This window comes from Nyctereutes procyonoides, unplaced genomic scaffold (genome assembly GCF_905146905.1).
Source record: "Nyctereutes procyonoides isolate TBG_1078 unplaced genomic scaffold, NYPRO_anot_genome, whole genome shotgun sequence".
NCBI classification, from domain to species: domain Eukaryota; kingdom Metazoa; phylum Chordata; class Mammalia; order Carnivora; family Canidae; genus Nyctereutes; species Nyctereutes procyonoides.
This window is the reverse complement of record NW_026575048.1, coordinates 20,001,783-20,140,252: the sequence shown is the minus strand read 5'-3', so window position 1 is coordinate 20,140,252 and position 138,470 is coordinate 20,001,783. Positions and strand designations below refer to the sequence as shown.

At 39.9% G+C, this 138,470-nt stretch overlaps 1 protein-coding gene and 1 long non-coding RNA gene across 2 annotated transcripts; one reads left to right on the top strand and one right to left on the bottom strand.

Annotated features, from left to right (window-relative positions):
• Window positions 1-17,059: 17,059 nt before the first annotated feature.
• RAB10 (RAB10, member RAS oncogene family) lies at window positions 17,060-103,045 on the bottom strand. Its single transcript, XM_055327180.1, has 6 exons — window positions 102,392-103,045; window positions 47,910-47,970; window positions 30,197-30,335; window positions 24,786-24,875; window positions 24,182-24,283; window positions 17,060-19,562 (listed from the first exon to the last, which is right to left on the bottom strand). Exons 1-6 carry the CDS (start codon window positions 102,516-102,518, stop codon window positions 19,479-19,481), a joined length of 603 nt encoding a protein of 200 aa, XP_055183155.1. The 5' UTR covers window positions 102,519-103,045; the 3' UTR covers window positions 17,060-19,478.
• Window positions 103,046-103,172: 127 nt separating this feature from the next.
• Window positions 103,173-104,329, top strand: LOC129510888 (uncharacterized). Its single transcript, XR_008664711.1, has 2 exons — window positions 103,173-103,712; window positions 104,076-104,329. It is a non-coding gene; the product is annotated as an uncharacterized LOC129510888 (long non-coding RNA).
• Window positions 104,330-138,470: the final 34,141 nt, after the last annotated feature.

Here is a 138,470-nt window from a genome sequence, read left to right as displayed (position 1 = left end):
CAGGCTGCCCATAAATAAAATCTTAAAAAAAAAAAAAAAAGTCATACATATAATAATGAAATTAAGATGAAAATAACAGACATTTACATTTACTCACTGATGGTCTTTATTCCTCTCTGAGGATCTAAGTTTCCAACTTTTTTTTTTAAAGATTTTATTTATTTACTCATGAGAGACACAGAGAGAGAGAGAGAGAGAGAGAGAGAGGCAGAGACACAGCCAGAGGGAGAAGCAGGCTCCACGCAGGGAGCCCAACATGGGACTCGATCCTGGGACTCTAGGATCAAGCCCTGGGCTGAAGGCAGGCACCAAACCACTGAGCCACCCAGGGATCCCCTAAGTTTCCATCTGATATTATATCCCATTAGCCTGTAGGACTTTTCTTTAGCAATTATTGTAGTGAGAACCTGCTGGTGGTGAATTTTCTCTTATCTGAGAATGTCTATTTTACTTTTATTCTTGAAGGATGTTTTCATTGGATGTAGAATTCTGAGTTGACACTTTTTTCTTTTCCAGCCTTTAAAATATCCTTTGACTTTTTTTAATTTTTATTTATTTATGATAGTCACAGAGAGAGAGAGAGAGGCAGAGACACAGGCAGAGGGAGAAGCAGGCTCCATGCACCGGGAGCCCGACGTGGGATTCGATCCCGGGTCTCCAGGATCGCGCCCTGGGCCAAAGGCAGGCGCCAAACCGCTGCGCCACCCAGGGATCCCCTCCTTTGACTTTTATTAGCATTTATAGTCCACTCTCTAGGGGCTTCATTTAGCTGTTTTTATGTGTGTGTGTTAAATCCAGAGTTTATCTTTTTTTTTCTCTGTGTAAAGTTGCTCTGGCAGGATCTTACTCAACCATTACCAGATGTGGATGTGTCCCAACTTTATTTTACAATTAGGTTTTTTATTTCAAAAAAAGTTAGACCTATAGGAAAATTGCAAGAATATTATAATAAAGTCCTGGGATCCCTGGTGGCTCAATGGTTGAGCTCCTGCCTTTGGCCCAGGGTGTGATCCTGGAGACCAGGCATTGAGTCCCACAGCAGGCTCCCTGCATGGAGCCTGCTTCTCCCTCTGCCTGTGTCTCTGCCTCTTTCTATGTGTCTCTCATGAGTAAATAAATAAAAATCTTAAAAAAAAATAAAGTCCTATACATCCCTTACCTATATATCTTTTAAAGATTTTATTTAAGATTTTCCTTATTATTTCTGGATTATGGTATTACTTAGAACACAGCAAGACATAAAAGAACCAGAATTTGATTGGCATTGCATTTTACTGAATGTAGCTTGTTATTGTAAAATAAACTGGGAAGGGGCACCTGACTTGCTCAGTTGGTAGAGCATGTGATTCTTGATTCCGGGGTCATGAGTTCAAGCCCCACATTGGACACAGAGTTCATAAAAAAATTAAAAAAGAAAGAAAAAGAGAAAAATGTGGAAAGGAGCCTATTCAAGGGAATTTCTTGGCATGTTTCTATTTTATCATAAAAAAGAAAGTACTGTAAGGATTTATAGATTGTTCCTGAAATGCTCCTTCCTAAAAATAAATAACTCATTAAATATTTACTTCAGGAAGCTAGAATTTTAAGTTTTGGTCAATAGTGATAAACACAGTAAATCAAACTATACCTCTTATAAACTGTGTATTTTTAAATGAATATGTTTTATTTTTAACTAAATAATACATGTTTATCCCAAACAAAACATTTTGACTTTAAATAGTATTTTAAGCTTAAGAAAGTAAAAAATGTTCATGTTTTATTATTTTCCTTATTCCCAATTTTTAATTGTGTAAAATTTCTTCTAATTGGGCTTCACCCTAAGACTTTTTTTTTTTTTTTTTTAAAGTAAGCTCTACACCCAGTATGGGGCTTGATCTCATGACCCTGAGTCCGGAGTCTGTACTCCACCAACTGGGCCAGCCAAACACCCCCCCCCCAATAAGATGTTCTTAAATCTGAAGCTTCATTATCCTTTTCATCTCTTGCTTTTTAATGTTTTTACTTTCACAACGTGACAAGTTTCAGAATCCTTTAAAAACGACTTTATTCAAATTGTTTACTAAAAGAGAGATTTTGTGTTCTTTGTCTTTCATACCATCTAGAACCACATTTGCCTGAATAGACATTTCAGATGGACTCGGTGTCATCTGGGCCCAAGTGACAGCAAATGATGAAGCAAAACTGTAGAATTTGTCCAACATCTTTTGTGTGAATCAAGTCGATGATTTGCTGAGGATCTAACAGCTTTGCCTTTGTCTGCTGAGACAGATTGTCCAATAATTCCACTGAAATTCCCATCTGAGCAATAAGACAACTAGATCGATGGAAGAGAATAGAGAGCCAGAAATAGACATATACAAATAGAGTCAGCTGATCTTTGACAAAAGAGCAAAGGCAATTCAATGGCGAAAGAAAGAATACTCTTTTCAACAAATGGTGCTGGAACAAACAGGACACCCACATGCAAAAAGAAAGAAAGGAAGAAAAATAAAAAACAAAAAATGGAATCCAGGGGGCACCTGGCTGGCTTATTTGGTGGAGGATGTGAATCTTGATCTCAAGGTTGTAGATTCAAGTCGTACATTGGGTATAGAGATTACTTTAAAAAAATAAGAATCAAGACATGAACTTTATACCCTTCCCAAAAAATTAATTCAAAATGCATTATAGATACAAAACTAGAATTTATAGAAATTAACAGAGGAGAAAACATAAGTGACCTCGGGTTGGGTAATGACTTTTAAGATGCAACATCAAAAGCACCATTTATGAAAGAAAAAAATTATGAAAAAAAATTCATGAAAGAAAAATAGGACTTCAATAAAATTACAAACGTTTGTTCTACCAATCTGAGCAGCAGATGGAGCCCGGACAATATTCATAGCTACCAAAGAGTGTCAGCTTCCTTCTCCAGATTTAAATCTGACATTTTGAAGAAGACAACAAATTCCAGGAGCTAACATACTGGCATATATCTGAATCAGGACAGGAAAAGGAGAGCATCCCCATTTCTGTAGGAAATGAAATTATTCTCATCACAAAAAAAAAAAAAAAAAAAGCACAACATGGCTGATACTTTCATAACCAGGAGAGTCAACCACAAATCTACACTTACCACTGCTTTGCCGCTGGTTGCACCCGGCTTCCGGCCGCCTGGCAGCAGGGATGGAAGGCAGCAACTGAGAGTCCTGGGCTTACTGATCAAGTCAAGCCAAGAAGTTTCTAGAACCTGTGGGAGAGCTCCCACCTGGTCACCTACATAGTGGCTGAACAGCCCTCTTAGTAAGTTGAATTGATCTTTAAGGTCATAATCCTGGCCTCACAAGTAGATTCAATGCAGAAACTCAAAACTCACTGTGAAACCAGTGGCTACTGGCTGTTACATGGAACATAAAAATTTCAAAGTTTTCAGCAAATATGTAATCCTACAAATTACATATTTCAACTTATTTGTAGGATTTCTACTGAGGGAAGCATTTAATTTAATTTACTACTGAACCATTGATAAATAGGATATAATGTTATTGTTAAAAAACTGTGGTAACAAAAATTGTAACAGCTAACAAAAAATGTACAATTTTAAAGAATTTTACCATTTTGTTTTGGGCTCAGTGGCTCAGTCCGTTAAGTATCTGCCTTCGGCTCAGGTTAGGATCCCAGGGTCCTGCGATCGAGCCCCGCATCCGGCTCCCTGCCCCGAGAGGAGCCTGCTTCTTTCTCTCCCTCTGCTGCTCCCCTTGCTTGTGCTCTCTATCAAGTAAATAAATAAAATCTTTAAAGAAAAAATTGTATACCCATACGTCTGTGTGATGCCAAGGCCCATTTTGACAATATCAGAGTGCATATACTTCTTGTATTATTTCCTAAAGGACTACTTTATTTTTACTACAAATATCAGGGAGTGGATATAGCCCTTCATTAGGGCGTGGACTCCAGAGGAAGGTAAACACCCAGGTCTGAGAGTCAGACCCACCTGGGATTGAACCAAAGCTTTTCTCCCCGCCGTGTGATCGTGGCAAGATCCATAACTTTGCCGAGCTTGTATTTATTCATGTGCCAAGTGGGGACAAGAACACATCACTCAAAGAGTACGTCTCCTAAGTCAGGATTAGTTGAAGTCAGATAATAAAAAGTGGGTGGTGGAGCAGGGAATTCTGCTGCATTTGGTCTAGCCCTTTCCCTTTGTGGGGGCAGGCAGGTTTCTTTGAGGACACTAGGAATCCCTGCATGGCCCTGAGAAAATGCCTCAAGAATATCTGGTTTTATAAGAAGCAACGCAGAGGATCATAGGGGAAGGGAGGGTAAAATGGAATGGGAAGAAATCAGAGAGGGAGACAAACCATGAAAGGCTCTTAATTGTGGGAAAGAAACTGAACGTTGCTGGAGGGGAGGAGGAGGATGGACTGACTGGGCATTAAGGAGGGCACGTGAGGTGATGAGCACAGGGTGCTACATGCAACTTCTGAATTACTGAACTCTACATCTGAAACTAATGATGTTCTATATGTTGGCTAATTGAATTTAATTTTTTTTAAGTCTGCTTTGCTTTTTCCCTTTCCTCCCTGAGAATTGCCCAGCAGGAAGTAGGGGTAAGAGATCAGTCATTCATTCAACACATACTGAGCGCCTTCTGTGTGCCAAGTGCTCTTCTAGGTACTGGAGCCACAGCAGTCAATAAGACAGACAGAGCCCCTGTCCATATGGACCTTCTGTCCCCGAGGGGAGACAGGCAATAAACTGCTGAACACATAGATTTTAACATGGCAGATGGTGGGAAGAACTGGACGAAAAAAGAAAGCAAGGGGAAAGGATAGGGAATCCAAGGCTGGGGCAGTAATGCTGCTATCCTATGTGGAGTGGCTACAGAAAGCCTGGCTGATGAGGGGACATTTGGGCAGAGACCAGAAGAAGGTGACAGTGTGAGTGGTTCTGATATATGGAGGATGCGTGTTCCAACAGGGGGAGCAGCCGATGCAAAAGTCCTGAGGCAGAGAGTGTGGTTTGTGAGGGGTGAGAATGGGGATGGGGGCAATGGGTGACGTTTAAAGGACTTCTGAGTGAGTGGGAAGCCTTTGAAGTGTTTTTGGAAGAACTGTGATCCATCGACATGATCCCCGAGGTCGTTCTGTGTGCTGTGTTGAGAGGAGACTGTGGGCAAGGGAGGAAGCGGCCGTTAGGGCTTCCCCGTTCTCACTTGCTGGAAATGACGCACGCTGGGCTACAGAGCTACAGAGCTACGGTGCTGAGGTGCGGTGGGGTCTGCGGACATTCTGGAGGTAAAACCGATGGGATTTACTGACCGACTGCTGTGAGGTAGGGGAGTGCTTTATTTCTGCTAAGTATTAGAGATTCTCCGGCATGTTTCAAGTTGTGGTGTCCCTACGCTTAAGAGTGAAGCACTGTGCCCGCAGGAGAGGTCTCCCCTCTTCTACATGGTTTGGAGCCACTTCTCTAGAAAACATTCTCTTTCTGAGTTTGTCAGTTTTGTCAACATTGAAAATTTGCCCGGAGTAACAGTTTCATCTTTAATTATGGCAGCCAGTTTGCAAAGGCAAATTCCAGGGGCTGCGAATTTTGCGCAGCTGCTTTCTGCATCTTACCGAGGGTGAGGGTTAATCACAGGCCTGACGTCAAGGTTCAAGGTCACCGCACGCCTGCACTTCATTCTGCTAGTTCTCAAGTAAGAGCAGAGGGACAAAGCGGAAATGGCCCTGGGTGGGGGGAGACCTGCCCCCCCAGCTCAGTGACCGTCAGCTGTGTGACCACCCCCCCCAGCATGTCCTGCGGCATCTCTGAGTTAAAGCACTGCAACCAGAACCCTAAGTGACCCATTTGTCCCTCAGACTGCCATTGCTTTCTTGAGAATTTGGCTGTGCGTTTCCAATGATTTATGCTCTATTTCTAGGTGTCTGCCTGGCTAAAAGCAGGGCCAAGTCACTCTCAGGCATTCACTCACCTGCTCGTGTCACGGCATTTACTGGGCACCTACCCTGTGCCAGACACAGGCAGGCCCTGGAGCCCCAGGGGTACACCAGGCACACTGAGTCCCTGCCCTCGGAGAACCTACTGCCCAGCTACTTCCACGTGGTCCTTCAGCTGTGGATCCGCATCCTCAGGGTCTCCTGGAGGTTGCCTGCTTCTGGGGCCACCACACAGCCTTCCAGGGCCGGTTTCCTGGGACTCAGGGCTCCCTCTTTCCCGGGCTACCTTTTCATTTTGCTCGAGAATATCCTCTCAGATTCCTGAGAAGGTGAGCAAGGGAAGAAAAAACTTACCTCCTTGCATATCGGAAGACATCATTTCCTATTTGACAGTAAGCCGAGCTGGTAGAGGACTCTACATAGAGCATCCCTTCCGTTCAGAACTTGGACGCTATTACCCCATTGATCCCTAAGTCTCTGCATTACTTTAGGGAAATGTGTATCATTCAGGTTCTCAGTTCTTTGCAGGTGACCTATTCCCCACCCCACCCCCGATGCTTTTTTCTTTTTTTCTCTTAAGCTTTTCTGTTATCCTCGGAGTTCTGAAATGCCATGATGACAGTCCTCGGTGCAGTTAATTTTTGTTCTTTTGGGCCAGGTTGTTTCGATCTAGAAACTAATACCCCTCAGTTCTGGGCAGCTTTCTTGTCTTCTCTCCCTCTCTTTTGTTTTCCTCTTTCCTTTTCTGGATCTCCAGTTAATCAGATTCTGGCCTTTGGGTTGGCCCTCTGAAGGGTCTCCTTTTCCAAGTCCCTCTCTCTCCATCCCTTCCTCTCTCTTGCATGTCTTACTTTCTGGGACCTTTCCCTCACTTTCACCTTCTAATTCTTCTCTTGAATCTTTTATTTCGTTGATCATTTTTATTTTAGTAAATTCTATCTCATTGTGTGTGTCTTTTAACTAGCATCCTTTTTTATTTTAAGATTTTATTTATTCACGAGAGACACAGAGAAAGAGGCAGAGACAGAGACAGAGGGAGAAGCAGGCTCCCCGTGAGGAACCTGGTGCAGGACTCGATCCCAGGACCCTGGGATCACAACATGAGCCAAAAGCAAATGCTCAACCACTGAGCCACCCAGATGCCCGGTATCTCATTTTTTAATTTTTATTTTTGTAAGTAACCTCTACACCCAATGTAAGATCAAACTTATAACCCAGAGGGATCCCTGGGTGGCGCAGCGGTTTAGCGCCTGCCTTTTTGGCCCAGGGCGCGATCCTGGAGACCCGGGATCGAATCCCACGTCGGGCTCCCGGTGCATGGAGCCTGCTTCTCCCTCTGCCTGTGTCTCTGCCTCTCCCTCTCTCTCTGTGACTATCATAAATAAATAAAAATTAAAAAAAAAACTTATAACCCAGAGATCAAGAGTCACACAGTCTATACCCACTGAGCCAGTCAGGGGCCCCAGCATTGTATTCTTGCTTTATGGGTTCAATATCATGTCGTATCCAATAATATTCATTAAAGTGTGTTTTTGGGGTTTTCCTTTGGTTTTTGCAGTTTTTTAAATTTCCTTTTTGTTGTTAGTTGTTTTAGTCTTTTATGTCACTGTGAAGAGTATCTGATTGCAAATATCTGTTAGGTCTGGGTATCAGGTATGTGGATTTTTATTAATTTTTCTATGCTTTTCATATGTTTGAATGATTTTACATAGGTTTTAGGTAGACTGGACACTTGTATGTTCGTCCGACTTGGTGACAGGAAATCTTCAACACAGCATAATCTGCAGAGAGCTGGCCTTTTAGTTGGTGTGCCTCTAAGTGACAGTATTTGTCAGTCTTTTCTCTTGGGCCAGGTTTTCCAGAGACCCTCCTAATCTTCTGCCTGGGTACCTACGTCTGGCTGCCATAACTCTAGGGGAAGGGCAGGGAGAAGGAAGGAAAAGAATCCGAGGAGCCCATCATTCAAGATGCAGCTGTGCACTGAACTCGCTGCTTTTGATCCTGTGCCTCCTCCCCACCTTTCCCTCCGCGTGCCCGGTGCCCTTGAGTCTGGAGACTCTGTTGTTCCGTTTCTGCAGATCATAAACCTTCAGGAGGGTGGAAGCAACTCCTGGCTGCAGGGGATGATCAGGGACATTATTTCTTATAGACTTCCCACCCATCCCATGTTCCTCTGTTGCTACGTGCCTGACATCTCAAAGGTACCCAGAGCTCCTGGAACTCTTAGGTTCAGGGCAAATCTGCTCACTTTTTATCGGCATTCTTCTCTGAAAACAGTGATGTTGTAACTTCTGCTCTAGGACATTTTGCTCTATCTGTTCCTCATCTCCATTTTTAGGAGACTTAGTACAATATTTGCATAAGTAAACCTTTTCATTTTCACAGATGTCGCCTGCCTTTTAACATTATTTTAAAATCTGAGTATAGTTGGCACAAAATGTTACATTAGTTTCAGGCGACCAACATGAGGATTTGATAAGTCTCTACCATATGCCGTGCTCACCACAGCTGTGTAGCTACCGTCTGTCTTCTTGCAACACGATTACAACATCATTGGTTATATTCCCTATGCTGTGCCTTTTATTTTCATGACTAACTTATTCCATAACTGGAAGCCTGTATCTCCCACTTAATTTTGTGTGGCCACATTTACCATAAATTCTACAGGATGGGATCTCAGACTGACAGGCTCTAGAGGTTTCCTGTGACACCATGAAGAAATGCAGTTCTCAGAAATGGTCACAAGGTGGCTCAGTGACTCTACATTTAATTTAGGTGTTCTCCCTACTACCCAGCCAAAAGTGTTGAATCTTGGTTAATCCGGCCCAGGGGAACCAGCATCATAGGATATTTATGCTGGACTGAGGCTTGGAGTGCTTTGTAGGCCACTTGCTTCTAGAGACAAGGGAATGTAGAACTACATCTGGAGGTGGTTGGTTGGCGGAAGAGACCCTAGAGTTAAATTTTAAAATTCTTTGACAGTCATATTCAAAGTTGCCTTCAAAGGGCACCTGGGTGGCTCAAAGCATCTGCCTTTGGCTCAGGGAGTGATCCGGGAGTCCTGGGATTGAGTCCCTTATAGGGCTCCCTGTGGGGAGCCTGCTTCTCTCTCCCTCTGCCTGTGTCTCTGCCTCTCTCTTTCTCTCATGAATAATTAAGTAAAATCTTTAAGAAAAAAATCATAAAGTTGCCTTCAAATCGTAACACATATGTGAGTGCATGAAGGTGGCAGTAGGAGGGTGCCAGTGCAGCCCCTGCTAAGTGAGGTGGAGTGGAAGAAAGAGAAGAAAAGCCACGGGTTCACTTACCACATGTCCTGAGCTCTCATCACGTGGGCAGCAGTGCACTAGGTGCCGTAAACATGCAAAGGGAACAAGACAGGGTCCCTGCCCTCCAGAGTTTACAATCTGGTAAGGACATGAAGACACTTAACTACAACCAAGGAAGTCTGCAATAAATGCCCAGTGGAACCGTAGGTCGTAAGTGTTCTTCTAAGCACAGAGAAGTGGGAATCAATTCCCTGCTCAGGAGTGGAATGTTCTTGCTGGTGGGATTGGGGCTGCCCTTGGAAGAACAGCCTATGTCAATGGTTCTCAAGTTGGAATATGTGCAATAAGCATTGCCTAGGGCTCTTGCTTAAAGGGAGATTCTGATTCAGGTGTGCTGAGAGTCTGCATTTCTAACAAGCTCCCAGGTGATTCCAGTGTGGCTTTCGAAAAGAGTAGCAAGGGTGCAGGCACTAGTTCATTATCAAAAAAGCACTAACACTCCAGTCTCATCTGGGAGATGCAGTGTTCACTGGGCTGGGTGCAACCTTGGCATTGGAATTTTTAAAAGCACTTCCCAGGTGATTCTCATGCATGGTAAAGTTCGAACATCACTGAGATAGGGAACATTTGTCACTCTTTCCACCCAGCACCCGAACCCCCCACCTAGAGTCAGAGCCTACCCCACACTATGGATGCTGCACACAAGAGAGGCTCTCCCCTACTTCCTAGCATCTGGGACACAAGTATGCACTTTGGCTTCATCAACCAACTTACCCACCTCAGACTTCACAGCAAATGCTATGGGAAGAACCAGAGGCTGCACGAGGATTTTGGCACGGGTGGCAGCTATATTGTTCTCAGTGGCAGTGATGACCATTCCTGGGGCACAATGTCCAGCACCAGGAACTGTTAGGCCTCAGCACACCAATTCTGCTAAGCCTGATTTTGAGCAGTGGTCTTGGCTGCACAGCCTTTGAAACTGGTTCTATAGTCCCAGAGTTTGAGCTACCCAGGATAATATTAAACGCACACCCACACAGAGTTCTTCTTTTTTTTTTAAGATTTATTTATTTATTTATTCATGAGAGACACAGAGAGAGAGAGGCCGGGACATAGGCAGAGGGAGAAGCAGGCTCCTCGCAGGCAGCATGATATGGGACTCGATCCTGGATCCCGGGATCATGCCCTGAGCTGAAGGCAAACACCCAACTGCTGAGCCACCCAGGCGTCCCACACACAGAGTTCTTTTTTTTTTTTTTAAGATTTATAAATTTATTCATGAGAGACACACACACGCAGAGAGTGAAAGAGAGAGAGAGAGAGGCAGAGACACAGGCAGAGGGAGAAGCAGGCTCCATGCAGGGAGCCGGATGTGGGACTCGATCCGGGTCTGCAGGATCAGGCCCTGGGCTGAAGACGGCGCTAAACCGCTGAGCCACCAGGGCCTCCCCTCCCCACACAGAGTTCTTTAGGATTAGAATACACCTTTTAGAACCTCATAAAACAAATATGTAGGTTAATGAATTGTTACAAGGCAAACATCCTTGTAAACATCTGTGCCAGAAGATTTTGCTATCCCTGAAACCCTCCCTGTGCCCCCTACCATATTTTTAAGATTTATTTCAGAGAGAGAGTGCAAGCAAGAATGGGGGCGCAGAGCGAGAGGGGAGACAGAATCTTGAAGCCAACTGTGCGCTAAGCCCTCTGCGCTGAGCCCAGAGCCAGCCCGACACAGTGCTCGATCTCACAACCCTGAGATCATGACCCAAGCCCAAACCAAGAGTCGACCAAGAGTCAGACACTCAACTGAGCCAATCAGGTACCCCAATCTCCTATCCATAACTCTTCCCTCCCTCCCTCCTAAGAATATCCTTATCCTGACTTTCAGCGTAATCATTTCCTTAATTTTCTTCATATTGCTTCTGTAGTTCCCTAAATACACTACAGTTTATTTTTTATTTTATTTTATTTTTTAAGACTTTATTCATGAGAGACACAGGAGAGAGAGGCAGAGACACAGGCAGGGGGAGAAGCAGGCTCCATGAGGGGAGCCTGACGCGGGACTCGATCCCGGGAGCCTGGGATCATGACCTGAGCCAAAGGCAGATGCTAAACTGCTGAGCCACCCAGGCATCCCTAAATACATTAGTTTAGTTTTGCCTTTTTTTTTCTTTCAGTTTCTGATTCATTTATAATGTCTCGCTCTCTCCCTCCATTGATATTTAATTGTTGAAGAGACTGGATCAATTGTCCTGTAAAATTTACCAGTCTGGATTTTGTTGACTGATAAAGTTCATTATGTTCCTCTGTCCTCAGATTTCCCATAAATTGGTAGTTGGATAAAGACCAAACGTTTAATCTGATGTTTGAGATTTTTTTGGCATGGCCCCATCGTAACAAGTATTGTGTTAGTGGTCAGGGTACGTAAGTGTCTGGCTGTCTCTATTTTGTTGGATCTTCCTTTGTGGTGTTAGCCGTTGTCCATTCCTAGGCCCATTAATTCATCAGTTACAAAACAGTCAAATTCTATCATTTCTTCTTTCTTCCTGTGGTGGAATACTTCTCTACAAACTTCACCTTATTTACTATTTAGTGGGAAGAAAAACTTTATCTTCCTAGGTGCAAGGTTTGGAAGGTGTGATACATGTGTATCACATTGCAAATTAAACTGACAAAAGACAGATCAGGAAGAGAGAAGCAGATGTTTATTCACAGAAGAACCTGTCTCCCCTAATTTGGGGCTTATAGGGGGTAAGGAAGGGCAGAGAGGAATTTCTCAGGGGACAAATGACTTCTTATACAGAGAGAGGGAGAAGGGGCCCTTACATTACTTTTTTTGGAAGATAAATGGAACAGGAGATAAAATGGTCCTGTGACAATGTGCTTGGGTGTGGTACAATCTCTCCAAGAGCCTAGAGTTGCTCCTTAGTGACAGGTGAGTTATCGGACGCTACGCTTTTAAGCAGATAAGAGATTTCAGGAATTCAGAAACCTTCCGTTCAATATGATTTTTATGCCCCAGTGGCTTATTCTGGCCGCCTTCACTGTTCAGTCACCCAGTGGTTTGGTCTGTATAAGGAAGCCAAGATAACTTCTGGATTCTTTTATTTACCCGGGAGGGTGTGATGGGGAAGAGGTTTCCCAAGCAACTTCCAATAGTGACTAATGAGGGGTGTGTGGGCCTGTACGTGTGTATCACATCATTATGGACCCATAGACTTATAAACATTTGATGTGTTCAAAATGTCCTCTCTTGGGACGCCTGGGTGGTTCAGGGGTTGAGCGCCTGCCTTTGGCCCAGGACATGATCCTGGAGTCCCGGGATCGAGTCCCACATCGGGCTCCCTGCACGGAGCCTGCTTCTCTCCCTCTGCCTACGTCTCTGCCTCTCTCTGTGTCTCTCATGAATAAATAAATAAAATCTTGAAAAAAAAAAAAAAGTCCTCTGGCCAGAGTGGGCCTCTTCAAGTTGGCTCCCAAGCCCTACTGACACATCCTGAGATTTTCAGAACTTCTCTGTCTGATGTGACATTTCCAACTCATCTTAGACATTTCCTGCGACAAACATGGACTCTTGTCATTTCTTCACGAAGCTCTGGTTTTCTTTTCTTTTAGCGGGAAAAAGGAACTTCTTAGGGCCTGGACTGTTGAAGTCTTCAGCGTTTGTAGTAGCCCCGCTGTGCTCACTTGCCTTTGCAGCATGCGAATCCCTTTGAGTGTGAGCCGCTTCTCTAATACTGGTTTGTGGGGTTTTCAAGTACTTGCTATTTTGGAGCTTTTCAATCCACCAGATGCCGTTTCTTCCCTATGTTTGCTTCTTCACAGATGCTATTATGCAGCTCCTGTTTCTGTCAGAAGTTTGCCCTGACCTGTTTCTGTTTGGGAGTTTGCGGGGGCACCTTATCAACCGCTTTTGCTGTATTCACTGTTCATGGGTTTTACTACCCTACTTGCTTTTTTTTATGGAAGGATCTGTAGAAAATGAAAAATTAAGCCACTGCCACCACTTTCATATAAAAATGCAACTTTAGGAGAGCTTGGGTGGCTCAGTTGGTTAAAGCATCTGACTCTTGATTTTGGCTCAGGCCACGATCTCAGGATTGTGAGATGGAGCCCCATATTGGGCTCCACACTCAGCAAGGAGTCTGCTTGAGATTCTTCCTCTCCCTCTGCTCACCATCACCCCTGCTCACACATGCGCTCTCTCAAAATAAATGAATCTTTTAAAAGAATGTAACTTCAACATCTTTTTAATAAATGTCCCCCACTGTTTAAATAAAGCAAAGTTTTACCAAAACTGACACAGGGGGTGTTAAATAAGCAAAGAGATGGTAGAGGCAATGATCTGTTGCCTGACCTGTTTTGAGGCCTACAAGTAGCTAAGCACATTTGTGTAGAACTGAGTGACGGTTAAGGCTGTAACAATGGATTGGGGTGTGGAGAAGGCCCTCAACTGGTGGATCAGGTCAATTTACTCTTTTATTTCCCTGGTAGCATGGATGGTGACAGACTATATGATCAAAGCCTGACACATCCTTGCAGTAGGCAATGGGGTCACTGTAGATTCTTGAGGACTGTGGGGCCTCCAGAAGCTGAACCTTCTGATGTGTGCCAGAGGGATGAGGGGCATGTCAGGGGGAGAGCAACACTAGGTGGTGAGTTAGGAAAGTAACTCAGTGGCCCAGAACAATGGACCAAGTACCAAAATGAAAGTGGTGGGAATGTCAAGGGGAAGACATGAAATAATGGAGGAAAAGTGAACAGTACTAGGTGACGATGAGGGGAAGAGTCCTCAGCGGTTGAGGTCTCAAACCTGGGTGATTAGAAACTGAGACACAAGAATAGTAACGTCAACTCCCACATGAGTGATACATATTCTAGGAATTTCTTTACATAATTCTCTTCAAATATTGATTTCCAAGGTAATATGTAGGTGGCCTGTGTTGATTAAGAGGGATAGGGAGTGCCTCACCCACACTCGGGTGTTCTCTTGGCTGCAGGGATACGGGAGGGGCCATGGAGAAGGGCGCGACCTGGAGTGACTTCACACCCATCTGGCTCATCCCAGAGTGCTGGTCCCGGGGCAAGTTAGCGTCTTCTCCTCACAGCACCTCACTGCAGCATCTGCCTTCAAAACCTGCCAGACCTGTGGTTTCTGCAATTGCCGACATGACACTTGAGAGGCTTTGAAGAGTACTCCAAGCACGTCAGGAGAGGCACAGGTGAACGGCCTCTTCTGTGAGTCTGACCATTTTCACAGTGATACCCACTCTGCTACCTGCATGTCTGGTCTAAAAATGGACCTGTTCCACTTCCCACTGAGACCCTGTACCTCAGCACTCCCTGGACAGCTTATCTGGGACTGACTTCTCTCTAGCTCCAGTCAAAAGACGAGCTGTCATCATTTCAGAATTAAATAAGAATGTAATTACCCTTTTTTGAAGAAGCAAGTCTACGGTCTACAGCAAACCAAATCACCAGAAAGCTACAAAGCCTACACTTGATTACTTCGGCTCCCTGCAGAAATGCCACCATGGATTTTCAGTGTACTCTTCCATTTTACGGAAATTCACAAAAGTGACAGAGCAAAATGGCAAGCAAATTTATGCATTTAATGAACTTGCTTTGGAGACATTTTCACTTTGGAGGCCAATCAACTTTACTGATAGAAATTTCTGAATTTTGTGCTAGAGACTTTTTTTTTCTTTTTCTTTTTTTTTTTTTTTTTTTTTAGAGACTTTTTCTTAGCAACCATTCTAAGATGCACTAGGACTGCATCTCTATCTCAGTGCTGGAAACCTCAGACCTAAATTCAGTGTTCCAGAAAAGCCCGAAGCCCTCAATTCCCCTATAGGAGTCTTAATCTTATATCAAGTTACATACATATTGTACTAATCATTTATTACAAACTAGCTCAATTCCACCTAAGAATTTGGGATAAACTCTATCCAGCTGCCTTCTTTCCCTTCTCCTGTATTTTGAGTTTTTTCACCATTTCGTGGTAGTGATTAATAAACACCGGTCCCTCTCAAATTCTAGTCTTAGAAAGTCAATTAAGAGAAATGTGAAAAGCAACTACTTTCAGCCAAAAGATGGTTTGAAGAAGCTAAATTACCCCCATTACAATCATTATAACCAAACCTTAAGACCTTATCCTAGGAAACTGGTAAGGTGAAGGTAAAAACAATGGTTTACTTTCAAAATCCAACTCTAGCACCAATGGGATGTGTAACCTTAAGCAGAGTACTATATCTGAGACTGTTTATTTTGTAAATAAATGGTATTTTGGATACCATCTCACCAGGTCACTGGGGATAGAACTCAAAGAACAGAGAACAGTGTCACAAGTACCTAGTAGGCTATTAGGCAAGAAATATTTTTTTGAAAGATTTTATTTATTTATTCATGAAAGACACACAGAGAGAAGCAGAGACACAGAGTGAGAAGTAGGCTCCCCACAAGGAGCCTGATGTGGGACTTGATCCCAGGCCCTGGCATCATGCCCTGAGCCGAAGGCGGGTGCTTAACCACTGAGGCACCCAGTGCCTGGCAAGAAATAGTCTTTCCCTTTCACGTGTGTAAACTTAAACCCTGTACTGCCTTTTGTCATTTTAGCCTGGTCCTATTCAAATCTCAGTTAGCCTACTAACTTCCTATGTGATCAATCTCCAAAACCCTCCAGCTTCTTCTTTTTCCAATATACCTAGACTTGTTTTCCTCAAATACACACTGCTTTCACCACTCTTGAGGGCTTACCGGGATTCCCCATTGCCTATCTTTGTCCAGCTGGACTTCTGATTTCTCACATAAGCAAAGCCTGTTTCAGATTTACCTGTGGTCCCTTCTTAACCTTCCCATTAGTCTTATAGCCAATCAATCTACTTATCTAAGAACCAATTCACATCCCTCTTCCGTCAAAAAGCCACCCCAACTACTCTCAACTGAACTTGGTCTGAACAGCACTTAAAATCTCAATCACAAATAGTTGGCTTTCTTTCTTTCTAAGCTCTATACCCAATGCAGGGCTGAATCTCCCAACCCTGAGATCAAGAGTTGCATGTTCTATTGACTGGGCCAGCCAGGTGGCCCTCATTGGCTCTTATGTATGTTTAGCTAATGATTGTGTTTGCTTTCTAAACTAGATCTTGAATTTAGGGGCAGAGACCGTGTTCTATTTTCCTATACCAGTCAAAAGAAGAATCATGGGCCTCACCCTAGACACAAAACAGAAAAAGTTGGAGAATGAATAAGGAAGCGCTGGAAAAACACTCTAGGTGATTCCTATCAACACTGCAAAATGAGAAAACTTCTACACGTTATCCTTCTGGCAGAGATAATCTTGTCAAAAAATATTTCTCTCTATTGATTAATAGTGCCCTAATACGGGATTAAGCTTTTCTTTATATAAAACAAAGCTGTCACTTATGGCTCACAAAAAAAGTGGGAAATACTTTTATCATATAAGAGGATGGTCACCGCTGAAACAAGCATTCACCCTCCAAGATGAGAGCCGACCTTGGTGCCCCTGGGTAATCAGCTGTGGTCAGCTACAGTTGGCCTTTGGTACATTCTAGTGTTACTGGATGGGGAGTGATAGTCACTGACTCTTTTGACACCAGGATGATTCTTTTCAGTGTCCCAGAGATTTCCATTTTTTATGTAGTTTCTTACAAAGATAGTTCTTGAAACTTCCGGTTTTCCCTAGGCTGAGAAAGTTACTTCTCTTCTATCTGCCCCCCCCCAATATTGTTTGTTATTGTGCATTGTCTTCAGAAGTAATCCTCCATCTTCAACTCCATAAATAAATGAAAACCAAGCCACACAGTTGGAAATCAAGTTTTGTTTTTATATGAACAGAAGTAGACCATCTAGAAATATTTCAGTTTATTTAAATTGTTAAGTAGAATATGAAACCGAATTTGTAGCTAGTACCAGAGAATGGACTTAACTGTTTGGTGTTTAATGAGAACAGCTTCTACACAGGATCCCAAGAGACTTACAGAAAAAGGGGCAAAGCCCTAATATTAAGCAAATAAAACTCATGTTTCAAACAGGTTATACAAAAATTGATTTATACTCCATTTCCCTTTTTTTGATATTTAGAAAGTGCAGATTTAACAAAAGGTAGCCATATCCTTTCTATGTACAATGCCGATTATAATTATGCAAACAAAACTGTCAGTCTGTTACCCAAAAATCCCAGTGTTTAGCTCTCAAACCTTAAGTCACTGAATCAAATAAGGATTAAAGAGGGTTAAAAATAAAAAAGCTATTGCCACATTCCAGATGAAGGAAAGCAACACATACATTAAAATTAATCTAACAATAGTAGGTTTAACCTATAACTTTTCGAGAAGCTTAACATCATTTCATTATTATTTTTAGTGGAAAATTAGGGATTATTTGGCAATGCTGCTTTTACTAGTAAACAATGATAAAGTCAAGTGAAGGAAAAGCCTAACAACAACAACCAGTGAGGCATATAAAATTGTTTTTAGGGCACTATCTGAAAAATTCATGGATGTTTATAGCAGATACGTCCCTATGTTGTTGATGTGAGCCAAGAGAGCATTAAAATGCTATCCACGACACAGAAAGACTTTTCAATGGAAGCTGCTGTCCTAAACTCAGCCTCTGCTAGAAATGAATCATGCTATTCACAATTATTTCAACAAAGGTATCATCTTAGGATGCTAGCAGCATAGCAAACTTAACTTACCCTATCCTGATGATAAGCAATGAAGCAAAACTAGAAAAATGAAGTGAAAAAAGGACAGGGTTAGAGATAGCTGAAGATCTTATCTGTACATGAAAAGCCTTTTGTTGTCCTTTTCCCAAATCTATGGTAATACACGTTTTCCAAAGGGATGTGAAGACAGGACTTAAAAGTAATATTCTAAAGTATTTCTAATCTTAAGGTAAAGACAACTTAACACTGAAAAAGTGTTCTTCAAAGGCCAAATCTCAGTATATTTGGCAAACATGTTAATAAATTTCACTCCTCCTCCTTCCCACCATTTAAAAACAAACAAACAAACCTTTACTGGGCTACCAAACTGCTAGAGGAGTTGCCAAAATGGAGACTACTCAAATTTCGGTTAAGAGATTTATTCTAGGAAAGTGAATAGGCTATACACCTAATTAGAAAGACAAACCACAACACCCTCAACACTAGTGCATGCAATTAACTCTTCCATTTCATAAACTCGGTGGATAGAAAGGGAACAAAGAGGGAAGGAGAAGAGGAGCATGAAGTAAAAGAGTGAATGGAGGAATCCGGGGCAGAAGTTTTAGGGGAGAGAGAAAATGAGAGGAAGACATTTGAGAGTAGTAGGCAGTTAGAATTGATCTTTCAGTTTACTTATTAGCAAGTTAAATCAGTACTTTATGTTAAACTTGAAAAACCTACTAGTTTGCCCCTTTCATTTTTAAATAACTCATACCATTGGATGGTGGGGGAGGGAGGAGCAAATAAAGCAGCATGCAGGAAGACAGACACAACGAAAAAGTGGCCGAAGAGAAGAACTGGTGGCAGGAATAGCTTTAAATATCAAGGCCACTTAAAATAAGACTCAGCAAACCAAAGCTATCATTTCTGCATTACCCTTTGTCCTCAATTAACTACTTTGAAAATTACAGCCAAGCAAACCACAAACATTTCAATGGTTTATGTTTGAATGATATGTATGTCTCCTGCACATGCTTCCACCAAACAAACAAACAAACAAACAAACAAAATAAAGGGAAAACCAAAGAAGTTCCTTTCCACATAAGGCACAGGACAAAATTAATCCCATTTACACATTCAAGGCGAAAATGAGTGTTTTCCTGGCTTTTGTTTGTTTCTTTTGCTATCACATGTCTATAGATTATAGGGACTCAAGCACATTATCCATGACAGAAAATTCCACTGTTGTACAAAATAAAATTGTTAATTCTAACTTTTATTCTTATACAATTTGCAGAATAGAGTTGAAATGATTGCTATAGGTTTTAATGTCGATAAGAAGAACTGGACTATAATACAACTGAAATGCAGTGGTGAGCTGAGCAAGTACATTTAAAAATGAAGTCACAGACATGATTTTTCTATACATTTTCTTGTTTGAAGAAAATTATAAAGTCAGCAAGCAGTCACGGATGAAAGAACAAATAAAACAGGTGGATTGGAGAGTTAAGATGAGGAACAAAAATATCTGTTTAGAGTTAAAAATGGACAGAGTGGTTTATTTTGCAGCAAGAGGAAAAAACAGGGTGGTGGATGGCAACTGACGGAACAGGAGAACGCTCAGCAACATTTGCTCTTCCAGCCTGTCACGCCGCCTCCACTGCTGATATCTACATTTTCACTGTTGGGCTCTTTTACAGGGGTCTGGAACAAACACACAAGGAAAGCAACCCATGAAAAAACATTGCTACAGAGAAATCAAGATTTAACCACCAGAAATATTCTCATAAAGGTAACAAAATGTAACTAGTCACCTGAGATAGGTTTTCTCTCCCATGCAAAGTGAAGATTCGGCAGCTTTGTTTCTGCTGCCATTTCACCTGCTTACCCCAAGTTCTGAACTGTCTAGAGGCCTCTAGACACCCCTGTAATAAAGCTTTCAATATCTTTTCGGCTCTAATTTGCATAGAGGTTTGCTCTTAGCCCTGACCCCCTGAGTATCTAGAACTTAAAAAGCATTATCAAGCGGATGTATAAAACCTGATGTTGGGTCAAGTCTAACCTCAGAGAAGTAAAACAGCCCCTTCTGTCTGGTTACTTGCCTTTTGAGACTGAAGCTTGAAATACTCTATCATAGTTCTATTTATTTTTCTATCATAGTTTTATTTATTTATTTATTTATTTATTTATTTATTTATTTATTTTCTATCATAGTTTTAAAAAGGCAATGTCAACAACGATATGCTAACATTAAGTGGAGGAAAAAGAATAGGGCAGAATGCAAAGTTGTGTAATTCATGTTAAAAATGGATATAGAAAAAAAATCAAAAGGAAAGACACCAAATGTCAATAGGAGAAAACTCTCAGGTACTGGGTTTATGAGTGATTTTATTTTCTTCTATGAATAATCCTGTATTTCCCCAATAACCTAAATATTAGTTTTAAAATCAGAAGAATATACTATTTTTAATGGATAGCTTAGTCTTTACAGTATGCATGAAAAGAACATTTTAACAGCTTACATACAGTAAAGCATACAAATCTTAATTGTGCTTAGATTTTCAATATATAATATGAAGTTAGCAGCTCAAAATATAGAATGTAATACTCCCAGAAGGCTCCCCTGTGCCCCTTTCCAGTCAGTTACCACCCTCCTAAAGGTAACAGTACTCTCATTTCTGTCACCAGGGATTAGTGTTTTTTTTTTTTTTTTGTTCTTGACCTTCAAATATATGCAACCATGTTTTATGTATTCTTTTATGTATGATTCTCTTTACTCAGCATTAGTCTGTGAAATTTATCCAGGCTGTTTTATTGTGTTAACAGTAAGTTCATCATGAATGAAATTTTAAAAGTTAAGACATAACTAGAATGTATTCTCTCACGGCAATATAAGGGAAAATTAAAGTAACCCAGGGGGTAAAACTTAAAATATTATAAAAAGTCATGTAGCCCAAGAGAAGCCCTACTTAAACTCATAAGGAGGTGAAATTTTGACTTGCGCTTTGAGCTCACCTACCTACTCTTACTGCCCAATGGGATTCTTCTCATTGTATGTTAAAATTTCAAGTTTTGCATTAAAAAAATCTTTGTGAGTTTTCCTGAACAACCAACTTTACTCCTATTGCAGATCTTGAGAAAAATGTACGGAAGAAGATAAAGAGGCCAGTCAGCATATATCCCACAACAAAAGAATATGGTTACAAAGGAAATATTCTTTCTCTGGTAATTTTCACATGTGGGTCAGTTAAAAGTACATGGGTATTTAAAAAAAAAAAATACATGGGTGCTTGTAACCAGGGAGGTCACTATATTCATTCACTTAGCACCTCACTCACAGTCTATCCTTTTACAATTTAACTTAGATCCCTGAGAGAGACTCTCTGAAAAAAGGAATTATCCCATGCAGAGTAAAATATTTTAAAGCCAAAAGTATTAAATTTATTAAATACAACATTAAAACTGTTCCTGGCCAAAAATAAGGGCGAATAACCAGATTTAAAAAGTGAGCAAAGTTTACAGAAAAGGAAATACAAAAGTGATTCTTAAACCTATCTTTAAAAATGCTCCCCATACTCTTTAAGAGAGTACAAATTAAATATACATTTTTTAAAAATCTGCCAGGCTGGGAAAGATCTGTAAGTCTTACAATCCATTATGTGGCTAGTGTGAGTAAACAATCTCATCCATTGCCAGAAGGAGTGTAAATGGGTACAAGCCTCATACCAACATACGGCAGCATGTAACAGAATTATAAAAATGTACACATATGCTCTTTGGCCACTTCTAGGATTCTGTCCTTCATATACTTGCACATAATCATAGGCTTGCAAAATGATTTAAATTTAAGATTATTCACTGTCATACAATTTATGAGATCATAAGTCTGAAAATCACCTGAATGTCCCTCACTGAAAAACATGTTTAATTATGACATATCCACTCAAAGGAATAGCATTCAATTATTTTAAAAGTGGAATTATTTTACTTATTTTAAGTGCCAGAGTACATGTTGCCCTATCTGTTTAAAAAAAAAAAAAGGTGGGAATAAAATATATATTCAAATTTACTCATATATAAATAATTAAGTTAATTACATTGATTACCTGTGGGGGAAGAATGAGAAGTTGAGGGAAAGTGGAGGGAAACTTCCCTGTACTTTCACTCTCTTTAAATGTTTGAACCATGAGAGTGAATACCTATTCAAATAAGTTGAAAATTTTTTAAATCGCTTTCATTCTAAAATTAATTTTTCTTTTATCAACTCAGGAGAGAAATCATGACACAGAAAGCTGCTCGCCAGGAAGCACTCCTGTATTTCCCATACACTAATTTAAAGCATGTTTATGTTTGATGTTTTAACTCCTAACTTTACCATATTGAAAAGCATATGTATGTGTATGGGAAAAAAATGGGATCTCACATTGGGGCCTGCCTATATGAGGAAGACTCCAGACTGAGATCCTTATTGGTGTATCCATACTTTTAAACCTCTAATGTGATAACAAGGAAGATCTACCAACCACGGGGACACAGATTATAAGACTACATAAACTTTATTATTATTTTTTAATGTCAAGATTAATGAGAAGACCAAGGGATACACTATAGACAGAAAAAAAAATCAAAAACAATGGAGAAAACTAAAAAATCCAGAAAGAGAAAGAACACAAGAGACAAGAGTATTTCAATAAGTGTTATGGTAAATTCTGTGGGTATTAGAATAATTTTTCACTGTGACCTACCAAACTCTGAAATACAAAGTATTCCACAACTAAAAAGGTTATTTTTCTATTCCTGTTATTCTTTTCATTTAATTAAAAATATGAACATTTTCCCTTGTCCACCGATACTTGACTTCTTTATTTTTTTTCCCTCACAGGCATATTTTCAAATATAAAAATGTATTTCCACAAGGAATTCCAAGGGGTTTTAGCTTTATATACTTGTGAAAGAGTATTTTTTAAATTTTAAGTTTTTATAACTTTAAAAAGACACATTAAAATTTCTGAACAAAACTATATAAACATATGGGTCATTGAGTAATTGTGTTCTCTATCTCCTTCTCCTTACCACCATCACCCACTTGGAATACTTACTACTTAAGAGTTTGGTATAGATCCTTCCAGATCTTTGTTTTGCTAAATAAACCAAATGTGTGTGCACATGCATTTGCATGTGTGTTTGGTAGCATATATAATTTTAAAAAGATCATATTACACGTATTATATCCTAACTTGTTTTTTATTACTCAATATAATATAGATACCAGGATATCAGCAGATGTGGAAGGGCACAACTTTTGCTTTAGAGTTCCTGTGAAAAGCAGTAACTGGTGACTTTTTTCTGGTTTGAACACACAATTATAGTTAACAGGTAACTACATTTCACTATTAAAAAAAGTAAGTTGTTGATTTCTCTGAAATTTCACTAGATGTATATTTGAGATACCATCACTATTATGTTTTATGGATAGATTGGTTTTGGAAAAATACTGTTATTTCAATTATAAAAATAGGATGGTTACCAGAAGCAATTAAATTTTCTCCTATACACAATTAAATTTTTTCATATACAATGCCTGCTTCTCCTTTAGGAGCTATGTCAGATTTCTTTTCTGTTTTTATGTGCATTTAAATGTACCTTAGATTGAATAAATAACTCAGAATTTATAACCAAATCTGCGTATTAAATCTACTCATTTGAGGAAAAATATGAATTAGACTTCCCAATTTTGCTACAAGTTACTCATATTGGTAGATATGCGATTCACAAATTGAAGCTAAACTAACTGAAGTAAAATGAATTCCCTGGGATCACATTTCAGCAATTTTTAAAATATCGCAGATTGACATGATTGGCTAAATGAAATACAGGGATGGATTTACGGCACTTATTCAGTATATAATATATATATGCTCTTTACTGGCACATATGAAAAATGACTATATATAAGAAAGTGATTCTGTAGCAGTAACTATTATCTTAAATTCTAAGAAATTACGGCAATGCAAAGAATGTATAAGAGAAGTGAGTCCAAAAGTAAACAGAAGAGTCATAAGACCACGGACAAAAGTTGAAAAAAGGGGTATAAAACCAGAGAATTGAGAGTCAGTGTGGGAACTCTAAATGGTGTTACTACTGACCAGACTAATAGCTCACTGCTCCCCCGTTCTGTTTCTACTTCACTTTAGAGGGTTAGTTACTTGTGACAGGTAAACATGTAAGAACAATACCATCCAAATCTAATTCTGTATGTTAATCCACTACTTCAAAAAAGAATTGTGACCCTGGGCACCTTGGGAGTAAAAATTGGATCTTACCTTTCGAAGGATATCTTCAGCTAATGTGAGGAAAGCCTTTTCGATGTTTATATTTGCTTTTGCACTAGTCTCAAAAAATCTAATACCATGCTCCCTTGCAATCTAAAATAGAAGCAAAATGTCATGATAAAACTATCAAGCATAGAGTGCCAACTGATGGCTTTAGCATCCTGTATGAAACATTATTATCCTAAAGGCAGCAGTCCCTACTAGGTTATATAAAACAAAATACTTCAATGGGTCATGATTCAAACGGTCAAGTTCTTTCAAAAATAAGTAAACAAAAATAACAAAAGAACTTTATCCTTTCGGGAGTTTACTTCAGATACTTAAAGTCTTAAGCTAAAAAACTGAGAATCATTGATTAGTACTTTCCCTCCTTATAGTTCAAATACAGCTAAAAATACTACTACCACAGATTTGATTCTCCCACACTTGTTAGATATGCACTGGAAAAATTCACTCAAATGATAAACTGCTTCTCACAGCATTTATAAAACAATGGGAATAGCTCAGCACACTCCATTACCACTACCAACAATCAAATGCAGTACCATCTTCACAAAGAAAGGACAGCATATTAGTTTCATTCAGAGCTTTTTACCTGTTCTCCTTTTCCTTTAGGTACAACTCTTTTATCGTCCATATCACATTTGTTTCCTAGTAACATTCTTTCCACATCTTCATTGGCATGCTATAATGGAATGAAAATTTAATTTACACACTACCATGACTTACATCTTAATAGTCTCTTGTTTTTCTCAATTTTCAGTGTCACTTTTATAATCTGTAAATTTTAAAGCAATCACCCTGAAATCACCCCATGTTAAAAGCCTATACAAATGCGTAAATTACTTAGAAACACAATTCCTAAGACGTACTGCTATCAAATATTATTTTACCCTAACAGGAGGCTGTCTAGTTTCTAGATATATTCTCATCAAAAGAGAAGAATATAGGCAAAAGATCTGAAACTGGAATGAATCCCTTATGCATAAGCTAAACCCAAGGTGGACCATGATTTTAGATAATGAATATCACCCAGTAGAAGCCTTAATTAAAAATTCTACAGAGTTCTTAAAATCTCAAAAAACTACACTGCTAGAGCACAAGAGGATCCCATGCAGAAAAATCAGTTAAAAACAAATATTTGCTACACTGAAATCCTGACATCATTTGCACAAATAGAAAAATCCATCCCTAAAATTCATATGTAATCTCAAGGGACCCTGAAAAACAGGCAAAATGATGTTGAAAAAGAAGTACGAAGTTGGAAGATTCATACTTACTTCCTGATCTCAAAACTTACTACAAAGCTACAATAATCAAAACAGTGTGCTCTGGCATAATGATATATACATAAATAGACAGAATATAGAGCCAAGAAATAATCCCTTGCATGCATGATCAAATGATTTTCAACAAGAGTGTCAAGCCCACTCAATGTGGGAAAGAAAGAATAGTCTTTTTTAAAACTGGTGCTGGGCATACCAGATATCAATACGTGAAAGAATAAAGTTGGACCCTTAACTTACACAATATACAAAAATGAACTTGGGGCGCCTGGTGGCTCAGCTCATGATCCCAGGGTCCTGGGATGGAGTCCTGCATAGGGCTCCCTGCTCCACGGGAAGCCTGCTTCTCCCTCTCTCTCTGCCTGCCATTCCCCCTCCTTGTACTCCCTGTCAAATAAATAAATAAAATCTTAAAAAAAAAAAAATCAAAACAAAAATGAACTCAAAGTGGATCAAAGGCCTACATATAAGACCTAAAACTATAAAACTCATAAAAGAAAATATAGGAGAAATTGTTATGACATTTGATTTGGCAATGGTGTCTTGGATATGACACCAGAAGTATAGGCAACAAAAGAAAAAACAGGCAAGTTTTACTTCACTAAAATTAAGAACTTTTGTGTGTCAAAGGTCTATTAAGAGTGAAAAGACAACCAACCCCCAGAGTAAGAAAAATATTTGCAAATCATCTATCTTTGGTCCAATACTCCTTTCCCTGCATGTCTCTACAGCCAAGGTAGTTAGGTTCTCTAGATAACGAAAAGTAATTTGAGATTTGATTTGTCTTAAATTTGAATCCATCACATTCTTTCCACCAGCCCTATCCTTTTATGAGCAACTTTTACTTATTTCTTCAGATCTCGGCTTATGATATGAGGAATGTCATTCCTCATATCAAGATTGTTTGGCTATTTCAGGTCCCCTGGCCTGCACCTCCATATGAATTTTAAGATTAACTTGTCAATTTCTGCCAGCTCACCCACCCCACCCCCCAAATTCCCAAGAGAGTAGGTGGGATTTTGACAGGAATTACACTGAATCTGCAGATCACGTTGGCTAGTGCTGCCATCTTAACGATGTGAAATCTTCCAATTCATAAACATGGGGTGTCTTTCCAATTACTCAGATTTTTCATTTCCTTTTAACATTTTATGTTTTTCAGTATTTAAGTCTTGTATGTCTTTGGTTAAAATTTTCCTAATTTTTCTTCTTTTTGATGCTACTCTAAATGGACCTATATTCTTAACTTCATTTTTGGATTATTCACTGCTAGTATGTAGAAATTCAATTGATTTTTATATACTGATCTTGTTTTAGCAGTTTTATTTTTTGGTTTGTGCATTTTTTTTTAAGTTTTTATTTATTTGAGAGAGAGAAACAAAGCGGGAAAGCCCAAGAGCAGGGGAGCAGCAGAGGGAGAGAGAAACCAATGTGGGGCACAATCCCAGGACCCAGGGATCATGACCTGAGCCAAAGGTAGTTGCTCAACTGACTGAGCCACCCAGGTGCCCCTATGTGCATGGTTTCCTTAGGATTTTTTTTTTTTCTTTTTAAGATTTTATTTATTTGAGAAAGAAAGAGAGGAGGCATGCACACAAGCAGTGGGAGTGGTAGGTAGGTGAGAGAGAAGCAAGCTACTCACAGAGCAGGGAGCCCAATGCAGGACTGGATCCCAGGATCATGACCTGAGCCATAGGTAGATGCTTAACCAACTGAGCCACCCAGGCACCCCTCCATAAGATTTTCTAAATACAAAAATCTCATTACTTACATATATAGTTTTCCTTCCCAATCTGGGTTTCTCCCTTTTCTTTTTGCCTAATTGCCCTGGCTAGAACCTCTACTACAATTCTGAGCAAAAGTGGCATACTTCTCATTTTTGTGATTGTAAGGGCAGGTATGATGCTGACTGTGGGATTTTCACAGATGTCCTTTACTAGGCTAAGGACATTCTTTTCTATTTCTATTCTATGAGTGTTTTTATCATGAAAGGGTGTTGGATTTTGTCAAATTTCATTGAGTCTGTTGGAACGATTATATGGCTTTTTGTCTTTTATCACGATGGTGTACTACAGGGGTGCCTGGGTGGCTCAGTTATGCATCTGCCTTCAGCTCAGGTTGTGATCTCGGGGTCTTGGAATCAAGTTCCACGTCAGGCTCCCTTCTCAGCAAGGAGTCTCCTTCTCCCTCTCCCTCTGCCCCTTCCCCACTGCTCATTCTCTCTCAAATAAATAAATAAATAAATACATAAATAAATAAATAAAATCTTAAAAAAAAAAAGATGGGTGTATCACACACTGATTGGTTTCTTATATTGAACCACCCTTGCAATATATAATCCTTTTTAAAATGTTGCTGGATGGGAGACGTCTGAGTGGCTCAGTGGCTGAATATCTATTTTTGGCTCGAAGCGTGATCCCAGAGTCCTGGAGATGGAGTCCAGCATGGGGTTCCCAAAGGGAGCCTGCTTCTCCCTCTGCCTATGTCTCTGCCTCTCTCTGTATCTCTCATGAATAAATAAAATCTTAAAAAAATATATGTTGGATCAATTTAGCTTTTTTTCATTTAGTTAAAGCTTTAATTTCTATAACAAAGTGAAAATTAGGCAACACCAATCTCTTATATGTCAGATATGTTGGGAAACTGAAGCCATCAGGCCTATGAAGTTAAATATATAAGGCTCTAATATTTAGACATTAAAAACACATTTGGCCTTAGTCCTCTGGCACTTACTCCTAACTTCCCAAGTGACAGAGTATCTTTTGTTGTTTAGAATAGGGCCCTTGCTGCTTACCTACGTTTAGGCTAATGAAGAACTAGGGCAGAGGGCGGCTGATCTACAGAGCTTCACAAAGGAAGCTGGTCACCAGAGGAACCATTCGTGATTAAAGAATTAGAACTTTCAGGGATCCCTAGGTGGCGCAGCGGTTTGGCGCCTGCCTTTGGCCCAGGGCGCGATCCTGGAGACCCGGGATCGAATCCCACGTCGGGCTCCTGGTGCATGGAGCCTGCTTCTCCCTCTGCCTGTGTCTCTGCCTCTCTCTCTCTCTCTCTCTGTGTGTGACTATCATAAATAAATAAAAATTAAAAAAAAAAAAAGAATTAGAACTTTCAGCTGCCACTCCTCTACTTACCAGGAGGTGAACGGGACTAGAGATTAAGTTTAATCACCAGAGGCCAATGATTTATTAACTAACTATACCTATGCAGTAAAACTCGGATCAAATCTCTGCAACAATAAAGTTAGGGGACCTCTTCTAGGTTGGTGAACACATCAAAAATGCCCAGAGGGTGACATATCCAGAGATGGATGGCATGGAAGCTCTGTGTTCCCCAATTCCCATACGCTTCCTTTACATCTCTTCTATTTAGCTGTTCCTGCACTGTATCCTTTATAAAAAAATTATAGATGTAAATACAACACTTTCCTGAGTTCTAGGAGTCATGAAGTCATTCAGCCAACTATTGAACCCAAAGGTGGATCCTGGGAACCCCCAAACTTGCCAAGTCAGACGAAGTGTGGGTAGCTGGGGGGTCCAGGACTTAACATCTGAAAGAAGGGCAATTTTATGGGACAGAGTCCTTACACTTGGGGGTCTGACACTAAGGCTGGGTAGTTAGTGTCAGGATAGGACTGAACTGTAGAAAATCCAGTTCATGCCACAGAATTTGGAAAACTGGTTATTGTTGGAACACTGCACAGTGTCTTTATCAATTGCTCCTACTACACGTGCTAACTTGGCTGAATCATAAAATAAAGGCTGAGGAAATCCAAAATGGAGCCTTTTGTTTCAAAATCTGCTACGATCAACTGATAATAGTAACACACTTTCAAGATTTATTGCAGCAATGGAAAACTTATTAATGAACTGTCAGGATTGCTACCATTGAGATATCATTATCTTGTGTCTAATACTACCTTAAAACTAGGTCTTCTAGCCAAAACTGCTTTAAAGAGTTAGTCTTAAGGAAATTTAAAGCTTAGAAGACTGCAGTAGGACATGAAAAATTATTTCAACAAGAAGCTAGACCTATATTGCAGAACAGAAACAGATCTGCTTTGACATGTATTTTACTTTTTAAAACTGACATCTTCACATGCGATGATATGGCATTATTTTCTTGGGTTTTTACCACATCACTACTCTGTATCTTTCAAAATATCTAGAAGTGATACATTTCTGTTGTTTTAAATTACTACTAAAAATGTAATCTATTCATTTAATAAAAATCTACCAACAAAGAATTCATTTAAAAAGAGGTATGAGAGAAAAAAAAAAAGAGGTATGTGGGCAGCCTGGGTGGCTCAGCAGTTTAGCGCCGCCTTCAGCTCAAGGCGGGATCCTGGAGACCCGGGATAGAGTCCCACATCAGGCTCCCTGCATGGAGCCTGCCTCTCTGTCTCTCATGAAAAAATAAATAAAATATTTTTAAAAAATAAAAAGAGGTATGTAAAACGACTGGTAGCTTCTACATGGGGCCATCTTATAAGATGGCTGTATAGAATTTTGGAATAAGTAATTGCTTTGGATGGGGTTCTAGAAAGACCCAAAAATTTAAGAGAAAGGTAGGCAAAATATAACATTAACCTTTAAGAAGTAAAATAACTCAATAATAATGATAATACATGATATCCTAAACATAATTTAGAATTATTTATCCTTAACTAAACACAAAAATGTGTCTTTGTAAAAGGATTTATACAATTTCTAGGTCTTACCTCATCTATGTTTCTAAGCCATTTGCTGATGTTTTCAAAACTTTTACCATTGGTGATGTCATATACTAGCATGATACCCATTGCTCCTCTGTAGTAGGAGGTTGTGATGGTGTGAAATCGCTCCTGGCCTGCTGTATCCCTGAAAAAAAAAAAAAACACAGTAATAATTTGTATTAAGCATTCTGATATTATTACATTCTAGATATATTCATGACCTACCTACAGTGAACAAAAACCTGGAAGGGAAAAATCCTAGAAAAATGACATGTAAACTCTTGGAGTTTATTTTAAAATGAACACCAGGGGCACCTGGGTGGTTCAGTCGGTTAAGCATCTGCCTTCCACTAAGGTCATGATTCTTTCCTCAGGTCATAATCCCAGGGTCCTGGGATAGAGCCCCACATCGGGCTCTCTGCTCTAGCAGGGAGCCTGCTTCTCCCTCCCCCCTCCCTCTGCCTGCTGCCCCACCCCACCCCACTTGTGCTCTCTGTGAAATAAATAAAATCTTAAAAAAAAAAAATCAAACACCAGGAAGTGTGCTAAAAACTCTTGAAATTCCATTTTATTCAGTGATCTAGTTCTATAATATAACACCAAAACGTGAATGTTTAGAACATTAAAGGATTACAACAGTATAGCCACGTTTACCTTCAGGATCGTTTACAAAATATTGTAAAGTTAACCTCATTTTAAAGTAACAAAATGGAAATATGTAAATAGAATCTTTTCAATTCCTTCATGCCAGAGATCTAAGATATATACTTTGCTCCTGTAATTTTCCCCTCTTGTTCGCATCACCAATTTCTTCCTTTTATGAATCATTCTCATCAGCATACATACATGTTTACTATCTCCTACTTTTCGAAAAAAGCAAAATTGAAAAAACCCCACAGTACACACACACACGAGTGTAAAAAAAGTGAACTCTAAATAAGGTCTTTTGATTTTATCAATGTAAATTTTCTGGTTTTGCTTTCATATTGTGGTCTAAGATGTTACCAATGGGGAGAGCTGGGTGAAGGATACACAAGACTTTTTTGTACTATTTTTGTAACTTCCTGTGAGGCTATAATTATTTTAAAATAAAAGTTAAAAAACAAAGTCTGCTGGGGAGGGGAACAGAGAAATGTGATGTTAATTGGAGCGATGTAGGGTTGAGAGATGTATAGATTTGTGTGATCACCAACGCAAACAAGATAGAAAACTGTTGTAGCACCCCTCATCTCCTATAGTCCCTACACTCTGGCCAATAATCTGTTTTCCGTATCTATAATTCTGTCATTTCCAGAATGCTAAATAAATGGAATCATGCCATATACAACCTTTTGAAATGGTCATCTTTCCCTTTTTCACCATGAGCTCCTTGAGATCTATTCAAGTTGTTGCATGTAATACTAATCTATTCCATTTTATTGCTGAATAGTATTCCATTGTATGGACATATCATAATTTGTTTAATTACTCACCTGTGGAAGGACACTGGGTTGTTTCCAGTTTTTGGCCATTACAAGTAAAGTTGCTATGAATATTATATACAAGTTCCTGTGTGTATATCAGTTTTAATTTCTCTGGGATGAATACCCAGGAATGTTATGGCTGAGCCTTATGATAATACATACTGAAATTTATAAGAAACTGCCAAGCTTTTCTAGAGTGGCTGTACCACTTTACATTCCAACAAGCAATGTAACAGATCCAGTTTTTCTGCATCCATCAGCATTTGGTGTTGTTACTATTTTTTACTTTAATCTAATAAACAGGTGATGCTTCATGGTCATTTAAATTTGTATTTCTCTATGGCTAATGATAGTGAACATTTTTTCATGCAATTATTTGCCATCCATATATTCTCTCTGGTGAAATGGCTGTTCTTGTCTTCTGCCCATTTTCTAATCGGATTGCTTTTCTTTTTGAAACACTGCTGCATGTTGAGAATTGAGTCTTTTGAGAGTGAAAGTTTGAATACTGAAATCCAATTTACTTATTTTTAAAAAATCTTTGATGAATCATGGCTTTAGTGCTATATCTAAGAACTTTTTGCCTTAAGTTTTAGGTCCCAAAGATTTTGTTTTCTTCTAAAAGAATATGGTTTTACATTTCATATTTAAATTGATGATACACTTTCAAGTTAATTTTTGTACAGGGTGTAAATTTTAAGCAGAGGTTCATGTTTTTACTTATGGATATCCAACTACTCTAGCACCATTGTTGAAAATGTTGAGGAAAGAGCCTTTCTTTGAATTGCTTTTTGTACCTTTGACAAAAATCAATCAACCATGACCCAGTTCTATTTCTGGGTTTTTCTTTTTCTTCCAATGACCTATGTGTTTATGCCTCCCTCAATACCATACTGTCTTGATTACTGTAGCTAATTAAAGTCTTAAAACCAGATAGATTCCTCTCACTTATTTTTGTCAAGAGTTGTTTTGGCTAACCTAGCCTTTCCATATAAGTTGCTGTTTTTAGGTAGGCTCTATGCCCAGTATGGAGCCCAATTCAGCCCTTGAACTCACAGCCCTCAGATCAAGATCTGAGCTGAGATCAAGAGCCAGGTGCCTAACCAACTGAGCCACCCAGGTGACTCTCCATATACATTTTAAAACCAGCTTGTCGGGATCCCTGGGTGGCGCAGCGGTTTGGCGCCTGCCTTTGGCCCAGGGCGCGATCCTGGAGACCCAGGATCGAATCCCATGTCGGGCTCCGGGTGCATGGAGCCTGCTTCTCCCTCTGCCTGTGTCTCTGTCTCTCTCTCTCATTCTGTGTGACTATCATGAATAAAAAAAAAAAAAAAATTAAAAACCACTTGTCTATACCTACAAAAAATATCTCCCTAGCAAACCTCTTTAAAGAGTTCTTTAATTTCTGTCTTCCCAAATTCATTCCTCAACCAATTCTGACTACTGCTACTACTATTCTACAAGACTGTTCTTCTTCAAAAGGTCTCTGAAAACAACTTCTAATAGCTAAATCCAGGATTTAGTTCCTTTTTATATATTTTAATCATTCATTAGGATGCCATAAAATTGACCACTTTCCTTTCTTGAAACAGTTTATTATCGTGGCTTTTATGACAATACATGTTTCTGCTCTTAGTTCTATGGCACTGACTGCTCAGTCTCAGTGACTTTTACTGGCATTCTAACATTCAGAGATATAGTAGATGACACTATCTACATAGTAGCCAAAGCAATCTTCTTTAAATATATGTCTGATCACACCATTTTTTTTTGCTTAAAACTTCCAATAGCTTCAATAGGGTAAATTTTTCCACAAATGGTGCTAAAACAATGGTTATCTCCATGAGAAAGAATGAGCTGAACCCCTACACTTTAACCATATAAAAATTAATTCAAAACAAATCTAAGACCTGAATCTAAGAGCTGAAACTATAAAACTCTTAGAAGAAAATATAAGAAGGATGCTTAACATCATTAGTCATTAGGGAACTACAAATCAAAACCACTTCATACACTCTAGGATGGCTATAATCAAAAAAGCAAACAACAAAGGATGCAGAGAAATCGAAACCCTCATACACTGTTGGTGTAAATGTAAACTGATGCTGCCACTGTGGAAAATAGCCTGGCAGTTCCTCAAAATGTTAAACATTTAGATATGATCCAGCAATTCTATTTATTGGTATATAACCAAGGAAAATAAAAACATATGCCAACACAAAAACACATACATCAATATTCATAACAACATTATTCATAATAGCCAAGAAGTAGAAACAACCTGAGTGCCCATCAACTGATAAATGGATAAATAAAATGTGGTATAGTCATACAATGGAATACTATTCAGACATAAAAAAGAATGAAGTACTGATAACTCCTACAACATGTGTGAATCTTGATAACATTATGTTAAGTGAAAGAAATCAGACACAAAAGATCAGATAGTGATTCCATTTATATGAAATGTCCACAACAGGAAAATTCACATAAGTAGAAAGTGGCTGGATGGGGAATGGCTGCTAAAGAGTATAGAGTTTCAAAAAAAAAAAAAAAAAAAAAAAAAAGTATGGGCTTTCTTTTTGGGAATATACACAGGTTCTAATATTGTGGTGATGGTGTATACATACCTTGAAGATACACTAAAAAAACCAACTGTATACTTTAAATGGGTGAACTGTATGGTACATGAATTATGTCTCATCTCAATAAAGCTATCACAGAACAAAAAAGATTACTAGGCTTAAAAAAATAAACAAAAACAAAATATCCGATTTATTACGACTAGAACCAATTCCAAAATCGTTATCTTGAGGACTTGTTCTTTTCTCCAGCCCCCCCCCCATTTTTTAAAAAAGATTTTATTTATTTATTCATGAGAGACACAGAGAAGAGAGAGAGAGAGAGAGAGAGAGAGAGAGAGGCAGAGACACAGGCAGAGGGAGAAGCAGGCTCCCCTCAGGGAGCCCAACGTGGGACTCCCTGGATCTCCAGGGTCTCCAGGGTCTCCAGGATCATGCCCCGGGTTGAAGGCGGCACTAAACTGCTGAGCCATCGGGGCTGCCCAAGCCCCCCAAATTCTGAGGCATTCTTTTCTTTGACAGTTAGTGTCACGTTCTTTTTTTTTTTTAATGTCCCCAAATTCACAAGCTTGTTTTCACTTGACAGCCTCTGAACTAGCTGTTGCCACAGCCTGCCTGTACATGATTGGCTCATACTCACATTTTGACCATAACCTTAATAATGAACCCTTCTCTGACTACCCAATTTAAATAGTCATCCAGTCTTTCTCCATTCCGTCCCCCTACTTTACTTCTCTGTGTACACTTATTACAGATTTATTGTCTCCCATGTTTTCTAAAATTAAAGTTCCATCAGAGATCTGTCTTGTTCATTGCATGGTATCTGCAAGTTGAATAAGCATTCAAATGTTAATGAGTCAGTATTTTAGAAAATTACCTTGTCGATTTTGCATTTTTAAATATCAAAGCACTCCAATTCAGTTACATGACCCTTAAAAATATTTTAAAAATAATGCTTATATGCCCCAAAATATATATAGCCAGAAATATAATAGAACTACTAATACATCAATATTCCTTACATTCAATCCTGTTCACACATCTGCCCTCTATCCATCTATTAATTCAAACATGTACTGATCATCTACCTTGTGCTGGACATTATAACACACACAACATGGGTTTGAAGTCAGATCCACGTTTATCCTCAGACTCCAATCCTTCTGGGTAGGTGAACTTAAAAGTATATAAAAGTAAAAAAAAAAGGTATATAAAAGTCTCTGGATCTTTTTTTTTATTCACAGCTGGAAGAAATAACTAAAGTAAAATTCCATAATTTATTTATATTATAAATAAGCCCAAAGCAATCTGTAGTAGAAAAATATGCAAAGATACAATGTCATTTTGAGATCTAAAATTTATGATTTCAAGATGTCCTTAAGTCAAAATCATCTCTGTAGATGCTCTTTCAAGTTTGTATCTGTGTTGAAGCTGTACTCGAAGCTGCTTCACAAGGAAATCCCTGGCTTTGACTAAAGCCTATTTCTGAATAAAGGTAAGATAAAATGATTTTTTATTTAGCAAAGTTAAAGATGACCTGGCTGGACTTTTCAACTTTTGTAAGAGAATTTCAGTCCTGTCACTTGCCTAACTCACCTCAAAGTATATGGATTTGCCCTTTAATATAATAATGTAAAATCCTGGGTGCCTGAGTGGCTCAGTTAAGCATCTGCCTTCAGCTCAGGTTGCGATCTCAGGGTCCTGGGATCCAGCTCCACATTGGGCTCCTGGTTCAGCAACGAGTCTGCTTCTCCCTCTGCCTCTCCCCCTCCCTTGCTCCTGCTTACTCTCTCTCTCAAATAAATAAACTCTTTAAAATAAAAAACGTAAAATCCCATCTATTCATTCTGCAAGTATTTACTGAACAAATAGTACATGCGAGATACTATTCTAGACACCAGAGAGAAAGTTGTAAACAAAATAATTCCTGCCTTAACGAAGTTATTGTCTACTGGGGGTAGGCAACAACCAAATAAATCATTTTTTAAAATATTTTATTAATTTATTCATGAGAGACAGAGAGAGAGGGAGGGAGGGAGGGAGAAAGAGCGAGAGAGAGAGAGAGAGAGAGAGAGAGAGAGAGGCGCAGAGACACAGGCAGAGGGAGAAGCAGGCTCCATGCAGGGAGCCTGATGTGGGACTTCATCCCGGGTCTCCAGGATCAGGCCCTGGACTGAAGGCAGTGCTAAACTGCTGAGCCACTGGGCTCCCCCTAAATCATTATTTCTAAAACTATGTATCTTCAGAGAGTGAGAAGTACCAAGAATATAAAAATTAAAGAGACTAGGGGCTGATATTGGGGATGGTGCAAGCAAGTAAAATTTTAAACAGAATGGTGAGGGAACACCTCAGTGAGAAGGTAAAGGGAATAAGGAAGTATCTAGGGGTAACAATGTTCTAAAAAGAGGGAAGAACAAGTGCAAAGGTCCTGACCCATGGCTAAGGAATAATAAAGAGCACAATAGGACTTCAGCTTTTTCTCTGAGATAGGAAGTCTACTGAAGGCTTTAAAAAAAGAACTTAAAAAAAAAAAAAAAAAGAACTTAACCTGCATTTAAAGAGAATCATTCTAAGGGCACCTGGGTGGTCAGTTGGTTAAGTGTCTGCTTTTGGCTTGGGTCATGCCTGGGATGGAGTCCTGCACTGGGCTCCCTGCTCAGTGGGGAGCCTGCTTCTACTCCCTCTCCCTCTGCTGCTGCTCCCCCTGCTTGTGCACTCTCTCTCAAATAAATAAATAAATAAATAAATAAATAAATAAATAAATAAATAAATAAATAAATAAAATCTTTTAAAAAATAAAAATAAAGAAGAATCATTCTATTTACTGTGTTGAAAAACGGTGTGTGTGTGTAAAAGCAGAGTCAGAAGGTAATGCAATACATTGTAATTACAGATCAACGAGTGGAGGAGCCAGATCATCTTGATATAGCCAAGTTGGAAGAATGTATGACATTTGTAAATGAAAATGGGATAGAGAAAGCCTTTAAAAAAACTTAGGAAAGCATATAAAAAGAAGGAAGGTAGTTGGGTTTAAGAGATTTTGGAAGACGGAGGAGACTAAAAGAACAGATGGAGTAGAATGCCATGGATCAAAACAAACTTAACTCCGAATTTAAATAATGATTATCTTCTTTTCAGAGGGGCCATTAATATTTCAGTATCTTTTCTATTGACATTTCATATGTAACCAGTATTATAAAACCTCCTAAATGCTACTGATTTAGATTTAACTAAGTAATGTCTTTTGCAGTGTATTCTTTCTTGGTAGAGAATTTAGTCATAGATTTGACACTGAAATGGGTGTATAATTTGCTAATTTTGTAATGTGAATGAATGGGGAAGAAGAAAGCATATCATAGCTAGACGGTTTTGGGGGTGGTTGCTCATAGTGAGGTACTGTGGAAGATCTCTTTAAATTGACAAAAAATGAAGTAAAAGTTTTGTATGCCTCCTACACTATAGCCAGTAGGCACTTCTGGAGTCCCAGGTGCTACACACACACACACACACACACACACACACACACTCTCTCTCTCTCTCTCTCTCTCTCTCTCTCTCTCTCTTTTGTCTTCAGTAAGTATATTTTCAGCCTGGATTTTCTCTAGGAAACTTTAATCTTTCTCTAAGGATATAGAATTATTAATTGATTTATTCTTTTCTTTTTTTTCTTTTTTTAGGGCAGACATTATGTTTTATTTTTTTCCTTGTTCCCTCCCTCCATTTATACCTTTCTTTCAGAAAAGAACTAAACTGTTTCTTTCTTTTTTTTTATTTATGATAGTCATACAGAGAGAGAGAGAGAGGCAAAGACATAGGCAGAGGGAGAAGCAGGCTCCATGCACCGGGAGCCCGACGTGGGTCTTGATCCCGGGTGTCCAGGATCACGCCCTGGGCCAAAGGCAGGCGCCAAACCGCTCTGCCACCCAGGGATCCCCAACTAAACTGTTTCTACTGTGATAAGAAAAAAATTTTTCATGAAATCATAAATTACATGTGATCACAGGTACCTTGTGACTAAATAGATGAGATTAATTAAAGACAAAACAAGAATTTGGAGTTGAGGAAAATGGAAAATATAAATACACTATCTCTAAAGGACAATTTATTTGCTATGCTTATCTTATAAAACTAACCTAGAAATTTCTTGGGGGCCAAGGCAAAAAAAAAGGAAAAAGAGAAAGGACTAAGGAGGGATACCCACAGTAGATTATATTACTCTTTTCAGAAATAATGTAAAGAATGCGGGGGAAGGGCAACCCAGGTGGTTTAGCGGTTTAGCACCGCCTTCAGCCCAGGATGTGATCCCGGAGACGGGGATGGACTCCCACCTCAGGTTCCCGGTGTGGAGCCTGCTTCTCCCTCTGCCTGTGTCTCTCATGAATAAATTTAAAAAAAAAAAAATCTTAAAAAAAAAAAAAAAAAGAACGCGGGGTGGGGAGGGGTGGGGGAACCAGATCATTACAAATGCAGAATATGTTTTTGTAAACCTCCTTCTTGTTATTTTCAGTAAATTAACAAATTTAAAGGTAAGGATGATAAAAATTGTGGTCTAAGAATGTAAATAAACATACAGTTACAAATACATGTGTGTGCCTGTGTGTGTAGTCTTTATTGATCTAACTTAAGGATACAACCTGGAACAACTGATAGCATGTCTCTTAGATGGTTTTTCTTAAATGACCGAACACTCCTTGATCTCTATCCCTTTTCCTAAATCCTGCCTGGACACTCCTATCAGGCCCTACTAATTGTTAAGGCAATCAACCACTTATTTCCAACCAGAAACTTGAGTTCTTGCTCACTCTAAGCTAATTGATGACCCTTTGCCCAGGGCTAAAAACAGCTACAGCTGCTTATTCACTGCCCAAATTATTTTTAGGTTTGCATGAACACAAAGACACCAGGTGGACCCCAATAAGCAAAACCAGGTTTTAAATACCTGAAGAGCAATTTAATGTTGTATGTACTCACAATATTATTTGTTTACCAAAATACAAATTTTTTTTTTTAAGATTTTTTAATTTATTTATTCATGAGAGCCACAGAGAGAAAGGCAGAGAGAGGAGAAGCAGGCTCCATGCAGGGCGCCCGACGTGGGACTCGATCCCAGGACTGCAGGATCATGCCCTGAGCCAAAGGCAGATGCTCAACCACTGAGCCACCCAGGTGTCCTTAAAATACAGGTTTTTCAGTCTGTTTCAAAACCACTCAACTTGGTTTTCCTTTCTTCTGATTTTTTCTTCTTTTTTAAAATGTATTTTTATTTATTTATTTTTTATTGATTGATTGATTGATTGATTGATTCATGAGATACGAGAGAGGCAGAGACATAGGCAGAGGGAGAAGCAGGCTCCATGCAGGAATCCTGATGCGGGACTTGATCCTGGGATTCCAGGATCATGCCCTGAGTCAAAGGCACATGCTGAACCACTGAGCCACCCAGGCGTCCCTGATTTTTTTTTTCTTCTTATAACCTATGTTGGTTTCTGAAATTACAACCCAGTGGCAACAGGACTTTCCTTACATAAAATAATAGATACACAGCTAAGAGAATGTTGCAAAATCCTATTTTTTCCCCCACTGACATATTATAAAAGAAGTGATATGTTCCTAAGAACTAAAATAGCTTATTTTCTTGTTAGTCTCACATGCAGGGTCAAGGAAGCTGTGTACTCTAGATGCTATTATGACAGCTATTTTTAGTCTGGGCACTGATAGCACTAGAACAGAACAGACCCAACATCATTTGCTCTGCAAAGCAGAGACCCTAAATTTCCTAACTTTGTGTTTTCGGTAACATAATGAAGTTATTTCTTACTTTATAAATTAGGATATCAAATTTCGCACTGAGGCTTTTTTTCTTAAAATTTTATTTTTAAATAACCTCTACACCCAGCGTGGGGCTCAAACTTAAAACCCAGAGATCAAAAGTCACATACACCACCAAATGAGCCAGCTAGGGACCCCACAATGAGTTTTATTTTAAAAAGATCTGCATTTCCTTATAGATATGCAATTTCTCTACTTCAAAATATCATGAATTTTAACTACGTTTATCTTCATTAAAAAAAAAAAAAAAAGAAGAAGTCTGAAACCTGCTCTTGCAGTGCTTATATTCCGGTGAGGAAAGGAGCAAGCAAATAAATAAATATATAATGCCAAACTGTGATCAATGCTAACCATGTAAACAAGCTGGAGTGATGAAAACTGGGGTAAGGAGAAGGGAAGACATAATCTAGATAGAATGATCAGGGAGGTCCCTGATGTTTATGGTGAATGAGAAGTATGAATAGAATCAACCAAACAAGGTCATTTAGTCAACAAATATTTACTGAGCATCTGTATTTGTCAGGCTCTGTTCTAGGTGGTTGTTATAACTATGTATCAGACAGATAGGATCCCCATCCCAAAAGGAGGAATAACAGACATTTAAAAAAATATTTTATTAATTTATTCATAAGAGACACACAGAGAGAGGCAGAGAAATAGGCAGAGGGAAAAGCAGGCTCCCTGTGGGGAGCCCAATGAGGCACTCGATCCCAGGACCCCAGGATCACAACCTGAGCCAAAGGCAGAAGCTCAACCACTGAGCCACCCAGGTGTCTTAATGGGACATTTTTAAAAAATATGGTAACTTAAAAAAAATCTATGGTAACAATTTTTTTTTGTGACAATTTTTTAAAAAAAAGATTTATTTATGGGACGTCTGGGTGGCTCAGTGGTTGAGCACCTGCCTTCAGCTCAGGGTGTGATCCCAGGGTCCTGGGATCGAGTCCCTATCAGGCTCTCCATGGAAAGCTTGCTTCTCCCCCTGCCTATGTCTCTGCCTCTCTCACTAAATAAATTGTTTTAAGACTTTATTTATTTAATAAAGTGTGTGTATATGAGCAGAGGAAAAACAATGGGAAGATTTCCCACTGAACGTGGAGCTGGATGTGAGTCTCAAATTGACAACCCTGACATCATGACCTGAGCCAAAATCAAGAGTCAGACCTCAACTTAGAGCCACCTAGGTGCCCCCAAAGTATGGTAACTTTAGATACTAAAAAATACTATGATAAAGATCAACTAGGACAAATGAGACAGTGCCTGACGGACTGGGCTGCTTTACCTCAAATCATGCAAGGCCTCCCTCAGAGGATAACACGGAATTAAGATATGAATGAGAAAGAAGCAGGACAACCAGAAAAACAGTTGAAGTACAAAGTCCCTGAGATGGGAAATGCTTGGCATGCTCAAAGGAACAAAAGCCACACTGGTTGGAGCAAAGCTGGTGAGAGATGAGATCAGAAGGGGCAATAGTCACAACCTGACGTTTTCACATTTTATTTTTGATGAAATGGGAAGGTTCTGGAATGAAGTGGTACTTCAGAATGTTTGGTCTAGCCACGGTTGGGGGTGTGGGAGGTAGAGGTGCTTGAGGGAGGTCTATGGAGCATGTACAAAGGTTCCAAATTGGAAAAGAGCTTGTCATGTTCATGGAATTGAAAGATTCCACTGGGGGTAGAGACTATATATTGTATATACACAAGACACCCCAAAATGAGGTTGAGGCCACTCTGTTAACTGTGGTAAAGAATTTAAATATGGAATTTGGACTTTCATTTGAAATGCAATGGAACTCAAAATGGTCATAAATGGGGAAAGAATGACAACCATGACCTATACTTGATTTATACTAAGGCAAAAGGGGAAATAAGGACCTGTTAGGATACTAAGAGCCTACCTACTATAGTGGCTCAAAGAAGTGGTAATGGTGGCTTGGACTGGGGGTTAACATAGGAGATGGCAAACTGTATGTGGATTCTAGATATAATAAGATTGAGTCAACAGGGCTTACCAAAGAGGATGCTGGGATTAAGAGAATTAAAAAAATCAAAGATGGACAGCCTGGGTTGGCTTAGAGGTTTAGCGCCACCTTTGGCCCAGGGCATTACCCTGGAGGCCCAGGATCGAGTCCCACGTCGGGCTTCCTGCATGGGGCCTGCTTCTCCCTATGCCTGTCTCTGCGTCTCTCTCTCTGTGTCTCTCATGAATAAATAAAATCTTAAAAAAAAAAATCAAAGATGACTCCCCATGAATCTGGCACCTTATAGGTAAATGGTTAATTCTTTAACAATGTGACACTATTGATTTCTCGTTGACTGGGTTGATATTAAATTTGCTGATGGTACAATATATAGATGCTAACAGTAACAAACATTTCTGACCACTTTCCCTTAAAAACAAAACAAGAAAAGTAAACATGAAATAACTCACTAGGGCTTTTTTCCCGGGAGGACCCACAACTCTAAGGAAAGTGCAGATAGATACTGTGGTGGAAACTTCTAGAGACCTGGGATTAAAAAGCCACAGCTGGGGCAGCCCAGGTGGCTCAGCGGTTTGGCTCCACCTTCAGCTCAGGGCCTGATCTTGTAGACCTGGGATCAAGTCCCACATTGGGCTCCCTGCATGGAGCCTGCTTCTCCCTCTGCCTGTGTCTCTGCGTCTCTCTGTGTCTCTCATGAATAAATAAAATCTTTAAAAAAAAAAAAAAAAAGCCACAGCTTCTCTATATCAGCCAAACAAGCTAATTTTAGGCCTACATACATGTGCCTTGGCCAGCCTGAGATCCATCTCCACCCTTATGCAACAGACTACAAGACCCCTGGAAAAAAGACAAATGAAGATAATTCAAGTAAAGAAAAATAACACAAATCTTTAGCACTGACTGAAGTTTCCCAAATCAATATTCAATCACAGAACAGAATTTTTCATGCTGAAACAAGAATCTGAATATATTCATTCAAACTAGAGACAGATAAAAAAAAAAATCACTGTGCTTTTTTAGTAGCAATTGGAAGCAAAGCATTTAATGTTGAGTGAGGATAGTGTTTTGAGTTATGAGTAATGGGTTTTCCAGCTAAAAGCCTTCTTCAATTGTGGTATAACCCAGATCTCTTGGAGATGCATGATTTCCTTCTCCTCTGATTGTTAGAACGAGAACTTTCAAAAGCAAATAAAATCAGCTACCACAATGCTAACCTCATAACTATCACTTGCAAATTTTCACCACTCATTCCTGATCTTTATGGGAAAATGAATTTTCAAATTAAAAGCAGTTTTATATATGAAAACCTAGACTAAATGAAATTTTCCTTCTAAAGTGTTTTTACCCAAAAGTGGTTACATTAATAATGACTAAAAACCAAACAATTCTATTTTTTTTTATTTTTTATTTACTTATGATAGTCACAGAGAGAGAGAGAGAGAGGCAGAGACACAGGCAGAGGGAGAAGCAGGCTCCATGCACCGGGAGCCCGATGTGGGACTCGATCCCGGGTCTCCAGGATCGCGCCCTGGGCCAAAGGCAGGCGCCAAACCGCTGCGCCACCCAGGGATCCCCCAAACCAAACAATTCTAAATTAGAAATGTTACCATTTCTGTTCTATACTTGAGATTTATATGAACAGTAAAAATCATTTCTAGATTAATCTTGAAGGTCACACTGAGGACTTACTGTTGCAAAATGACATCTTCTAGAAAGGTTCCTTTTTTTAAAAGATTTTTATTTATTTATTCATGAGAGGCAGAGAGAGAGAGAGAGAGAGGCAGAGACACAGGCAGAGGGAGAAGCAGGCTCCATGCAGGGAGCCCGATGTGGGACTTGATCCAGTGTCTCCAGGATCACGCCCTGGGCTGAAGGTGGCGCTAAACCACTGAGCCACACCCAGGCTTCCCGAAAGGTTCCCTTTTTAAAAAACAAGTGTTAGTTGTTACTGTTTACTTCTAGAAGCTACAGAAACTAAAACAAGAGGAAGGAAAAAATACTTAGTCACAGGACAAGGAACAGAAGGGAAAGGTTGGTTGTAGGGGCACCTGGATGGCTCAGAGCATTAAGTGTTCGACTCTTGATTTTGGCTCGGGTCATGATCAGGGTTTTAAGATGCAGCTCCACGTCAGGCTCACATACTGGATGTAGAGCCTGCTTAAGATTCTCTCTCTCCCTCTCCTTTTGCTCCTCATCCCCTCTGGAAGGAAGGGAAGGAAGGGAAGGAAGGGGAAAGGGGAAAGGGAAAGGAAAGTGTGGAAGAATGCAGAAAGACGAACAGGACAAATTTAGCAGGGCAAAGGTTTTATGTAGTATATGAAGAAAAACATCTTAAAATAGTTTTTTGCATTTTTTAAAAAAGATTTTATTTATTTATTCATGAGAGACACAGAAAGAGAGGCAGAAACACAGACAGAGGGAGAAGCAGGCTCCCTGCGGGGAGCCAGATGCAGGACTGGATCCCAGGAGCCTGGGATCATGACCTGAGCCAAAGGCAGATGCTCAACCACTGAGCCACCCAGGTGCCCCAGTTTTTCGCACTTTTGTTTCTGCTGTATACATGTACATATAATATACTGATTCACAAAGTCACAATGTAAAATATATCTTTTACCATCAAAAAAGCTTGGACATTATTGGTTTACAGTGTGCATAGAGGGATGCCTGGGTGGCTCAGTCAGTTAGTTAAGTGTCTGCTTTCAGCTCAGTTCATGATCTCAGAGTCCCAGGTTAACTCCCATATCGGGGTCCCTGTTTTATCCTTCTCCCCCTGCTCACTCATGTGCTCTCTATCTGTCTCAAATAAATAATAAAATATTAAAAAAAAAAGTGTGCACAAAGAGGATGCAGTTGAAAGGAATGCCAATCAGTGTGACAGAGCTTAAGTGGGGCTTGGAACACAGACTTGCAGGGCCAGTGCTAATTGCAGGGCCAATGCTAATATATGGTATGAGATAATAAAGGGCAGGGGGAAGAGTTGGTTGAAATTCAAAATAAATAATTGACATCCATTCCCTTGAGATCAGCTTTAATTATAATGAAACAGAATTATGAGGCCCAGTTCATTTGCTTAGTTATTTCCCAGTTAAAATAAGGAAAAATCAATAATCCTCAAGTGGACTGTACTTCAAAAGGATTCATTCAATTTAGGAAACACTTTAAAATGTCCACATTTTAGGGCACCTGGGTGGCTCAGTGGTTGAACATCTGTCTTTGGCTCAGGTCATGATCCTGGGATTAAGTCTCACATCAGGATCCCCACAGGAAGCCTGCTTCTCCCTCTGCCTTTCTGTCTCTCATGAATAAATTTTTTAAAAATCTTAAAAAAAAAAAAAGGTTTAAAAAAAGTCCACATTTTATTTAAATTTGTATTAAATTTTAAATATGTTATAAAGCTCTTACCTCTAATTACATGGTCAGTTAATGACATTCTGGTTAAACATATCCTACTCTTCTAATTATTAGCTCCCTTTGGCACCTAGGTGGCTCAATTGGTTACATGTGCAACTCTTGGTTTTGACTCAGGTCATAATCTCAAGGTTGTTGAGATTGAGCCCCACATCTGGCTCTGCACTGAGCAAGGAGTCTAAGATTCTCTCTCTCCGGGCACCTGGGTGGGTCAGTTGGTTAAGCGTCTGCCTTCAGTACAAGTCACGATCTCAGGGTCCTGGGACTGAGTTCCATATCTGGCTCCCTACTCAGCAGGGAGTCTGCTTCTCCTTCTCCCTCTGCCCCTCCACTCCATTCATGTTCTCTCTCACTTGTGCTCCCTCTCTCAAGTAAATAAATAAAATCTAAAAAAAAAAAATCTCTCTCACTCTGCCCTCCTCACCCCCTGCTTGCATGGGCTCTCTCCAAAATATTATTAATACTAATATTAGCTCTTTTTCAAAGGGAATACCTAACTTTTTTTAAACTGTCTTTGGATTCTGGACATTGTTCTTTCCTAATTCTCTTTTTAACTCTCCTTTGCTAACTTTCTCCTCTGCTCATACCCTAAAATAAAATGTTATTATTCTTAGGGTTATAGTCTCTTACTGGAAGATCCCCTAATAATAATAGCTATGATTTATTAAACACTAATTATGTATCAGACACTGCTCTTAGTGCTTTACATGTACCACTCATTCTCACAACCATTCTATGACCAGTCCTTTTAACAGTGAAACTCAACATGAATTCAAATTTAGTACAATTACTGACTGGTAATGAAGAAAGAAATGACAGAACAGGAAAGAGCAGCAATCAATGTCAAAATGCACTATTTGTAGGAAGCAGTATAGTAATTAATAGTGTTACTCTCAACTCTACAGTCTGAGCATGTAATGTATCCCTGTTCTGCATTTATATGCTGAAGATCTTGGTTATTTCAAAATGCATCCTTTTGGGCAGCCGGGGTAGCTCAGCGGTTTTGCACCGCCTTCAGCCCAGGGTGATCCTGGAGACCCAGGATCGAGTCTCGAGTCTGGCGTTGGGCTCTCTGCATGGAGCCTGTTTCTCCCTCTGCCTGTATCTCTGCCTCTCTCTCTCTCTCTCTCTCTCTCTGTGTGTGTCTCTCATGAATAAATAAATAAAATATTTTTAAAAAATGCATCCATTTCATTATCTGTAAAACAGGAGTAATCCAAGAGAAGGGAAAATATATAGCAATTCAAAGATTTGGAGCAGCTTTATGGTGAATAACTGAATTATGATATATCTTAGCAATGGAATACTATTCAGTAATAAAAAGTAATGAACTTTTCCACACACATAAAAAAAGCACAGATAATCTTCAAAATAATTACACTACATGAAAGAAGCCAGACCCTCTCTACCAGAAAAAATACGAGAGAAAAAAAAAAAGACACTATATGATTGTATTTATATACAGTACTAGAAAACAGAAACTAATTTACGGTGACAAAAAGTAGAAGAATGGTTGCTTGGGGACCAGGAGTAGAAAGGAAGGAGATATTACAAAGAGACTTCAAGTGACGGATATGTTCATTATCTTGATTGTGGTGATGGTTTCACAGGTATATACAACATATATATACATTTAACTCACCAAATTGTATACTTTAAATACATACAGTTACTTTGTGTCAATTATACCTCAACAAAGCTGTTAAAAAAAGGGAATAATGTATCCCATAGGGTCATTTTCACTATTAACATGTTAATACATATATAGAAAATATTTATCACAAAATACTGTTATTCTAAAGTTTATGATTCATACTTGAATACAAATTTTAAAAATTTCATTTTACTTCTATAGGGTAAATCCGATACAGATTAATAAAAATAAAGCCTATAAAAAGTTATAAACACATTAAAGGAAACAAACATTTTAGTGTAAGACTCTCAAAGCAACAAACTCTTTATATTGAGTGTTTGTGAGCAAAGTATGGTGCTAAAGGCTCTACATAGATTATTTCATGTAATCCTTAGAACCACCGTTTGAGGTAAGTGGTATTATCTCTATTTTACATATGAAGATGTAACAACCCCACAGTGGTAGGTAACTTGTTCAAGTTCATAGAGTAAGTGGAAAAGATAAAACACTTAGCCAGATCTCACTGACTGAAAATAAAAAAAAAAAAAATCCATGTCAATAATTATTTATTTACTGTTAAAGTAATCTCTCCACCCAAAATGGGGCTCCAACTCATGACTCCAAGACCAAGAGTCACATGCTCTACCAACTGAGCGATCAGGTGCTCCATGTCCATAATTTTTTTACTTCACTGAAAGGTGACCTGATTGCTGGCTTTAAAGGAAAGTCTCAGAATCTAATCAGGTGACAGAAGGATTTCACTGCCAAACCTTCAGGAACTTGGCAATCTACTACATAAAGTAGGTAAATCAGCATCACTTACCATATCTGTAGCTTGATCTTCTTTCCTTGTAATTCAACTGTTTTGATCTTAAAATCTATTCCTACAACACAGAGAAAAAAAAAGGTAAATTATATCAATGGCTCTGATCTTGGTTCTCCTAAAGTTAACTGGAGTAAAAATAAAAACACACTTTTTAAATCTGAGTCTGTTTGGCTCTTGATAGTCACTAAGTATGCAAAATCTGAGCAAATTACCCAATTTTAAACTTGAGTAATAGAAGATCCAACATGGCAAAAAAAACAGCTATATATGAAGATTGAGTTTTAGCAATTAGGAAATAAAAAGGTAAACTTGAAAACATCTCAATTTTTTTAAAGTAGGCTCCACATCCAATGTGGAGCTTGAACTCATGACTCCAAGATAAACAGTTGCATTTTCTACCAACTGAGCCAGCCAGGTGCTTCTAAAATATCTAATATTTTAATATTAGAATAAAAAAATAAAAGAATACAAATGTTTCCTAGTAGGAAAAAAATAGCCTTTACTAGCTTGCAAAGCAAAAGATCAGGGATAAAGAGGGTCATTTCAAAATGATAAAAGTGTAAATTCATTAAGAAACCACAGAAATACTAAATGTTGGGCAGTCTGGGGGGCTCAGCAGTTGAGCGCTGCCTTCAGTCCAGGGCGTGATCCTGGAGGTGGGGGATCCAGTCCCAGTTGGGCTCCCTGCATGGAGCCTGCTTCTCTCTCTGCCTGTGTCTCTGCCTCTCTCTCTCTCTCTCTCTGTCTCTCATGAATAAATAAAATCTTAAAAAAAAAAAAATGAAAATGGGGAGGTGGGCAGAATGTGTAGGGCCTTGTGAACCATTTTAAGGACTTTTGTTTTAGTCTTTGTGAAAGATGGGATTTACAGATAGACACTAAATGGTTATCTCAAGTTTGGAGTTCAAGAGAGAGGTCTGGGCTATGATATAAATTGGAGAGTTATTAGTGTGTATGTGGAATTTAAAGCCATGAGGTTAGGGAAAATAACCAAGGGAATGAGTGAAAATAGAAAAGTTCACTCCAATTTTTAGAAAAGTTCAGAGAGCTAAGGAGAAACCAATAATGAATATTGAAGAATGAATGGCCAGAGGTAGGCAAGGAGAGTTTTTGTGCAGGAAAGAATGAAGAACTGCTTTAACCATTGCTAATTAGCTTGAGGATAGACAACATTGATTGAGAGAGAAACTCAAGGAGTCTAGGTTGGAGGTAGGTGGCTTAAAACCACCTAAAATCGGGATCCCTGGATGGCGCAGCGGTTTAGCGCCTGCCTTTGGCCCAGGGCGTGATCCCGGAGACCCGGGATCGAATCCCACATCGGGCTCCCGGTGCATGGAGCCTGCTTCTCCCTCTGCCTGTGTCTCTGCCTCTCTCTCTCTCTCTCTGTGACTATCATAAATAAATAAAAATTAAAAAATAGTTCTTTAAAAAAAAAAAAAAACCACCTAAAATCTTAATTTTCCAGTTGGACCTGGTTTCGATCTCAGAAGGTTTGGAGTTTTCAGACCATGTCCTAATTTTACCTCTCTTCAGGGAAGTTTTTTTTGAAATAGTATTGGTTGTCAGGTTTGTCATTTAGATTAACTAATAAATTACATCCTAATTGGAATTGTTAGTCTTCTTCAGCATTGGTCTTGACAATCAGGTTACTGTAGGGCGATTTTTTTTTCCAGTAATTCCTAAAGAAGCAAAAATTAGGACTGTGGATAAAGTCTGAGGTTTATAAATGCCAGGAATGTGACCCTTTTTTTCTTTTGATTTGAGTATGCAAACAACCCAAGATGAAGATTTTGGTTGGTTAGGAAGCAGACATATCTGTGTAATCTACAGTGCTTTTGCTTCATATATTTTGAAGCTCTGTGTTATTAGATGCATAAACATTTTTTTAAAGATTTTATTTATTTATTTACCAAAAACTAAACAAACCAAAAAAGAGAAACTGAAGGAGACAGGGGCAATGCAGAGAAAAAGATAACTAACTCCTTTTATCTTCTCAGAGCAAGATGGGGGAAAAAAGAGAAACAGAGGAAACAAAATGAACCTGAACCATTAAACTCTTGGAAATTAAAAGTGGAGGGGGGACAATATATTCAACAGAATGGCTATAAGAGAAAATTGAGATCTCCCCAAAAATATAATAAAATGACAAAGAATTGAATTTGTGATATATGACAAGTTAGAAGATCAAACTGAGAAATCTAGACAATCTAACAGAAGTTCAAGAAAGAACAGAGAAAAAGACATATAAAAAGTAATAATTTAGGGATCCCTGGGTGGCTCAGCGGTTCAGCGCCTGCCTTTGGCCCAGGGCACGATCCTGGAGAGCCGGGATCGAGTCCCACGTCGGGCTCCCTGCATGGGGCCGGCTTCTCCCTCTGCCTGTGTCTCTGCCTCTCTCTTTCTCTCTGTGTCTCTCATGAATAAATAAATATTAAAAAAAGTAATAATTTAAAAATTTCAAGAAATCTGCACAGCAAGGGAAGCAATCAATAAAACTAAAAAGTAACCTACAGAAAAGAAGATACTTGCAAATGATGTCTGATAAAGGGTTAGTATCCTAAATATATAAAGAACTTATAAAAACTCAACACCCAAAAAACTAATAATCCAATTAAAAAATTAACAGAGAACATGAAGACATAAAGATGGCTAACAGACACATGAAAAGATGCTCAACATCACCTATCATTGGGGAAATACAAACCAAAACTACAATGAGATTATCACCTTGCACCTGTTAGAATGGCTAAAATCTATACCACAAGAAACAACAGGAGTTAGCTAGGATGTGGAGAAAGGAGAATTCTCTTGCACCGCAGGTGGGAATGCAAACTGGGGCAGCCACTCTGGAAAACAGTATGGAGGTTCCTCTAAAAGTTAAAATAGAACTACCCTACGATCTAACAATTGCACTACTAGGTATCTACCCACAAAATACAAAAATACTAATTCAAAGGGATACCTGCACTCTGATGTTCATAGCAGCATTATCTACAACAGCCAAATTATGGGAACAGCCCAAGTGCCCAGTGTTTTATGAATGTATAAAGATAAAGACGGGAGCCTAGATGGCTCAGTCAATAAGCACTTGCCTTCAGCTCAGGTTGTGATCCCAGAGTCCTGGGATCTGGCCCCCGCTGAGCTCTCTGCTCAGGGAGGAGCCTGCTTTTCCTTCTCCCTTTGGCCTTCACCTCACTCTCATGCATGCTTTCTCCCCTATAAATAAATAAATCTTAAAAAAAAAAAAAGATGATAAAGATACTCACACACCAAAATATTTCTCAGCCAAAAAAAAAAAAGAATGAAATCTTACAACCACATGGATAGAGCTAGAGAGTATAAAGTCAGTCAAAGAAAGACAGACAAATCTATCATTTCAGTCACATAATTTAAGCAGAACAAACAAGCAAAGGGGAAAAAAGGGAGGCACAGGCAGAAATGGACTCTTAACTACAGAGAACAAGCTGATGGTTTCCAGTGGGGGGCGGGGGGGAATGGGTTAAATAGGTGATGGGGATTAAAGGAGTGCACTTGTCATGAGTACTTGGTGTTGTACAGAAGTTCTGAATGACAACATTGTACACCTGAAATTAATATTATACTGTATGTTAACCAGAATTTAAATTAAAACCTTAAAAAATGGTGCAAGAAAACCTAACAGAATCAAAGGAATCTATTTTAGATTGACTCACCAAATGCCTAGCATAATGAATAAAATAAGTTCTATAAGAAGTAATATCACCATGAAATTTCAAGACATCATGAATAAGTATTATAAAAGTTTGCAGAAACAAATTAGGCCATTATTAACACTCAAAAGTGACAACTCTGAACTTGTACTTTTCAACAGCAACACTAGAATACAATAAGATAATGTCTTTTTTAAAATTTTTATTTATTTATGATAGTCACACAGAGAGAGAGAGGCAGAGACACAGGCAGAGGGAGAAGCAGGCTCCATGCACCGGGAGCCGGACGTGGGATTCGATCCCGGGTCTCCAGGATCGCGCCCTGGGCCAAAGGCAGGCGCCAAACCGCTGCATCACCCAGGGATCCCAAGATAATGTCTTTAAAAAATATTTTCAACCTGGTGTACCTGGCTGGCTTAGCAGGTAGACAGCATGCACCTCAATCTCAGGGGCATGCCCCATGTTAAGTATAGCACTTACTTAAAAAAAAAAAATGGTGTATTCAAAACCCATATTCAGCCCCAAATCAAAGTAAAATAAATGCATTTCCAGACATGAAAGATCTCAAATAGTTAGCTCCCGTACACCTTTTCTAAGACAACTACCAGGAAATCGCTTTGCAAAAAACAAGAAGAAAAGAAATCCAGCAAGAAGTGAGGTAAATGGCAGCTCAAACTCACCTAGAGAGCAACCAGTTCAGAAGTGAATGAGGGCAGAAAAGGACAGAACAAAATGAGAAGAAAGTTCCAAGGGATATGCCTACAAAGAGAGGCAGGGGGAGAAATGGTGTTAAATGTAGTTTGTATGAAAAACAGGAATTCAGAGGGTTTGGTAATTCTGTTGCAGAGTTTGGGATAACGTATGGATAACCGTTTTTAAATCTAAGTGAATGTAACAATGAAGAAACTGTAAATCACAGTAAAAACAGAAAGTCATCCAAGAAAGGAAATGTGATTATAGTACACTACTTGGTTTAACAGCTAATAAAAACATGTGTTATAACTATTTGAGAAGATGAAGAGAAAGACCAGGAGTGTCTGGTGGTATAAGAATAATCAATTCTCATTTCCCATAACAACAAGAGAGAATTTCTGAAGTTAAGTTTTCAGGGTTTAAGTTAAAAAGCCATGACTAAGGAATATGGTGTTGAAGAACAGAGTAAAATGGCAAAAAGTGTTTAGAAAAAGAAACACACAGGTAGGCATATGGCAAAGATGCTGTCCTCAAAGGCCTTGAAATACTATGTGACTTCTGAAATTCTGATCTATTTCACTAACAGAAATAAAAACTGGGTTAACAGGGGAGGAGGTATGTTTACAAATATGTTCTCTCCACTACTTAAACACTGCAATTTGATCATCATATTTTAGAATGGTCCTAAGCCACCCCTATAGTCTCAATCCCTCCAGTATTCCTCTTGTAGTCACCTTCAAACAACTCTTGTAGCTGTGTACTTGTTTCCAAGTAAATACTTTTGTCATTCCAGCATGCACTTTCTACATTCCCAAAAATAAACACACTAAGTATGGGAAAACTTTTACTAAAGATAGAGTAGAAAAGCTTTTAATAAAATTTAGGAATTAGAGCAAAATCAATAGCTCAACTGCCAAAAGAAGCTAGGAAAATCTATACCCTTTAAGATTCTGCCAGGAGATATAATCAGATTCTCTAACAACACTGTCATTTCCTAAATTACTACAGACTACAGCAATCATAGGGCTTGATCCAACCAGTGATTCTTTTAGGTTTTGCTTACATAAAAACACTTTAAAGGAAATCTCTATTTTTTACAGATTCCTGGGACTCAGCTCAAATGAGTATTTCAATTTACTGCAATCTAACTTTTACCAATTTTCAGTGCTCAGGAAAGTTAAGAAACAATACTAGCCAAAGTATTTGCCTTAATGATGTTGCAGAGGCACCATCCAGTGGCAAGAAGAGTAACTGCAACTTCTAGCTACTATAAATAAGAGTTTTCCAAAGCCTAATTAGATTTTTTAAAATATTTTATTTATTTATTTATTCACGAGAGACACAGAGAGAGAAGCAGACATAGGCAGAGGGAGAGGCAGGCTCCCTGTAGGAAGCCTGATGTGGAACTTGATCCCAGGACCCCAGAATCGCAGATCTGAGTCACCTAGGTGCCCCTTAATTAGGTTCTGATGACACACCAATATGTAGTATTTAACGCAGGTAGAAATATAATAAACTCCAGACAACCAAAGTTTAACAACTCATAGGTAAATGATCAGTATCTGTGGTTTTTAACAAATGAAAATAAAGTATTTTCACATCAGGAAAGGAAATAAAAATTCTATACCCACAATCCTTTGAATGTAGCTTGATCTGGAATTTAAGAAACATGATTCTAACCCTAGCTCTAGCTCTGTCCTAATAGCACAAATTTTGAGAAGACCATTTTCCAATACGACCTTAGTTTATCTAGATGCAGATGTGAAAATGCAGAAGGCAAAAGTTTCCCCCTTCATATAATAGTTAACAGCTTACCAAACACTTTGAGTAAGCTACAATGTGCCTTGCAGTGTTTTAAGGCCTTTGAGTAGATTAATGCATTAAATCTTCAGAACAGCGACGCCTGGGTGACTCAGCGGTTGAGCATCTGCCTTTGGCTTGGAGTGTGATCCCGGAGTCCCGGGATCGAGTCCCACATCGGGCTCCCTGCATGGAGCCTGCTTCTCCCTCTGCCTATGTCTCTGCACCCCCCACCTCTGACTTTCATGACTAAAGGAATAAAATCTTAAAAAAAAAATCTTCAGAACAATCCTAACCCATACTTTTATTTCCATTCTACAAATGAAAAATGAAATAAAAACCAGTAACGAGAGAGAGAGAGAAAAAAAAAAAAAGGCAGTGACTGGATAATTACAAAGTGTTCTAAGCATTTCACATATACCATCTCATTCAATACCCAAAAATACTCTCTGTAAAAGTGCTAATAATATGCCTATTTACAGAAGAGGAAACTTTTTTTTTTTAATTTATATTTTAGTTAACATACAGTTCAATATTGGTTTCAGGAGAATTCAGTGATTCATCACTTACATACAATACCCAGTGATCATCCCAAGTGCTCTCTTTAATACCCATCTCCCATCCTCCACCTACCTCCATCAACCCTCAGTTTGTTCTTTTTTCATTAAGAGTCTTTTATGGGAAAAAAAAAAAAAGTCTCTTATGGTTTCCCTCTTTTTCCCTTTCCTCCCTTCCCATATGTTCATCTGTTTTCCTACTTAAATCCCACATTAGTGAGACCATATGGTATTTGTCTTTCTGATTTATCTCACTTAGCATAATACATTCTAGCTCCATCCATGTCATTGCAAATGGCAAGGTTTTGTTCTTTTTGATGGCTCAGTAATATTCCATCATCTGTGTGTGTTTTTGTGTACACACACATCACATCTTCTTTATCCATGTATCAATGGACACCTGGGCCCTCTATATAGTTTGGCTATGAATAACGCTGCTATAAACATGGGTTGGGACACCTGTGTGGCTCAGTGATTGAGCATCTGCCTTTGGGTCAGGGCATGATCCCAGAGTCCCGGGGTCAAGTCCTGCACCCAGCTCCTTGCATGAAGTTTGCTTCTCCTCCCTCTGCCTAGGTCTCTGCCTCTCTCTCATGAATAAATAAAACCTTTTTTTTAACAATAAATTTATTTTTTATTGGTGTTCAATTGGCCAACATACAGAACAACACCCAGTGCTCATCCCGTCAAGTGCCCCCCTCAGTGTCGCCACCCAGTTACCCCCACCCCCCGCCCTCCTCCCCTTCCACCACCCCTAGTTCATTTCCCAGTTAGGAGTCTTCCATGTTCTGTCTCCTTTTCTGATATTTCCTACCCATTTCTTCTCCCTTCCCTTCTATTCCCTTTCACTATTATTTATATTCCCCAAATGAAAGAGACCATATAATGTTTGTCCTCCGATTGACTTATTTCACTCAGCATAAATAAAATCTTAAAAAAAAAAACACTGGGGTGCAGGTACTCCTTCAAATCTGTATTTCTGTACCCTTTGAGTAAATACCTAGTAATGCAATTGCTAGATCGTAATGTAGTTCTCTTTTTAACGTTTTGAGGAACCCCTATACAGCTCTCCAGAGTGGCTGCACCAGTTTGCATTCCCATCAACAGTGCAAGAGGGTTCCCCTTTCCAGAAAAGGAAACTTTAATTTACCCAAGGTCAGAGAATTAACAGGTGGCAGAACCAGAAATCAATTCCATCTGTTTTTTCAGACCATACAAGCTCTTAACCTACATTAAGCTCCATAACTCTATTTTTTAAACTTATTTTTATTTTTGAGAGCACACAGGTATGTGGGGGGGGGGAGTAGGAATCTTAATTAAGCAGGCTCCACATCCAGTGAGGAGCCCAGTGTGAGGCTCGATCTCAAGACCCAGAGATCATGACCTGGGCCAAAATCAAGAGTTAAAGACACTTAACTGACTTAGCCAGCCAGGTTCCCCCAAAATTCCATTTTTTATTTACTTATTTTCCATTGAGGTAAATTCACATAAGATGCACCATTTTTAAATAAATGATTTGGGGCACCTGAGTGGCTCAGTTGGTTAAGTGTCAGCCTTCAACTCAGGTCATGATCTCAGGGTCCTGGGACTGACCCTTGCATTGGGCTCCCTGCGCAGCATGCCTGTTTCTCTCTCTCCCTCTGCAGCTCCCCTTGCTTGTGCTGTCAAATAAATAAAATCTTTAAAAAATAATATAAAATGAACAATTCAGTATGTTCACAATGTTGGGCTACCACCATCTCTATCTAATTCCAGAATGTTTTCATCACCTCAAAAGTAAATTCCATACCCATGAAGCAGTTGCTTTCCATTAACCCCTCCCATGACTCCCTGGAAACCATGTCTGCATTCTGTCTCTATAGATTTACCTATTCTGGATATTTTACATAAATAGTGTACAACATGTGACCTTTTTGTCTCTAGCTTCCTTCACTCAGCATAATGTTCTCAAGGTCTATCCCACTGAAAAACATTTATCAGTACTTCATTCTTTTATGAATGAAAATTCCATATGTATATACACCATAATTTGTTCATTCACTTATTTCTTGATGAACATTTGGGACACTTCCAACTTTTGGCCTTTGTGAAGAGCATTGCTATGAACATTCACATACATGGACTTCTGTGAGCACCGGTTTTCAATTCTTTGGGGAATACAAAAAATAGAAATGTTGGGTCTTATGGTCAAATTAAACATAATTTTATGTTTAACTTCTCAAGGAACTGCGGTTTTCCAAATCAGCTACACCATTTTACATTTCCACTAGCAATGTATAAGGGTTCAGTTTTTCTACATCCTTGCCAACATTTATTTTCTTTTTAAATTTTAAGTCATCACAGGGGCTGGGTATGAAGTGGTACCTCATTGTGGTTATGGTTTGCATTTCCCCAAGGACTAATGATATTGAGCATCAATTCATCTGAGCGCTGGCCATCGGTATATCTTCTCTGAAGAAATGTGTATTCAAGTCCTTTGCCCATTTTTCAATCAAGTTGTCCTTTTGTTGTTGAGTTGTAGGAGTTTTTAAATTTTGAGTAACAGACCCTTAATCAGATTTATGATTTGCAAATATGTCCTACATTCTGTAGGGTCTTTTCACTTTTTAAGTTTCCATTGATGCACAAAAGCTTTTAATTTTGATGAGGTACAATTATCTTTTTTATTTTGTTGCATGCTATATAACTTTATTGATTTAAATTTCTAAAATGTCTGATAGGAAAAGTTCCTAGGAATTAAAAAATTACTGACAGGGCATTTACACTCCAGAGAGAGACAATAAATTTTTTTTTTTTTTAAGATTTGAGAGAGAGAGAGAGAGCATACACGTGTGCACACATGCACAGGAATGGAAGGTGGGGAAGAAAAAGAGTCTTAAGCAGACTCTGCACTGAGCACAGAGTCCGGTGCTGGGCACAGAGCCCAACCTGGGACTTTATCTCAAGACCCTGAGATCACAACCCAACCCAAAACCAAGAGTCAGATGCTTAACTGACTGTGCCACCCAGGCACCACAATAAAAGTTTTAATGTTAGTAATGACATATGCTATAAACAGGAATGGAAAAAATAAAAAAAAAATAATAAACAGGAATGGCGAGAGCTGTTTTATACAAAAAAATCAGGGAATGTTTTACTGAAAGGCCTTTGAGTGACCTCAAGGAGGTCTGGAAACAAAGCTGTGTGATTATCTAGGGAGAGTGTTCCAGGCAGAGAAGAAACTAAGAGCAAAGGATCTCAAGTAGAAATGTGCTTGGTGTGTTCAAAAACATAGACAGGAGTTTGAATACAATAATATGAGTCTTCTATACCGTGAACATGATAAAATTCATGATTTGGACAATTTTGTAGCTTCTAGTGCCTAAGTCTTAAATATTATTTTGTTAAAACTTATTCCTATTTCATTTTCACTTTTAGAATGCTGTCATAAATAATACTTTTTTTTTAGTTCATTTTCCAATTGTTTGTTGCTAAATATAGAATACAACTTATTTTGGTATACTGACCTGTATCCTGCAACCTTGCTACAGTCACTTCTTAATTCTAGCTGCTCTTTTCTTTTTTTTTGGGGGGGGGTACTTAGGGTTTTCTATGTATGTATTCATAATCAGATAGTCTACAAGAAAAGCACTTGATCATCTTCTTTCAAACCTCTGGCTTATTTCCCTTACCTTACTGTTACCAGCTAGGACCTCTAATAAAATGTTGTTTTGTACTTGACCCTTAAGAGAAAGCTTAGACTGAAAGTTTCACCATTAAAGTATCATGTTAACTGTACATCATTTAGTAGGTTGAGAAAATGTCCTTGTATTCCTAGTCAGCTGAGGTATCATGACACAAATAAGGTTGCATTTTGTCAAATGCTTTTTCTATACCTATTAAGATGATCAGGACTTTTCTTTATACCCCAAAATTGATTTTTGAATGTGAAATCAACACTGGATTCTGGAAATAAAGCCTAGTACGACCTATTACTCGTTTTCTAAGTTCCCAAGGTGCTTTTGCAATTATTTAGATAAGGATTCTTATGTACATGTTCATGAAGGACATATCACTGTTCCTTAGAGATATCTTTGGGTTTAGTATCCAAGATAAGGCTGGTCCAATAAATGATTTAAAAAGTGTACCCTTCTCCACCATCTACTGAAATAGAATTTTCTCCCTTAAAAATCTAATAAAATTCAACAGGGAAGCCATCTGGGCCTTAAAGTTTCTTTCAGAAAAACTTAAATTAAGATTTTTTTTTTTTTAAGATTGTACTGATTTATTCATGAGAGAGAGAGAGGGGCAGAGACACAGGCAGAGGGAGAAGCAGGCTCCATGCAGGGAGCCTGACAAGGGACTAGATCCTGGGTATCCAAGATCACATCCTGGGCTGAAGGTGGCGCTAAACCGCTGAGCCACCTGGGCTGCCCTTAAATTAAGATTCTATTTCTTTAATTCTGCTTACTCTATCAATCAGTAAAGGAGAATATTGAATATACAACTGTATACCTGTAGATTTCTATTTCTCCTTCCAATTCTGTCAATTTTTGCTTCAAAGATGTTGAAACTCTGTTATTAGGTATATAAATATGATAAATTAACATCTTTATCATAAAAATCTTTTAAAAAATCTTAATCATAAAAAAATCTTATTCTGGGAAGTACATCCTTTCTCTGAAATCTACTTTGTCTAATGTTAATATAGCCACTTGAGCTTTATAATTAGCTTGTTAGATTGTCCTAATATATTTTTTTAGTGATTGCACTAGAGTTTATAATATACATTTTTAAGTAGTATAATTCACCTTCAAACCATTTCTCATATTAACATAAGAATCTTATTAGTATACTCCCACTTTCTCCCTCCCATTATTGGGCTATTATTTTTTTCACTTTTTACTTCTACTTGTTGTGCTTTGAAATTTAACTTGTCAATTTCTTTGAGTAAATTTAAATTTGAGAAAAAACATTTATTTCCCCACATGTACCATTTGTTATCCTCTTCATTTCTCTGTGTATATCTGAGTTTCCAAGTAGAATGTCAGCCTGAAAAACTAACTTTACCATTTTTAATAGTGCTAGACTATCAGCAAGAAATTCTCTCAGCTTTTCTCTGGAAAATGTCTTTATTTTGCCTTCATTTTTGAAAGGAATTTTTGTTAGGATTAAATTCTAACTTGGTAATTTTATCCCTTCAGAACTTCTTGTTTTTTAAGATTTTATTTTTAAATAATCTCTACATCCAACGTGGGACTCCAGTTTACAACTCTGAGATCAACACTTGCATATTCCATGGACTGAGCCAGCCAGGCACCCCTCCAGAATTTTAAAAGTGTTACTCCACTGTCTTCTGGCATGCACTGCCCCCACAAAAACATACACACCCCTTTTGGTAGAAATGTATATTTAAGAAACTTTTTATTTTGAAATGATTTTACAGAAAAGTTGCAAAAACAGAGTCCAGGTATATCCTTTCATCCAGCTTCTCCTTATGTTAACACTTTTATAACCATTTGCCCAAAACAAAGTAACACTGGTACCGTGCGATTAATTATTGACCAAATTTACCAGTTTTTTCACTAATGTCTTTTTCTGTTTCAGGATCCAATCTAATTCCCACACTGCATGACAAGCCTCCTGTAATCTGTAACAGTTACTCAGTATTTTCTTGTCTTGCATGACCTTGTAATTCTAAAGAATACTAGTCAGGTATTTTGTAGAATCTCCCTCCATTTGGGTTTGTCTGAGGTCTTCTCATAATTAGAGCAAAGCTTCACAATTTTTTGGAAGAACACCACAGATACATTTTGCCTTTCCTAGCTCATTATCAGGGAGTATATGCGAATGTCTTATTGCTGTGATATTAACCTTGATAACTTGGTTATGGTGGTATCTACAGAGTTTTCTCTCTACTGTAAATTCACTTTTTCCCTTTGTAACTAAGAGCTTTTTGGAGAAAATACTTCAAGACTATACAAATATCATGCTTCTCACCATATCTTCACCCACTGATTTTACCTTCCATCATCAATTTGTTCCTGTGACAACTGTTACTGTAATACTGGCCTAATGGGATGTAATGTTTCAGTCACTGCTTTACACTTAATAACTGGAATTCAAGTGTTTATTATTGCCAATATGGACTCATAGATATTTTATTTTACTGCTATAATGCAATATTATAATTATTTGATTCCAACTTTGGCCATTAGAAGCTCTTTCAGGTTGGTTCCTACATCCTTTTGAGACTTCTCACCCTTTTTTTTTTTTTTAATCACTTCTTTCTCTTCTGGCACCAAAGATGTTCCAGGATCATGTCCTATGGCCCCTGTCCCAGCTCCTTCTTCAAAGAGCCTTTGTTCCTCTTATTGAAGAAGTATAGAGTCCAAGATCTGGCACAGGTATGCTCACTGTTCCTGAGGTGTCATTGCTTCTAGGCATTCCCAGAAGACAGAGCGAGGAAATACATTTATGTAAAATAACGAGGAAATACATTTATGTAAAATAACCCATGCACATACATACATTTCTGTAATTATCTATGTGTATATTTAATGTATATAAAACTATGACAATATTAATACCTCTGTCATCTCCAATTCAACATCAAAAGGTTCATTCTAGTCTTTTTCCTTCGTTTACTGTAACCTCTTCATTTAATAATTAGATACTTAGGACTATCATAACCTAAAATCTATTTACTTATATATTCAATCCTAGTATATACATAAAGTAGTTTATATATAACAAAACAGTTTCAGACTTACTAACCCAAGCCCTTTGAGTAAGGGCAGATTTACTAACCAGAATACTGTATACAATATTTTTATCTTCAGTCTTACAGTGTATCTAGTCAAAATACTGTGCTGTTTTGTTTTTAAAGATTTTATTTATTTATTCATGGCAGACACTGAGAGAGAGGCAGGGACACAGGCAGGGGGAGAAGCAGGCTCCCCACAGGTAGCCCAATCTGGAACTCAATCCCAGACCAGGATCATGTCCTGAACCGAAGGCAGACAATCAATCACTGAGCCACCCAGGCATCCCTGATTTTTTTTTTTTTTTGAGAGAGGGGGCAAGCAAGGGAAGAGGGGAAGAGGGAGAGAGAGAATCTTAAGTAGGCTCCATACAGAGTACAGAGTCGAAAGAGCAGCTCACTCTCACAACCCTGAGATTACAATTTGAGCCAAAATCTAGAGTTGGACACTTAACTGAGCCACGCAGGTACCCCATAAAATATGGATTTCTAATGTTACTTTGATTATTCTCTTCCTTCTCCTTAGTGTGGTTATGTTATTCAATTGTAATAAAATCAGGTTCATTTGTTGGCTTACATTTTTCTTCCTGAAAAGTCAACAGCTGTTCTTATCTTTGCCCTCTGTCTATACAATACGGTCTTTCTTTCTTCTAACTTCTCTTAAGATCTTGCTTTGTAATTGGTTTTCAGCAACTGGATTAGGATGTGCCTCAGTGTGACCCTCTTTATTTATCCTATCTGGGCTCGTTAAGTCTAGTTTCATCACACTTGGAAATTTTTCAGCTATTATTTCTTCAAATACTTCTGCACTGCAGCCCCTCCCCTACCATCCTGCATTCCAAATGCAAATTTTAGACTGATAATGTCCCACATATAACTAAGGCTCTTTTCTTTTCCTCCAGCCTTTTTTCCTTTGTGCTGCATTTTGGATAGTTTCTATTACCCTATCACTGATCTTTTCTTCTGCATATCTAATCTGCTGTTAAGAATGTTTCATTTCAGATACTGAAATTTTTCTTTTCAGATACTGTTTTTAGTTCTAGAAATTCCAATGGGTCTTTTTTACATCTTCATGTTCATGCTTATCTTTAAATGCTTCAACATATCTCTGTCTTCTAAATCTATCATCTCTGTCATTTCTGGGTCTGTTTCCATCAACTGATTTTTCTCCTGGTTAAGGATTACATTTTCTTACTTCTTCATATGTCTAATAATTTCAGATTAGATGCTACACATCTTATCTATTTTGTTAATGTATAGATTTTTTAAATGTTGAGATTTGTCCAGATGGGCAGCTAAATTAGTTGAAAATCAGCTTAATCCTTTGAAGGTCTGTTTTTCAGCACAACTTTAAGGTGGGTCAAGAGCAGCTTCTTCTCCAGAATTACTTTAGTCACTCCTAATGAGTCCCATTTCTGGGGTCTCCCCTAAATAGCCCTGAGATCTCTCTATTCTGGATGGTCAGAACTAGAATGTCTCCCAACCCATGTTAAGTTGTTCTTTCCCTAATTGTTTTCTGCCCAGCCCGTGGAGCCCCACACATCTTAGTATCCAAAGATTCAAAAAGACTCCTTTCTGGATCTCACTGTCTACATAATCCCATCTTCTTTATTTTTACAAAAAAAAAAAAAAATTTTTTTAAAGTAGGCTCCACACCCAAACTGGTGCTCGGCCTCACAACCCTGAGGTCAAGAGCTGCATACTCTGACTCAACCAGCCAGGTGCCCCCATAACTCCATCTTCTATGGTAAACAATCTTGCAAACTCCAGCCTCCCCGTCTCTTCTACTTTGATTTCTATCTCCTTGGCCCAACAAAACTGCCTTGCCCTGCTTAGATCCTGCACTGGAATCTAGTTTCAGACAGAAAGCCAGGGTGATCACTGGGTTCAATTTCTTTGTTTTCCTTCTCTCAAGGATTGCAGTTCTGCCCCAGCTGTTACCAAACATTTAAAAATAGTTGTTTCATATATTTTGTCCAGTTTTCTAGCAATTTATAGCCAGAAGGCTGTTCTGGTACCTGTTACTCTGTAAGGTCCAGGAATGGAAGTTCTCAACTTTACTGTCTTTTAAAGGTTAAGTAATCCTTGATCTTTTTTGGAGTATGTTTCAAATAATTTGAGAACTTAATGAAAATCATGGATCCTTTACCCTTACACCAAACTGGATATATACAAAATTTGTTGGAGTACAACTTCAGGGAGTTCATAGCCTCGGCCAGCCCACCTACTGTTCCAGAGGATTATGGTTTACAGTATTGGTGCACTATCATTCTTTCAAAGCTTTATAGCCAGTTTTTTATTCACTGAAAACTTGCTACGGCTAGAATTAAAGTATTTGAACCAAAGAATTTTTTAAAATTAAAGACACAAACAATTCAGCTATTATTTTTTCTTCACGTGTGACAGATAAATTTTCTCACATATCTTCATGATGATATTACAGACTGAAGAAACAAAGCTAAGTAATCTGGATTTTGTACCTGATATTAGCTTTCATTTGTTATATAAGTATTAAAAAGCAAATTATTTTTTTACTATGCTGATCTAGCCAGCAACAACAGCAACACTGATACTGAATTATTAATATACACACTTTATATATGTATTCATTCTTCATTAACTGTTGTTAAAAACTGGCATTCTCCTAGGTTACTAGACCTTACACAGTAGCATAAGCCAGCTTTGTCAGGCCAGATGGATATGAATAAATATCACCTCAGAATTCACTCTAGTCCTATATATTCAGCAATATAGATGTGTTGATTTAAGTTAACAAAAGAAGCTGAAAAAGTAAAGACAGAAAGGTAAATAGGAAAGTATAGCATATAAGAGTACTTGATATTTAATTATCAAAACTCAGTGGACCAGAATGTAAGGATTTATTTCTGGACTCTGAATTCTATTCCACTGATCTGTAATGTCTACCTTTATGCTAAAACCACACAGTCTGGTGGCTCATTCCATTAAGCATCTGCTTTCAGCTCAAGTCATGATCCCATGTCCAGCTCCCTGCTCAGCAGGGAGCCTGCTTCCCTCTGCCTGCCACTCTCCCTGCTTGTGTGCTCTCTCTCTCTCTCAAATAAATATATATATTTTTATAAATAGATAGATAGATAGATAGATAGATAGATAGATAGATAGACAGATAGAACAAACCACAAGTCTTCGTTACTGTAGCTCTGCTGTAAGTTCTGAAATCAGGTAACAGGTTTTCCAACATTGTGCTTCATTATCAAGATTATTTTGGCTATCCTGGGTCCTCCGCATTTCTCTATGAATCTTAGGAGCCACTTGTCAACTTCTGCAGACAAGCTTCCTAGCATTCTGACAGAAATTGCATTGAATCTGTAGACCAATGTGGATAGTACTGCTGCCACCTTAATAATTGTCTTCTGATCCATGAACAATGAGTATCTTTCCATTTACTCAGATCTTTAGTCTCTTTCAACAGTGTTTTCAGTGTATGAGTCTTGTACTTCTTTTGTTAAATTAGTTCCTAAATATGGATTCTTTTTGATGCTAGTATAAATCCAATGAATGGGGGCACCTGGGTGGCTCAATGGTTGAGCATCTGCCTTCAGCTCAGGTTATGATCCTGGGGTCCTGGGATCGAATTCCACATCAGGCTCCCTAAAGGGAGCCTGCTTCTCCTTCTGCCTATGTCTCTGCCCTATTAATGAATAAATAAATAAAATATTTTAAAAATAAGTGCATAAATAAATGCAATTAATGTCTTAATTTCATTTTTAGATGTTTCATTACTAATGTCTAGAAATACATTTGATTTCTGTATATTGTTCTTATATTCCATTTATAGACTTTTAAAAAGCAAAGTAAAAAAAATAAAAATAAAAAGCAAAGTAGCTATTCTAAAGTACCTGTACATTACATAAAATATTACAAATAAAAAGTCATTCGAACAAAAATAACTTCATCCAACAAAAGAAGTTGACACTACAAAGTAGTATATAATAAAGCCCAAGACCTGCCAAACCTATAGGTATAAGTTAGGATGAGGAAAGTTTTATTTGATATGCACTAATTTCAGAGACACTCCTCTAATTCATTAAGACTATAGAAGTAATATAGTTAGAAAAGACAACAGAAAATCTAATAAATCCCATAATACCAGTTAATAGAGCCTAAAACAAGAGATAAGCAACAACACAAAAACAAAAAATTAACAGGTTTGTCCATGCACAAAAGATTGTCTTTATTCACTGCTAGAATGTTACATTTTCTTATTTGAAAATTTAAAATTTCCTTATACATATATATGTATTTTATTATTTTTTTAAAGATTTTATTTATTCATGAGAGACACACAGAGAGAGAGAGGCAGAGACACAGGCCGAGGGAGAAGCAGGCTCCATGCAGGGAGCCTCATGTGGGACTGGATCCCAGGTCTCCAGGATCACACCCTGAGTTGAAGGTGGTGCTAAACCGCTGAACCACCCGGGCTGCCCTGTATTTTATTTTTAAGTAATCTCTATACCCAATGTAGGGGGCTCAAACTTACAGCCTGGAGATCAAAAGTCAAATGCTCTACCTACTGAGCCAGCCAGGCATCTCTAATTCCTGTATTTGTAATACCTATGTACCCTTTTAAGTATTAGCTGGCATTTTGCCTTTTACCACCTGCTACCCAATTTGGCAAAAATGAAAAATAATAGCCAATCTACACTTCTACCTCACAAGATTTCTAAAAAAGCAAAAGCTCTGAAAAATAAAACACAACCACACTTACTGTCTTAATTATTTTGAATTCAAAATATAGCAGGAATTAATGAGCTTTGTGCTTTGTTTCACATAAGCCATAAGATTTATTTCATTGGAGTCATATATTTCCAAAAATAGTTTTAAATTTGGCATGTGTAGTTAACTCCTCAAGTCCCTAATGAATTTCCTTCATTTCCTTTATTCCTAAGCTCTTTATATACTTCTTTGACACTTTTCTTAAAAAAGGAAGGAAAGACTTTTTCATGTCAAAGAACAAAGCAAGTAAATTCTGTGATGAAACACTGTATTGTTGCTTTCCTACTACCCAAAATTTTGAAGGCATCTTCCAAAATGTGTTCTCCAGAATATGGCAGTATCTTATTTTTTAAAAAAAGATTTATTTATTCATGAGAGACACAGAGATACAGGCAGAGGGAGAAGGAGGCTCCATGCAGGGAGCCTGATGTGGGACTCGATCCCCAGACTTCAGGATCACACCCTGGGCCAAAGGCAGGCACTCAACCGCTGAGCCACCCAGGGATCCCCAGTATCTTATTTTCTTAAATAGGTATCACAGCATCAAGAGTAACCCTGCCTCAAATACCTACCTTGATCCCTACACAAAGCTACTCCAAGTGTATTTTAAGGATCGATTAGGTTATACACTACACCTCAACAAGCAAATACAAGTATGGTGTTGACAGTGAATTCACTTTGGGAATTAAGAAAGGTCATATGTAGCATAATGACTGAGAGTATGCAGATAAACATGGTCTTCTAGGTCTGCCACATACTAGCTATGTTGCATTAGATGAAACTAATCTTTCTAGACCTCTTCTTGTTGCCTCCCCACCTACAGCAGAAATTATAATTTCCATTTCCAAGATGTTGTAAGGATTAAATGAGATCATGTGCAGAAAGCCCAGGAGGGTACATAACGAGCTTTCAATGAAGCTATTCTTAAGGTGGTCCTGGATACTACTCTAACTACTCAAATTCAGTCTAATGCTTTCCCACTAGTGAGTCAAACTGTCCATCCACTTTTTGGCCTCTCTAATCTTACTCTTCTGACACATCTTGATCCAGCCCAAACTGTATCCCAGGCAGCAACATGATTGTTAGGTTAGTAACTCTTCTCAACTTTCCCAGAACTTGCTAACTTCTCTCCTAACCCTTTGATTAAATTTCTACATTCATTCCTTTTTTTGTGGGTATTTAAAACTTCACATATAAAAAATTTTTCTGGGGACAACTGGGTGGCTTAGCGGTTGAGCATCTGCCTTTGGCTCAGGGTGTGATCCTGGAGTCCCAAGATCAAGTCCCACATCAGGCTCCCTGCATGGAGCCTGCTTCTTCCTCTGCTTATGTATCTGCCTTCTCTCTGTCTCTCATGAATAAATGAATAAAATCTTTAAAAAAATAAATAAATAAAAAATACAAAGCTTTTCTGGACCATTATAAAATGAGTTCATACACAATCTCCAAAGGCCACCAAGTCCTCAGAATCTTTCTTTTTTTTTTAGGATTTTATTTATTTATTCTTGAGAGAGACAGAGAGGGAGAGGAGGCAGAGACACAGGCAGAGGGAGAAGCAGGCTCCATGCAGGGAGCCCGATGGGGGACTCAATCCCAGGTCTCCAGGATTACGCCCTGGGCTGAAGACGGCGCCAAACCACCGAGCCACTCGGGCTGCCCAAGTCCTCAGAATCTAGGACTTGACTGACTGTTTCAAATTTATTACTGAATAATGCTGATCTCCACATAGTACCATGACAACTTGTCATTTGGCCATTATACTTTCACATCAGAATAACACTTTGCAATGGCATTTATTCTGTATTAGACATAACATTACCATTTTAAATTTCTGCTAATTTACTTGACTACTTCTCTTCCCCTCTAGCTTTCAGCTCAGGTTTTAATGTTTTCTTTCTCTCTCCCTCTCTTTTTTTTTTTTTTTTTTTTTTTTTTGGTCTTAAAAAACAAACAAACCTGGAATGCCTAAGTGGCACAGTAGGTTAGGCAACCAACTCTTGGTTTGGGCTCAGGCTGTGATCTTAGGGTTGTGAGATCAAGACCCACGTCAGGCTCTGTGCTCATTGGGAATTCTGCTTAAGTTTCTCTCTCCATCTCTTTCTGCCTCTCCCTGCCCACACTCACACGCATACATGTGCACTTTCTCTCTCAAATAAATAAATCTTTTTTTTTATGATAGAGAGAGAGAGAAAGAGAGAGAGAGAGAGAGAGAGGCAGAGACACAGGCAGAGGGAGAAGCAGGCTCCATGCACTGGGAGCCCGATGTGGGATTCGATCCCGGGTCTCCAGGATTGCGCCCTGGGCCAAAGACAGGCGCTAAACCGCTGCGCCACCCAGGGATCCCTAAATCTTTTTTAAAAACGTCTCAAACAGCCTCTTCCCAAGCCTATTCATGAAAGAGACAAAACATCTGCTTAAGTAAGTTAATTCTGCACTGATCCATTCAGGACACCAGCCAGCCAAAGCACAAAATCATTTCATTCCACAGAGAAGCGGGAGGAGGTAGGTGGGAAGGATCTTCAAATGGGATCAAGCAATAAAAGACTTAATGGAGGAAATGAGGACCATTTTCTCTACTGGAAAATGAAGGACAGTTCTTTTGGCGCTCAAGAATTTAGAAGACATTGGCTTGCTAAGAATGTTTGATGTGGGGGGAAAAGGGAGATACTAATAAAATTTGGGCATAAAATTCTCTAATTTCTTACCAATATTCCAACCTTCAATTACCTCATCTTGGCATTTTAATTCTCCAGGAAGCCTGTACTCTTACACTGTTGTACTAGTTGCTCTAAGATTTAGAATCAGGCTGGTTTTAAGAGCTCCAAATTAAGCCCAGTCTCTACTCTCAACAAATGAGAAAAGAACACCACTGTCTTTTCCCCCAACTTCTTATCACTGTCTGAGGTCCTTGGCTTTTGTTACTGTTTTTGTTTTATTTAACAAACATTTACATAGTGCTTACTATGTGCCAGACATGTTCCAGCATTTTATAAACATTAACTCATTTAATCCTCATAGTACCTCTCAGGGTTTGGGGGATGAGAAATCAAAGGCACATGGAGGATAAGTAATTTACCCAAGGGTAAATGGCAGGACTGGCATTTCAACTGCCATCAGCTTGACTCTAAAGTCCATGGCTCTTAACTATAAATGCTACTTTTTCTAAGCTTAAAAAAAAAACAAAACAACAACAACAAAAAACTTGTAACTTATAGAATGCCTGTACAAGAAATTAGAGCAAGCAAGAATTCTCCCCTTCTTTATAATCCAAGCTTAGGTTTTATCCACAAATGCTGGAGAAAGAAAAGGTGGGAATATTTAAAGGAAGGGGCAGGGAATCCTCAGGGCCCTATGTAACATTATCAATGTTACCACACAGCCTTTCCCTTTACTATTCCCTTCTAAAGCCCCAAAGTAGTATATTATTTTGCACATCATTTAAGTCACTTCTCCCAAATGTCTCAATGTAATGTTGCTTCATTTTCTGCCAAAGGCCATACTGTTGGTGTACTGTTATTTTCCCATACATAGAACTCTACACACCATCTCTTCAACTGTGCTAATAACTACAAATACAATCCATATAAACCACTTAGTACAGTTTCTGGCACATAGTTAGCCTAAGTGTTAGATCATATTACTTTTATTATAAACAGAAAATAAGGCCAAGAAGTGAAATCATTTGCTTATTTAAAAAAAATTGTTGTTGACAAAGCTAGTTTTCTGTCTCCAACACAAGGCTCCACCTACTACTACACTACCAAAAGATTATTATAGAGCAGAACAAAGTATTCCAGTTTATAGTTTCTGGAACTTGTTTAAAAATCCAATGATTGAAAGTGTCTGGGTGGCTCAGTTAAGCATCTGCCTTCAACTCAGGGCATGATCCTAGGGTCCTGAGATGGAGCCCCAAGTTGTGCTCCCTGCCTAGCAGGGAATCTGCTTCTCCCTCTGCCCCCTACCCTCACTCATGTTCTCTCTCCTTCTAATAAATAAGTAAAGTCTTTTAAAAAATAAAAATAAATCTTAAAATAAAACCTCCCATTAACTGGTTATCCTGTTATCTTTCACTGCAAACATAGAACAAATAAGGATTGTTTTTCCACTTGAGGGGTCCTAGAGTACTAAAAACAACGCATTCTTATAAACATTTAAAATTAATTCTATTGGGACACCTGGGTGGCTCAGTGGTTGAGCATCTGCCTTTGGCTGGGGGCATGATCCCGGAGTCCCGGGATCTAGTCCTGCATCAGGCTCTCTGCATAGAGCTTGCTTCTCCTCACTCTTCCTGTATCTCTGCCTCTCTCTCTGTAGCTCTCATGAATAAATAAAAATTTTTTTTAAAAATCCAATTTTGTCAAATACTAGATAAAACAAACTTGCTTTCATAAATTAATTTCATTTCTCAACAAGTTCCCAACATTTTTGTTTTCCGTTATTTGCTAGGAAAATTTGTTTTGAATGGACTCCCTTTAAGTGACTTTTCTCACTACGATTGTTTCATACATTATCCTACCATTTCACTTTTCATTTTAGGTCAGTTTCCTATACCAAATTATAAACAGAATTAGGAGAGACTGTAGAAGCAATGAAGAGGTACACCACCAGTTCTCAATTTTTTTGTTCAGAGGACCTCTCTATGCTCCTAAAATTACTGAGGATTCTAAAAAGCTTTAGTTTATGTAGGTTATGTCAGTTTATATTTACCATACCAGAAACTAAAACTAAAAAAAAAACTTTTAAATATTAATGTATTTTAAAATAATAAACCCATAAATAACATTTTTATGAAAATAACTATATTTTCTAAAAATGAAAGTAAACATGGTGAGGTGGCATGATTTTATAGTTTTGTAACTTTAATGTCCAGCTTAATAGGCAGCACACAGATTTTCAATCTGCTACAATATGCTGTTACGTTTGAAATATATGAAGTCTAGTTGCACACAGATACATAGCTGAAAAAGAGACATGTATTTTAAGAACATATTCATTTAAGAACATTTAATTAACATATTAATTCTAAATACTCTGATGCTACAAAACTCAACTTTCTCAAAGATTAGTTGCATTGTGGAATCTGAAACCACACCAATGAGTTTTTCATATTCAATTGCATTAAATCCATCAGTTACTTTTATATTTCGAGTGGATCTTTTTCTCCATGCACGATTTTGTAACATGCACTGGTCATTGGAAAACACGGGTTCACTAAGCTACACAGTTCTCCAAATGTTAACACATCTCAGTACAAAATATGAAAAAATATCATGTCTGTTAACATCACCATGGGCCTCATCAGGAGACTCTCTAAGTACTGGAAAACTGTCAAGCTCATGAAGGCAGACACAAGTTTTCCAAAATTCTAATTTTCATTTAAAAGCATGAATTTTATCATCAGCAACAAATACTATTTCATTCGAGAAAATGTCTGCTAAATATTCAAAGGTGGAATAACCATAATGTGTCAATAATTCAATCAAGGATAAATGGTGTTGCATGAAAAAGGTGGCCAATTTGAACCATTTCACTAGTGCTTTCCCTTGAGACAACCAACACTGTTTCAGAATAAGGCAGAAGTATTTTACAGTTACTTCCCATTTTGTCACACAGAAAAAAGATGTGTGCTGAGGGACAAGTTTTAGTAAAAATAAAAATCATTTCTGCTTCATCAAGGAAATTAAGCTTTGTTTTTTTCCTGTAAGACCATGGTAGTGAAGAAAACAATGACTAATTAGTCCAGCTTGATGCCACTGTCTTGGTTAATGATAACGCCAGCAATTTTACACACCACTGCTTCTGTACAATCAGTTTAAGCATCAGCATGGTGAAAAACGACAAATATGTCAGAATTAATATGAACTATATTTTTTTTTAACTTTCTGGTCATAAAAGATCCCCATGTAAGGTCTATGGAAATCCAAATTTTGAAAACCCCAAAAGTAACACTAAATTTTTTTTTCCTGATGTTCAAGGAGAGGGTAGAAGGGGTAGGAAAAGCTTGGCAAGGGAAGATGGAAACAGCACAACAGCTATTTTGCTTTTAATAAAGTAAATGTAATGACACTGAGGAATAGGAAGGTGACAAACACATCGATAGATATTTTTCTTATGACCAGCCTCTTCTTTAGCTGCACCCGTGTCAACAATCGCGCCAGCTCTGTTCTACTATCGCAGAAACACGTTTCTCATATTCCCGCTTGTTCTCCTGGTAGAGCTGTGCAGCCTGGCTGTTTGCTGGACTATTGGGATTGGGTTCATCCAGTAGCCCATCCATCCAGTATGGATGTTACAATGGAAGACACATCATAGGTTGGACTCCAACGGTTCTGAAGTATGTCCAAACATATACTACCATAGACATTTGGATGAAACATCTTAGAGACAAATCTAACCGTAGGTGGTTTATTTGGATATTCTTCAGTGAATTCTATTGTAAGCTTAAATGTTCCATCCTCAAACGGGGTCCCTAAACTATAATTTGCTGAGAATTTATGTCATACCATGTGTTAGATGCTTCCATTATATATTTGCTCCTTCCAATAATCTTGAAAGAGGTTTTTTTTATTAATCAAGTAAGAAATTCAAGTGGAGTCAAAAAAGAAATCCAACTGTTTCTAATCCCAAATCTTCCCATCACCATGTTTAAGACCAGACTCTGAAATACTTGACACATTATCAAGGGCAGGTCATTAAATTTTGCTTCTTCATCTGTGGAATGATAGTTCCCTACTTCACCCCTTCACAGCACTGTGGCAAGGCTCATAGAAAGCAAAGTAGTACACCTGGGTGGCTCAGTGGTTGAGCATCTGCCTTCCCCTCAGGGCATGATCCCGGGGTCCCCGGGGAGCCTGCTTCTCACTCTCTCCCTGTGTCTCTAATGAATAAATAAAAATCTTAAAAAAAAAAAAGAGGAGGGACACCTGGTGGTTCAGTGGTTTAGCGCCTGCCTTCCGCTCAGGGCATGATCCTGGAGTCCTAGGATCCAGTCCCACATTGGGCTGCCTGCAAGAAGCCTGCTTCTTCCTCTGCCTATGTCTCTACTTCTCTGTCTTTCACAAATAAATAAATAAAATCTTTAAAAAAGAAAAAAAGGAAGGAAAACAGTACTCTAAAATTTTTCCTAAACTTTATTAAGTATTATGAAACAAACAAAAATCAACTACAAGAAGGGAGGGGGTGGAAATCCTTGAGATTTAAAAAGATGTAGCCACTTTATTAAGTGATTATAAAAACTTACGTATCTGTTTTGAAACAAGTTAAAAAAAATCACCACTGACACATCTGAAGAAATACTACATCAACATCATCAATGCCCCAGGTCACCATGACTTCAAGAACATGATCACAGGTACCTCACAGGCAGACTGCACTGCGCTGACTGTGGCAAGTGGTGTAGGTGAGTTTGAGTCTGTTTTGCTCGAATTACAACTTAATATAAATGTATCCTTTCCCACCATTTCCTATTGAGCTCTCCAGCCTATCCCTGTGAACAAGATCTAATTTCTGAAGTTCCCAAAGGAGCCGAAAGTAAGCCCTCTACTCTTTATGGAAAAGTCAGGAGGCCAAACTCAGAAAAAGATAACGGTGAGGCCAAGAAAACCAACTCTCATGAGAAAACCAAGGATGCTTAACTTCAAGTCCAAGGAGCCTGATCTCTAAAACCAAAGAGCTCAAGTAGAATAATTACAGTTGTACATCCATTATAGCTCAATATAACAGTACAGAGTAAAGATAAATCTAAGATTGACACACTGCCCCAAAACCAAAACTGTTACCATCAAAACTATGTTAGCAGTTGAAGTTTTTTTAAATGCTTTGCTATTTAAGGCATTTATAACTTCAAGATATGCCTCAAAAAGTTGAAATTGCAGGAGTGCCTGGCGGGACAAGTCAGTTAAGTTTCTGCCTTCCGCTCAAGTCATGATCCCAGGGTCCTGGGATCCAGACCTGCATCAGGCATCCTGCTCGGTGGGGGAGCCTGTTTCTCTCTCTGCTCCTTCCCCTGCTTGTGTGCACGCCTTCTCTCTCTCAAATATATAATTATTTACATATTTGAGAGACAGCACGAGAGAGCAGACTCCACATTGAGCAGGGAAGTCTTACACAGTGCTCGATCCTAGGACCCCAAGAACATGACCTTAGATGAAGGCAGACGATTAACTGACTGAGCCGCCCAGGTGCCCTGAGGCAGATAAAATCCTTAAAAAAAAAAAAGATTAAATTGTGGAAAAACATAAATCTATAAATCCTGAGGAACACTGCAATCCAGCATTATTCTTGGACAGCTGAAATTTTTAAAAAATGAAAATTTTTGTATATGAAATTATAAGGACACCTGGGTGGCTTATTAGGGTAAGCATCCAACTCTTTATTTCAGACCAGATCATAATCTCGGAGTTCTAAGATCAAGCCCTGCATCAGGCTCTGCACTGGGTATGGAGTCTGCTTAAGATTGTCTTTCTCTCTCTCTGAAAAAAAAATTATATAGGGACGCATGGCTCAGTGGCTGAGCGTCTGCATTCGACTCAGGGGGTGATCTCATGGTCCTGAGATCAAGTCCTGCTTCAGGCTCACCTTGGGGAGTCCTTCTTCCTATGTCTCTGTTTCTCTGTCTCTCTCATGAATAAATAAAATCTTTTAAAAAAGAAATTATATAAATAAAATAGGAGTGCCTAGGTGATGCAGTTGATTGAGCATTCAATTCTTGATTCTGGCCCAGGTCATGATCCCAGAGTTATGAGACTGAGCCCTGTGTGGGGCTCCATGCTCAGTAGGGAATATGCTTAAGACTCTCTGCCTCTCCCTCTGCCCCTCCTGCTAGTGCTCTCTAAAAATAAATCTTTTTTTAAAAAATTAAAATATATAAATTAAAATATATAAAATTTATATATATAAAATATATAAAACAGAGAGGTATAAGGTAAACTTTAAAAATTCTTAAATTCTGGGACACCTGGGTGGCTCAGCAGTAAGCATCTCCCTTCAGCTCCAGGGATCCTGGAGTCCCAGGATCAAGTACCACACTGGGCTCCCTGCATAGAGCTTGCTTCTTCCTCTGCCTATGTCTCTGCCTCTCTCTGTGTCTCTCATGAATAAATAAATAAAATATTTAAAATAAATAAATAATAAAAACTCAAATTCAAACTGCCACTAAAACAGAAAGTATATCAAGTCCCCTATGGTATACCATATTCTCACTCCTCAAAGAAGAATCTGCATGAATTACCCTAACTGCTCTGCAAAAAAACTCTGATTAAAAAAAACAATAAATAGGGGCACCTGGGTGGTTCAGTGGTTGAGCCTTTGGCTCAGGTCGTGATCCCGGGGTCCTGGGATAGAGTCCTACACTGGGTTCCCCACAGGGAGTCTGCTTCTCCCTCTGCCTGTGTCTCTGCCCCTCTCTGTGTCTATCATGAATAAATAAATAAAATATTTAAAAAAACAATAAAATATCCATAAAACAACAACTTCTTTCCTCTGACTTCTACACAACAGATACAAGATGCCATGAAGTTGGCTAAGTTGACTTTAATTAAGCCTTGCCCACACAGTCTAAGAAAATGACTCAGCAAGACTTAGCCCATACGTTAACTACAGTTAAGTAATTAACACAATTAAATTAAACATGTATTTGTCTAACATGCTCAATTTACAAATAAAGAAAGAGGCTCAGAGGTTAGATGAGTTGCTCAAGCTCACAAAGCAAATTAATAATGATTAGAACCTTGTCTTCTGGGTCACCTAGGTGGCTCAGGTTGTGATCCCAGGATCCAGGATCGAGTCCCACATCCGGCTCCCTGCAAAGGGCCTGCTTCTCCCCTGCTTCTCCCTCTGCCTATGCCTCTGCCTATCATGAATAAATAAATAAATCTTAAAAAAAAAAAAAAAGAAAACCTTATCTCCTGGCTAAATATTCTAATACATTTGGCACTAAAAAGAGAACTTCCAAAACTCAGATCATTCCAAAAAAGAAATATTCTTTGTGTCCTATTTATATATCTTTACTAGCTACATCTGATGTCATGTGCCTTATATTCTTCTGAAGAATGTGGGTTTTTTCCAGTATGGTTGTATTTTTTTTTTTAAGATTTTCTTTATTTATTCATGAGAGACAGAGAGAGACAGAGACATAAGCAGAGGAAGAAGCAAGCTCCACGCAAAGACCCCGATGTGGGACTCGATCCCGAAATCCAGGATCCTGCCCTGAGCCAAAGGCAGACACTCAACTGCTAAGCCACCCGAGGGTCCTGGTTGTATTTTTTTAATAGTTTTCTGTAGTCCCCTAAGCTGTATTTAAAGATTGTTTTATTGAAAATTACTGACACTTTTCATTTGGCCTTTACTTGTTTGCAAGGTTTTATTTTTCAGTAACTGCAATTTGCCAAACACCAAATCCTGAACTTTTTGGCATTTCAATTCATTGACTAAAAAAATGAAATCAAGGGGCACCTGGCTGGCTCAGTGGAGCATATGACTCTTGATCTCAGGGTGGTGAGTTCAAGCCCCACACTGGGTGTGGAGCCTACCTTATATATACAGAAATAAATAAATGCAACCACAATTTATAAGACTCATTTATAAAAAATTACTCAATGCCTCTGTAGGACACTCAGGTAGATTTATGAAGTAGTTCTTTAAAAGCTCAAACATTTCCAAAATATGAATGATGACATGTAACAGAGAGGAATCACATGGTGCCATTCATTATGTGTATGTATACAGAAATCAGCACAACAGGTTGATCACAAATTGCATATTTCAGTCATTGTGTGTTTCTAAATTTTAATATCTAAAGCTATCTTTCAAATGGCAGAATACTGTAGCCTTCCCACTTCCCTCCTCCTTTCTTTTTATTTATTTGAGAGAGACAGAGAGTGACCACAGGCACAGGGACAGAGGGAGAAGGAGACATCCCCCTGAGCAGGAAGTCTGACTTGGGCCTCAATCCTGGGACTCAGGGATCATGACCTGAACTGAAAGCAGATGCCCAACAGACTGAGCCACCCAGGCGCCGCTCTGCCACCCCCTTGCCAGCTTTTTTTGGACTATAGGTTGACTTTTTTTTTTTTTTTTTGTATAGTTGACACACACAATGTGAAATCAGTTTCAGGTATAGAACACAGATTCAACAACTCTGTACCTTATGCCATGCTCACCACAAGTAGAGCTACCATCTGTTACCAAACACTGCTATTACAATACCATTGCCTATATTCCCTATCTTGTACATCTTTTATTCCCATGACTGATGTATTTGTTCCATAACTGGAAGCCTGTTATCACCCACTTCCCTTAACCCATTCTGCTCACCTTCCCACCTTCAAATGCAGTCTTTTTATATGCAGTTAGAACGATGTGTATTCCACAGTCATTCAAAGTATATTTTTTGTTCTATAGTACTTTTTAGCTTTAATAGGAACATTTTTGCCATAACACTTACACTCCACTCAAATCTGTATTCTCATCATCACTTAAAAAAAAAAAAAAAAAAACAAACCTTTCCAATAGGGTTTTTATAGACTGATAGAGACCTTACATAAATGAATTCACAAATAAGAGGGAAGGAGAATCCCCATCCTCCTCCCGCCTCTGTTACCTACCCATAAGCTATTTCAGTTAAAGACAGTATCAGTTAGGGGCTCCTCAGTGTCACAGTGGGTTGAGCGTCTGACTCAGTTTTAGCTCAGGTCATGATCTCAAGGTCATGAGACTGAGCCCTGCATTGGGCTCCACGCTCAACAGTGGAGCTCACTTGAGATACTTTCTCCCTGTCCTTCTGCCCCTGCCCCCTATTCTCTCTCTCTCTCTCTCTCTCTCTCACACACACACACACACACAAAAGAATTAAGGAAATATATACAGCAAATAAAAGACCAAGCTACATCTCTAAAACAGAACATTCACCTTTTATAAGACAAATCAGCAGCATGGATTCCAGAGCCAGTACGTCTGGGCTGAAACTCTCACATTCCACAAAAGGAAATCAACAGATAATGTCTAAAATGGATAAACAGCAATATAATACTACTTAGAAATATGACGGCAAATAGAATTAGCTAAGAGTCAAAAGGGCTCTCATGGGGAAATAGGACCTGTAGTGGAAAGAGTGGTACAGGAAACTCCTGTTTCTCATGGTAAGTCATACAGTACTGTTTAACGTCTTTAAACTACAAATAGGGAGATCCCTGGGTGGCTCAGCGGTTTAGAGCCTACTTTCAGGCCCAGGGCATGATCCTGGAGTCCCAGGATCAAGTCCCACATCAGGCTCCCTGCATGAAGCCTGCTTCTCCCTCTGCCTCTGCCTCTGTCTCTGCCTCTCTCTCTCTGTGTGTGTGTGTCTTATGAATAAATAAAATCTTAAAAAAAAAAAAAAAACTACAAATAGTTACTACTTTGATTAAATTTTTTTGAAATCTGTTTAAACAAAGAAAAAGCTAAGGGATGCCTGGGTGGCTCAGTAGTTGAGCATCTGCCTTTGGCTAAGGGCGTGATCCCGGGTCTGGGGATCGAGTCCCACATCAGGCTCCCTGCAAGGAGCCTGCTTCTCTCTCTGCCTGGGTCTCTGCCTCTCTCTCTCAAATAAATAAATCCTTAAAAAAAAGAAAAGAAAAAAAGAGAAAAAGTTGGAAAGAATAGATCAAGGAAGCCTATTATGGTTGTGTATGGCGGGTTTTTTTTTTAAGTCAGGAAAATGCTCATTTGATTATAACCACATTAACATAATTCTGGCTAATGAAAAGTGAGATAAACTGGCCAAAGGACTGGTCAGAGTTTTTATGTCCTTCAAAGAAGATAAAAAGGAATGAGAAATGAATATTTTTTTGCAACCCCAAATGTAATCACTGATCCATTCATGGATCAAATCACTGGGTAAAATGTTAGAGAATACAACAGTTACACAGTCTCAAGGTATCATCACACCTATTACTTATTAACTACAAATGGGGAAAAATACCTTAACAATTTGGCAGATTATCTCTTACACAAGGGCTCAAATTTATCATCTCCAATAATGACAAAATGACATTATACACACTTCCTGATGTGATGCATTGAAAAAGACCATCTAATTAATGTTTGCCAAAGTGTTTAATTTGAATCTAGTCAAGAAGCAGCAAATCCAAAATGTAGAGCATTCTATTAACAAAATATTTAGACTCACTTAAAAATGTCAATGTCATGATCTATTTTGTTCTTGGTTATGGAAAGTAAAGAGACAGGACAACTAAATTCAATGCAATATCCTAACTGGACTCTGGACACCTCTACTGCCAATCATCCTCCAAAAAAGTCAAAGGAGTTAAGAAGTTTAAATAAGGACTATAAAACATATTATTAATACTAAATTTCTTGAGTGTAATCATAATATTGTATAAAAAATTATTGTTTCTAGCTTATATATACTGCAGTATTTAGGGATATAGTGTCATATCTGGAGCTTACTTTCAAATTTTCATATGGCCTAGCAAATAAAAGAAATACAAAGTGAGGGCAGCCCAGATGCCTCAGCGGTTGAGCGCCGTCTTGAGCCCAGGGTCTGATCCTGGAGTCCCACATCAGGCTCCCTGCATGGAGCCTGCTTCTCCCCCTGCCTATGTCTCTGCCCTTCTCTCTCTCTCTCTCTCTCTCTCTCTCTCTCTCTGTGTCTCTCATGAATAAATAAATAAAATCTTAAAAAAAAATGCAAAGTGAGTGCACAAATAAAGCAAAATGTTAATCAGAAAACCTACATGAAAGGCATATATGTGAACAGTGGTATTATTCTTCCAAACTTTCAGTAGGCTTGAAAGTTTTCAAAATAAGCTGGAGGGGAGGGCACCTGTATGGCTCAGTCGGTTGGGCACCTGCCTCTGGCTCAGGTCATGATTCCAGGGTCCTGGGATCGAGTCCTACATCAGGCTCCCTGCTCTGAGAGGAACCTGCTTCTCCCTCTGCCTCTCTCTGTCATGAATAAATAAACAAGATCTTAAAAAAAAAAAAAAAGCTGGAGGGGAAAAAGAGATACAAGGAAGAAATAGTCTTGGCGCACCTAGGTGGTTCAGTGGTTGAGCATCTGCCTCTGGCTCAGGGCATGGTACTGGGATCCAGTCCTGCATCAGGCTCCCCACAGGGAGCCTGCTTCTCCCTCTGCCTAGGTTTCTGCCTCTCTCAAGAATAAATAAATAAAATCTTAAAAAAAAATAAAATATGGGCAGCCTGGGTAGCTCAGCGGTTTAGTGCCACCTTTGGACTGGGGCATGATCCTGGGGACTGGGGATCGAGTCCCATGTCAGGCTCCCCGCATGGAACCTGCTTCTCCCTCTGCCTGGTCTCTGCCTGCCTCTCTCTCTCTCTCTCTCTCTCTCTCTCTCTCTCTGTCTCTCATGAATAAATAAATAAAATCTTTACAAAAATAAAATAGTCTTTTTTCTTCAAGGTGATGTTACATCTAGTATGTCCAGAGCCTAAAATCGTTGCAGCTGTCTCCACACAATGAGGAAAGCTAGCTGGGGACAAACTACTAAGTGCAGGATGGAAAAATGACTTGGGTTCTAGTTGAGATTGCTAAGCCACTGAGTAAAACAGACCCTCGAAGTGGCAGAGCTTCAAACTTATTGTTTAAGCCAGTCTGTGGGATTTCTTTGGGAGGCGAGGAGATGTCACTTCCTAAAACAGAAATGTATTAAGAAGTACTGCTACCAAAAAAATACTGAGGATGTAGAGCCAAGGACAGGCAGCAAGGAATACACAGGTACCACAGTACTCTTCCTATGTTATACATTTTAAATTTAACATGCATTACTTTTTAAAATTAAATTTTAGGGATCCCTGGGTGGCGCAGCGGTTTGGCCCCTGCCTTTGGCCCAGGGCGCGATCCTGGAGACCCGGGATCGAATCCCACGTCGGGCTCCCGGTGCATGGAGCCTGCTTCTCCCTCTGCCTGTGTCTCTGCCTCTCTCTCCCTCTGTGACTATCATAAATAAATAAAAATTTAAAAAAAATAATAATAAAATAAAATTAAATTTTCAATAAACGTAATTCAAATAAAAACACACACCTATTTCTGGAAATCACTTTCCTGACCCAGGGATAAGGGCACTTACTACAGTAATTTACCAGATAATAAAAATATTTTAAGCCAAAGAAAATGTCACATACAGAAACTCCAACTCCACCCCTTTTCTGAAAGCTCCTAGAACAGTAAGCTGTTGGTGGTTAGAGATTTTGAGGTTTTAGTGGGTTCCATTTAAAGAGGTATGATATTTGATGTGAAGAGACATGGCTGTTTAAAATTATCAACATAAGAGATAAATGATAAATAAATTTCAGCTAGGGGGACCTGGGTGGCTCAAGGGTTGAATGTCTGCCTTTGGCTCAGGTCATGATCCTGGGGGTCCTAGGATTGAGTCCTGCATCAGGCTCCCCACAGGGAGCCTGCGTCTCCCCCTGCCTGCCTCTGCCTCTCTGTCTCTCTCATGAATAAATAAGTAAAATCTCAAAAAAAAAAAAATCAGCTAAATATCAGCTCTTTCAACCTAAAAATATGAATAACCAATCCTTTGCCTATAAAAATTCTATCTAGTCTGTTTATAACTATCCTCAAATTACATATCCAAAGTAATCACTCATGTAAAGGATTTTTTCAATAAAGTCTTTTTAAGTCACAAAACGGTCCAGCCCTGTACAGTCTTATCATTCCATTTAATCCAATCAAGTTTGCAAGGTAGGCATTATTAGCCCCTGCCTAAAGAGAGTTCAGAAAGATTTTAAATATTCATTTACTTGCGAGAGAGAGAGAGAGAGAGAGAGAGAGAGAGAGAGAGAGAGAGAAAGAAAGATCAATCAAGAGATCTCCATCCCAAGCAGTGGGGAGGGGCAAAGGGAGAAGCAGGTTCCCCACTGAGCAGGGAGCTGGATCCCTGGTCCATCCCAGGACCCTAGGATCATGACCTGAGCCAAAGGTAGATGCTTAACCGAATGAGCCACCCAGGCGCCCAGTTCAGAAAGATTTTTAAACCTGCTTGAAATTAAACAGTGGCAAGAAAGATATTAATTAATCCATGTTCTTTTCATTACATCATCCCTCCCTTACCACTCTAGCCACTACTACTTCAGTTCCTTGCTGGATTCCTGTCCCATCTATACTTGAATGTTGGTATTCCTTGCAGTTTTGGGAGGTCTTCTCTCTTATTCCATATTCACCGACGCCACTGTGACTTCAACTGCTTTTATTTCTCCAGACTAGATTCCACTCCCTACCTCCCAGACATGATATACAAATATCTACTGTCTACTAGATACCCTACAAGCACATAACCCAACTCGAAAACTTACCATGTCTCTGACCTGCTCTTTCTCACATATTTCCTGTTAATGACACCAATTCACTCAAACAGTGGCAGCAGCATCAGAAATATGTTACACAGGGCGCCTGGGTGGTTTAGTGAGTTAAGCATCCAACTCTTGATTTCAGCTCAGGTCATGACTTGAGGGTCACATCAGGCTCTGGGTTGGTCATGGAGCTAGTTTAAGATTCTCTCTCCTCGGGATCCCTGGGTGGCGCAGCGGTTTGGCGCCTGCCTTTGGCCCAGGGCGCGATTCTGGAGACCCCAGATCGAATCCCACGTCGGGCTCCCGGTGCATGGAGCCTGCTTCTCCCTCTGCCTATGTTTCTCTCTCTGTGTGTGTGACTATCATAAAATAAATAAAAAAAAATAAAAATTAAAAAAAAAAAAAAAAAAAGATTCTCTCTCCTCGGGCAGCACAAGTGGCTCAGCGGTTTAGTGCTGCCTTCAGCCCAGGGCCTGATCCTTGAGACCAGGATGGAGTCCCACATCGGGCTCCCTGCATGGAGCCTGCTTCTCCCTCTGCCTGTGTCTCTGCCTCTCTGTGTGTGTGTCTCTCATGAATGAATAAATAAAATCTTTAAAAAAAAAAAAAGAATGGTTTAAAGATTCTCTCTCCTCCCCACCCCCACCCCCACATACTCTCTCTCTGGAAAAAAAAAATGTGGCACAGGAGCATCTCTGGCTGGCTCAGTTAGTAGAGCATGCAACACTTGATCTCAGGGCTGTGTGTTTTAGATCCACGTTGGGTTTAGAGGTTACTTAAAAATTAAAAAGAAGGGATGCCTGGGTGGTGAGTGTCTGCCTCTGGCCCAGGGTGTGATCCTGGAATTCCAGGATCAAGTCCTACATCGGGCTTCCTGCATGGAGTCTGCTTCTCCCTTTGCCTATGTCTCTGCCTCTCTGTGTCTCTCATGAATAAATAAAATCTTAAAAAAAAATTTAAAAAGAAAAAAAAAAGATACATGGCACACCTTTAACCCTGCCACTCACCACTCCATCTATAGGATGAAGTATAAGTTCCCTGCCAGATCATAAAAAGCCCTTTCACAGTAGACACCCCAGATCCAAGATGCCAATAAATATAGGACAGACAGGTTGACTGTGATACATCTAATGGAACACTATGCAGCAGTTTAAAAAATGAAGAAACTAACACTGATGAGGAATGATCTCCAAGATACATTACAGGAGAAGGGAAGGAAACTACAACTATTTCTGAGATGTATTTAATAATACAGTTGACCCCTAAACAACAGGGGTTCAAACTGCACTGGTCCACTTACATGCAGATCTTTTTTGGGGGGGATAAATACAGTACTGCAAATGTATTTTCTCTTCCTTAAGATTTTCTCAACATTTTCTTTCTTCTAGCTTTCCTTATTGCAAAAATACAGTATATAATACATATAACATAAAAATATGTATTAACTGTTTATATTACTGGTAAGGTTTCTAGTGATAGCTATTTATTAGCAGTTGAGTTTTTGGGGAGTCAAATTACACATAGATTTTCAACAGCGCAAAGAGGTTGGCACCCCTAACCCCACACCATTCAACAGGTCAACTGTACAACCCTAGTTCTCAAACTTTACCTTGTATCAAAATCATCTGGAGGGATCCCTGGGTGGCGCTGCAGTTTGGCGCCTGCCTTTGGCCCAGGGCACGATCCTGGAGACCCGGGATCGAATCCCACGTCGGGCTCCCGGTGCATGGAGCCTGCTTCTCCCTCTGCCTATGTCTCTGCCTCTCTCTCTCTCTCTGTGTGACTATCATAAATAAATAAAAATTTAAAAAAAAAAAGAAAAAAAAAAGAAAGGAAGGGGAAAACAAGCTCTCCTCCTTAAAAAAAAAAATCATCTGGAGGGCTATATCAAAACACAGTAGATGGCTGAGCCCTACCCAAGCAGTTTCTGATTTAAAACATCAGAGGTGGGGATCCCTGGGTGGCGCAGTGGTTTAGCGCCTGCCTTTGGCCCAGGGCGTGATCCTGGAGATCCAGGATCGAGTCCCACGTCAGGCTCCCGGTGCATGGAGCCTGCTTCTCCCTCTGCCTATGTCTCTGCCTCTCTCCCTCTCTCTCTCTCTCTGTGACTATCATAAATAAAAAAAAAAAAAAAAAAAAAAATCAGAGGTGGAACATGAGAACCTGCATTTCCAGTAAGTTTCCTGGTGATGTTGGTGCTATTAAAGGAGCACACTTTGCAACCATTGTCTTCAGCCACTGCACATTTCAAAAAAACAGATCATTTTTATCATCCTTATTTTTTTTTTAAAGATTTAATTTATCTATTCATGAAAGACACAGAGAGAGAAGCAGGCTCCATGCAAGAACCTGATGTGGGACTGGATCCTGGAACTCCAGGATCACGCCCTGGGCTGAAGGCAGGCGCTCAACTGCTGAACCACCCAGGTGTCCCTATTTTTATCATCTTTAAAGGAAATCAACCCCTCACAGACTGTCCAAATTTTACAATGGTAAAGGAAGGCCAATATATACAATGGAATATTACTCAGCCATTAGAAATAACAAATAACCACCATTTGCTTCGACATGAATGGAATTGGAGGGTATTATGCTGAGTGAATTAAGTCAATTGGAGAAGGACAATCATTATATGGTTTCACTCATACAGGGAATATAAAAAATAGTGAAAGGGATTACAGGAGAAAGGAGAGAAAATGAGTGGGAAAAATCAGAAAGTGTGAGACCCCTAACTCTGGGAAACGAACAAGGGGTGGTGGAAGGGGATGTGGCAGGGGGATGGCGTGACTGGGTGACAGGCACTGAGGGGGGCACTTGACAAGATGAGCACTGGGTGTTATACTATATGTTGGCAAATCAAACTCCAATTAAAAAAAAAAAAAAAAGAAGGCCAAACACTGCCTAAAAGCAAATCATCCACTAAAGCAGATTCATGGCAATTAGGTGATAAAATTTAACTGACAAATAGCAAGATGAGTCACACTATACTACTATTCCATGGCAAAATCTAAAAAACAACACACAATCATGCAATACCAAGCAGGTACACAACACCACGGCTTTCAGAAAAACGTGTTTTACAGTAAAAGAATAAAGGACAAGGGTGCCTGGATGGCTCCGTCAATTAAGCCTATTGGACTTCGGCTCTGCACTCTATGCGGAGTCTACTTGTCCCTCTACCTCTGCTCCTCCTCTCGCTTGCTCTCTAAAATAAATTTTAAAATCTTAAAAAAAAAAAAAAGAAGAAGTCAAGGACAAATTAACAAAAACTGTATTTACTCTTGAAATTGTTACCTGTAATATGTTCTTTAAAATTAACATTTAAGACTTCTAATTCTTTCCCTGCAGCCACTCATCTCCATCAATCAACAAATTAACAGATAAGACAAACTGTATTTGAGAATACAGTTCCCTAAAAAATGCTCACATAACTGAGCAGTTTTAAATTCAGTAATTTACTAAAATTCATGAAGAGATCAGGAAAAAATGTTAAAAGAATCCCTCCAGGGATCCCTGGGTGGCGCAGCGGTTTGGCGCCTGCCTTTGGCCCAGGGCACGATGCTGAAGACCCAGGATCGAATCCCACGTCGGGCTCCCGGTGCATGGAGCCTGCTTCTCCCTCTGCCTGTGTCTCTGCCCGTTTCTCTCTCTCTCTCTCTCTCTCTCTCTCTCTCTCTAAAAATTTATTTAAAAAAAAAAAAAAAGAATCCCTCCAGCAGTAACGTTTTTTAGAAGCTAAAGTATTCCAAGGGTAGACAGAATGTCAAGCATGGAGATATTCTCCAAGAGTGAAGAAAATGTTGAAAGAGCAAAGTGCTAGATCACCACTGGAACTGGAAATTACCATTAAATGGGAAGATCGCCAACCTAAGGCAAAGGGTAAGAGCATTCATATAAATATACTGCCTCATCCTTGAGCCAATAAACAATGCCTGCTACATAGTATAACCTAAAAACAGTTGAAATCAGCTCAAGGAAATATGTGTTGCGAGCTAAAGAAAGTTTAAAATAAAATGTCTTCTGTTTAAAAAAAAAAAAAAAAAAGTCCTGTAAGTTGTGGCATCTAAATACAAAAACATCAGAAGAGGGAAAAGTTTTCAGAAGATAAATTAAAAAATGAGTGGATGTCCTATTATAGTCTAAAACTTGGTTACATTGGAGTTTATCAGGTTAATATTGAAATTATTTTTAATCTCTTTAGAATACATTACCCAATAGTAACAAACAGCCTCAAAAGTAGTCAACATACTGCATAATTTATAGTTACCTGTGTTATATATCATTATTTACTAGTTTTATTATAGAATATTTTATTGTACAGAGAAAAACAAATTATGAAACCCTCTCTGACTTATGATCCAAAAGTCCATTCTTGAGGGAGGCCTATTAAGATTAGAGTATGGCTGACCTCCTGGAAATCCATCTTAAAGGTTAAGTATAAGCTAGTTTCACTAACATGCTATTTATGGCTCTATCATTCATTCACGCATCTATGCAGACCCTCTTTGAGTCCATTTAAAACAGAGAAATTGGGGAGCCTGGCTGGCTCAGCGGTTTAGCACTGCCTTCATTCAGCCCAGGGCCTGATCCTGGAGACCCAGGATCGAGTCCCACATCAATCTCCGTGCATGGAGCCTGCTTCTTCCTCTGCCTGTGTCTGTGCCTCTCTCTGTCTCTCATGAATAAATAAAATCTTTAAAAAATAATAATAAATAAAACAAATTATTTCTCTGTATCATTCAATACACAAAAATCCTTATACTTCTCTCCTAAACTGTTTCATTCACGTTTCAAAGGATAACCCTCCAACAAATCCTAAAACTTGAGAAGTGGTGAATAAATCTTAAATTTTACCTTAGCCAGGCTCATAATTTTCTCTATGGATTATATGCACCCTCTGGCCTCACTTTTCCACTGATCATCCTAACTTTTTAAAATCTTTTTGTTTTGTTTTTTTAGATTTATTTATTCATGAGAGACAGACTTGATTTTTACTAATTTTTTATTTCTCAGTAACACTGAGAAAACATCAAATACTGCAGTGTTGGAAAACTAATCCCTAGATAAATGTAGTGTTACTAGTTGGTTAAAATTCTCCAACTTAAAGAAACTCTACAACTGGGGGCACCTGGATGGCTCAGTGGTTGAGCGTCTGTCTTTGGCTCAGATTGTGATTCAAGGGTCCTTGAATGAGTCCCACATCGGGCTCACCACAGGGAGCCTACTTCTCACTCTGCCTGCATCTCTCATGAATAAATAAAATTGTAAAAAAATAAAAAATAAAAGGAACTCTATGTCTTTCTTAAAGTATAGCAATATAATTATATAAAAAAATAAAATAGAGGGACGCCTGGGTGGCTCAGCAGTTGAGCGTCTGCCTTTGGCCCAGGGAGTGATCCTGGGACCCGGGATCAAGTCCCGCATTAGGCTCCTTGCAGGGAGCCTGCTTCTCCCTCTCTGCCTGTGTCTCCATCTCTCTCTCTTTCTCTCTGTGTCTCTCATGGATAAATAGATAAAATCTTAAAAAAAGAAAAGAAAAGAAAAGAAAAGAAAAGAAAAGAAAAGAAAAGAAAAGAAAAGAAAAGAAAAGAAAAGAAAGAAAAGAAAAGGTATCTTACAAACATAAAGCTTGTATTTCTCACAACAGAAAATGTCTTAGAAGAACAGCAAAGGGAGGGAAAAAAAAGAACAGCAAAGTTTCTCTAACTTCAGGTGCTGAGAAAGCAGTAGTATTTTGGTCCTTTTCAACCACTCCCTCCCCCCTAGAGCAGTCACCAACTCTTTACTACTTACCACTACATCTCTGGGGCTCATACAAGATGCCTAACACATTGTAAAAAAAAAAAAAAAAAAAATTCAGATTTTTTTTTTTTAATTAACAACAACTGTAAAGGCTTATAGCTTAATTTCCTAGTTTATTTTTTAAAAAGGACTATGTTTCCCTTGAAATATGTATCTTTAAACTATTTTGAATCAGATACATCATACACAGAATATAAACTCTTAGGAAATGTAGCAGATATGGGCTATTGGCAGACCTAGAGGAAACATAAGGGGATTCAGAGTAATAAGTATCTTAACTGTTCTGTAGGTTTTAAATTTTTCAAAAGAAAAAAGTTTTTAAAACTCTTATTCACTTAGGTAAGAAGCTAATGTTTGACCAATTATTTTGATATTTTATTTACCTTTCGTAATACTATGCTGAGAATATATCCCCACACACAAATATATGCAAAAAGATATTACTGGATTTTTTAAATTCATATTTATCTGTTAACTTCTGATTTAAGGAAGGCAAAGGCATTTTTTAGAAGACTAGGAATATATAAAGAAGTAGAATAACAATACTCTCACATTTTATAAGAACAAATGTTTACTAGGAAGTCTCAAACTAGCAATATCAAGAGGTAGTTTATCATTCAGTGCCAAGCGCTATAATATATGGGACACACTGCAATCTTCTGGTAGATTATGAATTTGCTGAATCATTTGTTGTTCAGTATCTTACAAAACAGTATACATCAAAAGCAGAAAACGAAACTAAAGACTCATACTTTGTTCAAAAACCAAAAATCCCCCCCCCCCCAAGTAAATCAGCCAAGAATTATTCATCTAAATTAAAACAGTTTCCTTTAGGGGTTCCTGAGTGGCTCAGTGAATTAAGTGTCTGCCTTCAGCTCTGGTCATGATCCTGGAGTGGAGCCCCATGGCTGGCGGGGGGGGGGGGGGGGTGTCCCTGCTCAGCTGGAAGTCTGCTTCTCCCTCTCCCTCTCTCTGCTCACCAGGAAGCCTGCTTCTGCTTCTTCCTCTCCCTCTGCCTGCAGGTCCCACCACTTGCGTACTCTTTCTCTGTCAAATAAATAAAATCTTAAAAAAAAAAAAACAAGTAAAATAAAATTGTTTCCTTTAAATAACATTGTTCTGAGCAGAACTAGTCTGATTCTCTACCACATTCACCTGATTATCCTAAGTAACAAAAATATGGGCTGGATATTTAAAAAACAATAGCAGGACCCCTGGGTGGCTCAGCGGTTGAGCTTCTGCCTTCAGCCCAGCATGTGATCCTGGAGTCCTGGGAGGAGTCCCACATCAGGTTCCCTGCATGAAGCCTGCTTCCCCCTCTGCCTGTGTCTCTACCTCTGTCTTCTTCTCTCATGAATAAATAAATAAAATCTTTAAAAATAAAAATAAATAAAAAATAAAAAAACAACAGCAAAATATTACTTATCCCTCACTCTATTGGATGTTCTGAATTAAAAAGTGGAGTCACTATCATTTGGAGTCAAAAGTTACTTCAATTTCCAGGGATGCTTGGCTGGCTCAGTAAAGCATGCAACTCTTAATCTCAGGTTTGGCAGTTTGAGTCCCACATTGGGGGGTAGAGATTACTTAAATAAGTAGTTTTTTTTTTTTTTTAAAAAAAGCTACTTCAAATTCCAGTTAAGGTAGTAAGGAAAGATCTTTCTGACCCATTCTCTCCAAAGTCACACCAAAACATTGAAGAAAATAAGGGGCAGCCCAGGTGGCTCAGCGGTTTAGGGTCGGTCGCCTTCCGCCCAGGGCATGATCCTGGAGACCCAGGATCGAGTCCCACGTTGGGATCCCTGCATGGAGCCTGCTTCTCCCTCTGCCTATGTCTCTGCCTCTCTCTCTCTCTGTGTCTCTCATGAATGAATAAATAAAAAATCTTAAAAAGAAAAAAAAACATTAAAGAAAATAAGAAAAATAAACAAACACTGTAATCACAACACATGAAGACAAAAAACCTTATGACCTCAGGGTCAGCTGAAGACACCAAGGAGGAGCAAGCCAATTCATATCTAAGAACCCTGGAAAGGTTTTGCAATAGGAGTTATCAGGCACCAGGCAGAAAGGCCTAATTAAAGGTTTATATAAGGACATCCCCAAGACCTAGACTCCATCTCACAGAGTCAGATTTTACCACACCTCAAGGTTAAAGCAGGAATCTAAATGTTTATTCTTTAGAAAATATAAAACAGATACTTTGTGGGTTTTTTTTAAGATTTTGTTTATTAAAAAAAAAAAAGATTTTGTTTATTTATTCATGAGAGACAAAGAGAGAGAAAGAGAAAGAGAGGTAGAGACATAGGCAGAGGGAGAAGCAGGCTCCATGCAGGGAGCCGGACACAGGACTCGATCCTGGGACTCCAGAATCACGCCCTGGGCCAAAGGCAGGCGAACCGCTGAGCCACCCAGGGATCCCCAACAGATACACTTTGAATGCAAGAACAAGAGGCTCAATGTAGTATGGAGACTAAAAACAAGGAGATTGGGGTGCCTCGGTGGCTCACTGGTTTAAAGCATGTTTAGCTCAGGCCGTGATCCCAGGGTACTGGGATCCAATCCGGCATCAGGCTCCCCACGAGGAGCCTGCTTCTCCCTCTGCCTATGTCTCTGCCTTTCTCGGTGTGTCTCATGAATAAATAAATAAAATATTAAAAAATAAAATAAAAACAAGGAGATTTAAAAGCCCTACCTATGTTTACAGAGCTTGCAAACACCTTTTTAATGACCCATTCTTAATTCTGAACATATACCCTGATATTACCAATCTGAGAAAGGCCTCTACATACAGAATAAACCCTGTGATCTCCTTATTTGCTACAAATAAAAACTAAATAAAAAAATTTTTAAATTAAAAAATAAAATGCAGAATAAAACAAATGTGGGGGTGGGACACAGAAAACTTGAAGGAAAAAAACAGCCATGTAAAGAGGAAAATGTCAAACAAGCTAGCCTCAAAAAAAAAGAAAAAAAATGCTGTATTCATGAAAGGAGAACACTTTTAAAAACAAATTTCAAGGAATAAACAAGAAAAAACTACTAGATATATTAAAATATGACAGCTGAAATGAAACCTACACTAGAAAAGTTAGAAGACAAAAATCGAGGAAATCTCCCCAGAAAGTAAAGCAAATGAACAAAGCTGGAAAACAGGAAACTACACAATCAACCCAAGAAGTCCAAAAACCAATTAAAAACAGAAAATAGGGGCACCTGGTTGACTCAGTAGTTAAGCGTCTGTCTGCCTTTGGCTCAGGTTGGGATCCTGGGATCCTGGGATGGAGTCCCACATCAGGCTCCCCTCTGCCTATGTCTCTCTACCTCGCTTTCTGTGTCTTGAATAAATAAATAAAATATTTTAAAAAAAAAGTGAACTCTCAAAACTCAACAGTAAAAATAAACAATCCATGAAAATGGGCAATTGACATGAACAAACATTTCATTAGAAGATACAGAGATGGTAAATAAGTACATAAAAAGATTTTTCAGCACCTCTGGCCAGTAGGGAAATGCAAATTAAAACCACAATGAAAGTATCACTACACACATACCAGAATAGCAAAATACAAAATAGTAACACCACCAAATGCTGGTAAGGATGCAGAGAAACTAGATCACTCATACGCTGCTGGTGGGAATATAAAATAGTACAGCCATTCTGGAAACAGTTTGGTAGTTTCTTATAAAACTAAACATGCAATTACCATATGACCCACTAATTATACTATTGGGCATTTATCCCAGAGAAATGAAAACTTATGATCACATAAAAACCTATACACAAATATTCATAGCAGCTTTATTTATAACAGCCAAAATCTGGAATCAGCTGTGATGTTCTTCAACAGGTGAATGGTTAACAAACCATAGTAAATGCATACCATGGTATACTACACAATAAAAAAGAACTACTGATGATATATGCAACTTGGATGAATCTCCAGAGAATTATGCTAAGTGAATAAAAGCCAATCCCAAAGATTACATCTGTACAATTGCATTTATATAACATTTATGAAATAATAAAACATTATAAATGAAAAATTTCTGGAGGTGATAAATGGGGGTTGGGAGTAGGAGTACAGTTAAAAGAACACTAGGGATCCTTGCCCCTTGGACGGTTCAGTATCTTGACGGTGGTGGTGACTGTATCAACCTACACAAGTGATAAAACTGTAAAGTAGTATATATACTCGTGTGTGTGTGTGTGTGTGTGTGTGTGTATATATATATATATATACAAATAAAAATAAGTAAAACTGGGAAATGTAAATAAGATCGGTGTACCAAGCCAGATGCTAATATCCTGGTTGTGATATTATACTATAGTTTCAAAAAATGTTTTCATAGGGAGAAACTGAGTAAAATGTACAAGGGATTCCTCTATTACTTTTTTTTTTATTTTATTTATGATAGTCACACAGAGAGAGAGAGAGAGAGGCAGAGACACAGGCAGACAGAGAAGCAGGCTCATGTACTGAGAGCCCGACGTGGGATTCGATCCCAGGTCTCTAGGATCACGCCCTGGGCCAAAGGCAGGCGCTAAACCACTGCGCCACCCAGGGATCCCCTCCTCTATTACTTTTTATAACAGCATGTGAATCTACCATTGCCTTAACAAAAATTTCAATTAAAAAAGCATAAGCACTGCTGCTATTGATATGAAAGAAACAAATCAACATTGTCCTTCTGTTCTGATTTTGATACGTTGTACTTTTTGGGTCTCCAGAATACTGTTTTTTTCCATTTTCTAATGATTTACAACCTTGGAGGCTCTGTTTCTGGGTCATACTGGAAACTCAGTGTTCATCACCAGTTGCTGTTTTCCACAAGTAAATTATTTTTCATCTCTGGGAAGAATAATAAGCATCAAGTAATCACTTTCGCTTATAATCCATAATAATGTTTTCAAAAATTTTTTTTCTGATTTCAGATTTCCCTTCAGGTGAGTTTTCTTCACCAAAATATATTCTAACCACCTTTTCAAATTTTTTATCTTATAATCCAAATTTTAAAAACTTATTCCAGGGGCACCTGGCTGGCTCAGTAGGTAGAGCATGTGACTCTTGATCTCAGGGTTGTTAAGTTCAAGGTGTAAGTTGTAAAGTGGCTATAGACAGATAACCTAAAAATAAAATCTTTGGGGCGCCTGGGTGGCTCAGTTGGTTAAGCGCCTGCCTTCAGCTCAAGTCATGATTCCAGGGTCCTGGGATCGAGACCCACATTAGGGAGCCTGCTTCTCCCTCTCCGTCTACCTGCTGCTCCCCCTGCTTGTGCATGCTCTCTGTGTCAAATAAATAAAATCTTTTTTAAAAAATTAAAAATAAAAATAGAATCTTAAAAAAAAAGTATTCTATTAACCCCCAATATTCATCTACTTGAAGGAAGTAAATCTACGACCTTTACAAGACTTTTGGGATGTCTGGGTGGCTCAGCGGTTTAGCTCCTGCCTTTGGCCCAGGATGTGATCCTGGAGTCCCTGGATCGAGTTCCACGTCGGGCTCCCTACATGGAGCCTCTTCTGTCTCTACCTCTCTCTCTCTCTCTCTCTCTCTCTTTCTCTCTCTCTCTCTCATGAATAAATAAATAAAATCTTTAAAAAAAAAAAAAAAAAAAGAGGGCAGCCCTGGTGGCGCAGCAGTTTAGCACCGCCTGCAGCCCAGGGCGTGACCCTGGAGACCCTGGATCGAGTCCCACGTCAGGCTCTCTGCATGGAGCCTGCTTCTCTCTCTGCCTCTCTCTCTCTCTGTGTGTCTCTATGAATAAATAAATAAAATCTTTAAAAAAAAAAAACTGTTCCCTTCAAAACAATTTTTTAAAAAATAATAAAATTTAAAAATTTAAAAAAGATTTGTATCAGTCTTATGGGTTCAGATAATGTTCTATTAACATGCCCTAGGGATCCCTGGGTGGCGCAGCGGTTTGGTGCCTGCCTTTGGCCCAGGGCGCGATCCTGGAGACCCGGGATCGAATCCCACGTCGGGCTCCCGGTGTATGGAGCCTGCTTCTCCCTCTGCCTGTGTCTCTGCCTCTCTCTCTTTCTCTGTATGACTATCGTAAATAAAAAAAAAATAAAAAAAAACATGCCCTATAGTTTTAAACTTCATGACCAAACCATATCCATAAGCAACTTTCCCATGCATATCTCTTTAGCTAATCACACAACTTATATTTTATGCTAAGTAAGTTTCTAATTTGTAAATCACCACTCAACAAGCCCCTACACTTCTCTATTAATCACAGCTCCTACCAACTGCACTGACTGGAGAAACTGGTACTATTAAAATTTGACAGAGATTGCCAGTATTTCTCCTATCATTCTCTTTTACAAACCAAACAGGAGTATTGGTATATCCTTTGCCACATCTTATACACCATTATACACCACGATTCTGGAAATAAAAGTAATTATCCCTAACATTATCCATTTAGCTCTGCTCTGTTATGCTCGGAGTTTGCAAAGGACAAGTAACCTGAACAAACCTTTTAATATTCAGTGCTGATATTTGTTCCTCTTCCTCACTCCTGCCAAAACAAAAACAAAACTGGAAACCACTGCAACTCTACTTTTCAAATAGATAATTCTCCTACTCACTAATTTCTATCTTTTTTTTTTCATTTTTTTCAACAAAACAATGAAATTCTCAGAATGAGAAACATGGCCATAGACAGAATTAGATCTAGATTCTAGTGAAAACTTTCAGGGCACCTAGTTTTAGCTCAGGTCATGATATCAGGGTGGTGGGATAGAGCCATTGCCTTAGGCGTGGGGGGAGTCTGCCTGTCCCTCTCCCTCTGCTCCTCTCCCCACCTAGCCCTTGGGCACCCGTGTTCTCTCAAAATAAATATTTTTTTTTAAACCACAAAACCTCTTTCACTAATTAGCCACATAATCTTCTAAACTTCCTTCACCTCACTAGTCTATTTCCTAACTCTTTAAATTGCAGGGTTCTTTCCTGCATTAATATTTCATGATTCTAACATTCCACAGAGTTCTGTGTACAGACAACAAAAAAGACAAACCTGACTTCAGTATCTAAAAGTACAGACCAATGACACTAAAATGTGGTGAAGTACCATAAAGAATCCTCTGGACTCAATGACCACTGGTTAACAGTAGCTATTACATGGAACAGTGAGGGGCTGTCTGTGATCAAACACCCTTACAGAGAGAACTGGGGTTAAGAATTGGGTAGGGGTTTTTTTGGATTCTTAGTAAAAATATAGCATAAAATTTATTTTTTTTAAACTATGGTAAAATACACTTAAGACTTATCACCTTGGGGATCCCTGGTTGGCTCAGTGGTTTGGCGTGTGCCTTTGGCCCAGGACGTGATCCCAGAGTCCTGGGATCGAGTTCCACATCCGGCTCCCTGCATGGAGCCTGCTTCTCCCTCTGCCTGTGTCTCTGCCCCTCTCTCTCTCTCTCTCTCGCTCTCGCTCTCTGTCTCTCATGAATAAATTAAAAAATATATATTAAAAAAAAAAAGACTTATCACCTTAACTAGTTTTAAGGGCAGAGTGCTGTATTGTTAAATATATTCACATTGCTGTGCAACAGACCTCCAATACTTTTTCATCTTACAAAACTGAAACTCCATACCCACTGGACAACTCCCTATTTCCCTCTACCCCCACTCCCTGGGGGACTATCGTTGTACCCTTCACCATTCTACTTTGTTTCTATGAATTTGACTTTAGAAACGTCATGTAAATGTAATCATAGTGAATATTTACCTTTTTGTGCATTTTAACCATTTTTATGCATATAATTCAGTGGTGTTATATTCTAATTGTTATACAACCATCACCACTATCCATCTCAATTTTTTCATACCAAACTGAAACTCTGTACACATTAAGCAATAACTCCCCATTACCCAGTCCCAAGGCCCTGGTAACCACTATTCCACTTTCTCTATGAATTTGCCTATTCTAAGTACCTCATATAAATGCTCACAGTATTTGTCCTTTTTCTGGTCTGGCTTGTGTCACTTAGCACAGTGTTTTTCAAGGTCCATCCATGTTGTAGCATATACCAGAATTTCATTCCTTTTTAAGGCTGATACACTCTACGTAGACAATAATACATTTTGTGTATCCATTCATGTGGACATTTGGGTTGTTTCCACCATTTAGCTATTATGAATAATGCTGCTGCTAAACAGATAAATATTGATGAGGATGTGGAGAAATTGGAAACCTGGGGCAATGATAGTGGGAATGTAAAACAGTACAGCCACTAAGGAAAACAATATTGTGGTTTCTCAAAAACTTAAAAATAGAATTACCACATAAGCCAGCAATTCCACTTCTAGGTCTATACCCAAAAGAACTGAAAGAACTTGAACAGGTAATTGTATAACAAAGTTCATTTGTGATAACTCAGTCATCCTAATGGGTGTGAAATAACATCTCATGGTGGTTTTGATTTGCATTTCCCTAATGACTAGTGATGTTGAACACCTTTTCATGTGTGCTTACTGGCCATTTGTGTATCTTCTTTGGGAAAAATGTCCAGATAGTTTTTGATCAGTCCTAAAAATATGTGTTCAAATGAATGATTCATTAGGCACTCTGGCATTCCTATAGCATAAGCTGCTGACTGAGAATCACAGCAAAGTCCAGACACTTTTCATTTGCCAGAGGTTTTTGTTTTTGTTTCATTTCTCTAAAAAGCAGCCTCCCCATAAAAATGGGCTCAGTTCAATCTAATCAACCAATTCTTAAATGCAGGCTAGTGGAACCATCCTACCCTTCCAAAGCTTAGCAAAAACACTCAGAAAGACAACAAAAGATGCATTCATTATACCTCTCCCAGGGGCAAGAGTCTTTATCAATTTAACTTCTTGCATGGAGCCCAAACACTCCATTTCCCAATGAAAGATACTCCCTATGGAAAAGGTAATATAAGTCTAGGGAAGGAGGAAGGGATTAACAAAACCAAAAAGTAGTATATTCAGTAACAGCCTGCTAAAAATTGCTGCTTTGGGAAATGTCCATTAAACTACTATAACACCAAAAGGTAATGTTTTCCTGACCTCATACTACCAAGAGGGTTATAACCAAATCAACCACTGAAATCTGCTCATCCAAAACCAATAACTATCTTTTTTAGCAAACATTTCTCATCTCAAACAATCTTTGAATTTCTAAGGCTGGTTTTATAATAAAATTACTCTATTGGCCAAACAGCTAATATTCTTGAGTAAAGATCCCAATCGACTTCACGTATATAATGCTCAGAAAGTAGAAAAGAAAATATTTAAATAAAAACTATATTAGAAGATCCTGTCTGACTGTATTACCTGTCTGCCTGCCTGTCTTCCTTCACCCACTAAATGAAGAGATTCTTCTAGGTGCTTAGCATCTTTAAAAAAATTAAAAATTAAAAATTTTTAAATTAAAAAAAAAAAAAAACACCACCCTCTACTCTTGTGCTGCTTATATTCTAGTGCCCTTGGATCCTTGGACTCTCTTTGAAAATGGTAAGTGCGAAATATACCAGTAATTTGTTTTTGCAAGTCTGTCTACAATAAATCAAATCATTAATACCATACATAATTTCTGATGTAAACGTATGGGAATTTAAAGTACACAGAAATGTTTAAATACAGTTGTCTTTCACTGCACTATAAACATAATAAGCCTATAAAAATTCTTTCTTCCAAGAACCAATAACCAACTAAAATGATTCTGCCTGAAATAATGAGGACCTGCTTAATATTGGCAGCTTGGCCCTTCTGAATACCTACTTCTGAATACTCACTTAGCAAAGTAACTACCTATAAAAACCTCAGGAGGTTTTAACAATCAAGTAACAACTCAAATTTCACTACCATTCATAATTAAGAGAATGCTCCAGATTTTTTTTTTAAAAGCCAAAGGGGGGTTTACCTAGTCAACTGATAAAATTTAAAATCTTGGGGATCCCTGGGTGGCTCAACGGTTTAGCGCCGCCTTCAGCCCAGGGCGTGACCCTGGAGACCTGGGATCGAGTCCCACGGCGGGCTCCCAGCATGGGGCCTGCTTCTCCCGCTGCCTGTGTCTCTCTCTCTCCTCTCTCTCTCTATCATGAATAAATAAATAAATCTTAAAAAAAAAAAAGCTTAAAAAAAAATTTAAAATCTTTTTTTAAAAAGTGAAATAGTAGTATACATCCACAGTCATTTCTCGTCATCTGCATGTTAACCAACTAGCTAGTTCGGACATGCCCTGTTCAATATGGTAGCTACCAGCCACATGACTACTGAGCACTTGAAAGGTGCCCAATCTAAGTTGAAATTAGCTTTGAGTAGAACATACACATGAAGAAAAAAAATATAAAATCTCAACATTTTCTAAACTTTGATTACATAACAAAATGATAACATTTGGGATAAAAATGAATTCAAAATATCATTAAATTCTTTTTTGGGTGCCTGGGTGGCTCAGTTGGTTAAATGTCTGACTCCTGATTTCAGCTCAAGTCATCTCAGGGCTGTGGGATAAAGCCTCACACTCAGCAGGGAGCCTATTTGAGATTCTCTCTCTCCTTCTCCCTCTGCTACACCCCCTGCTCTCCCCAAAAGTGCAAGAGCACAAGCTCTCTAAAATAAATAAATCTGGGCAGCCCCGGTGGCGCAGCGGTTCAGCGGTTTAGCGCCGCCTGCAGCCTGGGGTGTGATCCTGGAGACCCGGAATCAAGTCCCACATGGGGCTCCCTTCCCTGCAGGGAGCCTGCTTCTCCCTCTGCCTGTGTCTCTGCCCCTCTGCCTGCCTGTCTCTCTCTCTCTCTCTCTCTGTCTCTGAATAAATAAAAATAAAAATTTTTAAATAAATATTTTTTAAAAAATAAAAATAAATTCTTGTTTTACTTTTTTTAAGATTTATTTTTTCTTGAAGATTATGGGCAGCCCCGGTGGCTTAGCAGTTTAGCGTCACCTTCGGTCTGGGGTGTGATTCTGGAGACCTGGGATTGAGTCACACTTCGGGCTCCCTGCATGGAGCCTGCCTCTCCTTCTGCCTGTGTCTCTGCCTCTCTCTCTCATGAATAAATAAATAACATCTTAAAAAAAAAGAGAGAGATTTTATTTATTTTGAGAGAAAGTGCATGCAAACGAAGAGCAAAGGGGAAAGGGCATTAGAAGTGGAAGGGAGAGAATCTCAAGCCAACTCCCTGCTGAGCCCAGAGCCTCTCCCAACTAACCTGAGCCAAAACCAAGAGCTGGATGCTTAACCAAATGAACCACCCAGGCACCCCAAGATTTATTTAAATTAAGAGAGAAAGCAGGAGTGCATGCATGGTGGGCAGAGGGGTAGAAGCAAAGGATCTCAAGTAGACTCCACTTAGCCCAGAGTCCAGAGCAGGCCTCAATCCCACAACCCCAAGGTCAGGACCCAAGCCAAAATCAAGAGACAGATGCTCAATAGACTGAGCCATCCAAGCACCCCATTCTTTTACTTTTGTTAATGTAAAAAATGTCTTTTTTAACTTTTTTAATACCAAAAAATATCACGTGGCTCACATTCTATTTGTTTCAAACAGCACTGGGTTTAAGACAACAGGCTTCTAAACCTGCACACAGAGTAATACGTGCAATATGTACTGGAGCTATGCTCAAAATTTTATACTTATGTATTTATTCATTTCTCGGTTCACACTCTTCAATCTATCTTCTATATCAAAATACCAAACATATCAAATATTTTTATATCAAAATATGAAAGTTTCAGAGTCTAATGTGAAATTGTTTAGCAGAGCACTAACAAATATTTGAGTGACCACTGTGCACAGGGCATTCAATCCATAAAGTAACTTACTCTGCTATACTTCAGTGGTCGAAAGGACACATATTCTATATCCTGCTAATATTTAGCACTCTGTTCCTACAGTGTGCCTGGCACCATGCTAGATGTTCTACCCTCCCTCATCCATAAAATCCTCACAACTACCCTATGTAGTAGGTCCTATTTATTTATTTTTATTTATTTATTTTTTTAGTAGGTCCTATTTAAAGAAGAAACTGAAGCACACAGAAATTAAGTAACTTGCCAAAGCCCACAGATTGTGGAAGTAGGATTCCAACTCAGCAGGCTCAAACCAAAGCCACCACACATTTTCCCTAATAAAAGGACTACACAGGGTGGCTGGTTCAGTTGAAAGAGCACAGACTCTTGATCTCAAGGTTGTGAGTTCAAGCCCCATGATGGGTGTAGAGATTACCAAAAAACACAAATAAAACTTCTTTTAAAAAGGACTACACAAGATTGTGTCATCTTACAGGAGGACTGGGTTCTACTTGTGGGTGTGTACCCATTATAAAAAGACTGGAATAGACGGGGCTTAATGCATTGCTTCTCATTCTCTGCCTACTCTTCTCAATAGCAGGTTAAAGTTGACCACACAAATGAAATCCTTGATCTCACAGACTATGTTCCTTTTCCAGAATTTCTAGGCCCTATCCCATCCCTCTGGTCCAATTCCTATGTCCTGCAGGCTTCATTTCAAACACCGTATCTATGCAAGCCCAGTTAAGACTCCCCATGATTCAGGCTAATCACCCTTCCTCCCTATGCTCATCCCTATTGTAGCAGTTCCCACACTCTGTCCTCACTAGACTGCTCAAGGGGTCTATTGTGTTCACCACTTACAGTACCTAAAACCGTGCCTAACATTAGGTGCTCAATAAATATTTGCTGATCTAACCACTTGACCCACCCAGCTACAGCTAAAAGTCGAATATTAAAAGCAAACTTAGTGATAGGAGGGGCTAATCCACAAGCAGAGAACAAGTTCTAAATGTCATTAAATTTATGACAGGTCAAAAGAATAGTACGATATACATGAAATAATGATTGCAATGACTCTTACCCACCCCAGAAAAAGGAAGAGTAAAATTAGAATCTATTTTAAATGATCACTTGCCCAATTTAGTTTCAGCATAATTTTGTAACAATGAATTAAAACGTTGTCCTAAGAAATCCAAATCAACCATTCCAGTAATGCTATAAATTGAAATCAGCTTAATTTTGACAATTCCCAGAGTTCAGAGAAGACTGGAGTTGCTTTTTAAAATCGTCTCAAATATAAAACTAGTTACACTTATAACTGGATTTCACTGCACTCCCCCAATGCTGAGTGCTGGGCTCCACATGACAGGAGCAACCATGTGTCCTTTAAGATATTTACGGGGGGTGGGGTGGGGGGAGAAGGGACGGTTTCCACACACAATTCGTTTAACACAAATTGTGTTAATGCCACTAAATTTTCTAACCAGAGTCCAAAGGGACTTTCCTAGAGCCTTCTCTTTTCCAAAACGGGAAACCGACCTAAAAGGTCAATCTTTAGTTCTTACTTACTAATCTAAGTAATCCTGAAACATGAGGTGAAAGTACATGAGAAGTTCTAGGGCTAAGAGGACCGGCCAAATGTTTTCCTATAAACCGTAGCGTAAAGTCAAATGGAAGAGAGGACTTCATTCTTTCGGGTTTGAGGACAGAAAATGATCATCTCTCTTAGATTACTGCTCCTGTTGATGTCTGGAAAAGCACTGTGAGGCAAACATGCCAACTCAGTCCCACCCCAAGCACGAAGAGCCTCCGATTGTTTGACACATCAATGGATTAGTCAACGCGGGGGAACTCACTTTTCCCCTCTAATTTGCTTTAATTATTCCTCACACAAACCCTCAAGTTTACTCAAAGTTATGACCATATGGAATCTTCTCTCGGCCCCTAAGTATTAAATCCAGGCCTTTACCAAACGACTACTACGGCTTCAATCCCATCCCCTAAAATAAATCCCTTACAAGTATCGTACATCTAGTTAACGCCACACAGATATGGAAAAAGCCAGTCCAGGCGCTTAAAGAAACAGCATTTTGGAACGTGGTTAATGCTGCATATTTTGCAACAGAGGCAATGAACAGAGTGGGAGACTCGAAAGCAAAAGACCGGATGGAAAGCATGGGAAGACCCCGCCCCAAGCAAGCTCGACGTCGATTCAAACAGTAACTTGGGTCTGTTCGCCTGGAATCGGAATCACTGAAACAAAGGCGTTTATTACGGGAAGCAAGATGTCTGGAGTTAACAGAAACGGTCTGCAGCTACCCAGACCGTACACCATCTTCCCACAGGTCTTACCTATGGTGGAAATAAAGGTGGTATTGAAGGCATCATCCGAAAAACGAAAGAGGACGCAGGTCTTCCCTACTCCCGAGTCTCCGATCAGGAGCAGCTTGAAAAGCAGGTCGTACGTCTTCTTCGCCATTGGGAGGAGCGGCTCAGGCTCTCGCCGCCGGCGGCCCCAAGGGATCGGTCCCTCTCACGACGGCCAACTCCTCACTTGGGCGTTCTCAGGCCGGAGGACCGGGGTAGCGTGGGAAAAACGAGGGCTCGAGAGGGCGCGGGCGACCTGCGAACGGCCTCGTCGAGGAAGCCCCGACGGTGGCGGCGTCCGGTGCCTCCGAGGGCGGCGACCGCGGCTCCGCAGCCTCTCCCAGCCGCTCCGCCCGGTTCCGGGGAGTCGGTCGGGACAAAATGGCCTCCCCTCCCCCCTCAGGGCTGCTCGGCCGGGACGCTCCCACGGGCGAGCGAACAAGCTCTGCCGTCGAGGGAGCGCGGCGGACGTGAGGACAGGCTCTCTCCCGAGCAGAAACTCCGCGCCAGGACGCGGCGGCGGCAGCGAAGGAGGACCCCGAGCCGGCGAGCCCAGCTACATAGCCACAGGAAGCCGAGCCTCCCCGGCCAGAGCCACCTTTTCCCCGTGCCCTCTCACGCCGGCGTGCGCGCTGCCTGAGACGCACGCAAGGACGTACGCCCGCCCTCCCCTCGCGCCCTCGCCCTGCGGATCGCCTCTGCGCACGCGCGCCGGAGGGTGTCGGGGCACGCGGGGGCGGGGAGTGGCGCGCCGGGGTCTCAGAGCCTCAGTCTAGGGCCCCGCGGAGAAGAGAGAGGGGAGGGGCGAGAGAGGGCGAGGCCGCGGGCGCGCTCCCTGCGGCCGCCTGATAGGGCGCGCGGCGCTACGAGCACGCCCCGCGGGGAGGCGCTGCCTGGCGACTGCGCAGGCGCGGCACGCTGGAGTAGCCCCTTGGCACCCCCCACACCCCCCCGGGCTTCTTCCGGGGGTCGCCCTCCTGGCTACGCTGAGGAGGCTCCCGGCCGCGTGTGTCGCGTGTGTCGCGTGTGTCGCGTGTGTCGAGTTGAAGGTCTCGGCGCACTGACAGGCTCGGACGGCCGTAAGTTCCGGTGCAGCGGCGGCTCGTCAACGCGAGAAAAAAAAAAGTGGCGCCCTGGGTCGTTAATAGGCTCTTTGCTGAAATGAGACGCATCCCCGGAGTGCCCGCCCTCGTGGCTAATCGTGACGGGAGAAACATTTAGACCTCCATCCCGCTTTGCTTAACGAGCACGAGTCGACGTTCCAGAGAGCAGCAGTTTGAAGTGGAAAAACTGGCCGGCCTCTCAGGTTGGGATGATGTCATCCGCCTTTCAGGGCAAGGAGAGGAGGATTGAGGAACACCTGGGCGCAGGGAGGACCTTCCCGCGAAGTGGAGGCTGGGGTGCCGGGCGCCGCGGCGAGAACCCGCTGCAGGCCTTGCAGTCCGTTTTGGAAGCCGGGAGAGCCCCGAGCGCCATGCAGGGGAAGCACGGCCCCTCCCTGCCGCCAAAATCGAACCACCGGTGTCCAAAATTGAAGGATACTAAAGCCAGCCCCAACCCGACGCTGCCTCTTCCTGGCACTCTCTTTTCATATGCCTTAAGCAGCCCTTCCTTCGGGCTCCCCCCGTCAGGCTTTATGCTTCCCTCTTCCTCTCCTTCCTTTCTGTAGGTTAAATAGTCGTCCTCCTGCCCTGCCATTCCCAGTGTGTTGCACCGCCGCAAAGCACACCTAGAGAGAGTGTCATGGCTGGGAAGTTGAACCTGTGGTTCGTCCTGATACAGGAGAAAACCCTGAGACATCTGGAAACATCTGGATTGAGACAGAAGTAAAAACTACATTTTTACACCCTGCCGCACCCCCTCCCGCCGGAAAAAAAAATGTTATGTATATTTAATATGTAATTAAAATTGGTCTTTGAGGGATCCCTGGGTGGCTCGGTGGTTTAGCGCCTGCCTTTGGCCCAGGGCACGATCCTGGAGTCCCGGGATCGAGTCCCGCGTCGGGCTCCCAGCATGGAGCCTGCTTCTCCCTCCTCCTGTGTCTCTGCCTCTCTCTCTCTCTCTCTCTCTCCACGTCTATCATAAATAAATAAAACAAACAAAATCTTAAAAAAAAAATAAAATTGGTCTTTGAGGCAGTTAGGGTAATCACATTTCAATCTCCCATTTTTTAAAAGCTTGGCTTGCGTTCTTCCTTCCCAATCACCCCCAAAACCTCCCTACTGAAAATGCTTGTCTTCTTTAATACACCTCGCCCTTCAGTTTGTTTCTATGATTGCTCTTGTTTCTCAAACCTTATCCTCTATGGATCATTCTTTTTCCAGTCCGGAGTGTCTTAAGATAATACCAACAATTCTAATATAACTGTGCAAATCAAAATGAGCTATGGCCAGTGCTACACAGGTTTGTCATCAATTAAGCCATGACATTGTGCACCTCGGGGACTCCATTGATGGCGTGATTCTCCCATTCAAAATAAGTTTGATTAACTCAAGCCCCAGTATTGTGAAGCATTTTTTTTTTGATGTCATGATTTTTAAATGTAGAAAGCCTAATTAATTCCACTACATAAATTTTGGGAATTAGGGCAGCTAAATATGGAAAATCAATTTTTAAAACTATGCTTTATCCCAGTTGTTTCGAGCAGTTATATCAATTAGCCTTTTCTCCACAGGCTCCATATTCTGAAACCTTAGGAATTAATTACACTTATTAACAAATTGTATTTATTATTGAGTCAGGATTGTAGAATTTTAGAGCTTTCATTTTTTTTTTTTTTTAAGATTTATTTATTTGAGGCACTGAGTGCTCAGCAGTTGAATCTCTGCCTTTGGCTCAAGGCATGATCCTGGGATCCAGGATCCAGTCCCGCATCAGGCTCCCTACTAGGAGCTTGCTTCTCCCTCTGCCTGTGTCTCTCATGAATCATGAAAATATTTTTAAAAGATTTTTCTCTCATGAAATATGTTTTTAAAAGATTTATTTATTTGAGAAACCATGCACATGCGATGGGGCACAAGGCAGTAAATCCCAAGCAGACACTGTACTGAGCATGCAGCCAGAAGAGGGGCTCATCCCACCCCTCTGAACCAAAACGGAGAATCAGATGCCCAGCTGGCTGTACCACCCAGGTGCCCCAAGCTTTCATATCTTTAAATCATAATTCAACTCTTGCATGTGATTTACAAATAAGTCTAAGGCTTAGAGGTCACACCATTAGTGGCAGAGCCAGCATTATGTGCGAGGGAAAGGGGAAGAAAACCTCTACAGGATATCACATCGCATGGAGGTGGCTCAGCCAGTACTTAATATTTGGCTTCCCTAAAGTTAATTAAAAGTTTTGCTGGAGTAAGACATAAGCATCAAGCTATATCTACCACTGAAGGTGTCTGGCATGATCAAGGTGTGAAAGATCTCTGACTCTAGAAAAAAAGAAAAAAATGAGGGTCTATGTAGGCCTAAAAGGTAAACCTAGCATCCTGAAATAATATTTGATAAATGCTAAAACTTAGTGAAAGAAAATGCCAAGTTATTACTAGCTTAGGATATATGCCGTTTAAAAAATTGCTCTGAAAAGACTCTACTCCAGGGGAGCCTGGGTGGCTCAGCATTAAGCATTTGCCTTCAGATCAGGTCATGATCTCAGGTGGGATCCAGCCCGGTATCTGGCTCCCCACTCAGTGAGAAGTCTACTTCTCCCTCTGCCTCTCCCCCTCCCCTCTTGCCCCTGCGCAGGCTCATTCTCTGTCTCTCAAAGAAAATCTTTAAAAAAAAAAAAAAAAGACTCTAGTCCAAATATTTGTAAAGCCAAGAAATAAAATAGGTATATTTATATGTTCATATTATTAGTTAAGGTATTATTTCTATATTTTTCTAGAGAACACAAGCTGACCAAAGTCATGTTTCCAATCTTCAGCTTCAACTTTCAGGAACTGCCTCTAAAGCTATAAGAAATCCCTGCCTTGGGGCAACTGGCTTGTTCTGTCTGAGGAACATGCAACTCTTGATCTTGGCTTCATGAGTTTGAGCCCCATGCTGAATGTAGAGATAACTTAAATATATATATACATAAGCTTCAAAAAAAAAAAAAAAAGAAAGAAAAAAAGAAATCCCTACTTCAAAAGATACTGACTCAGGATCATCTCTCCTCCTCTTCCCGCATATACTTTCTATTCTTTATACCTGATTTCTTCCTTTAATTTCTCCACCCCTTTGCTCTCTTTGTTCTCCTTAAAAAATGGAGTTCTTCCCTTGAGTGGCAATTCCACTGTTAGGTCATCACCTTGCTGTAAAACCTACCATTCCAATCTCAGGGCTTTTGCCCATTTGCTACTGCCTGTTTCCTGTGTTCACATGCCCAACCTTCAGCAAGGAAGTCCATGAAGAAGGTCTCTTTTAGACATCCCTGATGCCCAGAGGCTGTAACTGTTCTTATCACCATTCCCTGCCAATATTCTGCCCTGACTACCTATCTTGACTTGATCCTACTTCTTGTTAGAGAATGATTGCCCCATGAGCCTTCCCCAGTACATTGCATTGTTTGTTCTAAACTTCTCCAGGGGGGCAGCCTGGGTGGCTCAGCGGTTTAGCACCTGCCTTTGGCCCAGGGCGTGATCCTGGAGTCCTGGGATCAAGTCCTACATCGGGCTCCCTGCATGGAGCCTGCTTCTCCCTCTGCTGATGTCTCTGCCTCTCTCTCTCTCTTTTTTTTTCTCTCTCTCTCTCATGAGTAAATAAATAAAATATTTTTTAAAAAAACTTCTCCAGGGATACCTCAGTTCTGAAATACTGGGCTCCCGAGTGCTGGCACTTAAGGGCAAGTCCATACCAGTGAGCTTTATTTCCTATCCTGGTTTCCATATATTAGTCTCCAGATGAACTGAACTAGTCATCTTTTCTGCAGTTACTATGCATCTTCTTGATTTCATGCTTAGTTTCATGTGGTTCTCTCCATCTGAAATGCACCCTCTCCTCACCCCACTTATATATCTCTTCAACCTTCAGCATAAAAGTCCTCAGCATAGGCTGTCTTCCCCAACGCTCTTGCTGGGGAAGGAACTTGTTTCTCTTTTGAACTCCCATAGCACTTTAAAAAAATCAATTGTTTCCCCTTTCTTATTTCACAAGTAACATAGAACCTGTAGATAAGCAAAACACAAAATATTAATTATTAAAAAAACTACCCGCAGGAGTGTCTGGCTGGCTCAGTTCATAGAACATGCAACTCAATCTCAGGGTTGTGAGTCTGAGCCCCACATTGGGCATAGAGCTTACTAAAAAAAATTTAAACATCAAATAAATAAAATCTTTAAAAAAAATGTAAAGGAAAGCTTCGGTGACTCAGTGGTTGAGCATCTGCCTTCAGCTCAGGGCATGATCTCGGAGTCCCGGAATTGAGTCCCACATCAGGTCCCTTGCATGGAGCTTGCTTCTCCTGTCTCTGCCTCTCTCTGTCTCTTATGAATAAATAAATAAGATCTTTTTTTAAAAATGTAAAAAACTCAGGGCCCCTGCGTGGCTTAGTGGGTTAAGTGTCTGCTTTCGGCTCAGGTCATGATCCCAGGGTACTGGGATAGAGCCCTGCATTGGCTCCCTCCTCAATAGATAGCCTGCTTCTTCCTCTGTTACTCCCCCTGCTTGTACTCTCTCTGTCAAATAAATAAATAAAATCTTTTTTAAAAAAAATACACCTTGAGTTGGTTAGATTTAAGGTTCTATATCTGTCCCTTTGTTAAAAAGAGATCTGTTGTAAGTTACTTATATCTCTAAACCTGTTTTCTCATCTGTGAAGTGAAAATAAGATAGAAAGTACCGTAAGATTGTGTGAGGATTAGATGAGATGCAGTGTTTGGCCTTTAGTTAAGCCTCAGCGATGTTATTACCGCCACAAGAACTAACACAACTTTTTCCATTTGAGGATCATTGGCTTGTTGAAAAAAGCAAAACTAGAGGGGCACAAATCTTAACAAATTACATGTTTTGAGACATGAAATGCATTCTGTTAATCCATGGTGACATCCTAGACAGGAAGGGATCTTTGCAACTTTATGCCTCGCTCCCTGAATAGAGTCTGATTCTCCCTCTGCCTGTGTCTCTGCCTCTCTCTCTCTCTCCCTCTCTCTCTCTCTCTCATGAATAAATAAAATAAAATCTTTTAAAAATGTAAATATGTAAACTAACCTTTTTATAATGTCTAAAGAAAAACAAAAGAATCATCTAAGGCAAAAAGAATCATCCAAGATAATCAAGGATGATTATCTATTTTCTAATAATTGACTGTTCAACTAGGTAATAAAGTATTAGCTACTTTATTTAACTGCTCTATTAACTGCAATTCACATTATTTAGAAAATGAGAGCATCAAGAAATAAACAAACATAGTGGTTCTCTTTTAACATGAAGACATGCAGTAGGGGCACCTGGGTGACTCAGTGATTGAGCATCTTACTTCAGCTCAGGTCATGATCCTGAGGTCTTGGGATCGAGTCCCACATCAGGCTCCCTTGCAGGGAGCCTGCTTCTCCCTCTGCTTATGTCTCTGCCTCTCTCTCTATGTCTATCATGAATAAATAAATAAAATCTTAAAAAAAAAAGACATGCAGAATAAACCCCTGGGTGGATCAATGCAAAACAGGGCTATAAGGGCACACTTTATCCATCACAGGAACTGGAATTTTTATAGCAGCAAAAGTCAGAGCTCTGAAGAGCAAAGGAGGCTTTAGATAAATTGAGAGGGAAAGACAGGAGGGGAGAGCACAGGGCATGGTGACTTAACCTGCATGAGATGGTCAGAAAATTCACAGAAGCACCAAAAGTCAGAAGAAAACAGAGTTAAAGAGAAAAGGCACTTTCTAGAGGCAGAACAAGAGGACAGGAATGCTTTAACCCTTTTCCATGGCAAGAAATTTGAAGCCACACTTGTGACTTAAAAATTCATAGACTTGGGCAGCCCCAGTGGCTTAGCGGTTGCGCCGCCTTCAGCCCAGGGCGTGATCCTGGAGACCCAGGATCAAGTCCCACGTCAGGCTCCCTGCATGGAGCCTGCTTCTCCCTCTGCCTGCCCTCTGCCTCTCTTTCTCTCTGTGTCTCCACGAATACATTTTAAAAATCTTAAAAAAAAAAAATCATAGACTTACGGCATGGTACAATGGAGTCATAGTGATCTGATCTTGAATCCCTGTTACATCTCATTTAACTGGATCTTCTTAGACAATTACTAATCATCTTGAACTTCAACTTCTTCATCTGGAAAGTGGGGTTATCAGTAGTTGCCAAACCAAGCTATCGTGAAGATTAAAATAATCCATGTAAAGAAACTGACAGTGAGACTAGCAGTCTCTTAAACATTGACTCTCTTCCCCCTAAAAGATGTAAACCATCTAAGGAACCACTGTTGAATCTTCTATAATACCTAGATCAGGGTCTTATATATAATAAGGTCTCAATACATATATAAATGAGATTGAATCACATCTGCATCAGAGGAAATCTTGAAAGGCATCTAAACTAATTGCCTGCTCTGTGCAACAATGCCCTAAGCAACCAATGGCCTGTCCAGTCTCAATACTACCAGTGAGTTTGCTGATGCTGAGAGGACTGATTCTAGTGCTAGGTATTTCTGATGGAAGTGTTCCACATACTGAATCTAATTGTGCTTCCCTGGAACATCACCCATTTGTTTTAGTTCTGTACTCTGGAGCAACACAGAATAAACTTTTTCCCACATTCACATGACAGCTCATCAACTCTTTAAAGATAGCATTTGTATTTTCCTTTAAGCTGCTCCAAACTTAGGTGCCTAGGTGGCTCAGTTGGTTAAGCATCTGACTTTTGATTTCAGCTAAGGTCATGATCTCAGGGCCATGATCTCAGGGTTGGGAGATCAAATCCCACATCTAGTGGAGCATGGTGTCAGCTTGAGATTCTTTCTCCCTTTGCCCCTCCTCCTGCTCCAGCTCTCTTTCTAAATAAATAAATAATCTCTTAAAAAAAATAAATTTCTGGGATCCCTGGGTGGCACAGCGGTTTGGTGCCTGCCTTTGGCCCAGGGCATGATCCTGGAGACCCGGGATCGAATCCCATGTCGGGCTCCTGGTGCATGGAGCCTGCTTCTCCCTCTGCCTGTGTCTCTCTCTCTCTCTCTCTCTCTCTCTCTGTGTGTGACTATCATAAAAAAATAAAAATAAATTTAAAAAATAAATTCCTTAAAAAAAAAAAGGCTGCTCCAAGCTAACTCTTTTCATGTAAGGTAACTCTCAGATAACTATCAGCTCTACCATTTTGGTTTGCATATGTCTCCTCCAGTGGAATGTGACACTTATAATTGAATATTATTTGAATTGAGGATATAACCATATGGAAAAGGGGACCTGGGGGCTCAGTGGTTGAGTATTTGGCTCAGGGTGTGATCCTAGGGTCCTGGGATTGAGTCCCACATCAGGCATCCCTGGGGAAGCCTGCTTCTCTCTATATATTTCTGCTTCTCTCTGTGTCTCTCATGAATAAACAAACAAAATCTTGGGGAAAAAAACCCTATGGAAATTCCCAGATCAGGCTACCACTGCAGGTTATAGAAATCAGGGCCAATAGGGATATTCCCTATGACTGAGGTGATTGGGTACCTGATTGAGAGGAAGCCACCTTCCAGATGAATAGCTACTGAAGCTATTCAATAAATTATGATAAAAATTACCTCTTACATACTCAAATTTAAAATAAACAAAGGAGAAAAAATAATAAAATAAACGAGAGAAATGGTAATTCACAGGAGTAGAAGAATGTATGGGAAAATGTTCAAATTCACTTGTAATCTGAGAAATTCAAACAACAAGATAGTATTTTCTGCCCATCAGAATGACAAAAATTAAAGGATACCAAGTGTTGGTGAAGATATGAAGGGACAAGAACTCTCATGCATAACTGGTGGGAGTGCAGTCTGGTCAAGCTATTCTGGAAAGCAATGAGACAATATTTAATAGATGACGTACATGCCTATGACTCGATAATACCACTCGTGGGTATGTCCCTGAGAAATCCCCACATTGGTTCATCACGAATATGTTTGTGGCAGCTAGATGTTGGAATCAATCTAAGCACTTGTTACTAGGTGGTAAATAAAATGTGGAGAATGCATATTGAGCTAATCCAGATCACAAAAGCTTGCCTGTGTGTTGAAAATTGGCTAATATTGGGGGTCCTGGATGGCTTAGTCAGTTAAGCATCTGATTCTGGATTGCAGCTCAGGTCATGAACTCAGGGTCATGAGATGGAGCCCCCATGTTGGGCTCCACGCTCAGCAGGAAGTCTACTTGTCCCACTTCTTCTGCTCCTCTCCACGCTCGCTCTCATTTCCTACCTCCCTCTCAAATAAATAAATAAATAAATCTTTAAAGAAAAGAAGAAAATTGGCTAATATGACAACTTAGACCCAAGGCAACATTTTTACTCCAATTCACTAATAAGCTGGCAACCAAGTAAAGCAAAGAGCAATGCCTTCCAAGTTCCTAGAATGCACATGCCCAAACTCTGGTGATTAATGCAGGCCATTTAGAGGGAGAAAGACAGGTCTAAAGAGTTCAGAGTCAGGACTAAGTTTTTATAGGATTAGGTTTGGTGAGAGGCTGGGTCAGCTTTCAATGGCCTATCCTCTACCATGTAAGAAAATTCTCTACTGGGGCACCTGGGTGGCTCAGTGGTTGAGCATCTGCCTTTGGCTCAGGTCATGATCCTGGGGTCCTGGGATTGAGTACCCTCTCTCTCTCTGTCTCTTGTGAACAAATAAATAAAATCTGGAAGAAAGAAAAGAAAGAAAGAAAGAAAGAAAGAAAGAAAGAAAGAAAGAAAGAAAGAAAGAAAGAAAGAAAGAAAGAAAGAAAGAAATTCTTTGCTGTACTATTGGGCCAATAGCAGGCCTGTCCAAGTCATACCTCACACGCTATAAAATACTGTGTAGCAATATTAAGCAAGTAACTAGTTGCATGCTCAGCAACTGGAACAAAGAAACAAAATCATTTCTAGTACAATGCTATTTGTGTAAATTAAAAACATACTAAACAATATTGTATGAGGTTTCAAGCAATTTTTTTTTTAAGATTTTATTTATTTATTTGAGAGACACGGGAGGAGGGGTGGGTGGGAAGAGGCAGAGAGAGAAGCAGGCTCCATGCAAGAAGCCCTATGTGGGACTTAATCCTGGGACTCCAGGATCACGCCCCAGGCTGAAGGCAGGCACTAAACCACTGAGCCACCCAGGGATCCATTCAAGCAAATTTTTTTAAAATATTTTATTTATTTATTCATGAGAGACACAGAGAATGAGAGAGGCAGAGACACAGGCAGAGGGAGAAGCAGGCTCCATGCATGGAACCCGACGTAGGACTCGATCCCGGGTCTCCAGGATCACACCCTGGACTGAAGACGGCGCTAAACCACTGAGCCACCAGGGCTGCCCACCTCAAGCAAATTTAATTAAGTACATCAAACACATCACAGAGGGAACCTGTGGAAAGAAAGAGCAATGAGAGGGGAAGAAGGGGAAAAAATATGAAAATAAGGGATCCCTGGGTGGCGCAGCGGTTTAGCGCCTGCCTTTGGCCCAGGGCGCGATCCTGGAGACCCGGGATCGAATCCCACGTCAGGCTCCCGGTGCTTGGAGCCTGCTTCTCCCTCTGCCTGTGTCTCTGCCTCTCTCTCTCTCTCTCTCACTGTGTGACTATCATAAATAAATAAAAATTAAAAAAAAATATGAAAATAAAATGGGAAGGACCTTGCACAGATTAAAAATGTGAGTCGTCCATGTGCAAATAAGTGAGGAAGGTGGTTAATTCAGTGCTCTGCCTCCCAGATCTAAATTTTTATTTTTATTTTCATTTATTGTTTTTTAGAGAGGGGGGAGCAGAGGGAGAGGGATAGAGAGAACCAGATCCAAATTTTTAAACAAAACAAAAGTGAGGAGGGGATTCAGTTGTACCTGGTGGTGGAGGAAATCACTACTGATGCTCCTTGTAGATATGAGTGAGAAAAAAAAAAAACTAAATATTTGGTTTGGTCTGAAAAAAGAATAGATTTTGGCTGTTTGTTGTTATGCCTATTACCACACAACCTAATAATAGTTATGTAAATTTTAAAATTTGTGATGGATTTATTTGATCATATTGATTGATTATGGAAGCTCAGACTTCATGGAATCCTCCGTTTGAGAAGCTGGGAGCTCAGCTTTCAGCTATCAGCTGTCAGCCTTTGCCCAGTCCTGCTTTCAGTACTTTGGACCAAGCACCCAGTTATTTACAGGCTGTCCCCCACCTCTCTCCTGGAGCCCAAGAGAGGGTGGAAGCATGGGATATGAAAAGCCTCATTGCTACATAACAATTGAGTTAGACACTACCAAGATATTATCTGAGGGCAGCCATTTCACTTTCCAAACTACTCCAAAGAAGAAATCAGGCCTTTGGGGCACCTGCATGGCTCAGTGGTTGAGTGTCTGCCTTCGGCTCAGGTTGTGATCCCAGGGTCCTGGGATCGAGTCCGTATCAGGCTACCCACAGGGAGCCTACTTCTTCCTCTGCCTCCTTCTGTGCGTCGCCCCTGAATAAATAAGTAAAATATTTTAAAAGAGAAAGAAAGAAACCAGGCCTTTGCCATGTAGTTTGTACATCTAGCATTCTACTAAATAAAAATTTTTAGGGCAGCCCCGGTGGTGCAGCGGTTTGGCACTGCCTGCAGCCTGGGGTGTGATCCTGGAGACCCGGGATCAAGCTCCCTGCATGGAGCCTGCTCCCTGCATGGAGCCTGCTTCTCCCTCTCCCTCTGCCTGTGTCTCTGTGTCTCTGAATAAATAAATACAATCTTTTTAAATAAATAAATAAAATTTTTTTAAAAAGATGGAACTTTTTTGCCCTACTTGGGGCAATGGTATCCATGACAGCTAGGTGCAAATCCTATGTGGATTTCTTTGCCTTGTTACCACCACAGCCAGTCTCCCAGCCCTCACTCATATTCATACTCACTTCCTTGTAGAACAGACATTTGTCAGGTCTTTGGCTGCCCAGCATCAAACTCCTCCTTTTGACAAGAGAACACCCCACCACAAGCAACTAGGATGTAGAGCCCTCCTCCCACTGTATTTCCCTTCCCCAGCACCTACTCCCCTAGACAGACATCTCAGCTGTGGGGATATCAGCTGGACTCTACCAACCTGAAACACCAGCTTAAAGCTTTGGTACAGAGGCTGATGACACAAAGCAGCAGGCACAGTATGGCATGTCCTGAAGAGGCAATGGGGTACAGCAGTACTTGGTTCCTAGGGCACCTGGGAGCCCCAGAGCTGGGCAGCATCCCAGGTGCAGTGCTGCCCACCCTGGTGCTGCAGGCTGCATCTCTGGTGTGCATGGGGCAGCTATGGCCTCACATACCGTCAGCATATGCCACCTGTCTCTGTCCCCTAATTCCTTAGCCTTCTCCAGCCTTCTCAGTAATTCTGAGAACTTCCCAATAACCTTTCAATAAATTTATTTTCTGCTTCTATTGACAAAGTCAGTTTGTGTTGCAACCAAGATCCCTGACTATCACAATTATTTCTGGTAGAACTCCTACAGTGACCCCTTTTTTGCCTGCCATTCCCTCCACGTCCACTTTCTCTTTCTCATTTTCTGCTGACCTTGCTGCATGGACCTGCCACACCTCTGCTCACACTTAGCCTGTGTCTGCCAGTCTCTCTCATAAGGCTGCTGTACCTTTGCTCTCTCTTTCACATGACTCCATAGCCTCCCTCTAGCCCCCTTCCTAGGACTTAGACACCCTGTGCTCCCAGCCCATCTTGAGGCCTGGACAGCTAGGCAAGTCATCCTAACCCTGTTGCAATGTCAGCACCGGATCTGGTGCTGAGAGAGGAGAGCGTCCCTAGATGCTACAAGGAGGGGTCACTAAAAGCAAAGAGAGACACAGGCAGAGAAATGGGAGGGTAGCAAGACTTCCTATTTTTATTATTTAACTATACAAATTGTCATTTACTGAGTTCTTGCACAGTGCTGGCCCCTTATATGCATGACCTCACATTAATACTTTAAGGTAGGGACTATTATAATCCCATTTTCATGTGAGGAAACAAGAGTTTAAAGAAGTTAGGGTGCCTGGCTGGCTCAGCCGGTGGAGTATGCAACTCTTGATCTCAAGGTCTTAAGTTTAAGCCCCACATAGGGCATAGAGCTTACTTTAAAAAAAAAAGAGTTGGGGTGCTTGGGTGGCTCAGTTGGTTAAGCGTTCAACTCTTGGTTTTGGTTCAGGTGGTGATCTCATGGTCGAAAGATCAAGCCCTGCGTCAGTCTCTGCAGTCAGCAGGGAGTCTGCTTGGGACTATCTCTTTCTCCCTTTCCTTTGCCCCTCCCCCTCCTAAAACAACTAAATCTTAATAAAAAAAATTTTTTGAAGAAGTTAAGAGGCATGGAATGGATGAAGCCTGGAATCTCCTTCAAAACAGTTGGAAAGAGGAGAGACAAAACAAGGAGTGATAAAACAAGATTGGCCAAAGGTTGTTTATTGTTCAAGCTGGATAATAGATATATGGAGATTCATCATACTCTTATGTCTAATTTCTCTATAGTCTAAGTTTTCCATAATTAAAATTAAATGTTGCTTTCTTTTAAGTTAAGAAACTTGATCAAAGTTATACAAAGAATAAATGATAAAGTTGAGTTTTGATTCCAGACCCTCCCAGACTTCAACACCTGCCCTCTTAACCTTTACACTGGATTCTTTTTCTTTTTTTTTAAGATTTTATTTATTTGAGAAAGAGTAAGTGAGCAAGAGAAAGAAGAAGCAGGGGCAGGGCAGAGGAAGAAACAGACTCCCTGCTGAGCAGGGAGCCCAACATGAGGCTTGATCATGGGTCCCAGGATCACCACCCAAGCTGAAGGCAGACGTCCAACCGACTGAGCCACCCAGGCACCCCTCTACACTGGATGCTTGACAAGGAACCTAACAAGACCTAAGAGGAAGAGCTTAGTGATTTTCAGAAGCTTCAAAGGGGATTCAGAGATCTCTTAGCTAATTTCTGTTCTGGTTTTCCAGGTAAATTTTGGCAAGGATCAACAGAATATGGCCAGATATTAATTCCCCATATCTAGAGCTTATTATAAAGAGGATACAAAAAAAAAAAAAAAGAAGAAGAAGAAGATGCCCTCATTTTCTCTGCCTGTTTCTGAGGAAATGGAGAAGCAGCCCATGAGAGTCTTTGGTAGCCAAAGTTTTCTAAAACCACCCAGGCAACAGCTGTCCTTGGACTGTCACCTGTCTTGCCAGGCCCTGAGTCAGCGCCACTCGCCCTGCCCAGCCCCCACTGCTGAGCCAGATGAGACTTGCCCTTTCCTGGCTGGGCTGAACCGGTTGGGCCAGCCCAGCCCTGCCCTGCCCCAGCATCTTCCTAAGTGTATGGGTTCTTGCTCCCTTACTCTCACCTGGGGTTCCTACCTTTGCACCTCTTTTGTCATCCCAAGCAGCAAACTCATGCCTGGAACTTGAACTCTGAAGGGAGGAGCCAAAAGACCACCTCCCAGATGTTGGAGACATGGACATGTCCCTGGAATTTGTCTTTGGATAGAAAAAATGAGCTGGGTACCAGCATCTTCTACTATCTACAAAGGAAGTCCCCCTTCTCTGGGTGACTCTAGGATTTGCTTTAGGAGAAAAGCATTAAATATATATATATAAAGACACTGCTCCTTTGCTGTAGAGGAGGATTCCACCCCTAGGCTCAAGCAGAAAAGACTGGGTTTGGGGAAATACAGAGACCAAATTTTTGGTCTGTGTTTCTGTGTGGAGAAATTTCTGTGGGCCCTCCCATCACTCCCTTCTCTTGGTTTAGACATAAAGCCACAGCAAGTGTGCTCAGAAAGCCTGGCACTGGAAGACTGGACAATGCAGACACTGACCCCACTACTAAGTAACCAGAGTTAGCTTTCTCCCTAATGTCAGCCCTGTCCCACAGGCATCCAAGGCTAGCCTGCTCAGAATGCGGGCCCTGCCACGTGGGCATGTGTGACCCTAGGATAATAACAAACCTCTTTGAGCCTCAGTTTTTGTCATCAGTAAAATAAGAATAAAATACTCACCTTGTAGGTTTATGGCAAAGACCAAAGTAGTGTATGTGAAGCACTCAGTAAGTACACAGCACATACTCGTTTCCTTCACCTAGCCTTGGAATTGCCTTCACCTTGCCTATCCTGCCCAAATAGGATTTGCCTCTCCTGGCCAAATTGGACTGATAGTAAAGGCTTTAGGCCTGAGACCACGCACTGGTCTCATGTCTTGATTCTAGACATTCACACCTACCCACACAGGCCAGCTGTTTCTGATCATCAAAATGCAAAATTCCAAGCATTATTTTCTTAAATTAAGAGTTTTGATTCATTTGTCCATGTTGATTAATGTTGGTTCCAAGTACCCATCTTTTTTCACCAAACACCCGAAGGTAAATTATTTTAAATAACCCAATTTTGAAAATAAAATTAAATTAAATTTTAAAAAATAACCCAATTTTGAAATATATAGCATCAACAATAACTCACTATAGTTTGTTCCCTACCATAAAGCTGGGCCAGTCATACCCCATGGGCACACACATAACCCAGACCATGACAGTCAGAATCTAATCCTGAATTTTAATTTGGAAGCCAAGACTTGCTAACTTGGTAGGTTGTAATCCTCTAGACATTGGTGGCCATTTGCCACCACTTGGGGAGAGTCTGCCTAAGAATGAAACCAACATTGAAGATAGCAGAGCTGAGAGAAGGAAAGAAAAGGATTGTTGGATGACATCACTTGAGTCTCTAGACTTAGCTTTGCCTAAAGCCAAACCAACCCCTCTAATTTCTGGCTACATGAGCCAATATATTGTATTCTTTTTATAAACCGGTTTAAGCTGAATTTCTATCACTTGCAAAAGAAATCCTGACTAATACAGTATGAGTGTTTTTGGTTGAGCAATAGAAAACATAGTCTAAAACGTTGTGTTTAAAAACAAGTTTTTTTTATGTAGGCTCCACACACAGCATGGAGCTCAATGTAGGGCTTGAACTCACAACCCTGAGATCAAGAGCTGGGCTGAGATCAAGAGTTGGATGCTCAACTGACTGAGCCATTCAGGAGCACCTAAAACATTGTTTTATGTAGAATTTCCGTATGATCGTATTATGTATTCAACATTATTATAACAACTTTACTGAGATATAATTCACATACCATAAAATCCACTTATTAAAGCATACAATACAATGATTTTTAGTATAGTCACAGAGTTGTGCAACTATTACCACAACTGTATTTTAGAATATTTTCATCAGGCCTGAAAGAAGCTATATCCATTAGCAGTGATTCCTCAACTACTCACTTGCGGATTTTCTTTTAACCACCAACCAACCACTAACCAACTTTCTCTCTATATAACTTGTCTATTCTGGACATTTTGTATAAATAAAATCATTCAGTATGCGGCCTTTTGTGACTGACTTCTTTCATTTAGCATAATGTGTTCAAGGTTCATGCGTTTTGTAGCATGAATCAGTGCTTTATTCCTTTTATGGATAAGTAATATTTCATGCTATGAATATACCACATTTTGTTTATACATTCATCATTGGTGTACACTTGCATTGTCTCTACGTTTGGGTGATTACGAATTGTGCTGCTATGAACATTTATGTACAAGTTTTTGCATGGTTGTATATTTCAATTCTCTTGGGTACATACCCAGGAATGGAATTGCTGAGCTATATGGCAACTTCATGTTTAACTTTTTGAGGAATTGCCAAAATATTTTTTCAAAGTAGCTGAATGAACCATATTAAATTCCTACCAGCAATGTCTAAGGCTTCTAGTTCTCTACATCCTCAACAATACATGCTATTGTCTGTTTTTAATTTTAGCTATCCCAGTAGGGAGTGAAATGATATGTCATTGTAGTTTTGATTTGCATTTCCCTAGGGATTAGTGATGTTGAGCATCTTTCTCATGTGCTTATTGGCCATTTGTATAGCTTCTCTGGAAAAATGTATATTCAAATCCTTTATCCAGTTTGAATTGAGTTGTCTTACTATTTTTTTTTCTTTTTTAGGTAAGCTCTACACCTAACATAGAGCTTGAACTCACAACTTTGAGATCAAGAGTCATATGCTGAACTAACTGTGCCCTCCAGGCACCCTTAGATTGTCTTTTTAATTTATAGAAGTTACATGTATGTTCTGGGTACAAGTCTCTTGTCAGATTTATGATCTTCAAATATTTTCTCCCATTCTGTGTTTTTTTTCCCACTTTCTTTTTTTAAAAAAGATTTTATTTATTTATTCATGAGAAACAGAGAGAGAGAGAGAGAGAGAGAGAGGCAGAGACACAGGCAGAGGGAAAAGCAAGATCCCCACAAGGAACTGGATGGCAGACGTTCAATCACTGAGCCACTCAGGCGTCCCTTTTTCTTCACTTTCTTGATGATGTCTCCTAAAGCTCAAAGGTTTTAAATTTTGACTGTCTAATTTATCTTTTGTTTTTTTTCTCCCACTCCTGCTTTTGTATCATGTCTGTTTTTCTAAGTAATCTCTACACCCAATGTGAGGCTTGAACTTACAACCCCAAGATCAAAAGTCACAGGCTCTACTGACTGAGCTTTCAGGCACCCCCATGTCTTAAAAACCATTACCTGATACAAGGTCAAGAAGATTTACTCGTTCATTATCTTTTAAGAATTTTATAGTTTTATCTCCTATATTTAGGTCTATGATGGGTTTTGAGTTCTCCTTTTTTTTATTTTTAATGTGGTATGAGGTAGAGGTCCAACTTCATTCTTTTGCACGTGGATATCCTATTGCCTCAGCATCATTTGTTGTATTTTTCCCGCATTGACATAGCATTATTTTTGTAAGCATGTTTTACTCAGAAAAATATTAATATCAATTTATATTCTCTGAAAATATCACGATTGCTTCTGTCAGCAATGTTGCATGGTAGAGACCGGGAGAAGGGTGATCCTCTGTGGGCAAGTAAACATCTGGCCACAGAATATGATCAGTGTGATCAGTATGTGTACAATGATGCCCAAAGTTTGGTGTACATCACAATTATCTGGGAAAAAAAATTTTTAATGGGAATCCCCAAGCCCTACCCTAACCTACTACACCAGAATTTCCTGGAGGCAGGGTGGGGAGATAGGCAAAATAGGTGAAGGGGATTAAGAGGTACATATTTCCTGGGGCACCTGGCTCACACAGAGAGCCTGAATTTTTTTTTAAGTATTTGCATTTTTATTAATTATTATTTTTTAAAGATTTTATTTTAATTATTCATGAAAACACAGAGAGAGAGGCAGAGACATAGGCAGAGGGAAAAGCAGGCTCCATGCAGGGAACCCAATGTTGGACTCAATCCCGAGATTCCAGGATCATGCCCTGAGCCAAAGGCAGACGCTCAACCGCTGAGCCACCCAGGCGTCCAGAGAGCATGCAATTTTCGATATTGGGGTCGTGAGTTCAAGCCCCACATTGGGTGTAAAGCTTACATAAAAAGAAGGAAGGAAAGAAGAAAGAAAGATAAGAAAGAAAGAAAGAAAGAAAGAAAGAAAGAAAGAAAGAAGAGAGAAGAGACAAAAGGGAGATGCACTTCCAGTTATAAAATGAATAAGTCATGAAGATGAAAAGTAGAGGATAGGGAATATAGTCAATAATATTGTAGTAACTATGTGGTGACAGGTTCTAAGTACACTTATTATGATGAGCACATCATAATGTATATAATTGTCAAGTCACTATATTGCACATCTGAAACTATATATGTCAACTATACTGTAATTAATTTTTTAATTCTTAAAAAGAAGTTTAAAAAGTCAGTTAACAAAACCTGAAAAGATTATAGTTCAGAAACAAACAGAAAAAGGAATTTTCTGGCAACAGTCTCTCTATTCTATATATTGAATCATAAAACATTAGGGATGGAAGTCCTCATAAGACTACATAATTCACCTCTTCATTTTTGAGTTGATTGTTTAACTGGAAAGTGATTAGTTTTTGCTCTCACTCCCTGTACACATCATTCATATCAAGGCCAGACTGAGCACTGTTTGCATCCCCCTAACACATTCAAATTCCAAAGTATTTAAAACTTTTTTTTTAATTTTTTTTTATTTATGATAGTCACAGAGAGAGAGAGAGAGGCAGAGACATAGGCAGAGGGAGAAGCAGGCTCCATGCACCGGGAGCCCGACGTGGGATTCGATCCCGGGTCTCCAGGATCGTGCCCTGGGCCAAAGGCAGGCGCCAAACCGCTGCGCCACCCAGGGATCCCCTCCAAAGTATTTAAAACTAATGAGATTTTACTGAAGGCTTTATGGGAAGATGGAGAAGAGGATTATATCACATACCACAAAGCAAAACTTATTTATTATTTTTTTAAAGATTTTATTTTTTTATTGATGAGAGAGAGAGGGAGAAACAGAGGCAGACACACAGGCAAAGAGAGAAATAGGCTCCATCGGGCAGGGAGCCTGATGTGGCACTTGATCCTGGGACTCCAGGATCATGCCCTGGGCCGAAGGCAGGTGCTAAACCACTGAGCCACCCAGGGATCCCTAAAAAACTTGTTTAGATCCCTCCATTTGACCAACTAGCCCTGTTCTTCTTTCAAAAGTTTTCTCCATTGCCAGGTTTCTTCTGAAATTCCCTTTTTGCCAAACCATTTAGCTATGGTATTGTTTTGTTTTAGTTTATGTATTTATTTATGTATTCATTCATTCATTCATTTATTCATTTATTTATTGAGGATAACCTCTACATCCAACGTGGGACTCAAACTCACAACCCTGAGATCAAGAGTCACCTGCTCTTCCAACAGAGCCAGCCAGGTGCCCCTGGTCTCAAGTTTATATACCACACTCAACAAAGTAAAAGTAACTAGTTGCCTATAAAGCAACTATCTTTCCTCAAGCATGCTCCGTGGGAAAGTGGGGAGGTATCTCAGACCATTCTATGGTCATAGAGCCATATCAAGACTTCCTGCTTATTAAGAATAAGACACTGGGCTAAGTATCAGACAAAATGGCTTACTTAACGTCATTGTAGCTCAACAGTGGCAAATTGGGTATGGAACTTTAATGATAAGGATTGAAGCACAACCTCTGAGCCACTCATATTTATTGTCTTCTGTTGTGTATTTTTTTTTTCTTAATAGTAGCCTGTGGGACACATGGAAAACGTGTTATTACCCCATTTTCTAAAGATAGAGAAATTGAGTTAGAGTGACAATGAGTGACTTGGAACTCGGATAGTGGAAGGAAGGTCTCCATCTGGTGTTTAGGATTGTTCTTTAGCAGTGTATGTGAATTGTAGCTGAAATCTCATTGAAAAGCCACAGTGAGAAATGTAACCAGTAAGGGACAGGGTGTCATCCTGGGCATAGTAACAGGAGGGAAAGCCTAGAAAAATTGGAGGGGCTGATAAGGAGCAATGAGAAAGGGGAATGGGGGCAGAGTGTCAGTGTTTCTCCCACAGTGACAGGAAAGGTATGGCAGCATTGGGCAAGGCAGGATCCTGTTTGGCAAAGAACATCTGTTCTCATGTAGGAAAGCATGACTCATCAGGGTGCCCCAGGTCAGTGACACAGTCTCTTAAGATCTTCCAAGTCCCCTTAGTCCAACTCTGTATTTACCAAGCAACTCTCAGATCTACTTTTGGCTTCCACAGCATGCCTTCCCACAGAGTAAAAAATGTGCTGACTGGGGTTTCTTCAGGCCTATTGTCAATTATGTTTTACAGGATGAATGAATAATGCTGCATCTGGGCTCTTTCTCATGGGTCTGGTGGAGAGTGAGTGTATTCATTCAACTTTAATTCAACAAATATTTATTGAGTGCCATCTACGTGTCAGGCATTGGTCTGAGCCTTTGTGATACAAGATATGGACCTACCCTCACAGACTGTCCCTGCTAATGAAGGGTGACACATAACAAAACAAACAAATCAAGAGATAATTTCCAATTGTGATACTCCACACCTAGGGTTATTGAATTCCTTCCAACAGGCTCAGCTGTAGCCCAGGCTCTGCAACCCTCCCCCCACTCATCTTCCCCAGGATGACTTAAGAAGTTTTAGCCCCATCTCAGAGGACTCAGCATGAAATTTCCTCTCTGGTCTGGCCTGGACCCTGAGAAACTGTTTCAGTAACTAAACTTAAGATCCACAGTGTTCTTCACCACAGCTCTAGCCCCTGGGCTTCTATCTCATTTCCTACCCATGCCTTGATAACCTCATCTATTTGTTCACCCAACAAACACTTTCTGAGCTCTTATTGAACACCAACATTTTTTTTTTGAGCTGGCGGTTCAGAAATGAATAAGACATGGTCCCCACCCTCTAGTTTACAGTCCAAAGAAAGAGACACACACTCATGATTCCCCTTCTTCTCCTTCATCACCTAGGAGTGATGGAAATGCAGAGTGACTATGTGCACAGAAGAGGGATCCCAGAGTCATACTGGAGAGTGGTGTGGTCAGAGAAAGTTTCCCTGATGAGAGGATCTTTAAATTGAGGTTTTGGGGGGATTTTTGCTAAGTAACTTCTATTGTATCTTCTTCACAAAATTAACAAATGTTGAAACTTTAGAAAACACAGAAAAATGAAGGACATTTAAAGCCACCTATAAAGTCACCATTGATAACACACTGGTGGCATGGACCTAATGTTCTCTTCACTATTTGAACTTGGGTTTTGTTTTGCTTTGTTCTTTTTTTTTTTTTTAAGGTTTTACTTATTTATTTGAGACAGAGAGAGAATACAAGCAAAGAGGGTCAGAGGAAGAGGGAGGAGCAGACTCCCCACGGAGCAGGGAGCCCAAGGGGCTGGATCCCAGGACCCTGAGATCATGACCCAAGCTGAAGGCAGAAGGCCAACCGACCAAGCCACCCAGGTGCCCCATGTTTTGTTTTGTTTTTAAAGGTGTATTTATTTATCTTTAGAGAGAGAGAGAGAGAGGGAGAGAGGAGGGACAGAGGGAGAGGGAGAGAATCTCAAGCAGACTGTTCATTGAGTGCAGAACCAGACACAAGGTTCAATCTCACAACCTTGAAATCATGACCTGAGCCAAAATCACGAGTCAGATGCTCAAATGACTGAGCCACGCAGGCACCTTGTGTTTGAGCTTAGTTTTGAAGTGCAAAACTTTGAAGGCAGGGAAAAGTATCTGATAAAGGCAACATCCTTAGATTGCCTTTAAGAATGAGATATAAGGGATCCCTGGGTGGCGCAGCGGTTTGGCGCCTGCCTTTGGCCCAGGGCGCAATCCTGGAGACCTGGGATCGAATCCCACATCAGGCTCCCGGTGCATGGAGCCTGCTTCTCCCTCTGCCTGTCTCTCTGCCTCTCTCTGTGACTATCATAAATAAATAAATAATTTTAAAAAAATTTAAAAAAAAATAAAATAAAAAAAGAATGAGATATAATAGATAAAGGCAAATATATATATATTTGTTTTGTTTACAGAAATATTGTTGGTAGCTAGCCTACACAGCGCAGATAGTAGTTGCTCAACATATATTCGTTAGTAACAAAGGAAAAAAAAGTTCGAGCCCCACAATGGGTATAGAGATTACTTAAAATAAAAAAAATAGGGGCACCTGGTGGCCCCCTCATAAATAATATAAATAATAAATAAATAAATTTTAAAAATTAAAAAAAAAAAAAGAAAAGGGCAGCCCTGGTGGCGCAGCGGTTTGGTGTCGCCTGCAGCCTGGGGTATGATCCTGGAGACACGGGATCGAGTCCCACATCGGGCTCCCTGCATGGAGCCTGCTTCTCCCTCTCTCTCTGCCTGTGTCTCTGACTCTCTCTGTGTGTCTATGAACAAATAAATAAAATCTAAAAAAAAATAAATATAAAAATAAAAAAAAAGAAAAAAGACAGTCTTGGAAGAAGGCCATGCTAGGCGGGGGTCTCTAATCATTTGTTATCAAATTTTACTTTTAAAATTTATGATTTTGTTATCATGCTCTTTGCCTAATCAAATGTCACAAAATGTTTCCCCTATATGTTCTTCTAGAAGGTTAACAGGTTTAGGTCTATGATCCATTTTGAATTCAGTCTTATACCTGGTATGAAGTATGTGTCCTTGTTCATGTTTTTCCATATAGCTATCCTGTCACTACAACACTATATGCTTGAGTATCCTTTCAATGCAATTGAGTTACACTGGCACTTTTATGAAAAAAAAATCAATTGATTTGATGAATTAGAATTTATTTCTGGACTATGTTCTGTTCCTTTGATCTGTATCCTGCTGACTCCTTTTTATTTATTTATTTATTTATTTATTTATTTATTTATTTATTTAAGACTTTATTTATTTATTCGTGAGAGACAGAGAGAGAGGCAGAGACACAGGTAGAGGGAGAAGCAGGCTCCATGCAGGGAGCCCGAGGGTGGGACTCGATCCTGAGTCTCCAGGATCACACCCTGGGTCGAAGGCGGCGCTAAACCGCTGAGCCACCCGGGCTGCCCTGACTCCTTTTTTTTTTTTTTAAATGAAGTTTTATTGTAATACAGCCACACTATCCATTTCTGTATTATACATGTCTGCTTTCATGCTACAATGGCAGCTCAGTAGTTATTACGGAGACCATACAGCCTGCAAACCTAAAATATTTACTATCTGGCCTTTTAAAGAAAAAGTTTAGGGATCCCTGGGTGGCGCAACGGTTTGGCGCCTGCCTTTGGCCCGGGGCACGATCCTGGAGACCCGGGATTGAATCCCACGTCGGGCTCCGGGTGCATGGAGCCTGCTTCTCCCTCTGCCTGTGTCTCTGCGCCTCTCTCTCTGTGTGTGTGTGTGTGACTATCATAAATAAATAAAAAAAGGAAAAGTTTAGAGGCATCTGGGTGTCTCAGTGGTTGAGCACCTACCTTTGGTTCAGGTCGTGATCCCAGAGTCCCAGGGATTGAGTCCGGCATTGGTCTCCCCACAGGGAGCCTGCTTCTCCCTCTGCCCATGTCTCTGCCTCTCTCTGTGTGTTTCTCAAGAATCAATAAGTAAAATCTTTATTTAAAAAAAAAAGGAAAAAGTTGATGACCCCTGGTCTATATATTTATCCTTATGGGGATACCACACTCTCTCGACTACTGAAGCTTTATAGTAAGTCTTTTTTAAAAATTCAGTTTAATTAATATGTGCTGTATTGTTAGTTTCAGAATTAGAATTCAGTGGTTCATCAGTTGCATGTAACACCCAGGGCTGATTCCTTCATGTGCCCTCCCTAACACCCATTACCCAGTTACCCCAACCCCCATCCTCCTCCCCTCCAACAACCCTCAGTTTGTTCCCTATAGTTAAGAGTCTCTTATGGTTTGCCTCCCCCTCTGTTTTCCTCTTTTTTTTTTAATTTTTATTTATTTATGATAGTCACAGAGAGAGAGAGAGGCAGAGACACAGTCAGAGGGAGAAGCAGGCTCCATGCACCGGGAGCCCGACGCGGGACTCGATCCCCGGTCTCCAGGATCGCGCCCTGGGCCAAAGGCAGGCGCTAAACCGCTGCGCCACCCAGGGATCCCCCTGTTTTCCTCTTGTTTTATATAGTAAGTCTCGATCAGAGAGTGTAAGTCCTCCAGCTTTGATAGCCTTCAAAATATTTTAGCTATTCTAAGTCCTTTACTTTTCTATATAAATTTTAAAACAGCTTGTCAACTCCTCAAAAAAGACTTAGATTTTGATTGGGATCACATTAAATCTGAAGAACAAACCGGGGCTGATTGCCAACTTAACAATACCAAGTCGTCTTCTCTTTTTTTATAAATGATAAGCCACTTTTTTTTTTAGTTTATTTATTTATAATCTCTACACCCAACGTGGGGCTTGAACTCATGAGCTCGAGATCGAGAGTCACATGCTCCATCGACTGAGCCAGCCAGGTGCCCAACAATATCAAGTCTTTGAAACTATAACATTAAATTCTGTTTATCTAGTTCTTCTTTAATTTCCCTTTGCAATATTTTGTTGTTTTCAGTGTACAAATTTTTGCAAAACTTATTCCTTAGTTTGTTTTAATGCTATTATAAATGGAGTTGATTTTAAATTTTTATTTTCTAGCTCTTTGTTGCTGGCATATAGAAATACCATTGATTTTTATATATTGACTATGTACCCTAACTGGTAAGTTTTATTTATTGCAGTAAGTTCCTTTTGGTAGATTCTTTTTTTTTTTTTTAAGATTTTATTTATTCCGAGGAGACACAGAAAGAGAGAGACACAGGCAGAGGGAGAAGCAGTCTCCCTGTGGGGAGCCCAATGTGGGACTGGATCCCAGGACCCCAAGATCATGCCCTGAGCCAAACGCAGATGCTCAAGTGTCCCCCTTTTTGGTAGACTCTTAATATACAACAAGGTCATCTACAAATAAAGACAGTTTTACCAATACAGAACTATTCAAGCTTTCTGTGTCTTTAGTTGTTTTATCAATTGCCAAACGGGAGAGTTTAAACTTCCATTTATGGTTATGGGATTGTGGGAACCCTGGGTGGCGCAGTGGTTTAGCGCCTGCCTTTGGCCCAGGGAGCTATCCTAAAGACCTGTGACCAAGTCCCACGTTGGACTCCCGGTGCATGGAGCCTGCTTCTCCCTCTGCCTCTCTCTCTCTCTCTCTGTGACTATCATAAATAAATAAAAATTTAAAAATATATATGGTTATGGGATTGTATGTTCCTCCCTTTAATTCTATCAATTTTGCTTAAATTTTAATTTTTCTCTTGAGAATATGTTTTATTTTCTTGGTCTCTTATTCACAAGTAATTTTGGATTGTTATTTTTATGAGTTTTATGGGGTTTTTGGATAATATTAACATTGAGGGACCCCTGGGTGGCTCAATCTGTTGAGTGTCAGACTCAGTTTTGGCTCAGGTCATGATCTCACAGTTGTAAAATTGAGCCCCACACTAGGCTCTGCACTCAGCAGGGAGTCTGCTTCTCTCCTTCTCCCTCTCCCTCTTCCCCTCTCCTCCCTATCTCTCTCTCTGTGTCAAATACATAAATAAGTCTTTAAAAAAAAAAGATGAACATTGAAATTGGTGGACTTTGAGTAAAGTAGGTTATTCTCTATAATGTGGATGGGAATTATATAATCAGTTGAAAGTCTTTTTTTTTTTTTAAGATTTTATTTATTTGAAAGAGAGAGAGAGAGAGAATGATCAGGGGATGCACAGAGGGTGTGGGGAGGCTGACGCAGGGCTCTACTCCAGGACCCTGAGATCATGACCTGAGCCAAAGTCAGATCCGTAACAGACTGAGCCACCCAGGTGCCCCTTGAAAGTCTTAATAGAACAAAATCTGACCTCCCCTAAGAAAAAATGAATTTTGCCAGCAAAGCTACTTCCTTAAAATCAATTTCTTTCTCCCTCTCTCTTTCCCTATCCACACACAGACACACAGACACATACAGATTTGGCTCTGTTTCCCTGGAGAACCCTGACTAATACAGCCATTTTTCACCAGTGAGTATTATTTCCCTTGGTTTAGCAGGAAATTTTCTTGGCTAGGCTGGAATGGCAAATCCATTTCTTGTGCAGCCTCTTTATTCTCTGTCTGTTCCATACATGTGTGGTGCAGGCATCAGCCAGAGACATGCACAGAGGCTGCTTTTAGGCAATAGGCTTGGGCAATGGAAACTCCATCAAGGCAAAGGGCCCACAGCAACCACCCAGCTGAATGCAAGCAGGCTCATTAAGTGACCCACCTTAAAATAACCATAGGCCTGGGGCACCTGGGTGGTTCAGTGGTGAAATGTCTGCCTTCAACTTGGGTTGTGATCCCTGGGTCCTGGGATTGAGTCCCACATCAGGCTCCCTGTGGGGAGCCTGCTTCTCCCTCTACCTATGTCTCTGCCTCTCTCTGTGTGTCTCTCATGAATAAATAAATAAAATCTTAAAAATAAAAAATAGCCATTGGCCCTCACTGACCAATTAAAACCAGGCACAGTTCCTAAGATGACCAAAAAGGGGGAAATTCCATAAGTCCCCATACCCCCTCATTCGGCCCTATAACTGTAGCTCCTTACCACCACCTCATGGCAGATGGTTTCTACTTTGCTGTCCTGCCCACCGCTCCCTTCTGGTGCATTCAATAAACTTCTATTTCCTCTGTCCTCCCTTGTGTGAATTCCTTCACTACCCATGCTGCCAACCCTCACCCAGCTGGGAACCTCCACAGTATAGGTAGACACTTTGAAGATCTCCTCTCTGGTTCTTTTCTCATCTCTCTTTCCTTTTTAAAAAGTTTATTTGCTTATTTATTTATTTAGTAATCTCTACACCTAAAGTGGGGTTCGAAGAGATCAAGAGTCACACACTTCCAGCTGAGCCAGCCAGGTGCTCCTGGTTCTCTTTTCAGTCTTCACTGGTTCCCTGGCGGCGGCTTCTTCTTCTTCTTCTTCTTGTTCTTCTTCTTCTTCTTCTTCTTCTCCTTCTCCTTCTTTTTCTTCTTTCTTCTTTCTTCTCCTTCCCCTCCTCCTCCTCCTCCTCTGCTTCCTCCTCCTCCTCCTTCTTTCCTGCTTCCCACATCAGAAGGATTGTGTGTTTTTCCTTGTGAAGCCCAGTGCCCTTTGTGAGGAACATAGGACGCACTTCACCCTGGGCCAAGAGAACTTCTCTGTACGATTCTGCCCATCTGCTTCTGCTCCCAGGCCAATCACCTGCAGGGTGCCAGCTCCAGCCTCAGTTCAGTTTACCTTTGGCTGAGTCGAGTGGTGTCTGCCCTGTGCATGACTCAGCAAGGTGGGTCAGAGAGGTAGGGAGAGAGTCTGAGTCTCTTCTCTTTCTAGTATCTTCAGGTACTTCCTTTTTATATCAGGCCCAGGAGTGATCACTGTTTTCTGCAGAGAAGAGTCACATGGTAAAATCTTTATCACTTTGAGAAGTAGAGACTCAGCTTTTGTATTTTTTTTTTAAGATTTTATTTATTTATTCACGAGAGACATAGAGAGAAGGCAGAGACACAGGCAGAGGGAGAAGCAGGCTCCATGCAGGGAGCCCGATGTGGGACATGATCCCAGAACTCTGGGATCATGCCCTGAGCCCAAGGCAGACGCTTAACCACTGAACCATCCAGGTGTCCCAAGCTTTTATATTTCTGAAAAAGTTTATTTCATCTTTATTATTGAAAGATATTTTTCTTCTTGTTTGGCTGCTTTTATTTTCCATGCCATGCCTTAGAGATGTCTTTCCATTAACTTCTGGCTTGCAGGTGGCCAACAAGATGTCTCCTACCAACCTTACCTTTGTTCCTCTGCACATGATTTGTTTTTCCCTCTATCTACTTTTAACATTTTCTCTTTATTATCATCTTCACATTTTCTCTGTGTGGGGTTTGTTCAGTTTCTCTGATATATGTGGGTTTATAGTTTTTACCAAATTTAAGCAATTTTCAGCCATTATTTCTTCAAATATTTTTTCTGTCCTCTCCTTACCTCATAGTCTCTTTCTGGGCCTCCAGTTACATGCATGTAAGGCCGCTGAATTGTGCCACCATTCACTAAGGCTGTGGTTATTTTATTTTATTTTATTTTATTTTATTTTATTTTATTTTATTTTATTTTATTAAGTAGGCTCCATGCATGGAGCCCAACGTGGGGCTTGAACTCATAACCCTGAGATCATGACCATTCACTATATTTTTTTATCTCTAGAATTTTGATATCTCTTTTATATCTTCTATTTCACTCCTCTTGAAGCTGCTCTCCTGCACCTTCTGGAATGTATGGGATATATTTATAATGGCTGTTTCAGTGCCCTTTTCTACTATTAGCTAGTGTCATTTCTGGATTTGTTTTTATCAATTTGTTTTTTCTGCTTCTTTGAATGGCAGTTAAGTTTTTTATTAGATACCAAATATTTTGTGGGTTTTTTCCAGTTTTATTGAGATACAATTGACATATAATATTGTGTAAGATGTACAACATGATTTTATACATGTATGTATTGTGAAATGATTACCACAAGGAGTTTAGTTAACATCCGAGAACTACTTTTTTAAAATAGCATAGTGGTTGGGCGACTCCATACATTATGCTATGCCCCCTACAAATGTAGGTACCATCTGTCACTACATACCACACAACGCTATTGCAATCCCATTGAGTGTATTCCCTATGCTGTACCTTTCATCCCTGTGACTTATTCATCCCATACCTGAAAACCTGTTATTTCCCACTTCCCTTTACCCATTTTGCCCATTCCCCCACCCTACTCCCCTGAGGCAACCATCAACTTGTTCTCTATGTTTATGGGTTTGTTTATATGGGTTTTTGTTTTGTTTTGCTTTGTTGTTTGTTCATTTGTTTTGTTTTTTAGATTTCATATAAGTAAAATCATACGAGATACCAGATACTTTGAAGTTTATATTGTTGGGTACTAGACTTTTAAAAAACTTTTATTTTTTTAAATTTTTTTAAAGATTTTATTTATTCATGAGAGACACACAGAGAGAGAGAAAGAGAGAGAGAGAGAGAGAGAGAGAGAGAGAGGCAGAGACACAGGCAGAGGGAGAAGCAGGCTCCAGGCAGGGAGCCTGACGTGGGACTTGGTCCCAGGTTTCCAGGATCACACCCTGGGCTGAAGGCAGTGGCGCTAAACCACTGAGCCACTGGGGCTGCCCTAAAAAACTCTTTTAAATAGTTGGTGATTTTAGTATAGGATGCAGTTAAGTTACTTGAAACTAGTTTGATCTTTATAAGGCTTGCTTTTCAGCTTTGGTAGGTGGGTCCAGAAGAACTCCTAGAATGGGACTAATTTGGCATGACTACTGGGGTAATTTCCTTCTAAGGACTCTATGCCCACTGTGTTGGGAGGTTTTCCCACTCTGGCTGGTAGGAACACCAATTCTTCTCAGCCTTGCATGAGCTCTGCTGGGTTTTCCATCCCCTCATTCTCTACAGGGTTTCTTTCCTCAGTGGTGGCTATTTCTATATACACATGTACTGATTGGTAGCCTGGCAAAAATTCAAGGAGACTCCTCTGTAGATCTCCAAGAATTTTCTCTTTCTCTGTGCTATAGCTCAGAATCTCTCTCCAGATAGTGAGCAGAGACGCTTGTAGAACTCATCCTATTTATTTCCCCTCTCTCAGGGATCACTGTCCTGAGATACCTGTTATCCAATGTCTTCAAATGATTGCTTCATATATTTTGTCCAATCTTAGAATTGATTAAGGCAGAAGATAGGGGATCCCTGGGTGGCGCAGTGTTTTGGCGCCTGCCTTTGGCCCAGGGCGCGATCCTGGAGACCCGGGATCGAATCCCACATCGGGCTCCCAGTGCATGGAGCCTGCTTCTCCCTCTGCCTGTGCATCTCTCGCTCTCTCTGTGTGACTATCATAAATAAATAAAGGATATATATATATATATATATATATATATATATATACATATATATATATAAAAGGCAGAAGATAAATCTAGATTCTGTTATTTCATCATTGACAAAAGTAGACATTGCTTTTATTCTTTTAAGTAATCTTTTTTTATTGAAGCATAGCATACACACATGAAAGCATACAAATCCTCAGTGTACAGCTCAATAAACTCAAAAAATAAGCACATCTATGTGACCATCCCATGTTAATAAATAGAATATGGCTAGCACCACAGAAATTTCATGTTCTTTTCCAATCATTATATCCTCTCAGAGTAAACATTATTCTTGTTTCTAGCACCACGGTGTTTGTTTTATATAAATGGAATCACATAGCATGTATCCCTTCATATCTGGCTTCTTTCACTCAATATTATGTTTGTCACATTCATCCATGTTACTATGTGAAGCAATAACAAATTCACTTTAATTGCTGTGTAATATTCTATTTTATAAATATACCACATTATTCCTCTATTCTCCTGTTGGTGGACATTTGAGTTATTTCTAGTTTGGACCTATTATGAGTAGTGGTGCTATGATCATGTTTGCACATTTTTGAGTGTGTGTTTACATATATATGTATTTCTACCAGAACTGCTGAGTCATATGCTAGGGATCTCTTCCACTTCAGTAGATACCACCAGTTTTCAAAAGTAGTTTTCCCAAATTTACACTCCTACTAGCATAGTATGAGCATTCTAGTTGCTCCCATATTCTCACCAACACTTGTTATTATGTATTTTTCATTGTAATCATTCTGATGGATTTTACTTACATTGCCTTTCAGAACACCCCATGGGCATTATAAAACTACCAGGCAAAATGAGTGAACAGTGTGCCATTTTTGAGACTCCTGTATATATGGTGTTTCTTCTCAATGTCTGTGAACATTTCCTAAAGCATTCAGTTACATCTCTGTTCATCGACATTATTTGAGAATTTGAAAGCTAAGTGTTAGATTATTCTAACAGGTGAATATATGGTGAGAGGAAAAGCCAACAGGGGCATTCTTGGCAGAGGAAGCAATGTATGGGAAGGAAGTCAAAAAGGGACCTAGCTCAGGGATGCCTGGTAAAACTGTGCATGATTCTTTCCTTTTTCTATGGAGATGGCACCTCCAAGAATTGTGCAGTCCCACAACCCATGAATCTGTACACAGCAGCCATGCATGTCATGGTCAGGAACGGATAAGAAATTTGTTATGACTGTAAGGCAGAGTGGGTAGCAAAGAGAAGCAGGAGAAGAAAAAGCCAGAGTTGGGGCAACATAACCAACTTGGATTTTGCCAGAGGCTTACTTTAAAAGCTTGCCCCACCCCCACCCCTGCTAGATGAAGGATTGTACAGGCTTCTTCCTCTTGGATCCCTCAGCTCTCTGAGCCAATAGGGCTGCCACTGAACTGGGGCTAAGGTGAAACCCAAGTCAGGAAGGAGAAATGCTGAGCACACTCCAGTTTGTCTTGCTACACAACTCTGGTCTCAACAAGTCGAGGAACCGACGCCCTGTCCTTCCTCTATTTTGGGCTTCCCTTCTTGCCTATGGCCTCAGCACAATCCTCTGCCTGGTAAAACTGGGTGAACCTGGATGGAAAGCTGTGCCCCACCCATCTGACCCTTAGCTTCATGTTCCTGAGTCACTGGAGGTGGTTTCTGAGAGCACAAGAAAGTGAAAGGAAAATCCCAGAGTCCCCACTTACCATTCCCACAGCCTGCCAGAATGAAGCCCATTCCTCCAAAAGAAAGACATTCTCTGGGTTGACATTCTTTGTCTTTAAGGCCTCACTACACTTTGTACATATGTGTGTCTTGTACACTTGTTCTGGGCATTACATAACTTAAATAGGCCCCCCTGATGGCCTGGAAGGAAGGGACTATCCACTATGGACCAGAGAAGCCAAGGTCTCTTCTGGAAGGTGAGCCTCATGCTCAAGCTCTGCCTTCCTTCCAGTTTCCTGAACAATGTGTATTCCTTAAACTAGAAACCAGGACTGATGGAAGGGTTCCAAGGAATGACAGAAGGAGAACCTCTCCTGGCTCTGGTTACCAAGGGAGGAGGTCCAGAGAAATAAGTGGTAAGATGGCACCTCCCCAAGGAGGAGACAAAAGTCAGGACATGGACTCAGGAAAAGTGCCCATGGTTACGCCAGGATTCTGAGACTAGAGTAAATAGCATGAGACCAGCTGTCAGTGGGAGATTTACAGGTCCTGGGACTAAGTTAACTACAATATAAGTAGAAACCTTTCCAGCCTAGCTTTTTTGGCCTATTTTTCTGCTTCATTGCAAGATCAACTTTTATTTTATTATTTTATTTTATTTTTTAAAGTTTTTTTTCTTTTTTCCTTTTTTTTTTTTTTTTTTTTTAAGTTATCTCTACACCCAGCATAGGGCTTGAACTCACAACCTGGAGATCAAGAGCTCCACTGAATAAGCCAGCCAGGTGCCCATGAGATCAACTTTCTTTTCTTTTCTTTCCTTTTTTTTTTTTTAATTTTACTCATTTATTTGAGAGAAGAGAGAGGGAGGGAGAGGGAGAAGCAGGCTCCCTGAGAGCCCACACAGGCTCAATCCCAGGACCCTGAGATCGTGACCTGAGCTGAAGGCAGACACTTAACCGAATGAGCCACCCGCATGCCCCAAGATCAACTTTTCAATCAACTAACAGGAATATACAGCACACTTAAAATATGTTCACGGTGGCTTGGTCGTAGGAGGAGAATAGAGAACAAAAGACAATTTCTCTCCTCAAGGAGGCTACTAAGTAACTGAACAGAGCAGAGCAAGGCCTGTGAAACCCTAAGGAAGAGTGCAACTGGTAGTATTTTTTGTTTCTATGTTAAGCCAAAATTAAAATGATCATGAACTCCCTGAGCAGACACCAACTGGGCAACAGTAAGAGTGTGAAGCAACCTAGGCAGAGGAAGAGCTATCCTGGGACCCAAGACTGTTTCCCCATTCATCTGTGTTGATGATCCTTGTGTGAACTGTCAAATAAACTGTAATATTCCTAAAACAAAACAAAACAACAACAACAAAAAAAAAAACAAGACAATGAAGACCATATCTAGTTAAATTTTAAACTATGTGAGTTGAGGGGGTCCATGGTCCCCCAGACACTCTACCTGCTGAAGAAGTTCCAATTATCACTGGACTGGGGGCAGAAGGGAGGGCAGGCTTTGGATAACCGAAGGGCATTCTGGGCAGGGGAACAGTGTGGAAAAGACAAAGAAACCATTACCTTCCGGGGCCTGGGTGGCTCAGTCAGTTAAGTGTCTGGCTTTGGCTCAGGTCATGATCCCTGGGTCCTGAGACTGAGTTCTGCAATCAGGATCCCTGCTCAACAGGGAGCCTGCTTCTCCCTCTTCCTCTGCTTGTCACTCCCCCTGCTTGTATTCTTTCTCTTCCTCTCTCTCTGTGTCAAATAAAGTCCTTAAAAGAAAGGAAAGAAAGAAAGAAAGAAAGAAAGAAAGAAAGAAAGAAAGAAAGAAAGAAAAGAAATCATCACCTTCAAAATCACTCCCATCTTTCTTGAATTTTAAAGTTTTCTTTTTTTTTAATTTTTATTTATTTATGATAGTCACACAGAATGAGAGAGAGGCAGAGACATAGGCAGAGGGAGAAGCAGGCTCCATGCACCGGGAGCCTGATATGGGATTCGATCCCGGGTCTCCAGGATCGTGCCCTGGGCCAAAGGCAGGCGCCAAACCGCTGCGCCACCCAGGGATCCCAAATTTTAAAGTTTTCATACAACCTTCATAGCCCTGACCTATTTTTATTTTCCCAGTAGCTTTGAGCATTTGGCAGAACAGAGATTCCCACTAACAAGGGAAGTGAGAACTGGAGAGTATCTGTTGATCTTGTTTGCGGTCTCCCATCTTCTGCAACAAGGACCCCACTTTTCCTTGGGAAAGCGCTTTCTCCATCCTCAGACTCTGACCAGGGCTGACCCACCACTTGCCACGGTAGTTCAGGCATGGGCACATGACCCAAACAGGCCTATGAGACACATCCAGAACCTTTGCTGCAACAGCTGATGAGGAAAATTAAGCCAACACAGAGGACATCTGAGCCAAGAGACCATTTCCTGCTGGCAGTGATTGGGTTCTTTGATCCAGCTGTGCCTGAAACCAATCTTATCCTCCGATTTTTCAGATAAGTGAGCTATTACACTACCTTTTTGATTTAAGCCAGTTTGAGTTTAAGTTTTTGTTACTTGCTATTGAAAGAGTCCTGATTCAGGGGCACCTGGGTGGCTCAGTCAGTTGAGCATCCAACTAGGTTTCATGATCTCAGTATTGTGAGATCAAGCCCCATGTGGGGGCTCCACAATGGGTAGAGTCTGCTTGGGATTATCTCCTTCTCCCTCTGCCTCTCCCCCTACTCATGAGTGCCCTCTCTCTCTCACACAAATAAATACATAAGTAAAATCTTAAAAAAGAAAAAAGAAATTGTCTTAACTCAGAAAGCTTATAGTATATTTAAATTCAGACGGCCAATAAATGACAGAGAGAGAACTAGAATATAGATTTTGGGTTTCTGATCCTGTCCTCTTAGACAAAGTATAATGCTTAGAGTCAGTTAGTGTGGGGAGACAATTATTAGTCCCAGCAGGGCCAACTTGATAAGACCTGGCTAAAAGACGTGCTAGGAACAAGGAGTAGAAAGCCTGGGGTGCCTGGGTGGCTCAGTGGTTAAGCGTCTGCCTTTGGCTCAGGTCGTGAACCCAGGGTCTAGGATCGAGTCCCACATCAGGCTCCCTGCATGGAGCCTGCTTCTCCCTCTGCCTGTGTCTCTGCCTCTCTCTTTGTGTCTCTCATGAATAAATAAAAAATAAAAAAATAAAGGAGTGGAAAGCCTCAGAAGGCTCTGGAGCAATTTATTTATTTATTTTTTAAGAATTTATTTATTTATTCATGAAAGACAGAGAGAGGCAGAGACACAGGCAGAGGGAGAAGCAGGCTCCCTGTGGGGAGCCCAATGTAGGACTCAATCCCTGGACCTCAGGATCATGACCTGAGCCAACAGTAGATGCTCAACCACTGAGCCACCCAGGTGCCCCAAGTTCTGGAGCAATTTAAAAGAGACATTTAAAGAAAATTATGGGGCATGTGGGTGACTCAGATGGTTAAGCGTGTCTTCGGCTCACATCATGATTTCAGGGTCTTGGGACTGAGGCCTACATTAGGCTCCCTGCTCAGCAACGAGTCTGCTTCTCCCTCTTCTTTTGCCTTCCCCCTGCTTGTGGTCTCTGTCTCTCTCAAATGAATGAATAAAATATTAAGAAAGAAAAGAAAAGAAAAGAAAGAAAAGAAAAGAAAAGAAAGAAAGAAAGAAGAAAGAAAAGAAAAGAAAGAAAAGAAAAGAAAAGAAAGAAAGAAAAGAAAAGAAAAGAAAAGAAAAAAGAAAGTAATAGCACTGTGTTCTGTTTCTTAACATGGGGGATAGTTATAGCCCACATACATTTGTGATAAATTAGGCATATATTTTTTGTAGGGTTTTCAGAATTCATGGTATTCAGAATACTGAATAACTTTTTTAAAGTTTTTATTTATTTATTTGAGAGAGAAAGAATGAGAGAGCATGATGTAGGGGGGCAGAGAAAAAGAGAGAAGCAGACTCCTTAGTGAGCAGAGAGCCTGGTGTTTAGCTCAA

Excerpts from the sequence above, each read along its gene's own strand:
- RAB10 (XM_055327180.1), bottom strand. The coding sequence starts at position 102,518 with ATGGCGAAGAAGACGTACGACCTGCTTTTCAAGCTGCTCCTGATCGGA. Across the intron at positions 24,876-30,196 it reads GGCTTAGAAACATAGATGAG|CATGCCAATGAAGATGTGGA; the intron begins GTAAGACCTAGA and ends ATTCCATTATAG. Across the intron at positions 19,563-24,181 it reads CTGAAGATATCCTTCGAAAG|ACCCCTGTAAAAGAGCCCAA; the intron begins GTAAGATCCAAT and ends TGTTTGTTCCAG.